Source organism: Xenopus laevis, chromosome 1L, assembly GCF_017654675.1.
Source record: "Xenopus laevis strain J_2021 chromosome 1L, Xenopus_laevis_v10.1, whole genome shotgun sequence".
NCBI classification, from domain to species: Eukaryota; Metazoa; Chordata; class Amphibia; order Anura; family Pipidae; genus Xenopus; species Xenopus laevis.
The window spans coordinates 154670544-154790291 of record NC_054371.1 but is presented as its reverse complement, the minus strand read 5'-3'; the positions used below and the strand labels follow the sequence as shown (position 1 = coordinate 154790291).

General features: G+C 38.4%; 9 protein-coding genes, 1 long non-coding RNA gene and 5 other non-coding genes across 20 annotated transcripts; 3 read left to right on the top strand and 12 right to left on the bottom strand.

Moving 5' to 3' along the window:
• Positions 1-318: 318 nt before the first annotated feature.
• On the top strand, positions 319-6281 carry XB5802829.L (amphinase-4-like L homeolog). Its single transcript, XM_018259962.2, has 2 exons — positions 319-470; positions 5598-6281. The coding sequence occupies exon 2, from the start codon at positions 5610-5612 to the stop codon at positions 6105-6107; it is 498 nt and encodes a 165-aa protein (XP_018115451.1). The 5' UTR covers positions 319-470; positions 5598-5609; the 3' UTR covers positions 6108-6281.
• Positions 6282-15705: 9424 nt separating this feature from the next.
• Positions 15706-25563, bottom strand: ttc5.L (tetratricopeptide repeat domain 5 L homeolog). Its single transcript, XM_018259936.2, has 10 exons — positions 25418-25563; positions 24276-24408; positions 23868-24079; positions 22582-22732; positions 21991-22082; positions 21835-21891; positions 21489-21635; positions 21091-21278; positions 19673-19817; positions 15706-17532 (listed from the first exon to the last, which is right to left on the bottom strand). The coding sequence occupies exons 1-10, from the start codon at positions 25466-25468 to the stop codon at positions 17413-17415; spliced, it is 1296 nt and encodes a 431-aa protein (XP_018115425.1). The 5' UTR covers positions 25469-25563; the 3' UTR covers positions 15706-17412.
• ccnb1ip1.L (cyclin B1 interacting protein 1, E3 ubiquitin protein ligase L homeolog) lies at positions 25546-32852 on the top strand. The gene is made up of 4 exons (XM_018259950.2): positions 25546-25629; positions 28929-29244; positions 29377-29710; positions 31739-32852. The coding sequence occupies exons 2-4, from the start codon at positions 28948-28950 to the stop codon at positions 31921-31923; spliced, it is 816 nt and encodes a 271-aa protein (XP_018115439.1). The 5' UTR covers positions 25546-25629; positions 28929-28947; the 3' UTR covers positions 31924-32852.
• Positions 32853-35633: 2781 nt separating this feature from the next.
• On the bottom strand, positions 35634-41034 carry LOC108715080. 5 transcript variants are annotated; one of them, XR_001935436.1, is made up of 6 exons: positions 40861-41034; positions 39973-40004; positions 39355-39410; positions 38054-38102; positions 36698-36781; positions 35634-36104 (listed from the first exon to the last, which is right to left on the bottom strand). It is a non-coding gene; the product is annotated as an uncharacterized LOC108715080 (long non-coding RNA). The 5 variants fall into 5 exon arrangements; XR_001935440.2 differs by having other exon boundaries at positions 40853-40908; XR_001935447.2 differs by lacking the exon at positions 40861-41034 and adding an exon at positions 40567-40846.
• LOC121396262 lies at positions 36319-36463 on the bottom strand. The gene has a single exon (XR_005962923.1). It is a non-coding gene; the product is annotated as a small nucleolar RNA SNORA79 (small nucleolar RNA).
• Positions 41035-43299: 2265 nt separating the features above from the next.
• Positions 43300-43371, bottom strand: trnap-ugg. The gene has a single exon. It is a non-coding gene; the product is annotated as a tRNA-Pro (tRNA).
• Positions 43372-43775: 404 nt separating this feature from the next.
• Positions 43776-43847, top strand: trnap-ugg. The gene has a single exon. It is a non-coding gene; the product is annotated as a tRNA-Pro (tRNA).
• Positions 43848-43977: 130 nt separating this feature from the next.
• trnap-agg lies at positions 43978-44049 on the bottom strand. The gene has a single exon. It is a non-coding gene; the product is annotated as a tRNA-Pro (tRNA).
• Positions 44050-46019: 1970 nt separating this feature from the next.
• Positions 46020-53887, bottom strand: dnaja4.1.L (DnaJ heat shock protein family (Hsp40) member A4 L homeolog). Of its 2 annotated transcripts, none has more exons than XM_018262007.2 (8): positions 53677-53887; positions 53204-53339; positions 50565-50745; positions 49567-49671; positions 49257-49484; positions 48448-48678; positions 47044-47144; positions 46020-46555 (listed from the first exon to the last, which is right to left on the bottom strand). In XM_018262007.2, the coding sequence occupies exons 2-8, from the start codon at positions 53333-53335 to the stop codon at positions 46340-46342; spliced, it is 1194 nt and encodes a 397-aa protein (XP_018117496.1). In that variant the 5' UTR covers positions 53336-53339; positions 53677-53887; the 3' UTR covers positions 46020-46339.
• An 11053-nt stretch (positions 53888-64940) lies between these two features.
• LOC121400928 (olfactory receptor 5V1-like) lies at positions 64941-65885 on the bottom strand. Its single transcript, XM_041584910.1, has one exon. It carries the CDS (start codon positions 65883-65885, stop codon positions 64941-64943), a length of 945 nt encoding a protein of 314 aa, XP_041440844.1.
• An 8471-nt stretch (positions 65886-74356) lies between these two features.
• On the bottom strand, positions 74357-75433 carry LOC108695637 (taste receptor type 2 member 40). Its single transcript, XM_018224350.2, has one exon. It carries the CDS (start codon positions 75341-75343, stop codon positions 74357-74359), a length of 987 nt encoding a protein of 328 aa, XP_018079839.2. The 5' UTR covers positions 75344-75433.
• Positions 75434-83054: 7621 nt separating this feature from the next.
• LOC108697033 (taste receptor type 2 member 40) lies at positions 83055-84041 on the bottom strand. The gene has a single exon (XM_018226711.2). It carries the CDS (start codon positions 84039-84041, stop codon positions 83055-83057), a length of 987 nt encoding a protein of 328 aa, XP_018082200.1.
• A 9549-nt stretch (positions 84042-93590) lies between these two features.
• LOC108697027 (taste receptor type 2 member 40) lies at positions 93591-95137 on the bottom strand. The gene has a single exon (XM_018226704.2). The coding sequence runs from the start codon at positions 94806-94808 to the stop codon at positions 93864-93866; it is 945 nt and encodes a 314-aa protein (XP_018082193.1). The 5' UTR covers positions 94809-95137; the 3' UTR covers positions 93591-93863.
• Positions 95138-99139: 4002 nt separating this feature from the next.
• LOC108697015 (taste receptor type 2 member 40) lies at positions 99140-100321 on the bottom strand. Its single transcript, XM_018226696.2, has one exon. The coding sequence runs from the start codon at positions 100091-100093 to the stop codon at positions 99140-99142; it is 954 nt and encodes a 317-aa protein (XP_018082185.1). The 5' UTR covers positions 100094-100321.
• Positions 100322-116864: 16543 nt separating this feature from the next.
• Positions 116865-116937, bottom strand: trnat-ugu. The gene has a single exon. It is a non-coding gene; the product is annotated as a tRNA-Thr (tRNA).
• Positions 116938-119748: the final 2811 nt, after the last annotated feature.

The window sequence follows — 119748 nt, the reverse complement described above, 5'->3', positions numbered from 1 at the left end:
CCCTGATATTCCTCCACCAATCGTAACCTCCCCACTACCTGCACAGCATTCTTAAACCTGGATGAGGCTACAGATCAATCCCATACCTATGGGAGTGTAACTGAAAGAGGAACTAACAACCATAGGGAAGGCTAAAATCTTACTTATCTGCATAACTAAAGTCCTTCAGTCTTTTTCATGGAAAGCTGTTTTGTAAATGTATATAGACAGTGTGGCCACAAGATGGAGCTGTAATGGCTTTATAAAGTGAAGGACATTCTGTAAAGTCTAGATTAGGAATTCCTATAAGAACATATGTTACACTGTTATACTGGAGCATGCTCACAGCTGTGTGTTAGGGGCAGTGACTTTACTACGTAACTTCCCAGACAAAAGAGGAAAATAACGACAGAACGGAGGAAAGGCAGAGGCAGCCCTTATTTTAGAACTCCAGGGAAATCTGAATCTTATAAAGAGAAGAGAGGCATTGTGTAAGTTTTCCTATTTAATTAGCATCTATTAATAGCACCAAAAAGAGCATTGTAGTACTCCAAATGATACATTTGTTATTACAGAGTTCTGTACATAGTATTATATGTAAATATATGCCTGTTTGCTATCATGAGATCTTTCATATTTATAATAGTGGGACACATTTCATTTAAAAGATGATTAAAAAAATCAGGAGCAAAAGATAAAAAGCTGTTACCGTAAAGGGCAAATGTTGGTGTGACACAATATGAATTCATTTTGCTGACATTTAGACAGAGGGCTTTGGTGCCCACAGCTAGTAGCTCTAAGCAGTTTATATGTGAGCCTATAATTGCTTAATTTACCTTCCAGAATACAAGGAGGGTAGATACAGTGATGTAAATGCATGGCCCCGGGCAACCTCTCTTCTGCAGTACAGTTTTCACAGCAGTATTTCTCAAACTAAGACTCTAGTGAGACCTTATTTCTTCTTAAACCTCTTTAGGATATCTATAGTAAAAACAATTGTGCCAGGTTTACTTCTTTCTTTGGGATCATTGCTGCTGCCCTGGGCTGGTGTGTATGCGCAATTGTGCAAACCTTCTGCTTTCATTCTACTGCCATATGCACAGTGCAGCACTCACTAGGATAGTACCTAGGGCCAGCAGCACGATTTTCAGTGAAGAGAAGCAACAGCCTGGGGTTTGAGGCTAGAGATTTTAATCTCTGAGTACTAGCACCCCTCTTGCAGTGATTATAACTTTTAATTTTCCATTAGAAATGGTACAGAAAACATAGTGAATATACAAGTATGGGACCTGTTATCCAGAATGCTCAGGACCTGGGTTTTTCCGGATAAGGGTTTTTTCCATTATATGGACCTCAGTATATCACAATCACATCATGCAGGCAGCAGCCCTTTAAAATGGAGTCTATGGGAGATGGCCTTCCCCTGATTTAGAGCTTTCTGGATAATCCAAATGCCGGATACATGATCCCATATTTGTATATTGTATTAAGGCTTGTGTTGCTTTGTAGTAGTAAAACCAGCACACTTTTGTCTTAATATCGATTCCTTTAATATGCCATTATTTGTATGTATATATATATATATATATATATATATATATATATTTATTTATATATATTATTCTATATATATATATTTATTGTTTCTTTGTAAAGACAAAGGGGCAAATTCACTAACGCGCGAAGCGCCGAACGCTAGCGTTAATTCGCTAGCGTTTGGCATTTTCGCTACTGCGCAAATTCACTAACGAACGCTGGCGTAGTTTCGCTAGTGTTACTTCGCAACCTTACGCCAGGCGAATCTTCGCTAGCGACGCAACTACGCAAATTCACTAACTTGCGCAGTGTAGCGAACGCTACCTTTTACGCTAGACTTCCTTCGCCACCTCAGACCTGGCGAAGCGCAATAGAGTAGATAGGGATTGTTTCAAAAAAAGTCAAAATTTTTTCTAAGTCCCAAAAAACGCTGGCGTGTTTTCTACATGATGGCTGATAGGCTGAAAAAGATCGAAAATTTTTTGGGGCTCCCCTTCCTCCCCCCTACATTTCCTGACTCATGGCAACTTACCTAGACAGTGGGCACATGTGTAGGGCAAAATAAAATTTTTATTTGCAGAATTGAAGGTTTTCTAGGCATTTGTAGTGCAGATACGTGTTCCTCCATTGAAATTTGAATTTCGCGCCGTATGCAAATTAGCCTTCGCTAGCGCAACTTCACTTTATATAGCGAAACAACGCTAGCGCAACTCCGCAACCTTACGCTACCCCTGTGCGCAACTTCGGATTTTAGTGAATTTGAGAAGCGCTGGCGAAACTACGCCTGGCAAAGTGCGGCGAAGTTGCGCCTGGCACAACTTCGCATCTTAGTGAATTTGCCCCAAAGTGTCTTCTTTTTTTAAAATGGACACAATCTACACTTATAAAGAGTGGTACACTGACACCTGGTGGTGGTGTGAAGAAATATTACATGGTTATCAAAATGGCAAAGGAAAAAGACTTTTGAACCGATGAACTGTATAAGGACTGGTGACGTCAGTTTGGCGCCAGAATTCACAAGGGGTGGGTATTTAAGTTGTAACACTAACGCTGCACTATATCATTGAAACATCACATAGGATGCTATATAATGTAAAATAAAAGAACATATAATCACTACTAACAGAGTGTGCAGATCCTCCTCCTTTTTTTTTTTTTTTTAATTTGGGTGTTTATATTAATTCTGCTATACTACAAGATGTGAGGTTAAAATTTGTTTTGTCCCTCTCCCACAGCGAAAATTAAATGCATGGGTCTCCTCTCTTCTACCTTCCCGATTTTGCGTGGTACACGCCAGGGTTGTCCCCTCTCCCCATTGATATTTGCTTTGGCTGTAGAACCACTAGCTCAATTGATCAGACGGGATCAGAATATTGGGGGTATTAGAATAAAAACTGTGGACTTTAAAGTTAGCCTCTATGCAGATGATATTTGCCTTACAATTACCAGACCCCAAACTTCCTTACCCAATTTGTTTCTATTATTGGACAAATTTTCTTGCGTATCAGGATTGTCTGTAAACATTTCTAAATCCCAGGCCTTACCTTTAAACACCCCTAAACATATAGTTAAACTATTGGAACTTAATTTCCCATTTATCTGGAGACATTCCTTCATTGAATACTTGGGGGTTAATATCACACCAGTATATACGTCTCTTTACAAATGTAATTACCCCGCCCTAATTAAAAAATTGGCGAAGGACCTTGAAGAGTGGTCTCGGTACGCTATATCGTGGTTTGGGAGGATCCACTCAGTAAAAATGACTTTAGTACCCAGAATTCTGTATCGGTTTCGTACACTACCGGTGACGATTAAGATAAGAGATATTAATTATCTTCAGACTAAAATTAACAAATTCATTTGGGCCCATAAACCACCACGTATCAATAGGAGAACTATGTATAGGCCTCCATTACAAGGTGGTCTAGGTTTACCACATTTATTAATGTATTATAAAGCTGCGAGGATCTCCCAGACCACCCAATGGCATCTACCACCGCACGAGAATAGATGGGTCCAATTAGAGACACTTTTAGCACACCCTACTGACCTGTCTTTTTATTTGTGGGCAGACAGAACACAAGTTAAATCTGTCCCCGTGCTTAACTCTGTGCTGAAACACACCATTTGGTCATGGCACGACAGCCGCGGGAAATTCCAACCGGCTGGATCTCATAGTATTCTCACCCCGCTACACAATAACCCGCTCTTTCTCCCTAGCTATGCTACTTCGGCGTTTCAATGGTGGAAAGTAAATGGTATCAATAGAATACAAGATATGTTACTGACTATGGGTATTAAGTCATTTCAGTACTTACAATTTGTAAAATCTATGCCGGAGAGCGAGACTTATAGATATTCGCAATTATTACACTTCATTAGCTCTGTTGACCCCTCTTTTAAATCTAGACCTCCAACCTTGTTGGAAACCTGCTCTCAACGAGCTGGGAATCTGCGAGGCACCATCTCGTTACTGTATAAATATTTAGTCTCTATGGATGTGGAAAAGCCCCTTAAATACATGCTGGACTGGGAGAAAGACTTAGGGCGTTCTATACCTCAGCAGGAATGGTCACTAATATGGAATACTGTCTCCAGGATATCCCCTAATACTGCCATTAGAGAATCCACATATAAAGTGCTGATGCGTTGGCACCTTACACCGGCAAGGAAACATCGTTTTGATCCTTCCACTCCCGATTCTTGCTTCAGGGGTTGTACAGCAGTTGGGGATTATTTGCATATCTGGTGGACATGTCCTGTAGCACAACAATATTGGGCAGAGATTTATAACTTAATTGACTGAGTATTTCACACACATATAGTCCCCGAAGCTACTACGGCTCTTTTAGCCTGCCCGTCCAAGTCCCTTACGAAACTCCAGAATACTTTGATGAGACAAATCTTAGCTGCTGCACGAACCAATTTAGCGAAACACTGGCTACAATACGCTATTGATACTCATGTTGTCATTGCAAAAATTACTCAAACACAGAATATGTTATATTTAACGGCTTTATTGGAAGACAGGGTAGAGAGACATATGCAAATTTGGGCCCCATGGGATTCGTTTCTGCAACCTTGAGCAAAACAATAAGTTCAATGTATGTTATACTACATGGAATTGTACTGATGTGTTCTACTTTCACTGTTCTATACTGGAAAAGATATTTACGTTATCCTCTGTCAATGTATCTATTTTTGAAAAATAAAAGAGATTATAAAAAAAAAAAAAAAAAAAATTTGTTTTGTCTACAGACTTTTTGGAACCTATTTGTTAAGCATTCACCAAATTCACTATTTTGGATTCGGCCGAACCCCTGAATCCTTTGTATACGGAACTGAATCTGAACCCTAATTTGTATATACAAATCAGGGTGGGGGAGAGAAAAAGAGTAAAACTTTTGTGACACATAGTCACATGATTTTAAGGATTTGGATTTGGTTCGGCCAGGCACAAGGATTCAGCGAACTCCTGGTGAAAAAGGCAGAATTCTGGCTTAATACCTAACTAAATACTGGATTCGATGCATCCCTACTATGTGTCCCTTTTAATTTTAAATTGGTTAAGAGTAACGTAGCTTCTGTATCCCTTTTCTGTTATTTTATTGTATATGCATTCTGCCTGGGATGCTCTCCTGATCTCGATGGTGTTCCAATACCCATGCTTTTTCATTGTTTCATTCCCAAAATGCATTTGGAGCCTGATGTGATTAAGACAAACGTGGACCTGAGTTAAAAAGAGGTGTTGGAAAATACTGTGCTATGTTGAGGCATAGGAAGTCTATTCCTTCCATTTGTCATATTTGTAATATTTAGTAACCAATAATTTATTTCTTCCTATTTTATGTGTAGCTTTTCATATTTGTCATCTGGCAAGTTATAATGGAGTTGCTAGAAATGGATTCATGTGTAAGTGGTTCTTAGTTGATTTTGCAGATTTGCTCTTTGATAAATCTGATACACTTTTCAGAACACATTGTCTGTGAAAGTCTTGGCATAAAATATGTTAGCAATGCCAACTGTCTCATTTCACCAAAACTGCCACTGTCTTAACAGCTCTGTGTCTCTTTTTTCAGATTCCTGACATTATGGTACTAGTTTCACCTTTTCTGTTCACGCTTTGCATTGTCTTCATCTTTTCTCTCCCATCCGATACCCAGAATATCAATGCCTTTATGGAAAAGCACATTGTTAAGGAAGGAGTTGAAACAAACTGTAACCAAACCATCAAAGACAGAAACATCCGGTTTAAAAATAACTGCAAATTCCGCAACACCTTTATTCATGATACCAATGGTAAAAAGGTGAAGGAGATGTGCGCTGGGATTGTTAAATCTACATTTGTAATCAGTAAGGAACCGCTGCCTCTCACCGACTGCTTGTTGATGGGACGCACTGCAAGACTCCCAAATTGTGGTTATAATCAAACAAGAACAACTGGGATCATTAATATCACTTGTGAAAACAATTACCCTGTGCACTTTGCTGGGTACAAATCAGGCTTCTGTGCTTCATATTCTCCATGCGCCTTAATAGTAATTACTGTTTTCCTTCTCAGCCAAATTCTGCTCTCTGCTACGAGATGATACGTAGAAACCAAAGTATCAAGAGCTAAAACTATAGGGACTGATAGTGACAGATGCTTGTACCTTAGTCATTTACAGACCTGTGTTTACATTGAACCAAAGACATAATTATAATTTAATGAACCTTGCCATTGGCTGACTTCTAAATAATAAAAGCAACATTTTCTATTTTAACCAAATCTGGCCTCTCTTTGGTACTTATGGGGCCTATATACCAAATTACTGCTGTGGGGACTCACTGTATGCCTTAAAAGAATTGCTTATATATAGAAGTTAATTTAATTACTCCTGCAAACACTATGGGAGCAAAAAGCCACCCACATGTATTTTTAAGAGATGAACATAACATTTCTTGCAGTAAGTTCAACGCTTTGCACACTGCCATATTTTTTGCCCCTTTACCATCCTGCTAATGTAATGAATTTTGTGACAACAGCACAATCTGCTGGTGAGTTTTCCAACTGTGGACATGGATAGTCAGGAAATTGGAATAGGACTGTCCAGATGCTGCTGCTCCAGATGCTACTGCACATTTCTTTCCTAAACAGAGCAACAATTTCTAATGACTTTACATCAGTTTGTTTTTAAGGTTTACAGTTCATTTAAGGTGTATATTTTATCTCAAGAGAGTAGAGAAAAGGAGAGCTGCTGAATAAAAAGCCAAATAACTCAAAAACCACAAAAATGAAAACCAATTGCAAATTGCCTCAGAATATCACTCTCTCTACATCATACTTACTGTAAAATTAATTTGAATGTGAACAACCCCTTTAAGTTCCAGGTCAGTTCCTGTAACTATACAGTCAACAAGATAAATAGTGAAGTGTTCTGATGTTGCGCTGATCAGGAAAGAGATCAGGAGCCTCCGATGCTTTTTGCCATCTCCTCCCTAAGCAGAGCAACATCAAAACACTTCTGTTTTTCTTCTTAAGGTTTATGTCTTTGACCATACAGTTACAGGAATGAACCAGCAGGCGGCACTGTTGTTACAACATTCATTATATCGGCAGTTAAAAAAAAAATAAATAATTACGGTAAATTGTAATAGTGCTTAGAAGAGCACTCTGGGCAATTCTTTTTTTAAGGTTTACTCATCCTATAAGTGCATAATACAAGCATGGGATCTATTATCTGGAATTCTTCTGACCTGGGGTTTATGCGGATAAGGGACATACCTCCAGCTCCAAACCCAAAACTCTATAATATAGTAAAAAGTATGTTTTTATTCAAAAATCATGTTAAAAAAATAGGCATACAGACCACATCGTATTCTGCCTTACGCGTTTAATACCCTCTGGTACTTAATCTTGGGCTGGAAGTGATGTTACTGCAATGCACACATACCCGTGTAAAGCCGCTGAATGCTCGCTGCCCATATGCACAATGTTCAACAGATGTCCCTGAATGCTTACTGGGCATGTGCACATTGAATTTGCTGGATAACCCAGGGGAATGTAGGTGATAGGAGATCAGGGGGAGGGGGTCTCATTATTTATATTGTTGTATTTTTCTTAGTGCATGCAGTTTAACCTTTTGCAAATAATGGTATCTTTAAACAATAGCAGCATTGGTGTAACTATAGAGAAAGTAGACCCTGCGACCACAGGAGGGAGCCTGGGTTTGCTTCCTCTATACAGTGGCCCTTGGATGGGTACGTAGGTTTGCGATTCATATGTAGTGATGAGCGAATTTATTCGGCAGCCATGGATTTGCTACAAAATTCAGAATTTCAGCATGTGTGATTTTTTTCCCCCCAAAATTGTGGCGAAACTTCGCTGCAGAAAATTTGCCGTGAGAAAACGTCCATAAGAAAAAACGCCCATTGACTTTAATGCATTAGGACAAAAAAAGTTGCAAAAAGAAAAACCTCCCTTTGAAACAAATCGCCATAAGAAAGATTCCCACTGACAATGCATTTTGAGCGAGAAAAACGCCCATTGACTTCAATGCGTTTCACAAAATTTCACCTTTCGAGAATTCTTTCGCAGTTTTGTGAATTTTTCAGCGAATCGAAACTGGACAGATTTGCTCATCACTATTTATGTATGTTGGGGGTGATTAGGGTTGCCACCTTTTCTGGAAAAAAATACTGGCCTATACATTTATCTTTTTCCCTATTAATAACATTGGGGTCAGCCATCATTTTAAGGGTGACCTGTGATTTGCAGGGAGTGCCCAGAATAGTGGTGGTGGTGGTGGTGGGGGGTTGAGGGTGGATGGTCCAGGTCAATATAGTTAAACAACTGAATAGCAAGATCATTCTTGTAACTGTGCTTAGAACAGTATTTTGTTTCAGTGTGTGTGTGACCTGGAAGGGAAAATAACCTATGTCACATTAAAGTGAGTCTATATGAGACTGAGGATATGAGCCTCAGGATAGGCTGTATTAGAAAAACACACTGTTAGCAATCTTCCTAGAAGATTGAGTATACACAAAGGAACATGTACAGGCACAGAGGACCCTAGGGTATATGCTCCAAAGTTTACAAACAGTGATGGGAGATGTCCTTATTCACTGGAGGGAATATTTAGTTAAAAGGCTTACTTAGAGAAGTGAACAAACAGGTGATATACTGATCCCTATAGTTATCTGATTATCCCACAAAATGGAAAACCAAAAATCTAAAAGAGAAGTGAATTGGCAATTTCTGAAAAAAACTGTGTTGAAGAATTACCTTTTACATCATGTTGAGTGACTATTGTCTAGCATGCTATAAATACTTGGGCAAGGGATCTATAATTACTCAAAGAGAGACAATTTTTTACACAAGCAACAATTTTTCTCACTCCAAATTCATTAAAGTCAATTTGAATTTTTTCTTGGGGGTGACTTTTTGTCAAAATTCATTAAAGTCAATTGGTGTCTTGGCAACATTTTTGTCTTGGCGACTTTTTTGTCTAGGCAACATTTTTTGCAGCAGTTTCATGAAAAAAATGATCAGATGGTGAAGTGCAGAATGCCGCAAATCCATGGCTGGCAATAAAATGTGATCATCACTACGGGGCACATTTACCTAGGGTCGAATATTGAGGGTTAATTAACCCTCGATATTCAACCGTCGAAGTAAAATCCTTCAAAGGATTTACCGCTATTCGTACGATCGAAGGAATAATCGTTCGATTTTAATCCATCGATCAAAGGATATTCCTTCGATCAGAAAATTGTTAGGAAGCCTATGGGGACCTTCCCCATAGGCTAACATTGGCCTCGGTAGGTTTTAGGTGGCAAACTAGGGGGTCGAAGAATTTTTTAAAGTGACAGTACTTCGACTATAGAATGGTCGAATAGTGGAACAATTTTTAGTTTGAATCATTCGATTCGAAGGTCGTAGTCGAAGGTCGAAGTAGCCCATTCGATGGTCGAAGTAGCCATATTCGACCATTCGAAATTCGAACTATTTTTCCTCTATTCCTTCACTCGAGCTAAGTAAATGGGCCCCTACAAATGATTTGTTAACAAATCGTTCGATCATATGATTAGCGGTAAATCCTTCGACTTCGATATTCGAAGTATTTTACTTCGACGGTCGAATATCGAAGGTTAATTAACCCTCGATATTTGACCCTAGGTAAATGTGCCCCATGGTGTAAAAAAAAAAGAAAAGTATGTTTCACTATAAATCCTTACCGCTAACACTTTTGCACACTCACATACACATATACATATACAAGTGTACACACATGCATACACAAACACACACACACTTTTTTATCACTATCTCTTCAATTTATCTTTTTAGTCTCTTGTTTTCTCTTTGTATGTAAGAAATGGTGTGAGATAAATGCTACAAAGTGCAATATTTTTATGATGATTTCTAGAAATGTCATATATTTATATATAAATACATTTAGGAAAGTGTTGCAGTTTAGTGGTGTGGAGCAAAAACAATGCCCATTTTGGATTTATCAGAATGTGCACTTTCCAAAAACATATGGTCTTCAGGGGTCTTCAAACTGGTGGTCTTACAACACAAAATATGTAGGCAGTATGGTTTGTTTGCAGAAGCTAAATTGGCAGTCAAGAAAATTTATTTGCACTATTTTGATGTTTGGGTCAATAAAAATTAAAAAATGTCCCCATCCCCTCCACCTGGAAACGTGCTGATTAAATCCAGGGGCCGAGCTGAGGGGGGGAATGGTATAGGGTGCATTGTAGTGAGGTGTAGTTGGAGGTGATGTCACGTGTAGCCATGCAAAGTGGGGGTGCACTCAGACCCAAATACAGCGCTGTACCTATTGATACTGTATGTGGGAGACAAGATGCTAAAAAGTCATTTTCAGAAACTTCACCAAAAGTTTAGTAAAGCTTTGTGGTTTGGATTAGAGTAGAAAGACATATTTACCCATTTTGATACAGAGGAGTTTATACTTTGGAACAATGTATGGCTTTCTCAGGTGAAATTTTTAACAAAAAAAAAGCAGTAAATGTGTTGATTTTGTAGTAGCTGAAATGATCATATGGGCTATTTTCATTTGAGGGCCGCTAAATGCCACATACTTCATTAAACCTTTGCATAATCAGTATCAAACTGTTCAGTGGACACCAGAGGTTCATATGTAGGTTGTTTCATTGGGATTTTGATAAATGATGTATTGAGAAGGGTTCTTTTGAGTGATTGAATGTGACCACACATACATTTAGATAAAACAGGTGATTTATTGATACTTAGTACAAAAGCTGTGACCCAGCAGTGATACCAACATGACCAGGCATTTTCGAGTCCAGGCAAGAAGTCAACCGGCCAACCCCCTGGAAAAGCTTTCTATATGAACTGAAGATTTTCAAAAGAGGATACATAGTCCAGCCTGCCTACTATACAGTAAATGGTAAAATCAAGCATGATCTGGTTTGCTGCACAATGTAATAGCAAGAGCCTTTAGCGCCATCTTTAAGGTATCGTTCTATTCTTAATCAGTGAATCACTCATTTTACCTACACACACCTTTAGAATGTGATCCTGCTTGCTGACCACCGGTAGCTTATACAAAAAACAGATTAGTGACAAAATATAGCAATAAACAACTAGAAGATGTAACATCTTACTTCCCCTTTTTCTGTAACATATAGGGTGAGGCCATGCTTAAGATGTATATATATATATATATATATATAGGGTGGGTTAGAGATTACGCGTGTTGCAGATGACCCGTGATTTTGTGCCAAAAGGAGTGCGGGGGGCCTAGAAAATTTTCTTTGGTGGTGGTGGGGGGCACTCGGGCACATCCTGAACAGCAGGATCATTTTGGCGACTGTGACTAAAACAGTATTTTAAAGTAGTAAAAAGAACAAATGATATGATGTTCTGGTCATTTATTGACAGACAGCAATAATATGGAAGTTATTTCCAACAAATAGTAGTGACAGTCTCCCATTGATATCATCAGATACATGCAATACATGCAGCGGTATTAGTTAGCCGATAACTGCCAGCACATAGCTGCTAAAATATAGCACTAAACAACTGTTATTTCCCATTTTCCAGTAACACAGGGTGAGATGCCTAAGATACTTTCTGTATATAAGGATGCTGTTACAGCCAGAATCTTTGCAAATGACTATGCCCAACCATATCCCTGCCTACAATAAACACGAGAAAGAACTACAGTATCACTGGTTGGTCACTGTCTCAGCAATCACACTGGTTGCCCTGCCACTTCTATTTTGCACACAACACTGGGATATTGGCACCAAGGTGAGATCTTTTTCATTTATTCTGTCTTGTGTGCTTGGGTTGATGGACCATAATACTGGTGTGACTGAAAGGTGAACTCTTTTTTTTATTTATACTTTTGAGTCATCTTTATTGTTTGTTTATTTCTTATAAGTGCATGCAGTTTACCCTTTTGCATATAATGGTAGCTTGAAATAATAGCGTAATTGTAGCACGAAGCAGACCCCTCGGCTGCAGGAAGGGGTCCTGCTCTGCTCTCTCTATACAGGGGCCTGGGAGGGTATGTTTGCAATTCACATGCATTATGGGCAACCCATGATTTTGTACTGAGGGGGGCTGCAATGGGGGCCTAGAAAAAACATTTTTTTCCCCACTATTTAAGTTCTTTGTGGTCTACAATAACCCCTGTCCCTTTTATTATTGTATTGAATTTGTTATAAGAATCCTGCAAATTGTATGGTCTGGTCATGAACTGGTAATGGAGCAGTGAAAACTAAACATTCTGTACTGATATCCAGATAATATAGCATTGCACATTGTATTTGATGACATTTGCTAGCAGTTTGGCATGGAGCTCTACTGTACATACATACTGTATTTTTACATGGATTTTGTACCTGCTGCAAGAATGCATAATACAGCAGTGTCAGTCTTCATTTCCACATAAGACTGTATGATGCTGGCAAGCTTTATAGATTCCGGTTTATTGGTGACCTTACTGTAAAAGTAACTGCTAAGATATTAGGGAGCAGATTTATCAAAAAATGTGAAGTTAGAGCTTAATGGGAAAAAAACTCGCCCACATTCTATTCATTCCTATGGGAGTTTTAGAATTGTATTTATAAGTGGGTGAGTTAGAACTCACAATTTGAAAAATATGGTTTTAAAAACCCCATAGGATGGAGTTTATCATGGGAGCAAAAAGCCACCTGCATGTACCTTTAAAAGGTGAACATAATCATCTTGCGGGAAGATCATCTCTGCACTATACAGACCTCATTTTGGAATGTGGAGCAGGATGCTAAGTGCACAAAAAAAAAAAAAAACCACAGTGCCAAATGTTTTCACTTTGCGCCCTGTCCTGTGGTGTGTGCCTAAAAGCTTCACTCTTTGAGCTCCGAGAATGGGGTTGAGACGCATGTTACATTATAAAGAGATAGGAGCATGCTTATAAGAGCCAAGTCAAGACTTTTAGACCCTCACTCCCTTCAATGAGTAATCACATGTATCTGCATTATAACATTTTCTCTCCATAATCCTGTTTATATAATGAATTTTGTAACACCACCACCATTCTTTTTATTGTGATACAGCCAGGGAATTGAACAAAAATAGGACTGTCCCGAGGTTGCTCTGTTTAGAAAAAGACATGAGAAACCTAAGGCGACTGTCCTCATGTCATGTCTGAACAATTGCTAAGCACACTGAGAGATTTTAAACATTGATTTGTTTTAAAGGTTTACACTTCATTTAAAATTTTTTTTTTTTTGAGAAAACCTATTCTTAGATAAGCACCGCAAACTTATTTATTTGTACATAGTACCCATCCCCCCCCAATACCGTCTATACTCGTGTATAAGCCGACCCGCGTATAAGCCGAGGTACCTAATTTTACCTAGAAAAACTGGGTAAACTTATTGACTCGTGTATAAGCCTAGACACAACTAAGACCTTTTATGCTACAATCACTACAGCGCAAACTAAATCACTGAAAATTTGTCGTCCCCCCCAGTGGATTTATATTACAGATATTTTTCAGCTGAGACAAAATATACTTTCCACTAGGAATTATACACACATAGACACACATATACTTTACACACACACTCTTCCCACAAAATAATCACACACACATACTATACACACAAACTCCCCACACATATACTATATACACACACAAACTCTCTACCCACACCATCATACAAAGACACACACATATACTATTTACACACACTCCCCACACAATAATGACAAGGCTGATAACATATATTAATGCAGAGCCAGGGTGTCCAACCTGTAGATTCCAGCTGCACTATAGGAACTGCACAACATAGGGAAGCAGGTACAAGCGCAACAATAACTGGCACATACACGGGTTGAGTGACAGGGAACACCTGGAGGGTTGCTCAGGCCTGCAAGTGAGGGAGGATCCCTGGCCTGTAGTGGTTGTTGCTACCACCGCACTCTTTTAAGCCGCTCCCTGTACTGTTAGCTTGTTTAGAAAGAAAAGGCCCCAGTCGTAGGACTTTGCTGTGCGCCTGCTCTTACCTGGGTCCCGGCGGCGCTCCGTTCATAGGCCCAGGCTGCGGGGAACGCAGGAACCAGCGGGTCGGTAAAGGTGGCGGGAAGGTAGCTGTCCATATTCCTGGAAACTGGGAGCCTGCAATTTCCTCGCCTCCTGCCAGCCCCTTACCTCATCCCTGGGAGGCGGCAGCGTTGTTGACGCAGGCTGAGGGAGGGATGGACTGCAGGGAGAGGGGTTACCTCAGACTTTCACACTCCGTGGGATCATGGAAGTCAAGCTGCGCCCCCATGTCGCTTTATTTCCCAGCATGCATCGCTCATGGCGGCGCCTCCTCTCCTCTCTCCCCCTTGTGCTGAGAAAGTTTCTAATACCGGTAGTTCTCTGCAAATTTACCGGTGAGGCAGCTGTCTTCTGCCTTCTACCGTATTTCATCTACAATAGGTTTTTCTATCATTGTACCATACTTACCCGAGTATAAGCCGAGGTCAATTTTTTCAGCACATTTTGGGTGCTGAAAAACTCGGCTTATACACGAGTATATACGGTAATTTCTTTTTCAATGTACCAAATACAAACAGGACCAGTATAGCTTAATAATCCTCCAGCTCTCTTTCTGATCCTATTTTTTTTTTGTGTTTGTTGGGGGGGGCGCAAAACTGTTTTGATGGTGCTTTATAAAGGTAGTGCAGCAAGACTGGATAGTCTACCCCGAAGATTTACCACTCATTACATTTTTAACAAAGATTAGCATGTTGAGTTCTGCACACATCTAAGTTCAGCAAGTTCGTATCTCCCATATAGCATTAGGTATCAAGAGAAAACATCCTGAATATGAATACCAGGGGTCCACTGAACAGTTTGATGCTCATTGTGCATAAGATTATCAAAGGATCTGGCGCTTAGAGTGCCCAAAATAAAGTGAGCCCATACAAGTTGTTCCTGGGGTCAGTTGAAAAATCAACACATCTACTGCATTTTTTTGCAGGGTAAAAATCACAAAAAAATACATTGAACACCCCAAAACCATTTATTGTTTGCAAATTACACATTCAACTGAACCCAAAATGGGTAACCACGTCTTTCTACTCCAAACTACTGAGTCGCAATATTTTCCCGAAATTGTCAGTTTTTATGATATAGCAGAAAATTGATTCAGAGCTTCCACTTTCTAGCATCTTATCTCCCACGTAGCATTAGGTACCAAGAAAAAAAACCATCCTAAATATGAATGCCAGGGGTCCACTGAACAGTTTGATGTCCATTGTGCATGGAATTTACCAAAGTTTCTGGCATTTAGAGACCCCAAAATAAAGTTAGCGCATACAAATTGTCCTTAAAGTAATTTCAGCTACTGAATAATCACATTTACTGCATTTTTTGCAAGGTAAAAACACAAAAATATACATTGACCCCCCCAAAACCCATATATTTTTGTAAAGTACACATTCTGCCAAATCTAACATAGGTAACCATGTCTTTCTACGCCAAGCTACTGAGTAGCAATACTTTCCCCAAATTGTCGGTTTTGATGAAATAGATGAAAATTGCCTCAAAGCTTCCACTTTCTAGCATCTTATCTAGGATATATAGCAAAATACAATAAAATCACTTAAATCCAATAAAACCACAAAAGAGAATGTTTTTTTTCCGCCTAGTATAATCAGCAGTCAGAATCACAGTTTGAATATTTTAGCTTGGCCAAATAACTTTTACAGCCAGAAACAAGCAAGCAAAACCTACGCAGAGCTGAAAAAGCAATAAAATGGGTGAAAATGCAATATAATGGCTGAAAATGCACCACAATCACAAAAATTCCAATATAATCACCAAAGTAACATACAAAAGGTATTGTTCAGTGTAACAATAACCTGGGGCAGAGTCTGCAGATCGTTCTGGAAGGGTCCCACGAAGTGAAGATCCGACTTCCATCTTGATCCAACGGGGGGTTGTCGCTGGGTGCTTCAGAAGCACATGCAGCAGCAGGACAATACCTGGCCATTACTTAAATGAAATAAAACCGCAGTAACTTGAGTTCATCCTGTTGAGATGGAATTATCCTGTACGTAAGAAATAAGCATCTTCCTTATCAAGCTTCATCTCTGTACTACTGCTGTGAATTCTTCATCACCAGTAATGATCACTAAAGCTCCATATGTTTTCATATAATATGTTGTATAATAATATTGTAGGCACTATATATAGCACACTGGTTTATAGTGTCAGCTAGAACTCCCAGTAGACTGACCTCTGGTGACAAGACCAATAGCAGGACAAGGTGGTCACTCCGGCATTTAACACTACCTCAATACAAAAGCTTTTATTACAGTACACAAACAGACTAGGATGGAAACTGACAGCAGACTACAGACCTTAATGTATAGTAATAGTGACTGACATAAGCAACTGGCCAATTTACATTCCTTGAATAATTTGCTCTTGTTTGGGGCAAAGTCATCTCCTTCCAGTAAATAAAATGAAGCATATAGCTGGGGGAAATTAGAGTTGCCCCAAAGTTGGGACTGATTTTAAAAAGTCCCACTGCTTCTCGCCAAGTCGCCCTCAGAAAATGAATAGAGGTTTAGGGACATTACCACATTCTGCATCTTGTCTATCATGGCTAATTCGGTTTATTGTTCTTAGGTCGATCTGTGCTGCCATTAATATATAACCTTGCCTTCATTTTATGAAATCATATCTGGGCCAAGTAGTATTGCTGAGCAAGCCAATAACACATGGCCTAGCACCCTTGCCAGCCTAAACCTTGCCCCAATCAATAAAGAAATAGTGAATTCAGTTATTTGCTTAAACTTGACTCTGAATTCTGCACTTTCTGGAAAACAGAATTTGGATTTTGCCTATTCTGTGTTATATCAAACTAAGTGTGAAAAACAAACACCAGCCACACACTGCCAAGTTATGTTTTTGTTTTTTTTTAATTCTTGACTCCAAAATTCCCCCTCAAAGTGAGGGCAACAACAAATATTGGCAAAAATAAATAATCATAATCTTATATCAAATTTATAAATACAAGCACTCAATGGAAAGGTGGTGGGGGGAACAAATATTAAAAAAGGACTGAGACTGGAAAAAAAAAAGACATTAAGACACAAAGCAGCAAATATTCTAGGTGTATGCATGATAAGGGCGCTGCTGGGTCATAAGATCAATTCAACCATTGTAATGCTGGGCATGATTTACTGCCAGAGCAATCTGTAGCACCAACTAAACATAAAGGTAAGTGGGCAAATCAGTTCTTATGAGTGTGATTACAAAAATGCTTAGTTCTCATGCAGCTTCTCATTGTGACTATAAAATGCAGCACAAATGGCATATATCTTTGATGTCCCTGCTCCTCACAGCATTGCAAGAAGATCCTGATGTTCTTTAATCACTCACTCTGAGGCCTGTAAGCCACTATTGCACCTGCCTGTGTGCTAGGTCCCTGTGGCTTGCCATTGACTAGTAACTGGACAGGGGAGTCAACACGTATACTTTGGAATGTAAACATCTGTTAAAAAAATTAAAAAATACACGATAAGCAGAAAGATAAAACATTTACATGACATACAGACAATAAAATGTACTGATCTTTGTGTTATTTCTTATATGGGACCTGTTATCCAGAATGCTCGGGACCTGGGGTTTTCCGGGGCTCTGTTATTTGGATCTTCATACCTTAAGTCTACTAGAAAATCATGTAAACATTAAATAAATCCAACAGGCTGGTTTTGTTTCCAATAAGGATGAATTAGATCTTAGTTTGGATCAAATACAAGCTACTGTTTTATTATTACAGAGAGAAAGGAAATCCTTTTTTTAAAAAAAAAATGGATTTGGATAAAATCGAGTCTATGGAAGATCACCTTTCTGTAATTCGGAGCTTTCTGGATAATAGGTTTTCGGATAAAGGAACCCATACTTGTACTGGTTATTTCTATTTTGATAGTCCTAGTTGCACAGGTTAGAAAACAAGTTACAATTAAAGCTTGGGCACTGTTTTGGTTTGAACTGTTATGAATCACATTACTAATGTACATGTATTTTCATTGCTCGGTCATGCATCAGTTTGTGTTTTTATAGGGGTTGTTCACCTTTGAGTAAACTTTGAACATGTTGTAGAGAGTATTCTCCAATTGCAATTGGTTTTCATGGTTTATTATTTGTGGTTATTTAGCTTTTTATTCAGCAGCTCTCCAGTTTGCAGTTTCAGCAATCTGGTTGCTAAGGTCCAAATTACCCTAGCAAGAAATAGTCAGAAGAAGAAGGCAAAAAATTAAAAAACATAAAATATAAATAATGAAGACCTATTGAAATGTTGCTTAGAATTGGCTATTCTATAACATACTAAATGTTAGCTTAAAGGTGACACATCCCTTTAACTGTGGCTATAGCCCAACTATTTTTTTTAATGAGTTACAGGTAGGGGACCCATAGTAAGAAGCTCATTATCATGCAGGTATGCAAACAAGGTAACTGAGATACAGGTTGGTAAGCTGGTATTGCACTAAAAACTTTTGCACAAGGTACTTTCCAGCTACTGATTTTTACACAAACATATGTCCTTATTTGTGAACAAAAATCCTTAATATGTGTGAAGTCCATGTATTTAAAGGTGAAATACACACCGTGTATTTAACATGAGCCAAAAAACATGGCTTTGTGTTGTAAACGGATTCTAGCTATTCAGTATTTTTAAACTTTTTTTGAATACATATTTTTCATTATATCTTGTTCCAACCAGTACACAAGGCCTATGGAACACAGGGCACTTTGATCATGTATTAGTTATCAAACCTTCCTGTCACTGCTTTCCATAGCAGAGGGTTCCTAGAAGAACTTTCCTAAGGATTGTTTTTCCAGCATAAATTTACAATAAAAAAGAAAAGGAAAAACCACAAAAACATTTGGTTAAGTTGATTAGAATTATGGATCTATCATTTATGGGTTGACAGAAGAAAAGGCTGCCTGGTGGGGAGACGGCAGAGTCTTGGTTGTACATATTTCTGAAAAGGAGACATACCGTAAAAACCTAGAATTTGCCAGTGCATTCAACTATTTTAGATACAGAAGGAATGTGCTTTAAAAGGTTCTGTTTCTCGTTACTTTAATGAAAATTTCTGCAAAAAACCTACTAGTCCCCCCATCTGTTCCACTTCATGCTGCCTCCTTATCCAGGCTGTGCAGGGGAGTCAGCAGCACTCAGCACACTGCACTGTAGGATTGGAACCAATCAGCAGCTAGGCTGACCTCATAGGACTGTCTTTGCTTGTGTGACTGCAGGGCTGTGATTGACTGTCCCCCTCCTACTGTGCTTCTGGCAGGGACTGTTAGGACCCCCCACCCATCATTTGACACAGAAAGGTACAAAAGAACATCTATGGGGAGCTCCAATAAAGGGGCTATTTTAAAAGATAAAAAAAGATCTATTTAAAGATAAACCAGCACCATATAGTATACACAATTGCCTACAAAATGAGGGTTTTTTCATTTATCCTATGTCTCCTTTAGAACACATAGTTGTTGTATGGCAGACATAAAATCATAATCCAATTGTAATATTAGAAAAAAAAAACCCCAAACAATTATGAATTTTAAAGAAAAAAAAAAAAAAAAAAAAAAAAAAAAAGAGAAGATACAGTTAGTCTCACCTGGCCTTTATGCTTTATATTATGCTGCTTCAAGAGAGGATCAGGAATGCTCACAGAATCTGCAATGAGGACACCCCAGCTCTCTACCATGTTATAAACCATTACTGCATAACAGGTGCCCTCTGCATCTACCAGACCGAAAGTGCTGTTAGTAAAAAATGAGAAGAACCATTAAAAAAAAAAAAAAAAAACTCTTTATGAAATATGACAAAATGCTGGCTGCAGTGCTGAGCTCTCCCCTCTGCTTTATTTTATGCCAGCGGACAAAACACCAACCTCTGTTCTGAAAGTAAATGCTCATGGGTGGCAACATAAATTGTAACATTATCTGTGCTTCAGCATTCCCTTTATCGAAATGGCAATGTCGTGTTGCCAAAAAAGGTGCTAGCATGGCAGCCTTATGATCAACGAAAGTGAAAAATCATTCTGTTTGTATCAAAGGATTTGCACAAGCTACACAGAGAAAAATTCAACATCTGTAGTATTGTGACTACTGTAGTATGTTTGTGAACTATTTGATGCTCATTAGAACTTACACAATTAGCTTGTGTTGTACTCTTTGGAAGATGCAAACTGTACTCTGTTGGGTACAAGGTACAGAGCACACTGTTCATAGGCCCAAGGAGCCCTGTACTCAACACCAACTCAATGCTTTTTTTTTGTAAATTATGGCAAATTGCAATAAATAAAGAAGAAATGAGCCTGTTACTCAACACCTGTCCCGAGCAGTCATTAAACACATGGCCCTGGAGCACATTGCATCACCTGGAGTTCCTTCCTTGCACCTCCCTAATGAATGAGAAAGGCCCCCTCAGTCAGGGAACCAATCTGATTGGTTCCCCATTGGATGGCTGTGAAGCTATCAGTATCCACATTTCCAAGCTTTCACTGTGCTGCTGATTTACAATGAATTAGATATTCTTTTTGTAAGAATTTACATTTGTTTATAGGATTGTGTTTGCCAATTTTTACATTTCTGGCTATGTGTTAATTCATCATTACTAATCAACCTTTATACATAGCCATGGCAAGAGTTCCCCCAACCAGAGTTGGGTGCAAGTGCTTGACAACTCATAGCCATATAGTGCAGGGAGTTGTAAAAAGAGCAGGTAAGCTATAATATGGGAGAGCTCAACCTTATTCTTTACATTATCAATCTGCAGAGCCTTTAGTATCTCTAGTTATTGCTGAAGAAAGTCAGTCACTCTATGCTTTCTCCACACACGCCATCTCTGAGGAGCAAAGATCTGCTTTGTGTCTCTGCAACTGGGTAAGAAACGTAGGTGTTGGGCTTTGTTCAATGTAATGACCATACATTTTACACATATTACTCATCAAGTAGTTTTCACATAAAGGGACACTAACCAAACTCTCCATTATAAATTGCATTAATATAATAGAATGTTTACATTACTCACAATGGCACTCGTTCCTCGGTCATAACGCTGAATACAACTTTTCCCAACACTACACAGCCTGGGTTCCTGCCTGGTTGCAAAGAACTCAGTGGTTTAAACTCTAATCCTCCAGAGACACCAAAATGACCAAGAAGAGAAGGACTTAGGCTATTGAGCATATTCTGCAGCCTTTTCCCTCGTATCTTGCCCTGTGCAGCCAAAAAATAAAAAAATGGGTGCAGGGAAGAACAAATAAAGAAAGGGAAGGGGATATAAAAGAGAAAAGGTTAAAGAAATAAAGGCCATTTACTATGAAATCATAAACAAGACTATGTTTTCACTGCAATGTAAAAAAGGGAGGCATAGAGTTTATTCAAAGGAGAATAGAAAATAATGCAAAGTTATAGACGTAAGGGTACCTTGTTGGCTAGAAGGCCACACAGTTTGCCCAGGTAATCAAGCAGTTGCTGTTCTCTCATGACTGGTTCAGTCCATGAAGGTTCTAGAGAAGCAGCTCGTGAAAAGCCTTCTAGTGCACCATCATATCTCTCTTCATACTTACACAACTAGAAAAAAACAATAAGCAGTAATAGCCAGCATCTTTCTTAATAACTGGATACGGCATAGCGAGAGAGGGAGTGTATATATTTCTATGTATAACTTCCCAATATGCATCAACTCCAATTCAAAATGTACATTTTTCTGGCAGCAAAAAAACATTTAAACACCGAAGTAGAAAGCTGTGTAGTTATTACAGTATCTTACTGTTGCTCGGTTGAGATGCAGATCTGGATTGCTGGATGCAGTCTTGTCAACTCTTTCCTATAGTAAATCAATATTGCATTGTGTGAGGGTAAATGAAGAAGATGCAGAAAGTGTGCAATGATATGTTATCCAAAGGCACAAAGCAAAGATACTCACCGCCTGCACATACGCATTCAAAGCCTGCTGAGAGATTTTAGGATTCTGTCCAGTGCAGAAGAACAGTGAGAGGTAAGCATTTCCAAGGATGTCTGCAACAGGCAATAAAAAAGTGGTCAAAAGGGCATCTGTTTCTGTCTAAATCTCAGACTGCCTTATAATGACACAACTAAATTGAGGCAGATGTTCTTATGGAATATAATTGGTATTTCTCAATGAAACCCTAACTTGGAGTTCCCATGTTTATTTTAACAAACAGCATATTATAATGCCATAGTGTGCTACCTACAAACTGTATCTGCTGAAATGCATTACTCCTCTACATAATTCCATCATTTTCTAGTATAAAAAAGGAATAGGAACTGGAGATGAAAACTATAAACCTGACAAGTAGGTCTTCCAAAAAAAAGTATCACTGATGGTTGTGGTGGGAGGAAAGGAAAGAAAAATAAATTAAAAAAAAAAAAAATTTGGAACAAAAAAGTTTGGTAGTATATGCTCCCAAAAAGTATTTTACAGTAAAACATAATTAAGAAGTAGGTCTCTACAGAAAGTTTCATAAGCAGATAAAATGTTCCATTTTCTACTCACACCAGGAAGTCCCATCACATGGGTCCATCTGTACAGCCTCCTTGGCTTCTTTCACACTGTCCATAATGTTTCTACTATTCTCCTCCGCATCCTGTGATCGCTGCTGTCGCATAACCATGGACAAGTTACGAAGAGAGACCTTATTTTTGCACTAAAAAAAACAAACAAAAAGGCCACATTTTCAAAGGGGAGGTTCAGCTTGAAATAGACTTTCAGTAGAATATTGACAGTAGTATTTAAAAAAAAAAAAAAAAAAAAATTATATATCTATCTATCTATCTATTTTTCTGCCAAGGCTATTGTGCGACTTATTTTTGTAGGATTTAAACTCAATGATGACTTTTGTGAAACAATGAAAGACCTATATTTGATAGTAAGATACAGCATTCAGGGGTGCTTCGCGAATGAGGCGAGTTGAGGCTGTCGCCTCAGGCGGCAGCAAAAATGCTGCTCCTGGTACTTTAAGAGCGAATTTCCGGGGGAGTGGGGGCAGCAGCAACTGCTGCTGCCTCAGGCGGCCGAGGGGCCAGGATCACCCCTGACAGCATTCAACGTTGGTTTTATTGCCATCACAGCTATATACAAATACATAGTGAGATGAAATTATGAGTCTTCAAACAAGACTATTGCTCTATGAGGCTGCAATTGTATTGTTATAGTTGCATATAATTACTGATCTCCTCTCATATTCATCTTCCTGTCTCTCATACAAAAAACTGCCAGGTTGCTAGAGTATATTGAACCCTGGCCACCAGATAGCTGTTCAAAGAGATACCTTAATGGTCTCATAACCAAGCAGATTATATAAATCAGCTCTCACTAAGATATGAATGCTAGCAAAAATCTGTCTCTCCAGCAGGAGCCCTTGCTGGCACATGGTTAGCCAATGGCACAGTTTGCCCTTTCTTAGCCTGCATTTGATCTGCTTTTGCCCTCTCAGTCCCCAGTGACAAGCATGGGAACAGCCAGTCAGTTTACTAGTGCAGAATTAGGCACAGAAATGTATACTTTTCTGTTACTGCACTAAAGCAGAGTCTGCCATTGGCATAATTTTTTTTTTTTAACACAAGCTACAATGAAGTAGCACTGCCTAATACATTCTGCCTTGCAGTGACATTGATCAGGCATGGTTATTCCAGTGCAGGAGGCTGCAAATATTTTAAATAAACATTCATACGTTTTTTTAAGATTCAGTTATAGTTCTGTTACCATGGAAAACGGGTCACTTTTTTGCTATAATTTTTTTTTACATAATTTTAATATAATTAACCTTCTCTGGTCCTTACGTGATTCAGTGCTCCCAAGAAACATGTTTTAGCAGCCGCCACATCCATTTTCTTCCAATACACCTCTCCCAGCTGATTCCATCCTTCTACAAGTCCGGGATCCAATTTTACTGCCTTAGAAAGCGCATCCTCTGCCTCTTGGCTATAATTCGGAGTGACATTTAAGGCCTTTCCTCGAAGCATTAAAAAGAAAGCTTTGCTCTTCCAGGTATCTAAAAATATATTTAGAAAAATTAAGACAATGAGGACCCAATAATGTTGCATTACAATTCCCAGCATCCTCCTAAAGCTTTTGGTTGTCAATGGGTTGGCAGAAGTGGGACATAAACAGCATCTAGAATGCCACAGGTTGGTCACTGCTTTAGAACTTATCACAGAACATAAACACACAGTAACAGTCATTCTTACCATCAATCTCGTTCATCTGTGCAATGGTTTTCTCCATTTCCTTTTCAACATCATATTGCTTCCTAGCAGCATCTTCCACACTGTGCGTCTCAAAATAGTGGTCCCGGAATGCATAAAGACTGTCAACAAGCTCCTAAAGGTGTAAAATAACATTTAATTTCTACTCTGTAATAGTCATTTGAGCCCTGTGCAGCCTCCTAATTCAGTAATTCAGTACTGTAGAATTTTGTAATGTGTAAAAAATATTAAAATCAAGAGAAAAAATAATTGGCATTGTGCTGCTGTTAGAGCAGAAGTGTAAAGGACAGCAACACCAAAAAAATGAGAGTGTTTCAAAGGAATGGCAATATAATGTACTGTTGTCCTGTGCTGGTCAAACTGGTGTGTTTGCTTCAGATGCTCTACTATAGTTTATATAAAGAAGCTGCTGTGTAGCCATGGGGGCAGCCATTCAAGCACAGGATTCACAGTAGATAGCAGATAAATTCTGAAGAATGTCACTGTATACTACAGAGCTTATCTGCTGTGTGTCCTGTGCCTTTAATCCTTTTCAGCTTTGAATGGCTGCCCCCATGGCTACATAGCAGCTTCTTTATATAAACTATATATATGTGCACTGGGGTTCATTTGGAGAGGTTGAACTTGATGGAATTGGGTCTTTTTCCAACCCAACTTAACTGTAACTTTTAGCAAATCAATCGCCGAATTTTAATAAACGCATACCCATATGAATTCAGGGATTTTCAACTTGCAGTCCTTACATTGTAGCTGTATTATTATTATTATCTTATTTCTGTGTTATTCTATTACTTAGTAGGAGATATACTTAACAGCATAAATCAGCAGCAGCATACACACAAAAAACAGAAACTTACAATGAGAAATAACTACAGATAAAGGCTTCAGGGAAGCAGGTCTCTGTCAGATGGTGTTTATAGGTGCAGACACTATATAGCTGTACCATACAAGACTACTGACATGAACCCATCAATCACATCCCCACACATTCTCAATACACTTAAAGGCAAAGCTGTCACCAATCCCTGGCAACCAAAAAATCGTATTTCAGAGGAGAACTCCCAGAACATCAGTATGTAATAATGTCGATGACGCACCACTGAGCAATACATACAGGGACATACCTGCAAACTCTTCTGGATTTCTGCTTCTGTGTCCACACCCTCCTCTGCCATAGTTTGTGCCTAGTTACTAGAACGCAGAGGCTTTCAGGAAGTTGTGATGTCACAGCCATGTGACCTAGAGGTAGGCGGGAGAACGTGAAGCCAAACTGAGGCGTGTCTAGTCTCTAGCCGCGTTGGATCGGCACGTCACAAAGCACCACGTGACTGCAGAAGTAAGAAGTGCGTAGCTGGTGCTGTCCATACGAAGACCAGCGCGGTAGATGTGAAATAAAAATTGTCATGGCAGAGAGGGTTAGATATCACTCAGAGGGCAAAATGGAGGTCTAGCATGGCTAATTAAAGCATGCAAAGAGGGAAACAGACAAAGGGTGGAGACCCGTAACTTTAAAGGGGAACTAAAAGTGTATCCAAAATTAAGTATATAAAATAAGTGCTTTTATACCTCCCAACATTTGGAAAATAGAAAGAGGGACACAATTATTTTGGCGCGACTTAAGTTTTTTTACCCTGCCCATTTTATGATCACAAGCTACAAGTTACAGTTTCCCCAAGGAACCTGCTTATCTTAAATAGTTACAATTTTATATTTGTTTATCTCAAATAGTTACAAATGTATCTAAGTGCAGCTGCTACGTATTCTGGGCTCTGTGACAAGCCTCTTATTTTATTAAGCTTTAGAAACTTTGTATATTTTTCTGGCTGTTGAGCGCAGCAGCCAATCAAAGAGAAAGTTAGGACGTTTCTTTACTGCGAGTTAAGCTATCAAAATCGTGACTGTCCCACGAAAAATGGTGGAGTGCCCCACTGACGTTTTGCAATTTAACTTTTTAAAACTAAAACTGTTTGGTACGGTTACCAGATCACTTGAATATTCAAGGACACGTATAGAAAATATACTCCAAAATGGACGTAGTCAGTGTCGCCTCATGAGCTGCTATTCGGAAGGTGAATCGCTTACCTTGAAGCAGTGTGCAAAGCACACACAATTTGCTTTTTACCCACAATGCAGCATTTCCTCAGAATTCTAATGACATTCACTTGGTAAAACGGCGCTGTATCTAACACAACTGAAAATAGCCGCAACTGCTCTAAATCAAATATTTTTCAAGTCTGCCTGGTGTCATTTCAGGTGTTTGCTGTGTGAGTACGTGTGTACAATTCTTTAGGTGCAAGTGTGCTGTGCCTATTTATGCAGGGTGCAAAGGAACCCTAGAACTACTGCCTGGTCTGGAGGTTGCAGTAGCTCCAGGCTTTCTGTGTGTCAATAGGCGCTGGATCAACAGATTCATAACTGAAGGCAGTAAGAACAGGGCAGCTTTGAGCACAACTATATGGATGTGCGAAGGGCAAATTTTGATGCAAGTATCTTTAATGAAAGTGGTTTTTGACTCAACTCACTTCAGGGAAAAAGGGCAAGTTGTGAACAGTGATTGCTAACTAAACCAGTGGAATTAAAACTAATATCTGGAGGTCATTAGCACTCTGGGGGTTGTATTGTGGCTGTGATTTAGTTCCTAGTTTTATTGGCAAATTCAAAATGGCCATTCCCAGCCCACGTATATTTATATCACATGATACATCTCAGCCAATCACTTGTACTTCCTGGTTTTATTTCCTTATAAATGACATCTGAATGGTATTACAGTAAGGGCTGACTGGATATTAGTAACATAGTAACTTAGTAAGTTAGGTTGAAAAAAGACACATGTCCATCAAAGTTCAAATGCTAGTTGATACAGACTCCAGAGGAAGCCAAAAAACCCCACCTGAAGCCTCTCCAATCTGCCTCAGAGGGGGAAAAAATCCTTCCTGACTCCAACATGGCAATCAGACCAGTGCCTGAAATAACTTGTACTATGAGCTAGCTTCCATAACCCTATATTCCCTCTCTTGCTAAAAAGCCATCCAACTCCTAATTTTATTATTTCATGTTGCCATTACTTAGTTTTTAAATGTTGCATTAAACTTCAGTCATTCCTGTTCTTTCATCGCTAGCGCATATCAAAAGTAGGCTTTAGAGAGCAGAGGTTTGTTGTGAACTTTAGCATATCGTAGTTAGCATATTGTCCGACATTCCTCTTGATCAAGGCAGGGTTATAAATGATAAACTCCAAATTATTCACAGGAATGGAGGTTATGTAGTAACTCCTTCAATATGGTATCAAATGATTTTGTATAGACATTTCCTTCCCCCAGCATGCACATGTGTGTGTCCTTAAAGCTGAGGGACACAGTGCTGTACTCAGGTTTTGTAATTCCTGTGTAATTTAGGAATGGGGGGGGTAAGGTGTGTGATAAGGTAGAAAAGGTGAGTAGATTAACATAGCAGTTATTATAGTTGTGCACCACCCACCCTATTTAAACTGAGGTATTTGGTTTGCATTGAAATTGATAAACTGATATTTTTTGTGATAAAAAATAATTTCTTCTGTATATATGATAACACTTACATTATTAGCATGTCCTACATGTGCAATGAAAGGCAGTCTTGGAATCTTTTTGCCTTTGTTAAAAGCTTACAATTCTTTTCTAATAGATGTAGCAAACTTTCTGATAACCTAGGTAAAATTTTAGGTCTTTACAAAAAGTTTTATAAGCAGAAAATTTCCATTTCTTACTTACACCAGGAAGTCCCATCTCGTGGATTCATCTGTACAGGCTGCTTGACTTCTTTTTTTAACACAGTCCTTGATGTTCTCTTCTGAGCACTTTTACAATTTCTATTTATTTGTTTTCTAGTTTTAAAGACATTTCTTTAGTATATTAGATATTCATTTGTAGACTGATAATATAATAAATTTGAAACAACAGCCCCACCTGCTGTTAACTTCAGCTGACTTGACACAGTCAGAGGAAAATTAAGTTATTGAGAAAAGTCTTTTGCCGGAAAAAAAAGTTCTCTCAGAAAGTTTAGATTAATTTGCTCTGAGGGTTTATAGTTCCTTTAATTTAGCCACACTAGAAACATTAAGTCAGTGAGAATATGCCCACTTAAGACTCATCCCACCACGCAATGTTCCACAGACTCCGTGTGCTCAGTCACCAGCATCCCAGCTGTGATATAGATCCAAATGAGCGACACAGACGGCACTCCAGATAAATTAGAAGGAGTTTATTGCAATATTAGGGTAACAAAATCGCTGTATGCGTTTAGGGAAACATTCCCTTAATAATAGGCATACCTAGAAACATTATTCCATATTTAAGAAGAAGGGCCAAGCACCCATGGCATCTGAAGACAGATCACTGGATGTTGGCAATCAGTGGGCATACATGTATCTGAATATAGCTAGTACAGCAGCCATATGCATTAGCTCTAACTCATTAGACAAGGAAGCATACAGAGAATGTGCCACTGAACACACTATCTGCTATACAAATGCTACTCTCTACAAATGTTCGAATAATTTATTGCACAGGTTCTAAATACCCGTTTTACAATAAGAATCTCTATATAAGGAAGTAGAAATACAGCAGCTGAACTAATATTATATTTATCAATCTCTTTCAGATTCTTCTTATTTTGGGAGATGTCAGTGTGCGATGATTTATTGCTGTGTAACTACCGCAAGTGCCGAGTGAAGTTATCAGGTTATGCCTGGGTTACAGCCTGCTCACATATATTCTGTGATCAACATGGTAGTGGGGAGTTTAGTCGGTCACCAGCAGTTTGCCCTGCTTGTAACAGCACCCTTTCTGGTAAGCTCGACATTGTGCGCACTGAGCTAAGCCCTTCAGAAGAATATAAGGCAATGATGCTTGCTGGATTGCGTCCTGAAATTGTTCTGGACATTTGTTCCAGAGCTTTAGCATTCTGGACATACCAGGTGAGAAGACAATTTTACTCACTTTGATTGCTCATTTTAAAATCAGGATTCAGTTGAGAGTTGACCGACTGCTTCTTAAATGTATGTAGCTACTTTTGTGTCTTGCTGTTTTAGTTATGACCATTTTTTCAGGTGTACCAGGAACGCCTGTACCAAGAGTATACTCACAGTAAGGCAGAAGGGCACTTAAAACAGGTGGAGAAACTATACACTCATCAGTTGCAAAGCAAGGATTCAGAACTCACTGCTATGAAAGGAGAGGTGACCTCCCTAAAAAAAATTCTGGAAGAATACAAAAGAAAGTACAGTGACCTTTCGGAAAGACTAATGGAGCGCAATCGGCAGTATCAGAAGTTGCAGGGGATGTATGATTCGATGAGGTTGCGCAACATTGCTGTGATTAACAGGGAGTCCTGTGCAGAGCGATCACAAGAAGACCTCTCTGGAGTATTTGGGTTTCAGCCAGGTAACAACCCTCCAGGGAATAATTTATAAAAATGATAAATGTTCAAATGTTTAGAATAAAAAAGTGTGACAAAATATACAAATATATGTCCATGGGCCCTGGTTACCACTGCTACTCATTGTTATGACCATGGTGCAACAGGCAACGTGACTGCTGCAATGTCTCAGGGGGAACCATACCAGTCAAAATGCCCTTCCCCACCTGTCACTTTTTCTTATTTAAAATAATGTGAAATGCTCTGCTTGTGATATGTGCTGGCATTGAAAAATGGAGCTACTTGAGAATGCTGACTTGCAGTTCTTCTCACTAATAAATATTGCAAAGATTGACATTAAACTTTTTACAAACGCTGCAATTTTGAGCTCCTCTTTTACATATAACAATTGGTATAACTATTCGTACAATATAAACAATAGCATGTACTGTGAAAAGAGGTTTGCTGTAATAGTTTAAAGATATGAATCTAAATATAGAATTTTGCCCAATTTAAGTAAATGTAATTTTAAGCACTGTGCCAATATACATTAAATACATACGTATGTGAAATCCAGAGCACATTGTTCCAGGTATTCATAGTCATATTCCCTGATGGTATTTCTGGACTGTGAAGGTTTCCTCCTGGCACACCTCCCATTTACATCTACCTTGTGCATCCTATCTCCCTTTTTAACAAGTATGTATTTTCATTTATTATTGCTCTCAAAAATAAATAAATAACCAAAATAGTTCAGATGGCAGTTACTAATGACCAAAGTAGATTATAAATTGGCCAAGGTAGTACAATATTCTGTACTGATCACGGTAAGCTTTGATAAACTTTTGTATTCTTTTGTTGTTAGAATCAACTAATCAGCTGGTTACACATCGGGCAACTATTAAAGAGGTTTATTAAGTAAAGTCTAAAGGGGTTCACTGAGTTCTGTGGGGCTATCCCAACTGAATTATTTTATCTTTTGTACTAATTAGTGTAATATATACAGTAATTCCATGATTCTAGTGTGAGGTTGCAAATATCCCTTGACCATCTCTTCTATAGCTTTTCCAACATAGAATCTCCCAGTTTCTTCATTAAAGTATAGAATTGTGAGAAGTGTATAACCAGGTAACATTGACTTATCTACACACCAGGAGGGTTGTATCAACTTACAAATGTCACAACTGAACTTGCAAGGTATGGTAAAGCTGTAGGTATCTGAAAAAGATACACTAAACTTTCGTTTTAATTTGTCAAATGTAATCATTTTCAAGTTATTTAATTTTGTATTTATCCCGTACCCAAGGGTCATTGATCAAGTTGAGGTAGGATAGTTTAGGGTTATGCCACAGAAGAAAGCATTCAGAATAATAAGTATTTCCCAGAGGGAAATGTTAGATAGCAACTCTTCAGGCATGTACAGTAGCTTTCATTTTTGCAGCTGAATATTTTGAGTTCTTGGGGCCCCTATATACCAAGTTTTAAGGGCTTCAAAGCCCAAAGTTGTGGACTACATTGTCTATGGATGAGGAGCCCATCATCATTTTTTCCCACTACATTTGCCACTAGGTAGTAAGAAAATTAATTTACTGCATATGGCTTTACTGCATATTGTGTAGGGAAACTCTTGGTGTGGAGGATCCTTATAAGGTCTGATTTAACCTGAGATTTCAGTTTGTGGAAACACCACCTGGGTTGGGGCTTAATGAAATAGCTAAGAAAATTGGGGAACATGATCTGGAATATAGCCAGTTTGATCCGGAGAGATGCTTTTTTTTTTATAACTGTGCTATGTTCCTGCTAAGTATTATTGCATCAATATTTATTGGTGATAGCCTGTCCATAGACAGAAATTACATACCCATAGTTTACAAAGAAAACTGAAAAGTCCATAAGTCCTTTTTTGTTCAATCACCAATGGCGTTATTTATCAAAGGTCGAATGTTAGAACTTTTTATACCTCAGATGAAGTTGATTTGTGGTTTTAATTAGTTACAAAGTAGGCTGATGTGCAAACACACTGAAAACACTTTATGGGACTTTGTCACCTACAGGCAATTCATTTAGATTTCCAACTGTTAGAACGCCACCTGCAAGATGTTCTGATGGCGACCTGCGCTCAAAGCCATTCTTCTGCACAACACCTTCTGAGGAACCTGGAAACCCCATCTTCTCCTCTCCTGGAAACAATCAGCAAAACTTGGATGCATCCAGAGCATTCAAGATCACAAGGATGTAACACTTGGCACAGGAAATAGTGCAGTCTGAGGGGCTTAATGTTAAAGGGGATAGTCATCCTATTAAGTTCAGGAATTCTGTTGGAATCACTAAACATATGTACGTTTCTAAAATATATGCATTGTTCTTAATGTTGCAAAGATAAGCAATACTTTGCTTCGCTCCAAAGGGCAACCTCAGTCAGCCCCTACTTCAAGTAATCGGATTGGTCTCCTACTACACTGCCCTCTTTGAGCCAATGGGAAGCAAGAATGTTCAACTCTGGTTGTGTATTCCCTATTGTGACAGGGTCTGACTGTGCTGAGACACCAGCATGATCGGCGGCTGCTTAGGGATCTTGACCAGCTTAGGTAGGGCTGGCTGAGGTTGCCTGTTGGAGCGCAGAAAAAAATTGTGTTGTTAGCCTAGTCAAAGTACAATTTTTGGAAATACAGTAAGTAGGATTTAGCTTGTATATGTCAGAACACAAAAACGGTTTTGCCATTATAATGTTTCTATCCTTTTGTATGTATGTATGTATGTATGTATGTATGTATGTATGTATGTATGTATGTATGTATGTATGTATCTATATATATATATATATATATAGTCCACGAGGTAGCCTGCATTCTCGATAAATGGTTTAAGTTGACTGGGTGCAGTATCAAAATTTAAATGTATACCAAGCAAAGAACGGATCCGCACTCTCAGGTGTTAAATAAAAAGTTTAATTGTAAGATGCGAGACTGATGTTTCGGCCTCCTCCAAGGCCTTTCTCAAAGTGTCTGTTTGTTTGTTTGTAAGAATGCCATAAATACAAAAATTTGGCGGGAAGCTAAGCAAATGGGAACTGACGTATTGATAACATCACAAAACAAAACTGCCATTTAAATATCACTAATGACATCTCAAGAAATGTAATAAAAGTGCATAGCACATATATAAATATCATTTTGTTAATAATCTCTATATTTAAACAATATAACACTTCTACTGCTAAAAATCACCATATAATGTAACACTGTTTCAATATACTACTTTTACTGTCACTTTTCACTTCATTTTCAGAGTGTTAAACATTGTTACAAAAAATGAACACAGTTGACAGGCCTGCTCTGAAGCTCTATCCATCCTATATGTTAATTGATATATCAAGTATAAAAACTACCACACATTGTGCCACTTGAATGTTCTGAATCCGGGCCCTGCTAATGTATAGGGAATAACTAATATGGTTATGCCCCACTGCTATGTGTCTTAGGCCTATGACACTCCGGCACAGTGTAGGTTGCCGGCACAGCATGTATACAGGTATAAGGTGCTTGGGTGTGAAGCTGTAAAATGGTATACAAGCGCAATGGAAGCTCACACTCACACAAGTCTTAAGGTAGAAAAGAGTCTTTTATTCAAAAACACGAACTAACGTTTCTCAAAAGTGAGAAACTTTTGAGAAAGGCTAGGGACCTAGCCGAAACGTTAGTTCGTGTTTTTGAATAAAAGACTCTTTTCTACCTTAAGACCTGTGAGTGTGAGCTTCCATTGTGCATATATATATATATATATATATATATATATATATATAAAGATTTGGAGTGATGAAAGTATTTTGTTCACATTTTTTTTTAGTAAATTCAAATTTTAATATGAAAATTACAGTTCACATGTAACCGTTGGTTACTTTAAATACGCAAGACTCTCTAAAGCTTAAAAATTGACATTCTAGGAAAATGTATTTGCTTTACTACACCTACTTTCATTTCACTCCGTTTCAGCCATGGCCACTTCTGTAATTCAAAGGCATTTTTCTAGAATCTGACCATATACCCCAAAAATGAAAAATAGAATGCAGTTCTGAAGAGATAACGGGGGACAAAAAAAAAATAAGAAACCAAAGAGCAGGTATTTAAGAAGAGTATGGATTAAAAGACAGAAAAAAGTGGAAAAATTAGAGAGACAATAAAGAGTGGAACTGCTCTTAAAACAATTTGAAAATGGCTTTTTTCCCCTGTGGTACTGCCACGCTTCACTGTTGGTATACTGCCAAGTATACTTGGCATGATCTCACATAGATAATGAATAACTGCCTTTTGTACCACCCCCACATACAGGCTAGCATAGTTGACCCATGGCTATATAAAAAACCTTAATGGTGGTACCCTGCGACTGGTCATATGTTAAAGGAGAACTAAACCCTAAAAATTAATATGGCTAAAAATGGCATATTTTATATACTGAACTTATTGCAGCAGCCTAAAGTTTCAGCTTGTCAATAGCAGCAATGATCCAGGACTTCAAACTTGTCACAGGGGGGTCACCATTTTGGAAAGTGTCTGCAACACTCACATGCTCAGTGGGCTCTGAGCAGCTGTTGAGAAGCTAATAATCAAGCAGAAAACAAGGTTGGCCTGTAATAGAAGCCGATGCTACAGGGCTGAATTAAATTCTGATGATGGCTGCACTGGTTTCTGTGCTGCCATGTAGTAATTATCTGTAGAATTTACTAATCAGCCTTATATTGTGACATTTCTATTTTATGTGTGCTGTATATTGTGAGTGGGTCCCTAAGTTCAGTAAGTGACAGCAGCACAGAGCATGTGCAGTGAATCAGCAAAATAGAAGATGGGGAGCTACTGGGGCATCTTTGCAGGCACAGATCTTCCCTGCTTAATGGCTGTGGTCGCTTTGGGCAGGTACAAAAGCTCAAAACATAAAACATTTATAGCCTACTTATTCTATTCTGCTTTAAAATAGATGCAGATTGAATGGTGAGCAAGTAATATGCAGATAACCTCAATAACTGCATATCTGCCTTGAGAGTTGAGTTGTCAGCTCTCCAAGGCATGGAAATGTGTGACAAAAAAAAAAAAAAAATAAGTTTTCCCTATAGAGCTGCATACCTGCATTCTGATTGGTTACCATTTCAATTCAAGAAAAGGCATTGCTTCACCCCCGCCAAAAAAAAAAAAAAAAAAGCACAAAGGCAACCACGATAAGGACGAATTTTCAGAGCAGTCCTCATTTTTTGCCAGCGGTCAAAGAGAGTATCATCTTCAGAATCCCATCCACCGCTGTATATACAATATTGTCACAGCTTTAAATGTATAAAAATTTCAGATGAATGGGAGGTATGCCCCTGGCTAGGTGGGGCTTAATGCTTTTTAAACCTTTAAGGCTGCAGAGATCTGATGCAGGGGCTGGCTGGGAAGGTATGTATTGAGCAGTTAAGTTGTTACAGTTCTGATTAATTTGAAAGAATTCATAAAACGGAAGCTGTGGCCATTCTCTACCATGTATGTGTCTGGTTTCTATTTATTATGGTTTGTGTTAAGGTAATTATAAAAATGCTAGCTACAACTCCTATGAGCCAAAGTGTGCAATGCAGAACCTCAATCTTTATTAAGTCTATTTTATGTGACCAAATTATGTATATTTAATTTATACAAAACAAACTTTCTTTAGTGCCATGGGTCTCCATCTTCGGTCTGTCAGAGTGGAAATCAAGACAGATCGAGAAGAGGAAGAGAAAAGAAGAGTACAATCAAGACAAAAAAGAACAATGTTAAATAGTGCAGATACGAACAAGTATGGAAGAGATGCAGAGAGACTAAAGCAAGTATGGAAGAAAGAATTGAGAGATCCTGGCTTTGTAGCAATGGTGCCAAGCTACAGATCCACTAGGGGTCCAAGAGCAGATCAAGTATAGAACTATAAAGACCAAACAAAGGCACATTAACAAGTAAAATAATTTTATTAGAAATATTCCCAATTCTGCGGGGTCACGAACCAGCATGTTCCACCGGGCATAACTGGGACATATTGACAGAAAACACAGACTAACTGTACAGCATGTTCAATCTGCTATATTTTAGGGTGCCTGGCTACCGAGTTGAAATGGCCTGATCAGTCCTAGCATTTCAGGTTGATGTTAGCGGTTTTTGGGGAAATTCATCTCTTATGCAGCCAGGTAAGGGAATTGGCTTGAGATAGGGTGCACTGCAGCTCAATTTAGTAGCTGTGTCAAGAACACAATCGTCTAGACTTACATCTTCACAGTTGCCATGTGATGACAAGGCAAGATATTTGTAACCCATTATATTCATGTAGGCTCATAGTGGAATATCCAGATGCGTTACTAGACAGCTTAATGTTTTAATGGATGATCGCTTTAATTCTTCTACAGAGTGACGACATGATGAACACCTGAGAGAAAATTTTAAGAGGTTATTTTCAATTGGTATCTGTAATGCTTAAAATATGGTTACTCATTTAAATAAGCTTGGGCTATATTAAAAAAAACACTGTTCAAATGACAAATTAATTTTGCAATTGGGTTTGTCACTTCCCCCTGGCTAGATACAGCTATTTTATTTTGCAGGTAAAGCAAGAGATCTAAAGTACTGTAAATAATATATATATTTGTATGACCCCGCAAACTTCAGAAGGCAAGGACAGGCAGCCAGTTTGCCAGAGCATGCCTCTGAGTGAAAAAGGTCAGTTTCTCTTTGACAGCCTAAAATCCCATAGCCCATGTCTTGGGGCAGAGAGAGGAACAGCTGTCAGGAACATAAAAAAGAGCAGTCACATTTGTTGCAGTACCTAGTTATCCTCAAAGAGTAATTTGCCAAGAAAAAAAAAGTTAAGAAAACAAACATTTGTTGCCATGAATCAAGACTGCATCACTGTGCACTATGCCTTGCAGGCTGGTCTACTTTACAAACAAGATTATGCCTTTTTTCAATAAATCATACATGCATCAGCAAGCCATGTTAACTAACAGAAGACTTCCTGGGTACCTGGTATTTGCCTTCATATAATTCTTGCGCTATTTGTCACCAAGCTGCACTCACTTCATTTCTTGCCAAGTTTCATTGTTCAGCCTGGAAAAAAAAAAAAAAAAAAAATTATAGAACAGTGTATGGAACTAAATATTTGATTTATAAATTTACTCACTCAACCACTCATTAGGTTAAAATACACACACACATGTTCTATGTTTTTAAATATAATTGGTAAATATCCTGGATAGTGACCGTCGAATCTAAGGGGCTTTATTATTCATGGCGTGTATTGTGCAGTGGTTGGATGAGGAAAAAAAACAAAAAAGCCCCACTGGTGATGTTCCATAGCAATCAAGCAATTAGATTTCAAGAGTCACCTACAAGTTAGAAAACAAAAGCAAAGATCTGATTGGTGGCTATGGGCAGCATCACTGTGAGGTTTGTCTCCAATGTTTTACACAGTATGTTAAATAGGTCCCCAAGTGTTTCCTTACTATGATGGTCCTAGTATGTGGCAAGCATGGTAACTCTCAGAATTCCCTATATAGCATAGAATGATTCTTTAGAACACACAAACGTTTGTATAGAGAACAATGAGACTGATCAGGGCATGTGCATAATCATAGGATTCTCAGGTGAAACACGGACTATGCAATCTCATCACATCAGGCTCAGTTATAGAAAACTGTACCATACAAAACACCTACTGTCATTTTTCAGTGAGACAACATTACTACATTGAATACAGGGAGCTTCTGGTAAAGGAAATGTCAAGCCAAAAAATGTTTTGCCTAATTAAAGCAAAACAATTCTAAGCAACTTTGCAATATGCATGCATTACAATTTTTCTATGGTTTATAAGTTATTTGTATTTGCATTGCTATTGAAAGCAGTGTTTGTCCCTTTTTATTCTCTGTCCTGATGGCTCAGACTGTTGATACAATGTAAGACAAGGCAGCTGATTAACAGATTGTCTTTGATGGGGAACCAAAACTGTTTAAAAGGTTAACTAGGAGATTGGCAAATGCTTCTTTCAATAGCTACAAAATTTTAAAAGTGTTTCAAATATTGAATGTTTCTTAGAATTGAGTTTCTTACTAGGCCAATTTTTATTTTGGGGTTGACTTGCCCTTTGAAAGGCCAAAAAAAATTAATAAAAAAAAAAAAAACACTTCCATTTATTTGTCAGGCACTATATGCAGATGGGGCATGGTCACCCCAGGAATGAACATTTGCCTAACGTATTGTTTGTTTCAATATGCAAGAGACTTTTTGCACAGAAGAAATTCTTTTATAGCTATAATGGCTCTCCCCCGCCAACATTCCCATTCCTTATGGCCTGTTGGTAATAAGTATCTCCGATTTACATACCTTAGTTTGGTTCGTCTTTCGATCAAACTCAGAATGTGGCCATAGCTTTCTAAAAGATATAAAAAAAAAAAAAAAAAAAAAAAAAAAAAAAAAAAAAAAAGTCGAGGTTATGGATTTTACAAACCCAAGCAAAGATTCCCAGTAACAAAAGAATGCTTGTTCAGTGCATTTACATAATCATTGTATTCTCAGGTGAAACACGGACTATGCAATCTCATCATGCCAAGCTCCACTAGTCACAAACTGCTGTTCCTCTGTTACAGAACTATTAAGGCTTTGTTTCAATGATAAAGACTTAGAAGCTGGAAAATTAGGACCATGCCAAGTGCATCCTAAAAGTTAAATGGTGAACTTGCCCTTTAAATATTTTATAGCAGAAGCCATTAGAGCACTAACCAAGTCCCTAAAGTACTATGGCCATGCTTACTTCACCTTTAAATGTGCTTTTAGTATGTTATAGAATGGCCAATTCTAAACTTTTCAATTGGTCTCAGCTATTTTTTTTTTTAGTTATTTGCCCTTTTTCCAGCTTTCCAATAGGGGTTACTGACACTATCTAATAAACTTGTGCTCTGTAAGGCTGTATATATCTTTTGTTATCGCTACTTTTTCATCTATTCAGGCCCTTTTTTTAATTAAATATTTCCCTATAATAATTAAGCAGTACTTTGTACTTAATCCAAACAAAGATATAATTAACCCTTATTGGAAGCAAAACCAGCCTATTGGGTCCATTTTACATTTCCATGATTTTTTAAGTAGATGTGAGGTATGAAAATCGAAATTAAGCAATGATCCCTTATAAGGAAACCCCTAGTCCTGAGCATTCTGGATAACAAATCCCATATCTGAATATTTGATCATTGCTTAGAATTAGGTTCTTACTAGGCCAATCTTTATTTTGGGGTTGACTTGCCAAAAATAAAAAACCCAAGTATTTTTCAGACACAAAGTGACTTTGGTGTCTATTATAGACAGATTAGTATGCTTACAGTGAAACTTTGGCTACAGCTACGCCATTACCAGGACTAAATATCCTAGGGTGACGCCTGCTTCAAATTACACCATTTTTAAATCTACAACTGATCCACTAAAGAACACTTCTAAACTGAGCTGCTATTCATTCAGAATTAGACAAATGTTCTTGGATTTAAGTTCCTGAATCCTGAGGTGACAAGACCCCAGCTTCAGGTTTATTTCAGTATGCAAGTCAGACAGACTAGTTTTTTGGACATAAGATATTCTCAGTCTTATCTAAGTGGATAATAACTGTTGGTAATAAGTAGCTCAGCTTTTCATACCTTAGTCTAGTTCATCGTTCAATCAAACTCAGAATGTGGCCATAGTTCTGAGACATCTAAAAAGGTAAGAGTCAAAAAGAAGAGGTTAGCGATTTTATAAACTCAAGCAAAGAATCCCAGTAACAAAAGAAGCTTGTTCAGTGCATTTACATAATCATTGTATTCTCAGGTGAAACACGGACTATGCAATCTCATCATGCCAAACTCTGCTAGTCAAAGAAGCTGCTGTTCCTGTCACAGAATTTTTAAGTCTTTTGTTCCCATAAATATGTAGAAGCTGGAAAATTGTGAATATGACAAGTGCATGCTATAAGTTAAAGGTCAAATTGTCCTTTAAATGTTTTTTAGAGGAACCATTATAACACCAAGCCCATGAAAGTAGTACAGTCATGCTTACTTTACAGAAGGGGATTAGCAAAAGGTTGTGTCATCATTCTGAGCAATATCTGCTTACAGCAATAGGAAGATGCTACAGAATGTCTTGAACACAAGATAATGGTTAAACTTTCTATTATACCATAGCCCTGAAGCACCCACAGTTGCATTGTTTAGTCCCAAAAGGGCATTTTTTTTGGATAACACAAGTGAACCCACTTCGTGTATGTGGATGTACCATACCTTTATATATGGCCTCCTGCACAGGCAGATAGCTGCAAAGTAAATACAAAACAGTTAGAACTTACAGCATATAAACTAAAAATGCAATGTAAAAACACAGATTGCGGACAGTTATATTCTAAAACGTTTTACAGTTATATTTAAGATGAAAAATCTACAAAGATTAAAAAAAATTAAAAAAAAGATCCAGAAACAGAGGAAAAGTGGAAGTGAAAAAAGCTCACCTTCCAACTCTTCAGTTCAGTTGGTTTCAGAAAAAAGACCGTTCCAAATTACTTTCTATTCTCTGTGTGACCGTATTTTGAATATTGAAGTGTGAACAGTCTTTTTTTTTTACTTTTGTCTAAAGCAGCTTGTATCTAAATTAATACATTTCTTATCTTTGTCCCTGCTGAGCAGAATGTCTGGGTTTCAATTGATCCAATAGTCGCTAATGCTCCAGAGATGCTGCTGTAAAATGTTGCAAAATTAGAGCCTGCGCCTGAATTACTGAGCTGCCAGACACACAGGAACATTCAACTTTGATTAAAGAAAAAAAAATGGAAAGCAGTTGAAAACAAGTCTTCATTTCTGGAGAAAAACATTAAAACTCACATTTAAAGGCCCAAGTAATCATGATTCAACGATCACAATTCTTTGAAAATGTTAAAAGATTCGTCCATTTTACGCAAGCCCTTACACTTGCCCTATAGTTATGGCCCACGTGTTCCATTGAATGCAAGATGGTCGCCTAACTCTAACTTGAGGAGTTAGAAATGACAAGTAGAGATAGCAGCTACAGTATATAACTAGTCTGCTTATATTACAGCCTACCTCTACCAGCAGCTTCTTTCACAAGATATTACTAGGACAAAAACCACACACGTGCTTAGAAATGTACCTACTGACCTGAAGCCATAGCGACACCGCATGCACAAATACAGCGCTCACACTTTGCCCTTCCTTATATTGCTTGACCCTCCCACATCCGGTTTGTTCTCGAACACACAGCAACGCCCCTCAGTGACCTCACATGGCAGCCCATCTTAGAGGAAGTCCCATTTTAGTGATGTCAGAGCATGTGACCAAGATGGGAATGTGAAGCTAAGCTACGGTGTCCGTTTCAGGACATTCTACCATGGGGTTGCAGCACTGCTTGTAACAGAATTAGATAGAATTGGTGCAGCTTTTCTGGCAGTATTTGCTAGAAATATATTTAGATGTAAATGATGCACTTATTTAATTTGAAACATAACTTTAAAATAATTTGTTTAAAATAATGAATATGAATTACTGAGGTAATCAATGCATTAAACCAATTAATAAGGACTCTTGTCCATACAGAGTACACTGCGCGGGTGATGCTGAGTCGTTTCAGTTTATGCTTTTAATTGCTTTTCAAGCTATACCCACAGACACTGGGACTACACACACTTCAGTGACAGCCATAGAATACAATGGCTTTAAAGGAAACATTTATCATACCTCCCAACATTTTGGAAACAGAAAGAGGGACAAAAAGATTTGCCGCAAAAATGTTTTCACCACACCTAGTTTTGTGGCCACACCCCCTAATTATCATGTCCATTTTACAAAATTTGGTAGGTTATGAAAGTTTGAACACATTTCTATGGTTTTAATATGTTGTTACAGTTTTGCTAATGAAGGTATATTGCCCTTTAAGCCGTGAGTCTTCTTTCTTATCTTATATAAAACTGTTACAAAAGCATCTTAAGTAAGTGTTCTGGGCTCTCTGCCAAGAGCCAATTAAGTTAGAAACTTTTTATCTTTTTCTGGCTGTTCAGTGCAGCAGATCAAAGAGAAACTCAGGAAATATCAGTACTACTCTGGGACTGTTAAAAGCGGGACTGTCCTGTTCAAAACGGGACAGTTGGGTGATATGTCATATTCAAATATAATAATCATCTGTCTTCAGTATATGTAATTATACATAAAAAAAAACCATTTTGAAAGCAATTTACCTCCTAAAACTCAGTGGCGTAACTCCCGGGGGAGCAGGGGGTACAATTGGGCCAGGGCCCACACCTCCGCAGGGCCCCCCGGCAGTCAGGGACAGGCTTATCTATATTAAATTAATTAACCGGGCTTACCTGACACGTCCTCACAGGCTGGCCAAACTGTACCACCAAGTACTAGATACATGCCCTAAATGCAACCTACCGGTGGGCACTTTTTTTCACATCTTTTGGGAATGGCCAGTCATTAAAAATTTTGGTCAGGGGTTTTACTGTACATTAATTAAGATATTGACCCTACCCAACATCCGAAAATATGTCTACTTGGTGTTCTGGAAGACTTGGGTCTCTTACCAGCTATTGTTCTATGTAAAGTAAGCCATACCGTTGACATGGAAATTCACATATGTTCCAGCATTTAACCTCCAGAAAAAAACGAATTAATGACGTGTTACCCAAACAAAAACAAGTCTACTTGTCTAGAGGATGCCCAGTTAAGTTCAATGCAATTTGACTGAATGCTCAGTCTGTATAATTAGATATGACTCACAAAAGTCTACTTAACTCTACTTCTCTCTGTTTTATTCTTCTCTTCTGTCTCATCTAACCTTTTTTGATGTAACAGTTAAAGCATTAAATAAAAACTTGAAAAAAAAGATACACAATATGATTGGATGTGGAGTTGTTACTAAATACTGATGTAAGGACACACTTACTGTGCACGTGCAGCCAGATTTTAAAGAGAACTTGAAGAAAAAATTGGGGAAATGCTTAAAATTTGGAAAAACGTGGTAGGATGATCGGAGACTGGGGGGACAGGGCCAAATTTGGGTAACTCATGAAAAAATAGGGGGGGGGTTAACAACTCTGCAAATGTGGCGGTGGGGTGGTGTTATGAGGTCATGAGGAGATGTGATGGTTTGATGAGTAGCTGGGGGGCTATTGCTTTCAAGCTGGTCAGGCAGAGGAATGGGCACCATTGCCTAGGGCATAAGTACCTCTTGGCCCAGAACTATGTATAGATTTGTACATTACCCCTTAAATATTTCGATTTTTCCTAAGTGAGCCTCTGTGTATTTGATATTTCCATAAAATAAAAGCACTAAAAGCACTGAATATATAGATAAAATAAAAGCACTGAATATACAGATTCTTCACCTTCACGAGGTCTATAAACAAAATTTTAGCTATGTAATCATTGTACATATTTTATTTATTATTAAAATATATACAGATCTAAAACTTGCAGCAGTATAATTGGAGTTTTATAGAGTAGCACAGCTTTTTAAACACCATGTTCAATAGCAGTAAAAATGCACCACGAGGAGGGTGGAACAAAAAACAAAAAAATTAAAAACCACCAAAAAAAGCAGGGCTCGTCCGGGATTTGAACCCGGGACCTCTCGCACCCAAAGCGAGAATCATACCCCTAGACCAACGAGCCATTGGATAAGCAAGCTTGCGATGTTCATATTGAAATATTTTTTCATATTTTGGACTTTTTTTTAAAATATAAGTTGTATTTAGGCGCGTGCTCCAGGACAATGTGTTCTGGAGATATACAAAGAGAGGACGCTGCCTGATGGAAAAAGTGATAAAAGCTGCTCGTCCATAGGCGCAGCGTGACTGATAGCAGCGAAAGGCATGCTGGGTATTCCATTTGTGCCTTCTGCGAGCCCGAGACACGCAAGATGGAGAAAGTATGGCTCAGAACACTGGATAAACTATTCTTATTGCATGATGATACGGAATATAGCAATCGGGATATAGAAGTATATCACTATAATTAGGTAAACAGCACTCGTTTCACCTCTGTTAATTCCACACTGTTTAGCATTACTACACATCGGCTCGTTGGTCTAGGGGTATGATTCTCGCTTTGGGTGCGAGAGGTCCCGGGTTCAAATCCCGGACGAGCCCCATTTTTGTGACTTTTACAGTGTAGCCTGATAAATCAATATACATTGTGCAATGGATTAATGTTTGAGTTGTAGAACGCTAGACGGCATTAGGCTTATGCAAGTAACAATTAGGCTATAGAAAAAAAAATGGGCTCGTCCGGGATTTGAACCCGGGACCTCTCGCACCCTAAGCGAGAATCATACCCCTAGACCAACGAGCCTGACTTACGTTAATGTTCCGAAGTAAAGGCTAAATTGGAGCACTATTGCATAGACTTTGAATAGCAATAGCTGCTTATAGAGCAACCCTCCGCCTACAATTTCTACTAGAATTTCCTGGCGAAATCCCGTTATTTGATTGCCCGAACTAATGTGTATTGCCTGGAGTGACCTCTAGAGGGCCCTCCATCTAAAGCTGAGGAATGGTCTTTACATATTTCCTGAAGAAGAAGCGAAATGCTGGAAACAATGTTCGTCAGCAGAGGACAGGCAGGGAGAGAGCCCCGTGGGAATCAGTGAAATGTCCCAGTGCTGCGCCGCAAATAGTCACGTGCTTGGCTTTCAAAGAAACTTGCTGGGAAACACACCTGCGTTAGTCACCAGAACTCTATTCTATGCCCAGTTCAAGTTCCCGGTTGTGTATAGACAATCCCTCAACACTTTGTAACTACAACTTCCTGCAAAATAATGAGCCCAGCCTGGGAATGACCTGCACAATTCATCAGAACTCTATTGTTTGCTCCCACTCACAGTTCCCTGCTGTGTATAACCCCTCCACTTGTTGTGCCCAACATGGGAGTTGACAACTGTAAAAGTACCACAACACGGTTTAGAAAAGGTGGCAACCCTAATTGGGCCCTATAAGAACTGATGGTGACCCTGATGACAGTGAGGCCAGGGGTTGCCACTTGGCTGGTGTTTTACAGGCCTGGTCTGTAAAAATGATGGTTGATCCCAATGTTAATAGGGGGAAAAAAATATATAGGAAGGCCGGTATTTTTTTCCAGAAAAGGCGGCAACCCTACCAGACAACCTGTATCGGAACCTGATTTTTTGCTCATTTTCCACCCAAAACACTCCACGTTCTTCCCAGACCATGCAACCTTTTCTGTCCCCATCAGGGGTACAAATATAGGTAACCAAGAAAAAATCACAGAGGACTGACGGTCCTAAAGCAAGCCAAGGTCAGTCAACACCTGAACTCTCTTCTATGTCCAGTACAAGTACAGTCCCTCCAGACTTTCGACCTACAGCTTCCTGTAATTTAATGAGAATTATTTTATATGCTCCCAGTAGCACTTTACAGCTGTGCGTATCCAGCCCCTCCACACTTTGTACATACAACCTCCTGCTAAATAAGGAGCCCAGCCAAGTAATGACACCTGTAGAATTAATCAGGAATATATTTTGTTCCCAATAGCAGTTTCCTGCTGTGAATATCCAGCCCCTCCACACTTTGAACCTAGAGCTTCCTGTAATTCTTCAGAACTCTCTTGTATTCTCCAAGTAGCAATTGCCTGCTTTTGACTATTCAGCCCTCACTTTTGTCCCTGCAGCTTCCTGCATCTACTGTAACAGGCTGCCTCTCCAGTATAATTTTACCCCAAGCACTGTGCCACATTTTGTACATGCAACATTTCCTGCAAAATGGGCTCATCCGGGTCATGACTAAGGTTGCCACCTTTAGTGGAAAAAAAAAATACTGGCCTTCCTATACATTTATCTTTTTTTCCCTATTAAAAACATTGGGATCAGCCATCATTTTTACCGGCCAGGCCAGTAAAATACCGACCAGGTGGCAACTCTAGTCATGACACCTGCAGAATTCATCAGAGATATCTGGTATACTCCCAAAAGCAGTTGCCTGCTGTGAATATCCTTCAGCCCCTCTTCACTTCTGTACCTACTGCTTCCTGCATCTAACTGCCTCTCCAGTATAATTTTACCACCAAGCAGTGTGCCGGAGCAGGTCCTTGTGTACAAGCACTCAGAAAGTCTGACGGGCTGCAGTGCTGATGTATGGCTGAAAGCATAAAACCGTTGTTTTTTGGTGTGTGGTTTAAACGGGTGGAATATTTAGATGCTTGAGTTTTGCCCTAGTTGCAGTTGGGTTGGCCTCAATATACCAGAAACAAAAACTGCCTTGTTCTTGGGCCTGGCTCGCATTAAAACATGTATGACCACAAGCATAGAAAGAACATAGAAAATGTTCTCATTTATTAAGAAAACAAAGTGAACATTAAAGGGAATTATGTATAACCATAACAAGTCATATTTCAGGCAATAGTGTCAGATGTAAAGTGAAAAAAAGCAGCATTGAATCATATACCCAGCTATTAACACAAATATCATAAACAGAACTTATAAATAGAATTCAATTTGAGAACGGTAATAATGAGTCTGTATAATAGCTGAGAACTGTGCCACAGGCTCTGCTGGAATGGATACTGCAGAGATCACAAGTCCATGGCTAACACAAACGTTTCTTCAGCAAATTGGATTCCATGAAGCTCAGGAGGTTTGGCATTGAACTCCACTCCTGGGACTCTCGTCTTCTTGATATGCCTCTCCCCTGTACTTCCTGTTCTGCTCCTGCTCATCAAATTCCACAAGCTCCACAACTTCCATATCATCACTGACCATTTCTTCTTCTTCTCTTGGTGGAAGCAAGGCCTCTAGAAGACGGAACTTTTCAACAGCAAGCCACTGATTGTCAGGGAAAGTAACCTGGAAGAGACATACCAGTTAGAGATGACCCAGCTACATCATCTATCTATCTATCTATCTATCTATATCCTAAACACGGCTAGTTGCAGTGGCAACGTAATTATGTCCTGACAGGTGAGGGGAAGTGAGGTCACTGTAGGGGCGTGACACTGTGGATTTAAATTTTGTGTTTGTACAGTAAGTAATTTTTATATGGCAATGCATCTTGAGAAAGGTTCTAGGCCATGAACCAACCGTTAATGCTTTTTTAAAATATGCCATCTTTAATAAATAGACAATGAAAACAGAGTGCGTGCTAATATAACTGCCTGGGTGCATGTCAAAACCTTAATACATAGTGAGCAAAATCCAAGGAGAGTCTCTCTCTCTCTCAGCATATACATTAGTTAAAAAAAGTGACCTAAACTGTGATGTAACCACATATGCGGAGTCCATTAGATATTTGGCTTTCATTTTATGGGGGGGGGGGCAGGTAAAAAGACACTTACTGTAAAGTGAATAATTAAGAGTCCCTTTTCAAATGGGTCCCTCTGCAAGGGCATGCCTTCATTTCGAATGCTCTTTACTTGCCCATGCTTTATCACTTCACCTGCAATGATAAGACACTCATTAAAAACTGCAACGGAATCCTTCCACATTCCCTGTTAATTCTATATAAGAAAGTCTGGTGCAGAAATTGGAATTTCTTTCAAATAGAAGTGAAGAACAAGGAGAAGTTAACACTCATTTACACATGTGAATAGAATTGCCATCAGCAGAAAGTAAATCTTGCCCTTTTACATCTCTTGCCTTGAACCACCATTTTGTAATGGTCTCTGTGCTGCCTCAGAAATCACCTGACCAGAAATAATGCAACTGTAACAGAAAGAAGTGTGAAAGCAAATGACAGAACTCTGTCTTTTAATTGGCTCATGTGACCTTACATGTATGGTTTGTTTGTGTGCACCGTGAATCATACAATCCCAAGGGGCGGCCCTTATTTTTTAAAATGGCAATTTTCTATTTAGGATTACCCAATGACACATACTACTAAAAAAAGTATATTATTAAATGGTTTATTTACACAAAGCAGGGTTTTGCACATGAGCTGTTTTATGCAGTATACTTTTATAGAGATCTACATTGTTCGGGGGGTATAGTTTTCCATAAAAATATGGAGGAATATCGGCCCTTTATATTTTCCCATGTACACTATGAGAAGTCGTAGTTGCCAGTTTTCTGGCTAGATACAACCATCCTTAGCATTTCCTACAGCACTATTAGGGCAATGGAACACTCACTGGGCAATTGCTACTGCTTTGCTGCCAACCAAGCATGAAATCAAGTGGGCAGCAAAATGCTATTAGTTGTACCATGTGCCATTGCCCTTATTGCTATAAATTCCACAGTTTATGATGTTGTAGTAAATGGGCCATCTAGATAAAAAGGGTTGTAATTGGATCGCTCCATACCAGGGACAGGCTCCCTGTGTTTTTTCATATTAGCATTCCATAAACTATGCTATGTCATAAATAAGCTCTGTATCATTTCAATTTGGCTCTCTGTAGCCACCATTACAACACTAATTTGCTCACCAACTTAGTTCTGCTCTCACTGTCTAAGGAGCTGATGTTGGTGTTGAGGCAGGGCCCTAACAGACTGACAGACCAAGTGTCTGAATTTATCTGGATTTAGCCCCATTCCCTGGGGGGGGGGGGGCGGCTGCAACAGTCAGCAATTTACTAATAGGGCATACAGGAGGTACAATCAGTCAGTTTATATATAATTTAAGATACATTTAAAGTTAGCTGTATGAGTAGAGAATTACACAGTCTGTTATTTTGAAATCAACTAGTAATAATATATAAATATACTTTGGGTGCAGATGCTAAAAATATATACTTCTGACTTACCTGGATAAGAGGTGACCAGGAGAACTCTGCCATCCATTGTCTCAATAGGCTTTTTAAAGCCACACAAAGCTTCTACTAATTTAATTTCCATTTTCATAATCAGGTCGTTGTCTTGCCTTTGATAGATATCATGTTCTTTTTGGTCCAAAACTATCACCACATCTCCAGCCTCCAACCCTGGTTCTTGATCACCTTCTCCATTGAACACAATTTTTTGTCCATCTTTCATGCCTAGAGTAAGAAAACGTGGGAAAAGAAACCTACTTAGTGCTGTAATAAACCAGCAAATCCTTCTGAAGGGTGAAAACTAAAGATTCTAGTTACAATTACTGCCTATGCCCTTAGCACATTTATATTGGTACTAGGGATGCACTGAATCCAGGATTCGGCCAGGATTCAGCCTTTTTTAGCAGGATTTGGCCGAATCCTTCTGCCCAGCTGAATCCTTATTTGCATATGTCAGAAAACAAGTCAGTAAAAAATGTTTTCCCCTTCTCATCCCAAATTTGCATATGCAAATTAGGGTTCGGATACGGCCGAATCTTTCACAAAGGTTTCGGGGGTTCGGCCGAATCCAAAATAGTGGATTCGGTGCATCCCTAATTGGTACAAAAGCATGGTGTCAGGAAATCATTAAAAGGGTACTGTTCAATTTGCATACACGTAGATGTTTAAAATGGGTACGAAATGCTGAAATCTGGTGTACTGATAAAATTACATTCACATATAAAGCACATTTTATCCTAGCAACACAATAGAAAAGGATTTGGATTTATTTTTTAGGGTAATCTGTATTTGAAGCTTCTCACCTTTATCAACATGTATCTCCAGAATCTTCTTTTCACGGGTAACCTTGTTTCCAGAGCACTGTTTGCAGCGGTCTTTTGGGTTAATGCGTTCACCCTCTCCACGGCAGTCGGAGCACATGGACTGTATCTGCTGAACCATGCCAGGTCCAATTTGATGTATACGCACTTGAACACCACGGCCCTTACATGTTGTACACTTCTCTACTACTCCTTTCTTACCACCGCGACCTTTAAAGGGAAAAATCATGATTATACTAACAACTGAAATATAGAGAGAAATGAGGTAAACAAACACATGAAGGCTACTTACCTTCACACTTGCCACAGATTACGTTCTTCTGTAGAGCCAGTTTCCTGCTAGTGCCATTGTACAGATCGTTTAAAGATACAGACAACTGATGAACTACATTTTTACCTAAGGAACAAATGGAAATTAAAAGCTTTTTTTAGGGCTCAGTTATATCCTATGTAGTGTTGGCATGCTTAATTATCAACATTCTTTAAACATATTTATCATAAATTCATTGATGGGATTGCACAATCCTTCAGATTCAAGGCGAGACAATGTCATGTTCTTTAAACACCATGAAAATGCTTTGCACTTGCTTGCTGCTTGCTGCTGGATAAGCCATAGGCCACACTGCTTTTAAACAATTACACATTCAATATTTTATTCAATATAGCATTAATGTTACCCAGCAGGCTTGGACTTGGACTTAATCTGTGGATTCTGGCAAATGCCAGAGAGGCTGCTCTAAGGTGCCACAGACATTTACTATAGTGGAGGGCTTTGTGGGCCTCAGTGTACTTGAAATGCCAGGGGCTATTTTGAATCCCAGTCTGGGACTGTTACCCATGGCCTATATAACATATCTGCAAATTAAGCAAATGGGAGGGGCCACATACTTTGAATCAGCCAGCTACATCTGATCCACTGCTGTGAAACCAGGTGTCTAAACGGTCATAAAAAGTTTAGAATCACCTTATTAAATATTTGCATTTGAATTCAGCAACTTTCAGATACTATGTATGTCTGCTAAATGAATATACGGTTTTTAAAATCCAAACCTGATCAATTTTATTTCTTATAGTTTAAATAAATATAAATGACAATGTTCCCTCACAAAGCTGCCTACCGTTATGCCACATTTATTTACAGCAATGTGATTAAAAAATGTCAACTAAGTCGCTATAATGAAACCAGGACCACCCTAAGAAGATATAAAAAGACATATCTTAAATTGAACAGAATGTAATTGATGTTAACATCTACTTTAATGCAGTCAAACATACTGTTAAACAAATTACCTCTCTTCTCTCTGTTCATGCGGCCACCTCCACCAAAAAACATGTCAAAGATGTCCGTAGGGGAAGAAAAGGGTCCTCCTCCCATTCCTCCTTCTTTAATGGCTTGTTCTCCACCCTGATCATAGAGGTCCCTTTTTTTGGAATCCGATAGCACATCATATGCTTGAGAGATTTGCTTAAACTAAAAAATAATAATTGAAATCTTATAAAAAATTTATAAAAGACCAGCCCAATAATATTTATGGCGGACCGAAAGATTTATGATGCTTCCTATAAATCCCATCATTAAAGTGGAGCTCAATAATTACAATTAATTAAGATTCAAGTTTGATAAATAAGTGCATCTTGGAGTTTGTTAAGTGTTCACAAATTCAAATTTTGATAAATATGCCTCCAACTGTTTGACATGTTAATCAAAATCTGAGGCTGACTTCTTCATAAGAGACAGAGGGGGACAGTGAAAAGTAACTTGATTATTTTATAAACAGTACAGAATAATTTGATTGTATTAACAAAGTTCTTTCTTTTCAAGGGAAAAATCTCAAAATGTTCATTTTCACAATAGTTAAATGAATCAATACAATTAATAGCTCTGTAGTCAGTATGACAAGTAAAGGAAGGGCTGCACTATTCTTTTTATAGAATGCCACCTAAGCCACCCCCATGCCAGCTCCAGACACAACCACATGACTGAGGAGGGACATTTTATCAGTCAAGCTGGGATGGGGCAGTGATCCTTATATAGGCTGGAGTACAAATATAAACGCTATCCCAGCCTGAAGAATTATGCTGTCCCAGCGAGTGTGAGAATTGGCTCTCCATGTTATCCATTGTTAATGGGCAGAAAACACCTATATAAACCATCTCCAACTTAAGCACAATAGGACTTTTGTATTCTTTTAATAAAAAAAAAAATTACATTATCCTAATTATTTGCCGTTCGAAAGCATTAAAGGAAATTTGTTTTGTTTTTACCCGAACTTCCCCCTTTCTCCCTCAGCCTGCCTCAGATGCGAGTACTTATCAACTTATCTGTGGACTGTTCAATTGTTTTACTAAATACTCCACCTCAGTGACTCAGCACAACTAGGAAGTATGGGCAGGAAGATAGAAAGTCCAACTGGGTTTAATGTCTTGTGTAGTGCAAGAAATAACAAAAATCCATAGTTTATTTCTAATACCCTTTATTGAAACCTATAAAGCTATTAAAAGTCACCAAGGAGTTCAACAAACATAGGCTAACATAAAGGCTGAGTGCATTTTCATACAGTTCATGGAACCTTTAGTTTACTTCTAATATTCCCATATTTTACAAAAGGGAGGTACTTTATATATTGTAATACACAGGTTCAGGTCCGGACTGGGATTCAAAATAGGCCCTGGCATTCCAAGTACACAGAGGCCCAAGCAGCCCCCCACCAGCCCAATAAATAGTGACTGTTTATGGCATCTTAAAGCAGCCCCTCTGGCATTTGCCAGAACCCACAGTCTGGGCCTGGACAGGTTTCAATGAGTCATGTTACACAAATGACATCACTGAGCATTGAATGTAACTTATGCCATCATTAAGCACCGTTTATAAGAATATATTTTACAAGTTATACACTCAATTCCAGGTGGCTTCCAATACATTTATAAATTACAGTAGGGGGCACATTATTCATTATAATCTACACTCTACAGCCTGTCCATACCCCTCTGCATCATTCTGTAGGTCCCTTTCACCTCCTTTCCCTCATGCCCTTTCATTCCATTCAGGTTCATTCCCATCTGCTCTCTTCTGTCATTCCTTTCACCATAGCTCCCTCCAGTTGGTCTTCCCTCCCCTCTCCTCTGTTGCCCCTTGCTTGTACCTTTCACATCAACTCCCTCTAGCCCCACCACCATTTCATGTCCATTCCTTGACCCTTCAGCTGGTCTCCTCCACTGCTGCCATTTGTCTGTTTAGCTTGTCTTACCCCCACCTGTCTGTTGGTCTTTTGAGGACACCACCTGCCCATTCTGTCTCTCGTATGTCTCACAGCACGTCTGGACTGGGATTCAAAAGAGGCCCTGGCATTTAAGTACACAGAGGCCTAAACAGCCCCCAATAAATAAATAGTAACTGTCTATGGGATCTTACAGCAGCCCCTCTGACATTAGCCAGAACTGTATATATTCTGGCGTAGGAGTGTGTCATTGATATAGTGAATAAAGTACCCCTTATTGTAAAATATAAGGAAATTATAAGTCACCGAGGAGTTCCATGACTATTTAAAAGCACAAGGACGAGTACTTTTATACAGGTCATGGAACTCTGAGGTTACTTCTTATATCCTCATATTTTCCAACAAGGGGTACTTTATTTATCATAATACACAGGTTTTAGTGAGTCATGTGACAAAAATTATATCACTAGTCACCGTTTAAAAGGATATCATTTGCAGGATATTCATGGCTTTTGTGTATTATAAGGAGTCATTTACAGTTTGGTACCATAGGGAAATGACCAAACTGTAGACATATAGAGAATAAAGTATCCCCTGTTGTAAAACAGAAGGCCTAGTGCTTCTATAAAGGTCAGTCACCATTTTATAGATTTAATATTGCCTGGCAACAGAGCCCACCCATCCCATAGTACGTCATGTAGAACACTATACCTTTTCTCCTTCATTGGGGTTCTTATCAGGGTGATATTTCAGTGCAAGCTTCCTGTAAGCCTTCTTAATCTCATCTGGAGTGGCATTGGGCTTCACCCCAAGGGTATCATAGTATGCGGTCTCCTTCACCATTTTACTAGGAAGAGATATAAATAATTAGAACTTACACACACAAATAATATTTATATATAGGTGACATGGCCGAGAATAAAACCAAAGCTCAGAAACAAGTCTGAGGTACCCTGGGAATCCATTGCTATAGCGGCTGCGCCATAATTACAAAGCAATGTACTAATCATGTCGCATAGTGTTCCCCAATCTACGATTGCTCAGCTATTGCTGCACTAACCGTATCAAGTCTCCAAGTAGATTAGACGTTTGACGGAAACCCATAAACTTCACGTGGTCGTTAAAAATGGCACTTTGAAAAGCCCCGATTAAATAGAACGTATTCCATTCTATGTTGTCCTTACCTTCAGCCGCAATAGAGCGGAGCCTGACCCCAGCTACAGAGTAAAAACCGGCAGAATTATAAATAGCGGCGTATTTAAGCAGTAACGAACATACGGAAATTCCAAGCGGTCCCACCACTACATACAACTTCCCTATGAACCAACAACCGGCCAAGGTTTCTGTTAAAATAGATCCCGTCAGCTAGCCCCGCCCCGCCCTGTAAGAACGTTCTGGAGACAGTCTGCAGCTTCGCCGGCATTCTGGAAATCCTAGAAGGGGCGTGTCCGTGGGGAGATTCCTCTCACTGGTATATTTAGTTTATGTAAGGGACAAGAGGGTGGGTGTGGGGAAAGAAAGCCTGTCAGCCCTGTTATGTGAGTCAGCAGCTGTTTTGAACCTCACAATGCTACGCAATAACACGGTTACGCTTATAGCTTGTGATAAAGGCTTGATATAAGGGCAGTGTGTGTTTTAACCTACACGAATAAAGGAACCTGTAATAGGTAATTGAGTGTTTAGTTAACTGCGCAAAATTATCACAAGCAACTTCAGGTGCATACAGGGCCGCCATCAGAAATCACAGGGCCCATACGACAACATTTTCTGGGCCCGCTGGTCCCCGGCCCAAAGCCCCGCCCTAGATCCCGCCCACCTCTCAGTAAAAAGGCAACACATTCATCAGAACTAAAACAGTAAACCCCCTCACAACCTAGGGTTGCCACCTGGCCAGTATTTTACTGGCCTGGCGGGTAAAAATGATAGTTGATCCCAATGTTATTAATAGGGAAAATTGATAAATATATATAGAAAGGCCGGTATTTTATTCCAGAAAAGGTGGCAACCCTCCTCACAAGTTATAAAAAGCAATTAGTGGTCAGTGCCTCCCTACAAGTTCAAAAAATAAATTGGTGGCCAGCCCCCCTACAAATTTAAAAACCATTGGTGGCCAGGCCAGAAAAATTACCGGCCAGTGGTGGGGGTGGGAATTAAGGGGCGGACTGTGATGCAAAAGGGGCAGAGCCACATCCCCCGAAGCCGAAGAAAATGTAAGCAAAAGCAAAGTCTTTTGTAAATGGTATTACAAATTACCGGCAGCTACATTGCTGGTAAATTTGTAATACCGGCCCCGGCGTGTGTTTTACCTACCCCCCACAAGTTAAGTACCATTGGTGGCCAGCCCCCCCAACAAGTTATAAAAAGCCGTTGGTGGCCAGGGCTCCCCCCATAGGTAAAAAAAAAAACATTGGTGGCCAGGCCCCACTATAAGTTAAAAAACAAATATTGGTGGCCAGGGCCCCCCTATAAGTTAAAGAAAAATTGCTGGCCAGGGTCCCCCATAAAAGTTAAATAAAAAAAATTGGTGGTCAGGGGTTTAAAAAAAAATGACCATTAGTATTCAGTGGAAATTACCGTTAAAGGTCCTCTTCATTCTCTTCTTCGGCTCCATTCAGCAGCTTCTGGCTCATTTCAGCAGTTTTGGCTCATTTCAGGGGCTTTCGGATAATTTTGGCGGATTTTGGCGGCTTTCAACTCCTTTGGGCAGCGGCTTTCGGATCCGTTCATCTGATTCCAGCAGCAGCAGCAGGATTTGGCTCACTTTGCGCCGCAAGGGGGGCACGGCGAATCCAGGAAGTGTAGCACGGCCGGGCCCCCCCTTCAAGCTTAAAAACATGCTGGACCCGGTACAGCTGTACCCACTGTGCCCCCCTGATGGTGGCCATGGGTGCAAACAAAGTATTTAGTTGCATATTTGTTAACATTAGAGACAAACATCACTGGTGATGTTGCCCATAGCAACCAATCAGATCTTCACTTTTATTTTCTAGCTTGTTTCCACTGTTTATAAATATGCCCCAAAGTGTACTGTGTTAAAGTATTGTCACAAATAGGTTCATCTAATATTAACATTAGGAGATTATATACTTACATTGAAACGCAGCATGACAATGTGGGTACAAGAACAGTAGCCTCCCTCGACTCAGCAAAGGCCTTTGACTCAATAGAATGGCCCTACCTCTGGGAGACTCTTCGTAGATTTAACCTAGGTGACCAATTCATTAAATGTATACAGATGTTATATCACAGTCCAACTGCACGGGTCAGGGTCAACGGCATAATATCAGATCCATTCCAACTGGGAAGAGGTACGCGACAGGGATGCCCGCTATTCCCATTTTTCTTTGCCCTAGCTATAGAGCCTCTAGCCATAGCCATACGCGAATCTGAACAAATTGTAGGCCTCACAATTGGCCAGCTTACTGAAAAAATCTCCCTTTACGCAGATGATCTTTTGATCTACTTGGCAGACACCCAGAACTCACTAGCAGCACTACTTAGAGTAGTGGAGCAATTCGGAGATTTCTCTGGCCTCAAAATAAACTGGGATAAATCCATCCTTTTCCCCATAGATAAACAGGGCCACCCTAAAGACCTCCCCACCAACGCTCCGCTTAAGTGGGTCTAGAAATTTAAATACCTTGGTCTCCACATACAGGTAAATCTTTCACACTACGTACAAGATAACCTTGATCCCGAAATCTCAAAACTTGAACCTGATCTATTGGTTTGTGCTAATCTCCCCCTGATCAAGATGATCTACTTACCAAAATTCCGATACCACCTCCATAATGCCCACCTTCCAGTTGTACTACGTAGTGTATTACCTGCACTGGTGGTACCATCTGGACCCATATAACCCCAATATGGCGCTACAAGCAAATATAATAGGGTCACTGGAAGGACTAAAAAATCTACCCGATCGAAAAATTTCGGACGCAGGCAGTCTGCCATACACCATCTCCACACCTCATAGAGCCTGGACCAAGTGTTGAAAATATTTAAGAAAGGACCTATTCGTCTCAACCCCCTACTACCACTATGGGGCAACTCCAACCTACCTCACTTCCAAAACCTGGAGGACTTCCTCTATTGGCCAAGGCAGGGCATTAAATACCTGGGCAATCTATTGCAAAACCATACCTTCCCTTCACATACTGAGCTTCAAGCCAAATGTGCCTCTCAGAACCTCCCACTATTTAGATATTTTCAAATTCGGCACACTTTTAAGGCCCAGTTTGGTACACTTTCTCCAGTCCTTGCCACAATGACATTTGAGTAGACCCTCATAGCTGAACAACCGGTAAACTTGGTGTCCAGGCTCTCCAGAAACCTTCTAGCCAGTGTCCCCCCTCCATTCCATACAGCTCAAGCACGATGGAAAATAAACATTCCAGAGCTAACCCAGGATGACTGGGATGAGGCCACAGAAACTATGTATAAAAGTTTAATAGCAATGAGGGATAGACTTATACAATACAAAGTATTCCACCAGCTCTACACCACCCCACTTCAACTAAAGGTAATAGGTAAGAAGGACAATAATATCTGCCCCAGATGTGGGACTCCAGAAGCCAACTTTCTACACATGATCTGGACTTGCCCAGTAATAAACGCCTACTGGTTGCAAGTAATGGCTTTGTTAGCAAACACCCTGGAGTTCCCACATACAGTATACTCTCCCCCACAGTGTGTCTCCTGGGTGTAGTGGAGCACCTTGTATCCACTGTCTGTGCAAGATTAAGGTTTAGAGCATTGTTATTATTATATGCTAAAAAATATGTGATTATGCACGGGATGAGACCCACCCCTCCCAAAAAAGGACTCCTGGATAAACCTAGTTGATTCCACGATACCCAAAAAATAGCTTACCCATGAAGCGAGAGGCACAGCAGATAAATTTCAAAACATATGGAGTCCTTGGTGAGAAATGGGCCCGGGCGTGCAACCAAAAATTTACCATGCAACCAGATAATACATCTTTTTTACATTGTACACGTAATGACTTCCAAAGTTAATTCAACTTCAATATAAGCTGCAACCTTTGAAAGCAAATAATTCAATACCAATGACACATGTTTTAACTGTACACATGTTTATTGATATATCAATATTTTCTTTTTCTTTTTTTGTAATGTTTATTAAAGCAAATAAAACATAACCTTTAAAAAAAAGAAATGTATATTGTGTTATTGGATTCTGTACCAGCCCAAAGGGAACCACAGCCCTTTAGCAGGGAAGATCTGTGCCTCTAAAGATGCCCCAGTAGCTCCTCATCTTCTTTTCTTCTGATTCACTGCACATTCTCTGTGCTGCTGTCACTTACTGAGCTTAGGAACCGACTCAAAATATACAGTACACATAGAATATATATCACAATATAAGTCTGATTAGTAATTAATACATAATTACTACATGTCAGCACAGAAACCAGTGCAACTTACATCAGAATTTAATAATCAGCCCTGTAGCATCAGCTTATATTACAGGCCAAACTTATTTTCTGCTTGATAATTTGCAACAACCTCTAAGCTTAGCTTCTCAACAGCTGCTCAGAGCCCACTGACCATGTGAGGGTTGCAGACACTTTCCAAGGTGGTGACCCCATGTGTCAAGTTGGAAGTCCTGGATCATTGCTGCTATTGACAAGCTGAAACTTTAGGCTGGTGCAATAAGTTCAGGATATAAGTTCAGGCATTTTTAGCCATATTCATTTTTAGGTTTTAGTTCTCCTTCAAGCTGCAAGTTACAGTTCCCCAAGAGACCTGCTTATCTTATATAGTTACAATTGTATATTTGCTTATCTTTAACTACAAATTATATAAGTGCGGCTGCTGTGTATTCTGGGCTCTCTGCCTCTCTAATCCAGTGCAGGAGATCAAAGAGAAAGTTTGGTAATTTCAGTAACAATCCGGGACTGCGGGTTGAACTGTCAAAAAAAAGGGACAGTTGGGAGGTATGCCTTTATATTGAAGATATTTGGACTCACCATATGCTAAGGTCTGGACTGAGATTTAAAATAGACCCTGGCATTTCATGTACACAGAGGCCCAAACAAGTCACACAGCAGCCCAAACAGTAGCCCCACCAGCCCAATAAATAGTGACTGTCTATGGCAAATTACAGCAGCCCCTCTGGCATTTGCCAGAACCCACAGATTGCCAGTCCAGACCTGCATATGCTTGACAGTAATGGACATCCACAGAAGGAGCAAAATCATCAAGCAAACACAAGCTGTTTTGCTAAACTAAGCCTGTATACATTAACTAGGTGACAAGTTTGTAGGAAATCAATTTATTGGCAAAAGCCCCAAAAGTTGCTTACAACCTACATGATAGTGTAACTGTGTGGGTTATATTAGAGAGTATATTTTAGAGAGAATTAGAGAGAATACATTTTTTTAAATATACTTTATAGTTACTAAATTATTTTTATTGACAGACTTCTTGAGATAGTTTAGAAGTAGGATTGGCAAACAGGAACAGAGCTGCCAATCCAAACACACAAAGGGGCTCATTGATATACAGATTACACTACATTGTTTTATTTGTACTTAGGGTTGCCACCTGGCCGGTAAAAATTATGGTTGATCCCAATGTTATGAATAGGGAAAAAAGATAAATATATAGGAAGGCCAGTATATTTTTCCAGAAAAGGTGGCAACATATATGTACTACAATTGCCAAGTAGCTTGAAAAGGCATAATCATTTGAAGTTACAATACTAGTAAATATACCATGAACAGAAAGTTGTAATTCCACCGCACTGAGCAATATAATGTACATATCCTACTAAGTGCAGAATTAAGTTTAGCAGATGGCAGTTACTTGTCTACCTCTACACCATTTAATATAATAGCTCAGAGAGACATTTATTTAGTAGATTACATTGGGGGCAGTGATTTCTTCAGAGACAGCAGTGGCAATGTGACACCCTCTTGGTTGCTTACAGAATTGACCAATTACATATTCTTACCTTATTTATTTGCGAGTTTGGGACCTCTCTCTGTGGGCCGATCTTGAGGCTGTACAGGGAGGTATAGTCATCAGACAGATGCACTTACCACTAGTGAAAAAAGCCAGATACCCAACCATCTGACCTGATGCAGACTGTAGCATTCACAATTAGTCACCTGGACAAAACTTGCTTTCCCTTCAAACACAGCGTGCCTTTTCTAAGCTTTCCTTTAGATCAGAGACAGAGTAAGTTAGTTATATCTGACCTATAGGAAGAGTAGGCTGGGCTGGCTGTAGTGGCTCTGAACTAAAATTTGCATGCACTCCTGCCTTACAAGGCCAAATTTCCTGGGTGGGGAGGTGAATTGCCCTAGCCCCTTGCCCCTATTTGTGAAAGCCTATTCTTCTATTACAGATGGATATTGCTGTGTAAAAATGTCTTCTTCTGAGAATCGAATGGCAAGCATGAGGCAATTAGTTTGCCCATTTGGAAATGGTATTTAGGGGGTATGGGCAGTGTCAAAATTTTTTTGCTGTACTACGTGCAACAGAATTTTTTGTATCTCTTTCCAATTTTTAAATGTTAAGAGGTATGCTTTGAGTGAACAAGCAAAATAGGTATTTTCTGTTAAATTGCTCTGGTTGATTTTCTAAGCACTTTTGTAGTATACATTCATTATTACATTTTTTCCATTTCAGATCTATTTAAAGGAAAAGTAACACCAATATTTCAAAACAAAAATACTAATTTTAAACACTTTCATTAACATATGTATCTTACAGACAATGCAATATTATAAGTGGCTTTTAATATGATAATGATTTTTTATTGCCCATATGAAAAATATTTTCGTTAAGCAAACAAAACGGCCTACGTGCCATTACCCTAAGGTAGCCGACCCCATATTCTAGCCAACCAATTGGCCTGCAGGCCAAATGTAAGTTGCCATTGTACTATTCCTTTAGGCCTAATGGTCATAAAATCAGGTAATAATTATTTCCTCATTTGCCCCAAACACCAACAAATATAGTGCATCAATAGATTGCATTTTTAAACTTGCCTATTATATATCCTGACCAATATCCATAGTACATAGACTTTTTCTAGAAAGAATACAGACCTTTCTATATGTATTTATCATTGTTCCCTACTAAAAATTATTTTGATTTTTACAGGAAAGGTAAAATTCAGTCAGGTGGCAACCCCAATAGTACCTGAATGTCAGTCAGGATCATCAGGCCATCATACACGTAGCTCTGTTATAGGTCCTATCTCCTGGAATGTATACTGGCATGGAAGGAATGCAGAAGAAACATTGTTTCTTACAATTTTATTGGTACAGCCAGCTTTCGAGCAGTGTTTAACCAGCCTGTAGACATAGCCCCCACTTCAGCACTCACTGAGGGGCCCAACATGAAGTCCAGTTAGGGGGAGATTCGGGGAGAACTCTTATTTGCATTTTCTAAGTACTGCTGGAAGGGAACAAGACTTTGGCATGCTTCCCAACTGTGCCGTTTTTAGCAGGATAGTCCTAATTTTGACAGCTCAGTTTTTACTGAAATGTCCCGAGTTTCTCTTTGATCTCTCACACTGACACCAGAAAATTGGCAAAACTGTAATAACACATAAAACATCGCCCTACAACCCTCAGAAATGTGTTCATAACATGAAAAATTTGGTAAAATGGACATGCTATTTAGGGGGTGTGACCACAAAATGGGCATTATCAAAAAAATTCCACAGCACTACATGCAACAGAATTTTTAGTCCCTCTTTCCAATTTTCAAATATTAAGAAGTATGCTTTGGATGAACAAACAAATTAGGTTTTTTTTGTTAAATTGCTCTGGGTGATTTTCTAAGCACTTTTGTTATATATATTTCAATTATTTAATTTTTTTCCATTTCAAAGCTACTTAAAGGAACATTTACACCAATATTTCACAATAAAAATATTCCTTCTAAACACTTTCATTAACATATGTATCTAATATAATAACATTACTAGTTATGTATAAGGCACAGTGAAAAAAGGCAATGTGGATTTCTTATCTCCTGCTCTCTTTGGATTCCTGTGAGTGAAGCACACTGGCAAAACCAGTAATGGGAGAGAGGGAGGGTGGGAGCTAGCTGCCCAGAAGGATGGCACAAGAATTGGGTGAGATCTGCAGACTATAGTAATGATATTTATTTAAAATCCATATATAATTTTTTTATGCTGTGTACACTAATAAAAGTGTTTTTCTGGAATATTTTTAATTTAAAATATCTGTGTTACTTTTCCTTTAGGTTTTATTAACTGCCAATAAAGTGACTTTTATAACCAGTGCTGGAATTTGGAGGGATGCACAGGGATGCCATCCTTTCCCCCCTCAGAGGGGATGCAAGAGTTTGGAATTCCGGAACTGTCTTTTGCTCATCTCCACTTCTGCATGCAAATACAATGCAGTGGTAAAATATGATATAGTTAAATATATAGAAGTTAAAAGGAGAGAAATGACTGCTGGGAGACAAATTTAAAAGAGATAAAAGAAGAGAAGAAGAAAACGGGAAACAAAAAGAGTAAACTAAGGTATTAAACAGCAACAGTTTAAGGAATAGTGAGAGAATGCTATATATTAAATAATCTTGGGTAATATAGAATATGATGGGGTTGATATGACACAATACACAGGCAAAGACATGTGTTTGAAGAAGCTGGATTGACAACCAAGAAAAGTCACATGCACAATTTTCATTTTGGGGTCTCTACAGGTCACTTATGTAAATCTATGCATACTTGGCATTAAACTGTGCTTTAGAAGGGAATATCAAAATGGTTTAGCTTTAAAGTGGGTGAGACCAGAAAGTATTGGTGCGTTAGGCTTATTATAACAATGGGTGTGGCTTATGGTTGTGGGAGGTGCTTGTTTTAGCACTCTCACCACACAGAGCATCCCTCCACTTTTTTCATTTCAATTCAAGCACTGTTTATAACAGTGTTGTTACAACCTGACACAACCATAACCTGTCTTAAAACATACACATTAAACCCTGTGATTCTTGGGTTTGAAGTTTGGGTCATCGGGGAGGTATGTTAATGATTCACGTCCTTCATTGTTGATAACATTTATGACATTTGGAAAGAAAAACTTTCTCAGAGTTCTCTGATGAGCATCTTTGCTGTTTTGCTACTTTTTAAAAAATAGCGTTATGAAGATATTGGTGGATATTAGCGGTTTTCTTTTGACTATTCTCAGTAGCTCTGTCTACAATAATCAAAGCACAGTGTTGTGGCTGTTGGCAGGTGGTTAGTACAGTGCCCTGCTTAGTTTGTATGTCTGATTGATGCCTAAAGCCGGCCATAGACGCAAAGATCTGATTGTATGATACTCCATTTCGTACGATTTTCGGGCCATGTGGAGTGTCCCGACATTTTTTTGAGATGCCGATTGGTCGTTTAGTTGATCGGACAGGTTAGAAAATTTCTGTCGGCTACCGATAATATCTCTGCATGTATTGCTGATCTGACGATATCAGTGGGAGATTGTCACCAGCTTTTTTTGAGATGCCGATCGGTCGTTCAGTTGATCGGACAGGTTAGAAAATTTCTGTCGGCTACCGATAATATCTCTGCATGTATTGCTGATCTGACGATATCAGTGGGAGATTGTCACCAGCTTTTTTTGGACATAACTTTGGTATGATTGCTGTCAGGGGCAGAACATTGTCTGATCTGTTCTTTTACTACTTTATTTAATTTGAATAGTTTGTAGCAGGTCGGCAGATGGCATCGATAGATCGTTTGTCTGATATGAAGATAAATCTACACGTCTATGGCCAGCTTGGGAAGATGTTGACATGCTCTCATCAATACAGTGCTGCGGTGTGCATACAATGCCGTTTTCATGGAGGAAGTGCACAACATTCTGTTCTACTCTGGAACACCGAGACATGGGTGCTGAATGTGGGGTATAGCGCCAAGTGCACTGTACAAAACTTCATAATGAGGCTTTGTATGCTTTACCCATGTGAGTTTGCTGTGGATGCTTTGCTTTTCATACCAATGACTTATGATCATACCAACCTGTATGTGTTTGCATGTCCATGGTTCATAGTTACGTATGTTAGAAATAGTTTTCATAGGAAGTAAGTGCTGAGGAATCAACCTACACTAGATAATCATTGTAGGATAATTATCCTACACTGTCAGGACAATTATATCAATGAAAATAATAGATAATAAAACAATACCACAACTAAATACATACACATTTATTTACACATGTTAAAAATGAGGTTCACCAGCCTACTAACAATTATACTTCTTAATAGATTATTACTTCAGACATATAGGGGCCGATTCACTCAGCTCGAGTGAAGGATTCGAATGAAAAATACTTCGAATTTCGAAGTATTTTTTGGGTACTTCGACCATCGAATGGGCTACTTCGACCTTCGACTACGACCTTCGACTTCGATTCGAACGATTCGAACGAAAAATCGTTCGACTATTCGATCATTCGATAGTCGAAGTACTTTCCCTTTAAAAAAAACTTCGACCCCCTACTTCGGCAGATAAAACCTACCGAAGTCAATGTTAGCCTATGGGGAAGGTCCCCATAGGCTTGCTAACCTTTTTTTGATCGAAGGATTTTCCTTCGATCGTTGGATTAAAATCCTTCGAATCGTTCGATTCGAAGGATTTAATCGTTCGATCGAACGAAAAATCCTTCGATCGATCGATCGCAGGATTAGCTCTAAATCCTTCGACTTCGATATTCGAAGTCGAAGGATTTCAATTCGAGGGTCGAATTTCGAAGTATTTTTAACTTCGAAATTCGACCCTTAGTGAATCGGCCCCATACTGTTTGTATACATAGCTAAAAATAACAAGTCATATAACAATTCAGAGGGTTTTTAAAAAAGACAACCGTTAAAGAATGATTAGGATTAATGGTATGGGTTAAAGGGTTGTTTGTTGTACAATTAACATTTAGTATGATATAGAGATTGATATTCTTAGACAGTTTGCAATTGGTGTTCACTTGGATTATTTAGACTTTTGTTCAGTAGCTCTCCAGTTTGGAATTTGAGCAGATATCTGGTTGCTAGGGTCCAAATTGCCCTAGCAACCAGGCAGGGGGTTGAATGTGAAACTAAAGTATGAATACGAGATGGTTTGATAGAATGATAAGTAAATAAAAGTAACAATAGTGATTGTTGCCTCACAGAGCAATAGTTTTTGGCTGACACAGTATGGGTGGCCTTAGATTGTAAGCTGCATTGGGAAAGGAAAAGATGTGAATGATCTGTATAGCACTGTATGAAATATAATAACTATAACTATATAAAAACTAAAGATACTATAATAATGATAAAAATACCTTGTTATATACACTCCTGCCTCAGATAGCTTGCAACATGTATTTACTTTTTGAAGTACTGAAAGAATGCTGCTAGAAAAAACAGGCATTCCATGTTCTGCAGGGAATATTTTGTATAACCTAGGGCTAACTCTGGCATATCCGTCTTCTAAATAACTTTCTGAGAGCTGTCCGTAATTCAGTATTCCGTAGGCTATACACTATGGGATTTGCCAGAGGCGTGACTATATTATAGAATAATGAGAGCAATTTGTCCCTTTCCAGGGAGTAGCTGGTCTTTGGTCTAATGTAGGTAAAACTTCCAGTTCCATAGAATACAGACACTATGATAAGATGAGACGCACAGGTGGAGAACGTCTTCTTTCTTCCTGATTCAGATGCCATTTTACAAACTGTACAAACAATATAGATATATGAGAGAAAAATAAAGAGAAGTGGACCAAGTCCCACAAATACCCCACTGACTGCAAACAATACCATCTCATTTAGAGAGGTATCAGTACATGAGAGTTTCAGAAGAGGTGGGATATCACAAAACAAATGGTTAATTTCATCATCACAGAATGGTAAACGCACAATGAGTAATGTATGAAGTAGTGAGTGCAGAATACTCGCAATTATTGCCCAGGAAAGTAAACTGTAGCAGAATTCTCTGCTCATGATGAGAATGTAGTGCAAGGGTTTGCAAATAGCTGCATAGCGGTCATATGCCATGATGGCCAGTAAAAAACATTCAACACTCTCCAGGAAAATGACAGAAAAAAGTTGTGCTAAACAGCCATCAAATGAAATTCTGTTTTGCCGTGACGCCAAAATAACCAACATATGTGGTACAGTGGCTGAAATATAACAAATGTCCAGCATTGATAAGTTTCCCAGAAGACAGAACATTGGGTTTTCTAGGATGGTGTCGGACTTGGTTATAATAATTATGAGCATATTGCCAGATAACGTCAGCAAATAAATACTCAGTAGTAGCATAAACAATAAAATTCTCTTTTCTTCCATGTTTTTAAATCCCAAAATGTAGAAACTCCTCAACACAGTCTGGTTTTCATTCGGAAATGGCATTTTGTCCAGTGTTTGTCTGCAAAGCAAAATAGTTGTTAAACAGTTTGATTTAGATTGGTTACTACTGAGCAGTCAATGCTTTATGGCACGTTTTTTTTGTTATACCAGTACTAATTAAAAGAGGGTTGTCATCAGAATGGACGCCTCAGGGCAGCGTGGGAACCAAAATGACCCCTGGATGTATGCTTTCAGAAACTGGCATCAAGAACAAAACTCAGAAAAAAAGATGCTGACAATGCTTAATGATAAGGTGCTGTATAGATCTAAGGGAAAAATAAGAACAGGCTAAGAATAATTATTTTAGACTAAGGCCCATGAGCACTTTTGCACCTGGAAAAGCTTTTTGAAAGCTGAAAAGTACACCATATTTCTCTGAGACAAATCTGGGACAGACGTTGTTATCAGCAAAAGCAGCTTTTTCCAAAAAAATAAGAGACAATTATATAGGAATGTGGGCTGAAGCTGTTTTTCATTCATGCCATTTTGATATTGTGCATATGTTCCAGATATGTGTATAGCCAGGTTTCAGTTATGGATAACCTCTGGGTTTAATGATCAGATAACTGTTGTACTCTGAAGTGCTGTTGAATCCTGTTGAAGGTTAGCCATGCACCCTAAGAAGGGACTCTTTGGTCCACCAAATTTGCTGTTTTTGGCCAATAAATGATGTTGATCGTCAAAATGTTCACAAAGTACCCAACACACTGAAGGACAAGTTGTGTGTCTGTGCAACCAGGTAATACTAGATCTGATATTAAATTACTTTGTCCAAACCCAACTCTGCAACTATTAACTGCTGTCAACCATAGCATGTGGATTTATAACTTGTAAAAACAGGCATTTCTCCACATTACCCATTACTAACCATTAACGTTTTGTGATACAATATGAAGTATTAAATACTAGCAGCTGGTCACAAAATACCTGAACTCATTCCCAGTTTCAAATTCATTAATAAGTTAGGGCCAATAAATATGAACACACAACGTTATCATAGCTACTCTATATACTACTATATAACATATATTTGCCACATGTTTAAAGAGAATTACAATAATTTTCTATTTTAATACTAAAATATTTGCATTATAAAATGTTTCAGCAGCCATTCTGGGTTATAAGTAAATGCAGAAGTCTAAGCTATCTGGAAATGTTATATTGCCCCCATATAAATATTTCTCTTCAATTTTCAGTTCCAGTACAACTAGGAATGTCCATAGCTCAATTGTTTTTCCTTGTTACTCATACTTGGTCTGATGTCAAGTTTGTAAAGATAAACAATAGCTTTGAGGAAATTAATATATTTTGTTAACTTCTATAATTTATGTACAAGGTATATTTTGTTATAGTCAGCAGGCACATACAGCAGTGTTATCAGGGACTGCATACTTTCAATCATTATAATGTTCAAGAACAAGGTCCTGTAACCATTACACAGCACTGGTGTATCTCTTACCTTATATTTATAAGTGCTATACAGTCCATATTTCTGCTTTTATATTACATGGATTTGTCTCACTAGAGCAACACATTTTGCTTCTTCAGTACAAGTAGTAGTTATAATAATCATAGTTACATATATATATATATATATAATTGGGAAATATGTAAATAGATAATTGTCAAAGGTACTATTTAGGTGTGAGAATTTGAGATATTCAATTGGGATTAATTAACCTGTTTGGGTTTGCTCTAATTGAAAACATAATATCATGTGGATACTGGGTGGATTAACCATAAACAGGTGTTTTAGTCACTCAGTCAAAGGACTAATAATAATAAAAAAAAATATGTTTCTTTGAGCTGAGTTGAGTTACATTCATTTCTATCCTGGACATGTACTTGTACAATTTTTTGCTTTGATGTACACAGTACGTTTCTGTTGCAGAGTGTTTTCTGCATTCAGCCATTTTGTATCAGGTCTAATTAAAGCTCCACTGATGTGGAGGCAGAGACCACGTATATTCATAGCCTCCCCCAAAGACCTTGGGCAAAAAAGACAAACATTGGATTTGTCAAATATAAAAAAAAAAGATGGAGTGACACTTGAATTATAATAACAATCCTTTTAATTGCGATCTGTATATAGACAGGTATTATTCACGATCTTCTTTAAGGTGAACAAAATCACATATATATATATATATTCTATATTTTTTTAAATATATACATACAGTATTTACATATATTTTTTTTCTTAACATAAAAACTCCATTGAAGTTTAGGGAAAATCTGGTGGAATAAGTGCTCTCATCAAATTGAATCTGTCCCTGCCTATGGCATCTCCTGTCATTGTCAGTACTGTACTGGGCCTGCAAGCATTTGCAAGCAATGGACACAATGTGGGGGTTGTAGTGCATTTAATGGAGTCTGACGGCCACTGGAAGAGTTCGGGAATGGGGTTGTGGCCCTGAGGTAGCAGCCACGGTGGGCCTCGGACACACCAGTTCGACACTGGTACTGTCCTGGTTATGGTTGTGGTGAATACTCTGTTATTGTACTATTATAATTAGCTGTGATCAGGGCAGCCATCAGGGGGGGACAGGGGGGAGAGTTGTAGGGGGCCCCGAGGGTAAGGGGGGCCCGGCCACGCCACACTTCTGACTGACTTCAGGAATTCATGGACATTTAAGGGGCCCTGGCCACCAATTTTCTCATAATGTGGGGGGGGGGCCTGGCCACTAACTTTGGCCACCAATTTTTTTTTCTCATGTGGGGTCCTAGCCACCAATATTTTTTAATGGGGGGACCCTGGCCACAAATGTTTTTCTATGGGGGGCCCTGACCACCAATATCTTTTTATTTTTTATTAACGTGTGGGAACCCTAGCCACCAATATTTTTTTGTTTTTTTACTGCGTGGTGGGGGGCGGACCTGTAGGTGGGGCTTGCGGTGGGTGCAGCCCAGGGGGCCCAGGAAATTTTGTCGTATGGGGCCCTGCGATTTCTAATGGCAGTCCTGGCTGTGATGCTTTATGAGGTTCTAGCATGTAGGTTACCAACAGTGTATTACATTATTATGTAGCACCCCAAAAAAAATAGGTTTTGAAAAAGGAAATATTGCTAAGTATAAGATATATAAGAAAAGTGTAGGCAGGGGCACAACTAGTAGTGTAGAGGGCTCAGTAAGGCCCTTAATAATGAGCAATTTCAATATATCTTGGTAGAACGGGTCAATTTACCAATGTTTTAGGGGCGCTCAATTAAATTAGCTGTGGGACCCATGATTAAGTAGGATTGTGGGAGTAGGATTAAGAATATTCATTTTAGCATTTATATATTGCATACATTTCTTGCTTGTTTATGCAAGGCATTATGTTTTTAACTCATTAAAGGGGATCCGTCACCCACAAAAATTATTCAAAATCCTATTATATCACACTAGTCAAGCAAAATGAACTTTACTTACACTGTATAAATTATTTGAATCTTGCTTCCTTCAGTCTGGGAATTCATAATTATAGCAAGCAGGCAGGAGCCATTTTGTGGACACTGTTTGTAAAGCAAGCCTTGCATCAGCTCAGAATATTGTTTGTGCACCAGAATGGGGGACCTGATGTCCATCCCCATGCACTGGCTACACAATTAAATGGAGAAGAGAACGGGAGAATGTGGGGAGTGCAGTGACATCTAGGAAGTGCTGAATGGAAAGTGAAAGTAATTGTCTGCCCGCCTCTATGCCTAAGGCATAGAGGCGGGGCAGACAATATTTGATTGACAGCTGAGATGTTTCACTGAGCTTACAACAGCTATAAATGCTTTAATAAAAAATAAAAATTGGATTTCATATTTAATTTGAAAAGGACTTTTATTATACAGGTTTTTGTGTCTGGGTGACAGGTCCACTTTAAAGGGGTTGTTTACCTTTTCATTTACTACTGGTATAATGTAGGGAGTGTTATTCTGAGACAATTAACATTTTTTATTATTCATTTTTTTGTGGCTCTTGGATTTCATCTAGTTGCTTGGGTCCAGGCACTGGATTTAATGAGAAACTGAAAACTAACAGGAGAGTACCTAAATAGAAAGTAATAAAACGGTTGTGTCACAGAGCAATATATTTATGGCTACTGGGGTCAGTGATTCTATAACATAGTAAAGTTAACTTAAAGGTGAACTATTCCTTTAATTCTTATATTTATATATATTTATAGATGCATTACATTTGTAGATGTGCCTTTTTCTTATACCTGGTAGTATCTGTAAATTAAAATTCCAATTCCAATTATGAAGGATGAAGATACTGGAAAATCCCCAACATATATAATCTGGGCAATTTTGCAGTATGGGACGCCGAAGATGAATACATTATGCAGAGCTAAAAATCCAGTTTTCAAATCAGGACATTGTACATTCTCCTGCCTGAAAGAGGGATGAGAACATTGTGAGTCAGAGGTAATTGCTGCCTTATTCGGTTTCAATGTAATATATATGCTTGAGAAATTGTGATCATACAGATAAAAACCAAAAAGTAAACTTAGGGTGTTATTTATCAAAATGTGTGTAGCTTTAGAGGGTTTCTTTCAATCTCAACTATGCTCACATTTATAAAAAGCACAAATGTCTCTTTATTAAAAAATCTATGATCACAATAGGTCACCCAAACAGTGAATGCACTTTAACACCAATTCAGCAAGTGTCTGTAACCCATAATTTATTACTGGATGCTGTGAAAATTATTTGTTTATATGTTATGCACATGTGAGTAGTGAATCCTTACATTGACTACAATGTGAGAGTACTGATCGGATAAGACATTGAGCTGGTACAGCCCTCACACTAAGGGGCCCATTTACTTAGTTCGAGTGAAGGAATAGAGGAAAAAAAGTTCAAATTTCGAATGGCCAATAGTCGAAGTACTGTCTCTTTAAAAAATTCTTCAACACCCTAGTTCCCCACCTAAAACTTACCGAGGCCAATGTTAGCCTATGGGGAAGGTCCCCATAGGCTTCCTAACAATTTCCTGATCGAAGGAATATCCTTCGATCGATGGATTAAAATCCTTCAAATCGTTCGATTCGAAGGATTTAATCGTACGAAAATCCTTCGATCGTAGGAATTAACCCTCGATATTCGACCCTAGGTAAATGTGCCCCTAACAGTTTTACAGAATTCCCTTTAAAAATTAAATAGGCAGTAGGGCAACATATAACTTCAACTTGATTACAGTATTATAGTAGGGCAGAGTATTGGGATCTTTTATTTATTCACTACCCTGGTTATAAATGCAGGCATTTCTTTCTCTGTTATTGTATGTTTCCTGCTGAGTAAATACGCCAGACAATACTTTCTAACTAGGAAGCAAGCACTATGCAGGTTTCTTTTAATCTATATATACACGAATTAGATGAGAATGGCATAAACATTAACTAGTTTTTTTATTTTATTTTGGCATTTACACATAGTTAGTATAATGTCACTATATCTAGCAGCTAAATGCTAAAATTAATACATATTACTATCTAGTCCTTTTTATGCATTTATTCATGTACACAGGTACAAAGTATCTTTTCATAGCAATTTCTGTCATATTAAGAAAAAAACACACAATTCCAACTAAGTTAATTTTTAAGTACACTTATTTAAATTCTAGTCATTAAAGTATTTAACAACATACTAAAGCTGGGGATGCCCTGCATCCAGGATTCTATTTGGGATTCAGCCAAATCCAAGCCTTTTTGAGCAGGATTCAGCTGAATCCAAGAGCGTGGTTGAACTTGTCAGAACCCCACAAAATACAAAAAATGCGCGCACTGGTTTGTGCATGCATCACTACCTAAGTGCTGGCAATTTCTTTCTGCATAATGGTTTGTATTTGGTTTGGTATCGGCTGGATCCGTTGAGGAGGATTTGGCAGAGTTCAGAAGAGCAGGGTTCTCTTATTAAAGCAGACCTTATAAACAAATATTTGTGTTTGCACATTATCCACTTAACAGAGATTTCTTGGCTACAAAATTTTTATGAAAAACAGATTATTTTAGCATTCATCCAATAATTCTTTTTATATGGGAAGACTCACCTTTGGCAGAGAATATGTGATAAAGGAAAATAACTGCATTGATGTTGGCAATAGCATACAGGTATTAACCCATCAAACAGCAGGAGACCTGTGTATGTGTTTCTGTTATCTAGGGTGAGTCCCAATTGTTCCTTTGTCAGGTACACTACAAACATTTGAATAATCAACATGATGACAGACTGTATGCTATGGATGCAGTACATAAACTATCATCATTCTGTCCTGATGGTTTAGCACAGGCAGCTGCAAAATACAAATGAAAATAAAGAGGTGCAAAGTAATTAAAACAGGCACCCCCAAATTGACTTAAATATGCCATCAACATTGATGAGGTATCAAGAAGGTCCCTAAATCTCAATTAAGTAACAAAATAAAGTGCAAAAATGTGTTAAAATAAAAGGCACAGGATTTTCTTAGCTAGATCATAGATATTAAGTGAGAAAATTGCAATGATGTTGGGGCTTTTGTCAAGTGGTTTCCTTAAAAAAAGGCTTTCCCTCTATGTAGTGCACAATTCATTGACAGTGTAGAAAAAACTGTATATTGATTAAAAAGCATAGGGAGTGTCAGTTAGATAATCTCAGAGTGATAATCAGATATAAGTAATCAACCAGATTAGCTTGTTGCACAACATTTTAACATATATGAATACACAGTCAGCTACAGTCTCAGATTATTGACTCCCACTATAAACTGTAGTTTGTGGGTGTGCTTGAACAGCAATATCAATTTGTTATAGGAAATACAAAATGAATATGTACTTGGAAACTGCTTTAGAAAATGCTAAGAAGAAGATATGACCTTTAACAGTTTTTAAGATTAAGATGAATTGAGCATTGTTTTTTATTTTTCTTAACATTTACTAAAGTGTTGGACAATTGCCATAGTGGCCTGATTTATCATTATTATTATTATTAGTAGTAGTAGTAGCATTGTTGTTGTGATTTTAGAATGTTTGACTTATAGGTTTTGATATGTAAAGAGTATCTGTTTACTCAGTACATTGCTAATTGGTACAACCATATATTCAATATATTGGTCAAGGCTGTTGATCGGTTGTATTGTTACTGCTAAGATTGTTGCAGTTTCTTCCTAATGTGCACAATGCACAAAGTTTATGCTGTATTCAGGTGACGTTTATTTAGAAATTTTGCAGGTGGGTCTGTGGGATTCATGTTACTCCATTGCCCCAACTATCTGTTTTATGTCACAGTTTATGGGAACTTCTCCTTCTCAAGAGAAAATGGTTTCACTTCTATTTTACTAAAGTGCTCATGTTGTGTTCAGATATTTTTGTTTTTATTTACAAGGCACCAACAAAGGCATGAAACACAACAAAACAAAGCAAAATAATACCAATAATTATACAAATATTCAGAGATGAGGTCTCTCCCCCAGCAGATTTTTGCCCTTTATGTTACGGCAGAATTTTCCAATGATATTGTGGAGAAAAAACCAAATTTCATTGCATGTTAATAGGGACATTCTGTAATTACAGTAAATAAGCAGAAATGATTATAATTCATATGTAAATCAGTGGGACTGAAAGCTCATAGTTTGACTCCACCCAAGTCCTGGCATCTGCTACACTATGTTTTGCCTGTTTGGCTAAACTACAGATCTGCAGACCCAAAACTTCCTAATTGTGCCCAGGGTCCTTTATAAATCATATTTAAAATAAAGCCAGCAAAATAAAGCAATGCATTTATTTAGCACTTATAATATTAAGAACATGTACTAATATAGAACTTTTTGACACTCACATCAGAACACTAATATCATACACACACACACCTGAGCTAATGGCAAACATAGCAGTGATTGGACAATTTGCCAGCTTTATTTTTTTGTGCTCCTGAAATTGCCTCCCATCACCTCTAGTTGCACATGAAAATGCCACCGTTTGGTGAATTCTTAAGCAACAAAAATGAGGGCAGTGGAAAGGAAAGACAAAAAAAATCGCAAGACAATTTTACAGATCAGTACAGTAGCAGTGGACTGCACCACTACTACACTGAAAATGTAACTGAATATGAAATTGATAGAAATAGTAATGAATCAATACCTCTCATGTATTTTTAGGGTAGAGTTGCTAAGGGTAAGGCTGTTTATTGACTGAAAAGAAAAAAGGCACTGAACATTTAAAACTCACTAAAACATATACTGACTGATACACCATATAACAAAAACTACTTAAAGATCTTATCAAAACATACCCAGAAATGTAGGGTCACATTCCTTTATTCTTTCAGTTATTAATTAAGGTTTTTTAACAATTTAATATTAATTAAATATAAATGTAGCTACTCTTCTAAAACCACTTTGTCCCTCATAACAGATTTTATTGAAAAAACATAATACAAAATGCTGCCTGGACATAGCACACTAAAGCGTTACAGTATTACAGTGTATTTATCAGCCTCTTGCAACTATAGAACAGGAAATATTTGCTATTAGCTGTCCTTGTGGTTTAATGCTCTTTGCAATCTAAGTCTAATAAAAAGAATCTTGGGTGTCTCTTTCTGCTCCCTGCCACATTTCATTGGCAACTTGAGAAGGGTCAGCGATGCTTTCTTCAGTTTGGGGCTTCCAAAAATGAGAATGATTGACTGCGTAGGTGAGTAGACATAAATGACCATTAAGCAGGTACAAAATCCAGGGCTACTAGGTGGGAAAAAATCAATAAACATCAAGATCTCAGAGATATAGAAGGTCATGTATAGTAGTAATAAGCAACCAACGGTTCTTGCTGCTCGCTCTCTGGCATCAGTTCGTGGGCTGCTGACATCACTCTTGTTTTTCTCTAGCATGGTGCTCTTTCTTATGAGTGACTTAATGATCAGACAATTGGAAACCCCAACAAGTACCAGTGGAAGTGAACATCCAATAATGTTACTGGAAAATAAGTAGACAACACTCAGCTTGGGTACTTCAATTTCAAAACTCTGATTGCTTGAAAAATTGGCATTTTGGGGGTCCTTGTAGGTGCTCCATAATGCTGGAATACTGATCACTACAGATGTGAACACCGAAGCTCCCAGGAGAAATGGCACAAGTCGAGAGATTCCAAGTTTGAGACGCACAAGAAAAGGATGGGTGAATATGACAATCTGCAAGCAGTAGTAGACACATAGGCATACAGTAAACCAAAAGCTGGAGAAAATGGGTAAAAACAGCAAAGTATTGAAAGTAACATAAACTGCATCTGAGAAATACAAATCACTCCATAAAATGGTCAAGAAGTCATTTGCAGTCATGGCGATTTGGAAAGTGATGTTCGACATACCAAGTGTGACAAGAATGAGGTCCGAAGAGCTAAAGCTTTTGCCCTTTATCTTGTCTACAACATTCACGACTATGATTATAGAATTTGTGACAATTCCCATCAAGGTGGTAGCCCCCAAGACGGTCATGGAGGCAAGGAGAAACACAGGCAGCATGATCACAAGATGTATGTATGGGTCTGAGGAAGAGCAGCTGTAGAGACTAAGATGTTTAAAAAAATATTGATTTTTGGAAAATATATTGGATATAACTGCCCCAAATAAATTAATAATAACTTATCCAAATGACAATTGCACTTTTCTTACAACTGGCTGTCTAGTCTTTAATGTGTAACCCCATAAAATTGAGAAATTTAGAAAATGATATACTTTATGCCACTGAAAGCACAAAGAATTGTTCTACAAACATCACACTCTCATCAGAGTGGCAACTATGGGATCAGATTATATAATTATGGGACAGGTGTATCCTGATGCACAGTTTGTAGCTGTATTTTATTTAAAGGGGTGATTCACATTTTAGGTAACTTTTGGTATGTAATGGAATGGCCAATTCTAACAGCTTTTCAAGTGGTTTTCATTATTTATTTTTTATAGTTTAATAATTATTTGCCTTTTTCTTCTGACTCTGCAGCTTTCAAATGGGCATCGCTGACCCCTTCTAAAAAGCAAATGCTCTGTAATGCTACAAATGTATTGTTTTTGCTCATTTGTATTACTCAACATTCTATTCAGGCCTCTACTTTTCATATTCCAATCTCTTATTCAAATCAATGCATGGTTGCTACGGTAAGTTGGAGCCTAGCTACCAGAATGCTTAGAATGCAAATTGAAGAGCTGTTTAATAAAAAGAGAAATAACTCAAAAACATTTAAATAATAAAAAATGAAAACCAAATTGCAATTTGTCTTAGAATAACAGTCTCTACATCATACTAAAAGTTAACTCAAAGGTGAACAGCCCCTTTAATTGAGGGTTTAATGTTCAAAAGGTATGATGACAGCAATCCCTGACATAGAGATTCTGAAAATGGTATCATCAATGCCGGATTTCCATGCTTGGCGCCCCTAGGCCGCCAGGTCCTATCGCCTGCTATGTTCCCGCACGCTCCCAGCGTTATCGTGCATGTGCGCATGCGGCTCATAGCTGGGCAGCTGCGGCTCCCCAGTGCTAACAAAAATGGTGCTGGGCAGCATGCCGTCCCTGAAAAATTGCCACCCTAGGCACAGGCCTTTGTGGCCTCGCCACAAATCCGGGCCTGGGTATCATTGGTGTCCCATGAGCTCCAGAGAAGAAGTTTTCGTACAGCACCAATCAATTTAAAATGCCTTTATTGGTACATTTTATGGCAAACAGCCTGGTCTGCAGACCAGGCTGTTTGCCATAAAATGTACCAATAAAGGCATTTTAAATTGGCTGTTTGCCATAAAATGTACCAATAAAGGCATTTTAAATTGATTGGTGCTGTACGAAAACTTCTTCTTTGGATCAATGGTGGAGGATGGACCAATGATGATACGTGCACCTTATATCGCTTTTATATTAAGGAATCCAGCTGACTCAAGCATACAAACCATGAGCTCCAGACCCTACTATTTAAGAGCCACTACTGTAAAAGCACATAGGAAGCACATCATATTATCTGAATTTCACACGTTAATAAGCAGTTCGAGACTCTTTTCTAAATTCCCATCCCACATGTTTTGGATGACTGATTTCAGCCCATATGCCACCCCTCTTGTATACAGAGCACTTATATTCTTCCACAAGTGCATGTACAACTCTTTGAACTCCATTCAGAGAGTGCAAAGAGTTGTACCTGAATGCTACAGGTACAGCTAAGGGGGTGTGAAGGAGAACTGTAGGCAAAAAACAGAGCATTAGCACCTATTTAAGCACTTTTTCCATTACCCCCTGTAAATGCCCTTGTGTGTTTAGAATATGTTTTTCTATACATGAGACAAGTTACTCAAAGATAATTCGTTTAATAGATTACAGAAAGCTTTTTCAACTGTATATGATAATGCTTTCATTTAATAACCTTGGAAAATAATATCAGTTTCTTCTATTTATACAAACATTTCTTGTATATCATTGATTTACTTTATTGTCTTTATATTCTGTTGGCTAGTTCTACTCATATATTGCATCAAACAGGAAACCAAGAACATTCACTTCATCATTATAATATATTATACTTCTATAGTATTATACATACTATCAATCACATTTTATTAAAGCAATCTGAGAAATTGTTTTATAAGGATGTACAAAGTGCAAAGCAAAAGCATTGCTGTTTCCATGGATGTATATGCAGGCAACCTGGTCAGGCCTGGTTTTGTGCTTCCCTTAGCACTAAAAGGAGCCCAGATATAGCAAATCAAATCAATGTAAACTGTTGTCACTGTTATACTGCAATGAACGATTTAATATTTTTGTTTCTGTGCTTTGTATCTAAGTTGTGTAAATATAAACTGTTTTAATGGTGCTTTAAGATTAACATGTGAGTGTGCTCTTTTATACTAATAATAATTATTTTCATAGATGACCACAAAAATATGCAGAGGGCCTATGTAAATAGTCCTTGAAGGACAATATCAGGAAGTTCACCTAACAAAAATATTTAGTTTTACTTTAGACTGGGGCCATAAGAGAGATAAAATAAAGGTTCACAAAGCTAAAATAAAGGTTCCAAAAAGTCTTGTAGGATGTTCTGATCCAATGATTGGCTCTAGGGCCAGTTATCTGATGGGGCCTACCGAGACCTTCTGGACCAGGACTGCATTAACATGCCAATGCACTCCTCAATTGATGGGATTTCTGAACCTGCTTGATTGATATCTGCCTGATTTATAGCCAGAAACCGGTAGGACAAGCCTATCATTGGAACCCTTTCAGGGGCCAATAAGTTGCCACCTTGTTCAACATCTTTTATTGGACCATGTTTCGCCACCATTAGTTAACCAAATTGGCCAGCCAAAAAGTAACATTGCTTTTTGTTTTAATTTAGAGCTATTCATTTCATATTGATGATCATGCAAATTATTTAAGTGCTTACCTTTTTTAATGTGTCATCTTCGTTCCCTCTAATTCTCTTTATTTTCTTGCAGGTTTCTTGATAGGCTTTAGGACTATTTAAATACTTTGCAGTATGAAGGTGTGGTGAAATGTTACCATAATATCTGCAGACTTCATTAGAAAGAACAAACAATTTAGTAGATACTAGAATTGTGTATTAAAATGGCACCTTCCAACTGCTGTTCTGAGGAAAGATAGCTAAGTGGATGGATTCCAGTGATGTTCTGGTCATATTTCCTTTATTATAAAGGGATAGCCTTTTATATGCAGTCTGTTTCCGCTTAATTGTCAGTAGTGTCCCCTGGAGGATCAATTTTATGTATGATTACCTTACCTAGCAACTTTTTACAATTGAAAATCATAGCCTTCTGATCCCTTAAGCAATGACCAATTTACTTATGAAAATGTTTGTAATCTCCCCATGGATTCCCACCCGCTTATAGACATAAACTTCTGGTGGGTTGTACTGTTGAATCTGTTAAAAAAAAAGCAAATTTCATGTATTTTCTAAAAAATGTTTGTATATCTTTGTCTTGGACTGAATTATGGATTTTACCTGGGAAATGACAAAGAAGAATAAATGACATCTGCAATCCCCGCAATATACCTTTCCACTTAAGCTGTGGTGTAATTATCATACAGCAGACCCCACAACCACAGGGGAGGGGTCTGCCTAGATGTTGGGTTGGATGCAAGCCACTCCCATCCCCTCATATTTTGGGGAAAATATTTTTGCTGGGGGGGCCTGGCTTCCTAACGTTACACCACAGTTTTTAAAGGAGAATAAAAGGTCATTTTAATTGGGGGTGCCAAAAGTTAGGCACCCCCAAGTGATCGCATATATACTTACCTGAAACCCTGGGCCAGTGCACCTATTAGGAGAAAACTGCACCGGTCTGGGATTCTTCCAGCGAGCACCACAGAGTGATCATCTTTTCCGGGTTCTTCTTTCTTCAAATTTCCCAGGGCAGCCTCATGCACAGTAGAACAAAATAACCGTCTTTTTTTTGTTAAAGTTCGGCTTTTCTCGCTACTGTGCATACGCAGCCACAAGCAGGGTCGGACTGGGAGGCCCGGGGCCCACCGGGACTGCTGTCCCACCGCCCCCCTACTAAAACCTGTCGGCCCAGCCGTTCGGCGCGAATGCGCAACAACGCCGTTCGGCGCGAATTTAGTGATTTAGTGATTGGAAATATCGGGAGAATGGTTCTGGCCCGGCGGGTCCGACACTGGCCACAAGAAAAAAAAAGTCAGTGGATGATCACTCCATGGTGCTTGCTGGTAGAATCCCAGGCCAGGTGCAGTTTTCTCCTAATAGGTGCACCGCCCGGAGTTTCAGGTAAGAACATGTGAACATGCCTAATGTTTGGCACCCCCAAGTAAAAAGACCTTTCCTTCTCCTTTAAAGATAATGGCACAGCAGTCATTTTGTACCTCAACTAAATTGCTATTTGGGCTGATGACAAAACACCCAAAATTATCTTTGCATTCTGTAATAACAGTAAATATGAAGAAATTATTTCTTGTTATAATTCATATGTAAATCAGTGGGAATGGAAGCACATACTGCAATACAAGGGTGCCCATAGTTTGACTCCACCCAAGTCCTGCCATCTGCTGCACTATGTTTTATAAGTTTGCTTAAACTACAGATCTGCAGTATGATTAGCCTTCCACAATAAGTGCAGCAAACCCACTACCCAAGTGACCCAAAACTTCCTAATAGTGCCCAGGGTCCTTTATAAATCAAATTTAAAAGAAAGCCAGCAAAAAAAGCAATGCATTTAATCATCACTTGTAATATTAAAAACATGTTCTGATATAGAACAGTTTTAGACATTGACTGGGGTAATGGGGTTGCCAAGATAGAAAATGCTAGTAGGTTTGTAATATATTTCCCCTATAAGCAAGGAATGTCGTTGCAAAGAAAAACCTTTTTGGTTTAATAGAAGTGTTGGTGTTGAGGTGGGTAAGAAAATAAGTGCTTTTAAGGCTTTCAAGTTAGCTGGGACAGCCAAATCATTTATAAGGTACATGGAGGCCAATCAACCATGCAAAAAAGCTATCAGGCAAGCTAAAATCAATATGGAAAAGGATATTGCAGCAAGCAGTAAAAATAATCCAAAATATTTTAAATATGTTAATAGTAAAAAAATGAAGCAGGAAGGGGACCCTTAATATCAGAGGGGGTCAGCTGGTTGATGAGAACAAAAAAAAGCTGAGATTCTAAACTCATATTTTTTGTCTGTCTAAACAAATGAGGAACTAGTTAATGAAGGTTTCCTTCTTAATTGTCCCAATTCTAGTAATACAACTAATGATGCATGGTTCACACATGAGGAAATTCAAAAGAGGCTAGAACATGTTAAGATAAACAAAGGTCGGAGGCCAGATAATATTCATCCCAGGGTACTTAGCAAACTTAGCTCTGTGATTGCCAAACCTATTTACTTAATTTTTCAGGATTCATTGAGGTCTGGCGTGGTGCAGAGAGACTGGCGAATTGCTAATGTGGTGCCGCTATTCAAAAAGGGATCCAGTTCTCAGCCTTAAAACTATAGGCGTCAGTGGCAGGAAAGCTTTTTGAAGGGTTAATAAAGGATAAGATACTGGACTTCATAGCAAATCATAATACTGTGAGTTTATGCCATCATGGTTTTATGCGTAATAGATCTTGCCAGACTAACTTAATTGCTTTTTATGAGAAGGTGAGCAGGGACCTCGATTATAGGATGGCAGTTAATGTGATTTACTTAGATTTTGCTAAAGCATTTGACACAGTGCCACACAAAAGGTTACTGGTTAAATTAAAGGGATACTGTCATTGGAAAACATATTTTTTTCAAAACGCATCAGTTAATAGTGCTACTCCAGCAGATTTCTGCACTGAATCCATTTCTCAAAAGAGCAAACAGATTTTCTTATATTCAATTTTGAAATCTGACATGGGGCTAGGCATTTTGACAATTTCCCAGCTGCCTCTGGTCATGTGACTTGTGCCTGCACTTTAGGAGAGAAATGCTTTCTGGCAGGCTTAATGTAACTGAATGTGTCTCAGTGAGACATGGGTTTTTACTATTGAGTGTTGTTCTTAGTTCTACCAGGCAGTTGTTATCTTGTGTTAGGGAGCTGTTATCTGGTTACCTTCCCATTGTTCTTTTGTTTGGCTCCTGGGTGGGAAATGGGAGGGGGTGATATCACTCCAACTTGCAGTACAGCAGTAAAGAGTGATTGAAGTTTATCAGAGCACAAGTCACATGACTTGGGGCAACTGGGAAATTGACAATATGTCTAGCCCCATGTCAGATTTCAAAATTGAATATAAAAAAAATCTGTTTGCTCTTTTGAGAAATTGATTTCAGTGCAGAATTCTGCTGGAGCAGCACTATTTACTGATGCATTTTGGAAAAAAAAAGTTTTTCCATGACAGTATCCCTTTAAGGAATGTTGGCCTGGAACATAGTATTTTTTACCTGGATAGAGAACTGGCTAAAAGATAGATTACAAAGAGTGGTGGCAAATGGAACATTTTCTAATTTGACCAGTGATGTTAGTGGAGTACCGCATGGCTTTGTACTAGGTCCTTTGATTTTCTTTTTTTTTATTTCTTTTTTTTGTTAACATGAATTTTTATTGGTATTTCAAATTACAAACATTCAATGTTAAAAAAACCAACGTTTGGATTTACAACAAAAGAAGAAGAAAGAGAGAGAGAAAAAAAAGAAGAAAAACAAAAAAAAGAAGCTTGTTTATTAATGACCTGGAAGTGGGCATTAAAAGTACTATTTCTATTTTTGCAGATGATACTAAATTGTGCAGAACTATAGGTTCCATGCAGGATGCTGCCACTTTGCAGAGTGATTTGTCTAAGTTGGAAAACTGGGCAGTTAATGCCTTTAAGAGTGGCTTGGATGAATTCTTGGACAGACATAATATCAAAGGCTATTGTGATACTAAACTCTATAGATAGTTTAGATATTGGTATATATAATTTATGTGAGGATATGAATGGTTATGTGTATGGATGCTGGGTTTTTATTTGGAGGAGTTGTACTTGATGTCTTTTTTCAACCCGATTTAACTATGTAACTATATAACACTAATATCAGAACACTATCATACGCACACCTGAGCTAATGGCAAACATAGAAATATTGGACAATTTCCAGCTGCAATTTTTTTGTTCCCTTCAAATTGCCTCCCATCACCCCTAGTTGACATGAAAATGCTGTTCGGTGCATTCTTAAGTGACAAAAAATGAGGGGCAGTAGAAAGGAAAGGCAAGGAAAGTTGCTGAGTGTTTAATATTCTAAGAAAGACAATTTTAAAGATCATACAAAAACTGTGACAGACAACACCATTGCTACACTAAAAATGTAACTGAATATGACATTGTTTGAAATAATAATGCATCACTACCTCTCATGTATTTTTAGGGTAGAGTTGTTCAGGTAAGGATTTCTATAAACTGAAAAGAAAAAGGCACTGACCATTTAAAACTCACTGAAACATATCCTGACTGATACACCATATAACAAAAACTACTCATAGATCCTTTCAAAACATACCCACAAATGTAGGTTCACATTCCTTTATTCTTTCAGTTGTTAATTAGTGTAAAGATGTTTTTACAAGCTACTATCCATTAGTAGCTACTCTTCTAAAAACACTTTGTCCCCCATAACAGATTTAGTTGAAAATGCTGCCTGGACATAGAACACTAAAGATCTACAATATTAAAGTCTTTTGCCTCAGCCTCTTGCAACTATAGAACAGGAAACATTTGCTATTAGCTGTCCTTGTGGTTTAATGCTCTTTGAAATCTAAGTCTAATAAAAAGAATCTTGGGTGTCTCTTTCTGCTCTCTGCCACATTTTCTTGGCAACTTGAGAAGGGTCAGCGATGCTTTCTTCAGTTTGGGGCTTCCAAAAATGAGAATGATCGACTGTGTAGGTGAGTAGACATAAATGACCATCAAGCAGGTACAAAATCCAGGGCTACTAGGTGGGAAAAAATCAATAAACATGAAAATCTCAGAGATATAGAAGGTCATGTATAGTAGTAATAAGCAACCAACGGTTCTTGCTGCTCGCTCCCTGGCATCAGTTCGTGGTCTGCTGACATCACTCTTGTTTTTCTCTAGCATGGTGCTCTTTCTTATGAGTGAATTAATGATCAGACAATTGGAAACCCCAACAAGTACCAGTGGAATTGAACATCCAATAATGTTACTGGAAAACAAGTAGACAACACTCAGCTTGGGTACCTCAGTTTCCAAACTCTGATTGCTTGAAAAATTGGCATTTTGGGGGTCCTTGTAGGTGCTCCATAATGCTGGAATACTGATCACTACAGATGTGAACACCGAAGCTCCCAGGAGAAATGGCACAAGTCGAGAGATTCCAAGTTTGAGACGCACAAGAAAAGGATGGGTGAATATGACAATCTGCAAGCAGTAGTAGACACATAGGCATACAGTAAACCAAAAGCTGGAGAAAATCGGTAAAAGCAGCAATGTATTGAAAATAGCATAAACTGTATCTGAGAAATACAAATCACTCCATAAAATGGTCAAGAAGTCATTTGCAGTCATGGCGATTTGGAAAGTGATGTTCGACATGCCAAGTGTGACAAGAATGAGGTCCGAAGAGCTAAAGCTTTTGCCTTTAATCTTGTCTGCAACATTCACAACTACTATTATAGAATTTGTGACAATTCCCATCAAGGTGGTAGCCCCCAAGATGGCCATGGAGGCAAGGAGAAACACAGGCAGCATGATCACAAGGCATATGTATGGGTCTGAGGAAAAGCAGTTTTTAGAGATGATGTTTAAAACACAAAAATATTGATTTTTGGGAAATATATTAGAATATCTGCCCCAAACAAATTAACAAGAATTTATCAAAATGACAACTGCAATTTTCTTACAACTGTCTATCCAGTATTTAATGTGTAACCCCATAAAATGTAGACTTTTGTAGCTGTTTTTATAGGGTGGTTCACCTTTAAGGTAACTTTTAGTATTTTATAGAATGTCAATTCTAAGCAAGTTTTTTAATTGGTTTTTATTATTTTTTATAGTTTTAAAATTATCAGTCTTTTTCTTCTGACACTTTCCAGCTTTCAAATGGGCAACGCTGACCCTTCTATAAAATACATGCTCTTTAAGGCAACAAATGTATTGTTATTGCTAATTTGTATTACTTATCTTTCTATTCAGGCCTCTACTGTGCATATTTCAGTCCCTTATTCAAATCAATGCATGGTTCCTAGGGTAATTTGGACCCTAGCTACCAGATTGCTTAAATTGCAAATTGAAGAGCTACTGAATAAAAAGCTAAATAACTCAAAAACCTTAAATGGATACTGTAATGGGAAAACATGTTTTTTTCAAAACGCATCAGTTAATAGTGCTGCTCCAGCAGAATCCTGCACTGAAATCCATGTTTCAAAAGAGCAAACAGATTTTGTTATATTCAATTTTCGAAATCTGACTTGGGGCTAGACATATTGTAAATTTCCCAGCTGCCTCCAGTCATGTGACTTGTGCTCTGATAAACTTCAATCACTCTTTACTGCTGTATGGCAAGTTGAAGTGATATCACCCCCTCCCAGCAGCCTAACAACAGAACAATTGGAAGGTAACAGCTCCCTAACACAAGATAACAGCTCCCTGGAAGATCTAAGAACAGCACTCAATAGTAAAAGCCAAGTCCCACTGAGACTGATTCAGTTACATTAAGTAGGAGAAATAACAGCCTGCCAGAAAGTAATTCCATCCTAAAGTGCAGGCACAAGTCACATGACTGGGGCAGCTGGGAAATTGACAATATGTCTAGCCCCATGTCAGATTTCAAAATATGTTTGCTCTTTTGAGAAATGGATTTCAGTGCAGAATTCTGCTGGAGCCGCACTATTAACTGATGTGTTTTGGAAAAAACATGTTTTTCCATGACAGTATCCCTTTAAATAATAAAAAATGAAAATCAACTGCAAATTGTCTCAGAATAACAGTCTCTACATGATAGTAAAAGTTAACTCAAAAGTGAACAGCCCCGTTAATTGAGGGTTTAATGTCTGATGACAGCAATCTCTGACATAGAGATTATGAAAATGGTATCATTGGTGTCCCATGAGCTCCAGACCCCACTATTTAAGAGCAGATAGGAAGTTTATCTGCATTTTAACAAGCACATGATACTATCTGAATTTCACCGTTTGAGACTCTTTTCTAAAATTCCATCCCTTAAATGTTTTGGGTGTCATCCCGCCCTCTTGTATACAGAGCAGCTAGATTCTGCCAGCATTGCATGTACAACTCTTTGTTCAAAGAGTACAAAGAGTTGTACCTGAATGCTCCAGGTACATCTAAGGGGGTGTATATGAGAACTGTAGGCAAAAAACAGAGCAGTATAACCTATTTAAGCACGTTTTCCTTTGCCCCCTGTAAATGCCCTTCTGTGTTGAGAATACGTTTTTCTATACATGAGACAAGTAACTCGAACATAAATCATTTCATAGATAACAGAAAGCTTCCTCAACTGTATATGATAACACTTTCATTTAAAAACCTTGGAAAATAATATCAGTTTCTTCTATTTCATTTAGTTCCAGTTATATATTCCATCATACAGGAAACCAAGAACACTCGTCTCTTTATTATACTATATTATACTACTATTCTGTATGTACTACCAATCACATTTTAGTAAAGAGATCTGAGAAATTATTTTATTAGGATGAACAATGTGCTAAGCAAAAGCATTGCTGTTTCCCATTGATGTATTTGCAGGCAACCTGGTCTGGCCTGGTTTTGTGCTTCCCTTAGCAATACAAAGAGCCCACATATAGCAAATTAGATGAATGCAAATTTTTGTCACTGTAATACTGCAATAAACTATTTAATATTTTTTGTTTCTTTGCTTGGAGCCTAAGGTGTTTAAATATAAGCTGTTTTAATGGTGCTTTATGATTAACATGCGAGTGTACTCTGGTAATAATTACTTTCATAGATGACCACAAAAAATGCAGAGAGCCTATGTAAATAGTCCTTGAAGAACAATATCAGGAAGCTCACCTAGCAAAAATCTTTAGTTTTAGTTTAGACTGGGGCCAAAAAAGAGATATTTTTGTGTAATTTAAAACTAAAATAAAGGTTTCAAAAAGGGTGTTCTGATCCAATCATTGGCCCTAGGGCCAGTTATCTGATGGGGCCTACAGAGACCTTCTGGAGGAGGACTGCATCAACATGCTCTCCTCGTCTGATTTTCAAACCTGCTTGATTGATATCTGCCCGATTTATATCCAGAAACTGGTAGGACAGGCCTATCAGTGGAACCCATTCAGGGGCCAATATGTTGCCATCTTGTTCAACATATTTTATTGGTCCTTGTAGCTACCTTTAGTTAAACAAGTTGCCCAGCCAAAAAGTAACACCTATTTTTGTTTTAATCTAGAGCTATTCATTTCATACTGATGATCATGCAAATTTTTTAAATGCTTACCTTTTTTAATGTGTCATCTTCATTCCCTCTAAGTCTCTTTCTGAAATTTTTATTTTCTTGCAGGTTTCTTGATAGGCTTTAGGGTTATTTAAATACTTTGCGAAGATGTGGTGTAATGTTACTATACTATCTGCTGACAAAATAAAATAATTTAAATTCAGTAGATACTAGAATTGTGTGTTTTGAGGAAAGATAGCTAAGTGGATGGATCCCAGTAATGTTCCTGTCATATTTCCTTTTGTTATAAAGGGATAGCCTTTTATATGCAGTCTGTTTCCCCTTAATTATCAGTAGTGTCCCCTGGAGGACCAATTTAATGTATGATTACCTTACCTAGCGACTTTTTACAATTGAAAATCATAGCCTTCTGATCCCTTAAGCAATGACCAATTTACAAATGTTTGTAATCTCCCCCTGGATTCCCACCCACTTATAGACATACACTTCTGGTGGGTTGTACAGTTGAATCTGTTAAACAAGCAGATTTCATGTATTTTCTAAAAGAGTTTTGTATATATTTGTATATTTTGTATATCTTTGAGAAAGAAAGGTCTTTTTACTTGGGTGTGCCAAAAGTTAGGCACCCCCAGGTGATTGCATGTGCTTACTTGAAACCCCGGGCAAGTACACCTATTAGAGAGAACTGCACAGGCCCTGGATTCTTCCAACGAGCACCACGTCTTCTGGCTTCTTCTTTCTTCAAATTTCCTGGGCAGACTCATGCACAGTAGAACTTTTGGCACCAACAAGTAAAAAGACCTTTCCTTCTCCTATAAAGATAATGGCACAGCAGTCATTTTGTACCTGGACTAAATTGCCATTCGGGCTTATGTCAAAACACCCAAAATTATCTTTGTATTAAAGAGATTTTGGAAGTGCATGCCCTTGCTGATGCATACATTTTTATGCTAGAAAATTCAGCAGTGAGCATTTTTCAAGCAAAACACTGATTGGAGGACTCCAAATGCCTATACCTGGTTAGATGCTGTAGTCTTGCTTGCAACATCAGTGTTGTATTTTTTTTAATAGAATGCTTTTTATTGAATTTTAGCAGTTAAAGAAAGGAAAAGAAAGGGATAAAAAAGGAAGGGGAGGGAAAATTGGCTGGATTTATTGTCCATTAGTTGAAGGAGGTGGCTGGCCATGGAACCATATGTTCTCAAACTTGCTTGGGCAGCCTCTGGCTAGGTATGTAAGCTTATACAGTTTCAATTGTGAGTTGACAAGCTTAATCCACCGATTGAGGGTTGGCAGTGTTGGGCCCATCCAATGCAGGGCGATCGTCTTTTTGTCATAGAATAGCAGCAGTCTCATTAAGCATCTGGTGTATTCTGGCCACCAGGGAGTCAAGGAGGCCTAGCAGGCAGGTAGTTGGGTTGAGCACTTGGGGTAGTGTTAGTTTGTTAGCCATAAAGGCCACAATTTCCCTCCAAAAATTATATATAGCAGGGCAATCCCACATTAAATGCAGGAAACCAGCATTTAGGGCTGTTGGAAGAACTCATCCTACCCATGACATGCAGTTTCCATGGGGTAAGATATGTTTGATGGATAATTTTGTTGCATAAGTTTATCTCTTGTACTCACTAAAGGAAGGTAGAGGGTATCAATGATTTCTTCCCAATCATCGGGATCTACCTGAATTTCACTGGTTTCCCATCTGTATTTAACTCTGGGTCGTGGGTCATGTCTCTTTGAATTCAAATGCCTATTTATGTTAGATAGGAGCTTTGTTCTATAGGGTTGGGCAATCAAGTCCTCAAGTTCTGAGTACTGAAGTTGCGATGGTGCAGTTGAGAATTGAGAGGTGTCTAATTTGTGTGTATCTGAAATCAGGTCAGAGGGAGCAAGAGTTTGGTGGAGAAGAGGTAAGGTATGGAGTGCCCCGTTGGTATAAATGTGTGACAGTCTCTTCACCCCCAACCTGGACCATGTTTCAGCTTCAGGAAAGACTGCAAAGTGTGGAAAATTACTGTTGCCCCACAGTGTGGTGTTTTAGTTAAATGTACCATAGCATCCCAGGCCCTCTTGACAGCATCTATCACAGGTAGTAAAGGGCTAACATCTTTCCTGGTCCTGTACAAAGCATTATGTAGACTTTCAACAGATGCCAGGTTTATTTCCCTTCAACTAGTGGGTGCAGTGGGACAGGTTTATGGAGGTTTAGATTTCAATACAGGTATGGGATCCATTATCTGAAAACCTATTATCCAGAAAGCTCCAAATTAAAGAAAGTCTGTCTCCCATAGACTCTATTATAATCAAACAATCCAAAGTTTTACAAATGATTTCCTTTTTCTCTGTAATAATAAAATGGTACCTTGTACTCAATCCCAACTCAGATATAATTAATCCTTATTGGATGCAAACTCAGCCTATTGGGTGTATTAAAGGACCAGTAACATCAAAAAATTAAATTGTTTTAAAGTAATAAAAATATAATGCAGTGTTGCCCTGCACTAGAAAAACTGCTGTGTTTGCTTCAGAAACACTACTATTGTTTATATAAATAAGCTGCTGTGTAGCCATGGGGGCAGCCATTCAAAGGAGAAAAGGCTCGAGTTACACAGCAGACAGCAGATAAGCTCTGTCTGTCTAATGGTGTTATCTGTTATCCATTATCTATCCTGTGCCATATAGCCGTTTTTCAATTTACGCCATTGCTACACAGCAGCTTGTTTATATGAACTATAGTAGTGTTTCTGAAGCAAACACATCCGTTTTACCAGTGCAGGGCAACAGTACATGATATTTTCATTACTTTAAAACACTTTCAGTTTTTGGTGTTACTGTTCCTTTAAATATTTACATGATTTTCTAGTAGACGTAGATATGAAGAGCCAAATTATGAAAAGATCCATTATCTGGAAAGCCCCTGGTCCAGAGCATTCTGGATAACAGGTTCCATACCTGTGTCTCAATATAAAGTTAACATAGCATCACATACTACACAAACTGTATCTGTCTGTTATTTTATTGATAAAGCATTGTCTAAACAGACTTTTCAGTAAGTGATTGAGAGCGCTATACCACAGAAGGGGCTCTTCATAGTGCAAGTGCAACAACATCCTCTAAGTTTATGATTAGATTTTTTACTGACATTTAGATTATATAGTCTTTATCCAGTAGTGCTTCTGGGTGTGATGATTAAACTGTGACCAGGGTCAGTGACTTTTTAAACGTCATGTTGGAGAGAGGCAGTATTTTTTAATTTTTCTTAGTACGACTGCACTTGCAGCTGCGTTCACAAATGACCCCAATGACTTCTGAATGCACCCAAGTAGGATTTGAACATCTACTAAGTAGTAGTGCTACTTGGAGCTGTTTTTGTAAAATATAATGCACCCTGGATGCCAAACACACAAGTTTTGGAGTGGTAAATGTTTTTCTTTGAAATTACTTCAAAGTTTACAATTGTTTTCTGAATGGGCCATTAGAAAGCTATACATGAATCTTAAACCATCAACATTCAACACTGAAAATGCATTGATGCTTTCTTCTTGTTTGTTTTTTAATAAACCAGGAAGAGAAAATAATTAATCCGCTTTTGGGCACCTCCTCTTATAAAACCACTGTGGGCTGGCTAACCCCATAATAGAAAAAATTTTGGTAGTTTTTTAGTCTTTTGCTTTTCTCTGAATCCACTATTTGGGGATTTGGCTCAAACCCAATCTTTCATGAAATATTTGCCTGAATCCGAACCGAGTCTGAACCGTAATTTGATATTCCAATGTGGTAAGGAAGGTTTAAAAATAACTGCGCACTCATCATTCAAAATTATTGATTTCCTCATATGTATGACGAAAATATCACTTGTTTTTCAAGATTTGGTTTGGCCAGGCACTTGGATTTGCCCAAATCCTGCTGAGAAGGGTTTGAATTTGCCAGAATCCCAAACCGAATCTCTTATTGTGATTAGTAGCTATTCATTGAACCAGAACAAGGTTAGATAAGGGTAATCCTAATGACACATGTTCACACCTATTCACACAGACAATGAGCAAGGTATTGTCTTATTTAAGAGAAAAAGAGAATAATAAAATATATAAAATAGACTTATTTGCTTAAGGGTAAGGGCACAGTTCGGGGAGATAAGTCACCCGGCGACAAATCTCCTCTTCTTCAGGGTGACTAATCTCCCCTCACTGCCTCCCGCCAGCTAGAATGTAAATCGCCAGCAGGATGGCACTCAGAGCACTTAATTTTCTGAAGTCGCACAAAGTTTCCTCGTGAGGCAACTTCGGAAAATGAAGAGCTCAGAGTGCCATCACGCCGGCGATTTACATTCTAACTGGCGAGAGGCAGTTCGGGGAGATTAGTGGCCCTGATGAAAAGGAGATTTGTCGTTTGTCGACTAATCTCCCCGAATCTGAGTGTGTGCCCTGACCCTAAAATGGACTCTGTGGAAGATAACTTACTCTAATCTGGAACTTTCTGGTTAATTCAGAACATTCTAGATAACAGTGCCCATACCTTTATATTGCTTTACCCAGATATACCTGATACCTCACATTGAAAGGAAACCATGATAGCCTATCATGTGATGAATTCTATTGGATCTGCTATGATGCACATATTTTCTGGGAAGCAAAGGGACTTCAAGTCTCAGAATCCAGAATCCATCACTTCACAATGTAAAAAGGTGAGAAATGTATAATTACTCAGCAAGCCTAAGTGGGGTTGGGGAAGGGTTCCTACAAAGCAGAGGCAGACTATTGAGGATTTATCAAGGGGCAGAATACTCGCTAGGGTGCTTTTCTTCTATTTTATTGTTTCCCCAATCTGGAGTGTTCGTAGGGGAAGCAGTTTTTATGTGATCGGTGCCCTAGAAGGCTTGCACTTAGCAGTAATTAAAGCAGACCTGTCACCCAGACATAAAAAGCTGTATAATAAAAGTCCTTTTCAAATTAAACATAAAAACCAAATTCTTTTTTTTTTTATTAAAGCATTCATAGCTGTTGTAAACTCATTTCAAAATCTCAGCTGTGAATCAAATATTCATTAAAGTCCAGATAGGGGAATTGGGTAGAGGCTCTGGCCTAGCCACTCGCCAGTGAAATAGTCAAAAATAAATGGAAAGCCAATACCTTGTCTGCTACAAACGGGTGAATCCCAAACTTTATTCCATGGTGCTCACAACACTTCAATGTTCAAACGTTTCTGGACCGCATGGCCCTTCCTCAGTGACAATTAGCATAAGAGATTGTAAAACTTTTAAAGGCAAAACTAGTGTGACCCCTAGTGGTGGTCATCTCACATGTGTAGGTCAATACGTAACCTGCATAGTAAGGCCACCTCTGTTAGCCAACATTGGGCGGAATGTAAACATAATGTAGCCCAATTAAGATGGCAGGTTTTAGAAGAAATTAAAACGAATTATGCAAATATTGATAAAAAGCTTCTTCAACGAGAGTGCTTCTGGATTTGGAAGCAAGATACCTTATCCCCGAAAGGGTTGAATGAGAATTGGGGTTTGAATTGTTTTTTATAAACAATAAAATGGTGTAAAAAATTATTTTATAAATCGTACTGACCATGAGTTTGGATACAAGTGTAATAACATATTTGTTGTTAATATGTTTTGCAGCATCAAAGTAGAACTTCGCACTTTTCAAATAAGGTAGAAACATCCCTCATACCCTCCTGATTCTTTTTTTCAGTCAGTGAGTAACTATTTTTAAATATTTTGTATTGATTGGATTTTATTGTATTTATTACAGGTGGAATATGAAGCACTTTACAAATATATGAAGCACTTCATATGCATTGTCAGATCAAGATAGTTATTTACATGAATTCTTTATTGGCAAAGATAAAATAATAGCACATATTTTGCATTATATAATATGATGTACACATGTATGTTCTTAACAATATGTTTATTAAATGGTTAAAAATGTTTTTATATTCACATTTGAGATGACCACCACTAGGGGTCACACTAGTTTTGCCTATAAAAGTTGTACAATCTCTTATGCTAATTGTCACTGAGGAAGGGCCATGCGGTCCCGAAACGTTTGAACATTGAAGTGTTGTGAACACCATGGAATAAAGTTTGGGATTCACCCATTTGTAGCAGACAAGGTATTGGCTTTCCATTTATTTGTGAATCAAATATTGCCTGCCCCTCTTCTATGCCTTTAGCTGGCCATAGATGCAAAGATCCGATCGTACGAATCATCATCTCCTGACCTGCCACTAACCATTCTGATCAAATAAAGTACGAAAGAACAGATCAGCCCATGTTCTGCCCCTGACAGCAATCGTACGAAAGTTATGTCCGACCAAAGCTACTGACAGTCTTCCACTGAAGATCGTATGATCAGCAATACATGCAGAGATATTATCGGCAGCCGACAGAAATCTTTTAACCTGTCCGATCGACCAAGCGACCGATCTCCGCCGGACAAAAATTTCGGGACTCTCCCCACACAGTATGAAAATCATACAAATCCTCAATTCGTACGATCAGATCTTTGCGTCTATGGCCAGCTTTAGGCATAGAGGCAGAACAGGCAATTACTTTCACTTTCCATTCAGGCACCCCCAGGTGATCGCATGTACTTACCTGAAACCCCGGGCCAGTGCACCTATTAGGAGAAAACTGCACAGGCCCGGGATTCTTCCAGCGAGCACCACGTCTTCCGGCTTCTTCTTTCTTTTTAGGCCCTTGGTGAAGACAAATGCTATAACCATGCCAAGAAGATGTACAGTATTTGAGAATATATCTACAATCTACATCAATCCAGTAGACAAACATTATAAAGTAATTCTAATTAATAGATGCATAGATTTTGTTTGGTTGATTTGAATATGTTTTATTTTATTTTTATTCTATGGTTTGACTTAACTATCTTTAATCAATAGACCATTTCCAACCATTTTAAAATCTCTATAAGACAGTATATTTTACATAGACAATTTAGACGAAAACAGTTATATAACTGCAAACTACTAGATTATTTTCAGCGTCCTCAGTCTCAGTGAGAAATATAGAGACCTGATGACATTAGGTTTATCTACATCTTGCAAGAGAAGCCACAGCAGGAACTACAGATGCCATTAGCTTCTGTGTTGTTTATAGTTTTATAGAATTAAAAGCTGACTGAGAGATTCTCCATCGGCTCCATGCGGCATCTCTTAGAAATATGGAGAAGGTTAAGCAATGCTTTCTTTAGTTTGGGACTACCAAATATAAGAATCATGGATTGTGCAGGTGAATAGCTATAAATAACCATTAAGCAGGTACAAAATCCAGGGCTACCAGGTGGAAAAAAGTCAACAAACATAAAAATTTCAGAGATATAGAAGGACATGTATAGTAGCAATAGGAAACCAACAGTCCTTGCTGCTCTCTCTCTGGCCACTGTTCGGGGGCTCTGGACATCACCCTTGTTTTTCTCTAGCATGGTTCTCTTACTTATGAGTGATTTAAGGATTAGACAATTGGAAATCCCAACAAGCACCAGGGGAAGTGAACATCCAATAATATTACTGTAAAACAGGTAAGTGAAGCTCAACTTGGGTAGCTCAATTTCCACACTTTGATTCCTTGAAAAATTTGAATTAGGGGGGTCCCTGTAGGTGCTCCATATTCCCGGAATACTGATAACCACAGAAATAAAGACAGAAACCCCAAGAAAATATGGTACAAGTTGAGAGATTGTAAGCTTTAGATGAACAAGAAAGGGATGGGTGAATATGACAATCTGCAAGCAGTAGTAGACACATAGACATACAGTAAACCAAAAGCTGGAGAAGATGGGAAAAAGCAGTAAGGTTATGAAAGCTGTATAAACTGCATCGGAAAAGTAAAGGTCACTCCACAAAATGCTCAAGAAGTCATTTGCTGTCATGCTGAACTGGAAAGTCATGTTTGATAGGCCTAATGTGACAAGGATCAGGTCCGACGGGTTAAGACTTTTCCCCCTTACTTTATCATTAAGATTCACAATTACAATGATAAGGTTTGTGACAATTCCAAAAATAGTGGTAGCCCCCAAAATAGCCATAGAGACAAGCAGAAAAATAGGCAGCATTGGCAGTTGTACTGTGTTTAAAGCATTATTGCATATGCAGTTATGTAGAAGTCTAAGGCAGTGCAACTGGAAAGGCAGAGATGGTGCTATATTACATATATTATTTAACTTTGTTAATCAAATATATTTATAAATACAAAATGTAACGCTGTGCTTCTTTGACAGATCAAACTGTAAAATGTACAGACATAAGCATTAGGTTCCACATGTTGAAAGTCCATGAGATAAGTGATGCTTCATATACAGTTTTCAATGGGCTAGAGTCACAACTCACTTCTTGGGGAGAATGCTGGGATCTTCAGAAGCAAATACCAGATGGGCTGCCCAGTCAGCTGAAAAGAAGAGCAAGTTTGGTACCATGTCTCATAATTCACATACAGTATGGATGTGGCGACAAATATTTATGCTTTATTATTATTTTGCTATTATTTTATTTAATTTTGTTTGTGTGATTATGTTCCTGCATTTAACAAAGCAGATATGTTTTTCCATTGATTCCTTAAAGGAAAACTATACCCCCCAAACAATGTAGGTCTCTATTAAAAGATACTGAGTAAAACAGCTCATGTGTAAAACCCTGCTTCATGTAAATGAACCATTATCATAATAATATACTTTTCTAGTAGTATGTGCCATTGGGTAATCATAAATAGATAATTGCCATTTTAAAAAATAAGGGCCGCCCCCTGAGATCGTAAGATTCACTGTGCACACATACAAACCACATGTAAGGTCACATGAGCCAATTAACAGACAGAGTTCTGCCTTTTGCTTCCTCACTTCTTCCTGTTACAGTTAGTGTTGTAGTATTTCTGGTCAGGTGATCTCTGAGGCTGCACAGATAGAGTCACGAAATGGTGGTTCAAGGCAAGAGATGTAAAAGGGCAATATTTATGTAAATATATATTCCAGTTTGGTAAGATTCTTTAATATGTCATTCAATTTGATATAAACTATCTGTTGCTTAAGTATTCATTTTGGGGGTATAGTTTTCCTTTAATTTGTTTCCAAATAGCACTTATCACAAGAACTCCATTTATAATTCGGTAGGGCAGTCGTTTCTAAAGTTATTGATCAGAGTGAGCAGGCTCAAAATATTAATAACAGCCCAGGTATATTTCAATATTATATACCACACATTATATTAGAGCTTCTAAAACAAATAACATGTGTTTCACCAGTGTAACAGTAAACTGAATATAATAATACTTTCAATTATTGGACCCTGCAACTGCTTCATCTGTAGTTATGTGTCTGAATGGGGCTGAATTTGTCCTGCTATGTGTAAAAAATTAGACAAGTCTGCTTTAATCACACTGTTTGTAATGTTTTCCAATCTACGCTCAACATTATTTATTTTCTCTTGTTACTTACTTGCATTTCTGTATTCAGTATCCCTTGTAAAATGTCCAGGCTTTCATTCTTTCATTGCAGGTTTCTCAAAGGCAGAATTCATATGAGCTTTTGCCGTTTATATTGACGGTGAATTGTGATGCTACAATATTATCTAAAGATTTCTTCAAAGAGGAGAAAATGTCACATAGAGTAATTTAGCAGTATTTGGCCATGCTGTCCTTTTATCCTCTAAAATAGTTTTAAACCGTTTTCTATTATGCACTGTGCAAAAGCAGAGACTTGTACTGGATACTTGCTTAGCATAAGCCGATTTCCTAGTGATGCTGCACCTGTATATTCTCTTATAGGGATCTGTTATTTATAAGCCATCCGGATCACCAGTAATTATGGAGTGATTTTCTCCTGGAGGGCTAGTAATAAGTATAATTGTGCATAAGCATTGACCATTTTCCTATAGGAATTTCTAATGTAAGGTTGCAATCTCCCACCTTGATTCTCTTCTTCTTGAAACTTGCCCAAGTCTCCATGGGCACAGGGTTGTGTTTTAAAAGGTTACTTAGATATTCAGACAGCTTTATTTTTCTATGCATGCTAATATTATGATTTCCTAAATTGGGTAGATAAATGGCACTACATGGACCCCAACTGGAATATCAATTGTGATAACCCAAGTGCTCCTCTATCAACAGAATCTTCAACATATCAAATCACTCATGCTAGCTCTGACAGATAGGGATGCATCAGGGGGGTCTGTCACCCAGCTGGACACAACTATAACTACACACATTTCTACACAAGCACACGTCACCTTTTATGCCACCTATAGTAATATGATGTTCTCTGTGATATTTCCCATTGAAAACAGAATATACTTAGAAGTCAATGACAAGCTTATTATTATTATTATTATTTATACAGCACCGTCATTCCGCACAGAGCTTTACAGAATAAAAGGATACAAGTGCAAGACCAGATTACATATACAGACAAACATTTGACTTGAATTGATTCACAACTACAAATGGATATTGTTAGTAGATTATAGTGGGAAGACAATCTAAGAGGGAAAGGATATGAGAATGTCAAGGGTAACCAGTGTAATTATAAAGTTCCTGTTAGTTAGCATAGAACAGTGCATAGTCACACAAGTAGTATGTGTGTGAGCAAACATTAAAGGACCAGTAATATAAAATGATTTTTTTAAAAAATTTGTTTGTAAATAATGAAAAAAAAAGCCAAGACACATTTAACTTTAAATTCACAAAGTCTTTATTAAGAACTAACTTACTGATACTCCGCTTGCGCTCCTCTTCAGAAATGTGCGCAGCACAATTTCTCCTCCCTGGCTATCTCCTACAGAAGGCAGGGAGGAGAAATGGAGTGCTGCATGATGGATTGTCGCCCTGTTGCCTTTTCTGAAGAGGAGCGCAAGTGGAGTATTGGTAAGTTATTTATTTTTTGTATCACCTCTCCACTACTCCTCTTTCAGCAATCTTTTTCCCTTCCCTAGTAGATGTATTAGAGCTAACTCAAATAACTGACTCCTGCACAAAACTAACAAAGTCTGACTCTGGCTCAAATCTTGTATGTGCTCTTTATAGTTGCAAAAATAGTACAAAATTATTAATTGATCATGTTTATTTTAGTTAAAGCTTATATTACATTTTAATTTTGGTGATAGTTAGTTAAAGCTTATATTGCATTTTAATTTTGGTGATAGTTTCCCTTTAAGTGATCATTTAGTAAGGTCTAATGGGAAGGGTCCTGGATGCAGGAGTGAGAAGAGATTTAGGTTATATGCAGACTGAAGATTACATCTGGGGTTGTACTTGGTAAATAGAAAGGTGATGTATGGAAGAGAGTACCTATATATCAACCTTCAGCCTCAATCCTGTTATTTTCAACATCATTTTGTACATAATACACACACACACACACACACTGCAGCCTTTTTATATGAGCCTAACTGAATGAGCTCATGTAAAAAAGGGAATATTTTTTCTCTTTAAATGCAAATGGAAGTTTGTAAAAAAATGACATTGGCTGTCCAATATGTAATATGTTTCTTTAGCGCAAAAAAGTTCGCAAAGACCGTTACGAATGTTAGCAGCCAAGATTTTAATTATTTGCATCCTTTTTAACGAATTCAAACCTCAATGACTTCCTTCCAAAATTTGTGACCAAATATCTTTTACGAACATGTGCAGTGCATGTAATAAAATGTAGCAATTGCAATACTCTTATTAAATCAAAATATTTAACATGACTCCAGAGCAGGTATTAACGATAAACTTTGCTTAGCGACAATGAGTGATGCAATATTTGCCAGTGAATGATTAATTATTGCGCATAGTAGCACTAAATATTAACATTACATAAATATACTAAAAATTGTGATTTTAAAGATCACTTGTGATTTTAATTACATTCCCCCTCAAATGTTTAAAATCTGAGAATCTACAATATTTGTATAAATCATGTAGATGCCCACCATGACGTAATTAGATTAAAAAAGTGGAATGATTTTATCAATTTCATTTTGTTCATGCTTTATTTAAGTAATTTAAATATCTAGTCTTTTTCTACAGTTTAACCCAGCTACATATAATATGTAGACATTATCTAACCATTACTATGTTCTTTAATAACAACATATTTATAAAGCCCAAACATATTCTGCAGCACTGTACAAGAAATGGGTTTATACATTAAACATATAAATTACATACAAAAACAACTAATAACCAAAAGAAGAGGTAAAGACCAAAACTTTTTTATTTTGATCTATAAAAATCATTCTAGCCACAATAACTGATTAATTTAAAAACTATGACTACAAACGACTGGTTTCTTTTAAGCTACTTCAGTCAGTAAAATACAGAAATGATGACTCCATCTAGATCTCGCAAGAAAAGCTGCAGCTGGAGATGCTGTGAGTTAACTTTGTTGTTAATAGTTTTTACAACATGTTAAAATCAAAAATTAATGAAAACAATCTTGGTTGTCTCCTTCTGCTCTTTGGTACATTTCTTTAAAAGACAGAGAAGGTTCAGCAATGCTTTCTTTAGTTTAGGACTGCCAAAAATTAGAATGACCGACTGAGTAGGTGGGAAGCTATAAATAACAATTAAGCAGGTACAGAATCCAGGGCTATTCGTTGGGAAAACATCAGCAAACATACAGATCTCAGAGATATAGAAGCACATGTAAAGTAATAATAGGGAACCAACAGTCCTTGCTGCTTGTTCTCTGGCCTCAGTTCGTGGGCTATAGACATTACTCTTGTTTTTCTCTAGCATGGTGCTCTTGCTTATGAGTGACTTAAGGAGTACACAATTGGAAATCCCGACAAACACCAATGGAAGTGAACATCCAATAATATTACTGGAAACCACGTATAAAAGGCTCAGCTTGGGCATCTCAATTTCAAAACTCTGATTGCTTGATAAATTTGAAATAGGGGGGTCCCTGTAACTACTCCATATTCTAGGAATACTGATAACCAGAGAAACAAAGACAGAAGCTGCAAGAAGAAATGGTACAAGTTGAGAGATTCCAAGTTTGAGACGCAGAAGAAAGGGATGGGTGAATATGACAATCTGCAAGCAGTAGTAGACACATAGGCATACAGTAAACCAAAAGCTGGAGAAAGTGGGGAAAAACATCATGGTATTGAGAGCTGCGTAAACTGCATCTGAGAAGTATAGGTCACTCCATAAAATGCTCAAGAAGTCATTTGCAGTCATGGTGAACTGGAGAGTTATATTGGATAGACCAAGTGTGACAAGAATGAGGTCTGATGGGTTAAGGCTTTTTCCCTTTACCTTGTCAATGATGTTAGCGACAATAATTACAGAGTTTGTGACAATTCCCATCATAGTGGTTGCTCCCAAGATAGCCATGGAGACTAAAACAAAAACGGGCAGCATTGGCAGCTCTACAAGATTTGAAAGTATTACTGCACATAGAATGACCTACTTAAGTCTACAGTAGTGCAAATAGAAAAACGTACAGACATATGCACAAGGTTCCAGATACTGAAAGTCTATGAAAAAATTAATGCTTGCATATACTGTTTCAGTGGACTAGAGAGACAACTCCTCACTTCATGGGGATGAAGCTGTATTCTTCAAAAACAAGACATACCAAATTGGAGTGGTTACACAGGCAGCTGAAAAAAAGAGTGGATTTTGCATTATGTGTCTTAATACCCATATGGACCTTAAATACTGTGTTTAGGGATATTTTGCCGGCTTCACATGCAATTTAGGAAAGACTGCAGAGCTTAGGGAGCTAAATGCATGGCTAAAGTCTTGGTGTAGGAACGAATGGTTTGGGTTTATAGAGCAAAGAGATGAGTTTTTCTTGATTTTTTATTTTTTTTAAATAGCCTTGGCTCCACTGCACATCAGTGGAAGGGTGTCTGCTGTGCTAGGGGTAGTAATAATAATAAGAGGCTGATGGAATGTCTAAAATAGGCAAGGGGGGTTGTGAGAACATTATGGATAAGCTAGTGTAGATATATCTGTGGGATTAAAATGGGGTCACAGCGGAGAATTAGGGGGCATATAGTATACCTGTTAAAGAGATCCTAACCTTAATATACCATTACAAAGAAACATGTAACAGTGTATAAGGGTTACTCAATAAGTAAAGATCTCCAATGAATAATGTGAATATCAGACCAAAACGAAATAACCTCCACTGTCTGCTTAAAAATGCATGGAGCTTGTCAGACAAAATGGTAATGCTTGGGACTAGGCAGTACATTTAGATGATTAGACTCTTTATGCAAATCCAGAATTACAGCCATAAACATAAGAAATTACCAAGGATAGCAGTATTGTTGGGGCAGCCTTAATGTTACAAGTAACATTAAACTGGCAAACAGGATTCAATGTTGATAAATGCAAAGTTATGTAGTTCAGTAGAAATTACATAAATGCTAGCTATACACTAAATGGTGAAGTGTTGGGAACATCCATAATAGAGAAGGATTTGAGGATTTCTTGAATGAAACACTATATAACTCTAGGCAGTGTCATTCAGAAGCTACTCTTTTGCATTTAAAAGGACCTTAACTCATTGCATGCAAACACGATTTATATAATTTATAGATCCCTGGTAAGACCTAAAAGGTTACAGTGCAGTTTTGGGCTCAAGGATATAAATGTGGGTGTAGTCATAAAATACAGAATAATCTAACAACGATGTCCGCAGTCTCAGGTCTTAGAAAGTAACAAATTATTAATTAAAAAGAACTGATGTTTTAGCTAGCACTCTAGCCTTTATCAGAAGTTATCACTTTGATAAAGGCTAGAGTGCTATCTGAAACATCAGTTTTTAATAAATAAATTTGATTTTATTTATATATATATTTCTCCCACTATGTGGAAAAAGCCAGCGCTGATTGTCTATTTTCCATTATTTCTTACCTGGCTTTCCTTTGTTATTCAGTCAGTATCCGTTGCAAAATTTTCAGGCTCATTGTCATTTATTTGAGGTAACTCGAAGGCCGCGTTCACTGAAGTTTTTGATGACTTTATAGACTCCTCCTTGTGAATTTGCGGTGTGGTATCATCATATTATGTGCAGATTTCTGGAAAGTCTCATAAAAATTATTTAGTACAGTTCACCATGATGTCGCCTATATTTTCTCATTTAATTTTGGACAGTCACACATTATTAGTTCACTGTGCCAAAAGCGAGTAAGAGATTATTCTTGAGTCTAAACTGTTTCCCTAGTCAGGTTTTACTTGTATATTTTTCTATAGGGATCTGTAATTTATAGGCCACCCTCATCATCAGTAATTATGGGGTTATTTTCTCCTGGGGGACTAGTAATAAGTATAATTGCACTTCAGCACTGACCTTTTTCCTATAGGAAATTCTAATGTAAGGTTGTCATCTCCCACCTGGATTCTCTTCTTCTCTCAAAAAAACTCTCAATGGACACAGGATTGTGCTTTGTTAGGCTACACAGATCTCAAGATGTTTTGCCTTTATATTTAGATATTTTGCTTTATTTAACATTTAAACTAGGGTGAATAGAAGGAAAGGAGTATAAAATATGGGAAACATAGAGAAGAAAGGACATTGGAAGAGTAGGTAGAACAGAGAAAGGGTGGGAGAGAAAGGAAACATGAAAAACTAGAAAGGGAAGTTTGAGAGTAAACTTCATTTTAGTTTAAAAAAAAAAAGTGGTCACTGAATGAAATCTCATTGGCTGTTGTTGTCTCCACCCAGTGTTTCTAACCTTGGACCACAGTCATATAGTAAAAAACAATGTACAAATGTTGGGGAACTCATATTTTTCGTCTGTCTACACAAATGAGGAACCAGTTAATGAAGGTTTCTTTCTTAATAGTCCCAATTCTAGTAATACAATTAATGATGCATGGTTCGCACATGAGGAAATTCAAAAGAGACTAGAACATGTTAAGATTAAAGGGCATGTAAAGTCTAAAATAGAATAAGGCTAGAAATGCTGTATTTTGTATACTAAATATAAACATGAACTTACTGCACCACAAGCCTAATCAAACAAATAATTTATGCTTTCAAAGTTGGCTACAAGGGGTAACCATCTTGTAACTTTGTTAAACATCTTTGCAAGACTAAGACTGTGCACATGCTCAGTGTGGTCTGGGCTGCTTAGGGATCATCATAAACAAAGCTGCTTGAGTTCTGCATGGCTGGGAAGTAAGGCGAGGGCTCCCCCTGCTGTTCATAAGTATGATTGTTTCCCTGCTCAGCTGTTAGGGACCATCTGACAATTGCTATCCATAGCAGCAAATGAAGAGAGAATTTCACTGCATACAGTCAGGTTTCTTAAAAAAAACTATGCACATTTTTATATTAAAGTATATTGGAGATAGGTTTCTTTTTCATTAAAGAAAGTAAAAATGGGATTTTATTTTTTTGCCTTTACATGCCCTTTAACAAAGGTCCAGGCCCAGATGGTATTCATCACAGGGTACTTAGCGAGCTTAGCTCTGTGATTGCCAAACCTCTTTACTTAATTTTTCAGGATTCATTGAGGTCTGGCATAGTGCCGAGAGACTGGCGAATTGCTAATATGGTGCCTCTATTCAAAAAAGGATCCTGTTCTCAGCCTCAAAACTATAGGCCAGTTAGTCTGCCGTCATTGGTAGGAAAGCTTTTTGAAGGGTTAATAAAGGATAAGAGAATGGACTTTATAGCAAATCATAATACTATAAGTGTGTGCCAGAATGGTTTTATGGGTAATAGATCTTGCCAGACTAACTTAATTTCTTTTTATAAGAAGGTGAGCAGGGACCTCGATTCTGGGATGGCAGTGGATGTGATTTACCTAGGGGCATATGTACCAAGGGTCGAATTTCGAATTGAAAAAACTTCAAAATTCGAATTCAAAAAGACCAACCGAAATTAAGTCGAAGTTTTTTCTTGGGTCAAATAGGTCCGTTTCGATCAAATAGGTCCGTATTTGGCCGAATTCTAATCATACAAATCGGAATAGCGCATTCGATTCAAAGTTTTTCCCGAAAAACCTTCTTTTTTTTTTCAAAGTCCACCAATTGACTCCAAATGGGTTCTAGGAGGTCCCCATTGGCTAAAACAGCAATTCGGCGAATGGTCGAAGTCAAACTTATAAAGAGACAGTACATGATAAATTTTGATATTCTAATTTTCTAATTTTTTTCAAATTCGAATCGAATATGGACTATTCCCTAGTCGAAGTACACAAAAATCGCTCGAAATTCGAATTTTTTAAATTCGAAAATTCACCTCTACCGTTGATAAATCAGCCCCTTAGACTTTGCTAAAGCATTTGATACAGTGCCACACAAAAGGTTACTGGTTAAATTAAGGAATGTTGGCTTGAAACATAGTATTTGTACCTGGATAGAGAACTGGCTAAAAGATAGACTACAAAGAGTGGTGGTAAATGGAACATTTTCTAATTGGACCAGTGTTGTTAGTGGAGTACCGTACTAGGTCCCTTGCTTTTCAACTTGTTTATTAATGACCTGGAGGTGGGCATTGAAAGTACTGTTTCTATTTTTCTATTTTTGCAGACGATACTAAATTGTGCAGAACTATAGATTCCATGCAGGATGCTGCCACTTTGCAGAGTGATCTGTCTAAGTTGGGAAACTGGGCAGCAAACTGGAAAATCAGGTTCAATGTTGATAAATGCAAGGTTATGCACTTTGGCAAAAATAATATAAATGCAAGTTATACACTAAATGGCAGTGTGTTGGGAGTTTCCTTAAATGAGAAGGATCTAGGGGTCTTTGTAGATAACACGTTGTCTAATTCTGGGCAGTGTCATTCTGTGGCTACTAAAGCAAATAAAGTTCTGTCTTGCATAAAAAAGGGCATTAACTCAAGGGATGAAAACATAATTATGCCTCTTTATAGGTCCCTGGTAAGGCCTCATCTGGAGTATGCAGTTCAGTTTTGGACTCCAGTCCTTAAGAGGGATATAAATGAGCTGGAGAGAGTGCAGAGACGTGCAACTAAACTGGTTAGAGGGATGGAAGACTTAAATTATAGGGGAGACTGTCAAGGTTGGGGTTGTTTTCTCTGGTGAGGGGACATGATTATACTTTACAAGTACATTAGAGGACATTATAGACAAATAGCAGGGGACCCTTTTACCCATAAAGTGAATCGCCACACCAGAGGTCACCCCTTTAGACTAGAAGAAAAGAACTTTCATTTGAAGCAACGTAGGGGGTTCTTCACAGTCAGGACAGTGAGGTTGTGGAATGCACTGCCGGGTGATGTTGTGATAGCTGATTCAGTAAATGCCTTTAAGAATGGCTTGGATGATTTCTTGGACAGACATAATATCAAAGGCTATTGTGATACTAAACTCTATAGTTAGTATAGATATGGGTATATAGAATTTATAAAATATGGAGGGGTGTGTGTATGGATGCTGGGTTTTCATTTGGAGGGGTTGAACTTGATGGTCTTTGTCTTTTTTCAACACAATTTAACTATGTAACTATGTGACCTTGGTTTTAATAATGTCAGAATAATAGCAATTTAAATTTCCCCACTGAAAGTCAATGAGTGACATCTGTCGGCAAAGTTTGGTGGCTATGCCCATTTTTCTAACCTTGATCTGCATTTACCCAATGAATGAAGGTGGCCATAGACATAACAATTATGAACTTTCCTGCGGCAAATAAGATTTTACCATACATTTAGCGATGAATTGTCAGATATACAGGTATAAACAATACAATTGTACCTCTATCTGATGATGACCTAGCCCAGGCTGTCAAACTGGCGGCCCTCGGGCCGCATGACCCCCCCTCATGTGGCCCTCCACATCAAAGTCTGCCTGTGGTGTTAGTTTACCATATGTAATCTTTAAAAGGTATCACTACAGATATTAACTGGCCCCTGCATGGTCTAAACCTCAAATTCAAACTAATCCCCTGCATTGTTCACACATGTGATCCCCCTGCATTGTTCACACTTGTGACACCTCTATTGTTTATATCATAAAGGCCTGTACTGTTCATTTCTGAGACCCAGACTGAAACTGCCCACATTGTTCAACTGTTCACACTTTATACAAAATGCTAATGGGGCACCAGCACTGTGTCACTGTATGTCACTGTATGTAGTACATATTAGACTGGTCCTGATTCATGTCTCCTGCTCTGTTCTGCCCTCCATATGCTTCATGTGTGTTTCATACTTTGGTATTTGTTCTGGGGGTTTGTTAGCATTTGAAAATTATTGTTAGTGCCCCCTAAAGTGTTTAATCATATGCTGGGGTAGGGGAGGGGAGGGGCAGGGAAGGAGGAGGCATATGGATTTATGGGTATGTCTTATATGACTTAGCTTTTTTCACATATGAGTGACATCCTTGCCAGGGCAGGCACAAGGTAGTTTGACACCCAAGGCAAGAGCTTCAATCAGTGTCCCTGTCCTGCATTACCATTTCCCTCCTTACCATGATGGTTTTTAAATAAAGAAAGCAAGAAAATGTACAACACTTTTTCAATTATATTACTGCCCCCTGTACCTGTGCAAGCCCAGCAGCCAACCATCATACAGCCCTCCTGCAGCCATCATATTGCCCCCAATCTTTACCTGTGTCAGCAGCAGCCAAAAATAAATCTGATCACATCATATTGCCCCCAAGTATTTATATACCTGTGCCAGCGCCCAGCCCAGCAGCAACAGCAAACATATGGGCCCCAAATCTGTACCTGGCTGTGCCAGCAGGAAGCTTCACACTTTACAGTAATAGAAAGAATGTCTTCAGTTCAGTGCAACTGTGCCAGGCTGAGAGCAGCGAGAGTCACACCAAGCAGCCCCCCAGCTCTCTGCCTCTCTCTGTCATCCAACACATCAGTGATGTCATTGACCCGTGGATGCACGTCGCAGTGCACCGCACAGAAGGAGCTATTACTTGCCGGCAAGAGGGAGAAGGGGAAGGATTCCACCCAACTGGGTGACCATGATTACTGAAACAAATTATTAAATAAACGCTTGAAAAAAGTGCGCCCCTCAATGATGGCGTCCTAGACAGCTGCCTACTCTGCCTACCCCTAGTTCCAGCCCTGATCCCTGGAGTGAGCACCAACCATTTGGTTTTTTGGTGTGCTATTAATGTGGACATGGTCTTGCGGTAACATGGGTGTGGTGTAAAGTGGGTGTGGTCTAAAAACAGTGAGTGGCTAACACTGGCTTCCATTATCGGCCCTCCACAATGCAGACTGGAAAAATTCCGGCCCTCTGTACCATAGAAGTTGGACAGCACTGACCTAGCCAATCCACAAGCCAACCAATATCCAAGTCTTTTACCGATAACCGTTGGCTTGTCTCCCACCATACACTAACCTTCATTTCATACGATAATATCTGTTTGTCTATGGCCACCTTAACTCTGCAAAGTTAAGGGACCCTGGCATTACCATTTTAACAATGGAGCAGTTTAAATTTAAATCAATAAATGGCTATAGGTAAATTGTGATTGGTGGTTAGTGGGTGTCTCCACTTTTTCTAACTTCAAGTCACCCAGTGACAAACTGCGCAAAGTTTGGGCACCCTGGCATAAAGTGTGTGAGAATTACAGAATTTTACATTTAAAACAATAAAATTCAATTGATGAAATCTGATTGGCTACTGGTGGCTCTGCCCACCTTTTCTATTTTTGATCTGCAGTCCCCCAGTGACTAACTGTGAAAAGTTTGGGGATCTTGACATAAATAGTATGACAATGGCAGCATTTTAAATTTAAACCAATGAAATTCAAGGGGTGAAATCTGATCTTCCCTAGCAAAGTCAACGGAAAAATTGGGGCTGTTTGGAGTGGCGCCACAAAAAGACAGAGGGCGGGATCACTTAGAAAAGCACAATCAACCTGCTCCGCTGTAGGTCGAAGAAGTGTGTAGAATGTGGGTGTTGTAGCCCTATAGGAGGAGAAGTTTTCAGAAAATGGGGGGCGCTAAGAATACCAAGCGGAAGAATAATCTGAAGAGGAAAAACAACTTTAAAGCTGCACTCACCACACTTGAATCACATAATTATGGGATCACCCCGAATGAAACAGCGGCATTAGTTTCATCAATTGACTTTAATTTGGAAATTCAAACTGCTGCCATTGTTGAAGCTGCACTCACCAAACTTAAATCACATAATCATGGGGTCAACCCAAATGAAAAGAAGACATTTGTTGGACAGCCAAAAGTGAGAGGATCCAACAACAGACAATCAATTTTCACCCATTAATTTACAATGGGGAATTTTAAATTGTTGCCATTCTTACAGCTTTGTGGCTACACTCACCAGACTTGAATCACGTAGTCATGTGGTCAACCTGAATAAAAAGATGATATTTGTTGGATGCCCAGAAGTGGGTGGAGCTACAAGTAGACAATCAGATTTCACCCATTAACTGTCAATAGGAGAATCGAACCATTCCCACAGTCCCCAAACTCTTCACAGTTGGCCACTGGATGACTGCAGGTCAAGGTTAGTAAAAGTGGATGGAACCACCAACAGCCAATCAGATTTCATCCATTGAATTTCATTGTTTTACATAAAAAGACTCCTATACTCACACTATTTATGCCAGGGTTCCCAAACTTTGCACAGCCAGTCACTGGGTGACTACGTATTCAAGGTAAGAAAAAGTGAGTGGAGCCACTAACAGCCAATCACATTTATTTTACTGATTTCAATGGGGAAATTGTAACTGCTGCCAGTGGCGTAACTAGATGTTACTGGGCCCCACAGCAAATTCATTTTAGGGCCCCCAACATATACAGAGGTTGTCCTGTTCTACCAATGAATATTGAAGTTGCTCATTATTTGGGCCTCATTAATTCTGAGTAAAGCTTTATGAACCATATCCTAAATTAGCCACTGGCTAGATTAAGCTGAACCAACAGTGCAGCTATCAGGTGGTTCATGGAACTCTGACTCTTCTATTGTATATTGTACTGAAGAAAAGAACTGATTTAGCATATTTCTCTTTTCTGTATCTGTTACAACCATACAGGTACCATTTATGTACTTTTTGTGGTTAGTCATAGCCTCTACCAAAATGTGCTCCTCATTTTATATTTTTGCCTTCTAGTGTTGATATTCATTAAATGCAGCTTCTGTCCCCACAGACTTGTAGTTTTTAAATGCCTTTCTCTTCCTTCCTGTTAACTTATTTGCTTCTGTATTAAGCCACAAAGGGTGGTTCTTAGTTCTTCTACAGTATAACATGATTTCTGGTTGGCTCCTCAACAACCTCTGCCATAAAATTGTCATGCAACAAGTTTATAACATGTTCCCAATAACTGATCTGGCAGTACTGTTGCTCCAGTCAATATCTTGGTAATCAAAATCCCCCATTATCATTACTTTTCCCAAAGTAACAGCCTTTTTTATTTTCTTTACACTACCCCCTTCCTGACTGCCCATCTGTATTTCTAAATAACCCCTTTTCTACCACCCCATTTCATTAATGGACCATAAGAACTGCATAAACCTCAGACATGCCATACTTTAGACCCCATAACTAAGTGAGCACCCTTGAAAACCTCTATGTGTATGGTTTTGCATTTGCCATAGGGTGCTGATGAGTAGTTCTTCAATACAGTTATGGGACCAGTTATCGTGAATGCACGAGAGCTGGGGTTTTCCAGATAAGGGATCTTTCCGTAATTTGGCTCAGCCTACCTTAAATCTACTAAGAAGAACTTTTAAAGCATAACTAAACCCAAAAAATAAATATGCATAAAAATTATCATATTTTATATCCTGAACGTATTGCACCAGCCTAAAGATTCAGCTTGTTAATAGCAGCAATGATCCAGGACTTCAATCTTGTCACAGGGGGTTACCATCTTGTAAAGTGTCTGTGACACTCACATGCTCAGTGGGCTCTGAGCAGCTGTTGAAAAGCTAAGATTAGGGGTTGTCGCAAATTATCAAGCAGAAAATGAGGTTGTCCTGTAATATAAGCAGAAGCTACAAGGCTGATTATTAAATTCTGATACGAATTGCACTGGTTTCTGTGCTGCCATGTATTAATAACTAATCAGCCTTATATTGTGACATTTCTATTGTATTTGTACTGTATATTTTGAGTCGGTACCCAAGCTCAGTAAGTGACAGCAGCACAGAGCATGTGCAGTGAATCTGCAGAAAAGAAGACGGGGAGCTACTGGAGCTTTTTTGGGGCACAAATCTTCCCTGCTTAAGGGCAGGACTACATGGCCAATTCACGTCAGATGGGACAGAAATAAGGTAAGTAATTCAATTGTCGCATCGTGTCGCAGCATTGATGCGACGAGACACGACTGTCGGATGCAAATGCTGCACGCTGCGGCACAATCCGACACTGCCATTACTTACCTTGTTTCCCTCGCATCCGACGTGACGCCTGCCATTATGCGCAGCGTGCCGGATCGTGGCTGAATCGCCCATGTAGTCCTGCCCAAAGGGTTGTGGTTGCCTTGGTTACCCAAAACATTTCTAGCAAAAATATTTCTAGTTACTTCTTTAGTTAAGCTTTAGTTCTCTTTTAAATATTAAATAAACCCAAGAGGATTGTTTTGTCACCAATAAAGATTAACTATGTCTTAGTTAAAAGCAAGTACAAGGTACTGTATTATTAATATAGAAAAAAGGAAATCATTTTTAGAAAGATAATTATTTGGTTAAAATAAATCATGGGGGTATGGGGAAGCTTTCCTGTAATTTGATGATATCTAAATAATGGGTTTCTGGATAATGGGTCCCATACCTGTACCATGGAATTATTATTGGTAAGATGTCTGCATGGATAATTTTTGCTTCAAGGTCTGGTTTACCTTAAGATAACTTTTAGTGTGTTATAGAATGGCTAAATCTAAGTAACTTTTTAATTGGCCTTCATTTTTTCTTGTTTATATTTTTTTAATTATTTGCCTTCTTCTTACTCTTTCCAGCTTTCAAATGGGGGTCACTGACCCCATCTAAAAACACATGCTCTGTATAGCTACACAGTTATTGTTATTGCTACGTTTTATTACGCATCTTTCTATTTAGGCCCTCTTTTATTTATATTGCAGTCTCTTATTCCAATCAATGCATGGTTGCAAGTGTAATTTGAAACCTAGCAACCAGACTGCTGAAATCGCAAATTGGAGAGCTGCTGAATAAAAAGTTACCTGAAAAACCCCAAATAACAAAAAATTAAAACCAACTGCAAATTGTCTTAGAATATCCCTCTCAATCTAGGGATGGGCGAATTTGACCCGTTTCGTTTCGCCAAAAATTCATCGCCGGCGAAATGTCGCCGACGCTCATTAAAGTCTATGGGTGTCAAAAAAATGTTGTCGCGCAACGCCATACAAGTCTATGGGCGTCAATTTTTCAGCGAAACAAGGTGAAAAAATTCGCCCATCCCTACTCTCAACATAATACTAAAAGGTAATTTAAAAGTGAACACCCCCGTTTCATACAGGGGAATATGATCTAATAATTGGTACCTGGACTTAACATTCAGATCAGCACAATTTGGTCACTAAATGGAAGTTGAGTTAGTAATTTTTTGATATTATACCTGCAATGTACCCAGCAATTACTGGTCCCTTCTGATTTGCAGACACTTTTAAATGAACGTCTCTTTCCCTGTAATTAAGGGGCATGAATGTGAGTCAGGACTAATTATGTTTTCATCACCTACGTATTCCCTTGACTTGCTTAAATGAAAGCTTAGCTGTTATTCTAAAGAGAAATGCAATTTAATTCTCCAAGCACCTCTTTATAATTATTGGCAACTCTCTTAAGGGAGAACAGCGTTTCACATGTTTAAAGGGGTAGTTTACCTTTAAATTACCTGTTAGTATGATGTATACAATGATATTTGCAAACGTTGGCAATTAGTTTTAATTTTTTTATTTTTTTTTTTGTGTTTTTTTAATTATTTAAGTTTAGTGGCTCTTTGGTTTGGAATTTCAGCAGCTATCTGGTTTCTAGTAGGGATACACCAAATACACTATTTTGGTATTTCACCATTGAGAAACTTTGGCCGAATACCGAACCAAATCGGAATCTTAATTTGCATATTCAAATTAGGACCAGGAAAGGTCTAAGAGAACCGTGCGTGCAGTGCATTTTAAGATTTATTTTTACTTCCTTGTTTGTGACATGATTTTAAGGATTTGGATTTGGTTTGGCCAGGCACTTGGATATAAAGTGCTGCTCTTCTTGTTTGCTTGAACGATAACCGCATGGAAAAGAACTGCTGAGAGCCATGCACACAAATGGGTTTTGTTATGTGGAAGTAAGGCAGGTGAGTCCTACATTTAAGGCAATGTCACACGTGAGCGTTTTATTGCACATGGAATATCATTCTCCACTTGAGGAAATGTCATTTTAAATGTGTCTGCAATTCTCTACATTTAATTTCAGCTGTGAGGGACTGAGGACTGGTGCAAGGAACAATTTCATTTATGTTGATTTAACTTACTGCTAACATGATGAACCTTTATATAAACAATAACTTGGGGAAATACTGATCTGGAAATAGTAATTTAATTTTGTGGTTCAGGAAATCTCCCAGAAACATGGTCCCAAGGCTGATTAGTAACTATAGAACAGAAAACATCAACTCAAAAACAATAGCCCAGAAGTGCACTACTGTATTTATTACAATCACCTCTATTTATCCAGAGACCCCCAGTATGTTTTGATTAGGCCATTCCCACATTCCCTTCTAGAAAATTGGATAAAATACCAAGCTACCGGATACACTACAGGATACACTATTTTCTCTATAAAGTGTAGGGGCAAATGCAGATGCCATCACTTTTCTCCCCAGGGATGGAATTGGCTCCAAATTAGGAGTATGCTCAGGGGCCGTGCAGCCACAGGGTCTGCTTCCTCTGTAGTTACACCCCTGTTTTCAGTCTATTCACTGATCTTACTGGCATGTGTGGAGTTAATGGAGTGCTTATTGGACATTTGTCTGTGATCTTACTGGCAGTCTGGGATTCATGAATTGTGTAGTTATACTGGGATATTTATTTATACTGTCACACCTGGGGTTAATATACTGATTATTAATTTTCTATAGTATTATACTGGTACATCTAGGGTTAATATGCCCTTTATCCATTTTTATTTAGCGATTGAAATTGGGATGTCTGGGGTTAATATCCTTATTATTCATTTTGTATAGCAATTTGACTGGCTTATCTGGATTGTGTTGTAGTAAAATAGGTGTTTTATTTAGGGGTGTGGCCCAAAAGTGGGCATGGTTTTAAAAAATTTACCGCGTTAAGCGTGGCAGGGTCATCAGGGCCCACCAAGTGCCTTTTTGCCCAGGGCCCAGATTTCAGATAAAGCTGAGTGTATTGCAATAAACAAGGACATTGCTGACAGGCAGCCTGCAACCAAAATTCTTCATTTAAAAGTCTTTATTAAGACAAGGGCTGTGAACCAGGCAGAAGTAGCAACTACTTTCAGAAGCCTTTGGTCTTTTATCAATCAACATAACTAGTTTGTGCACAGTAATTTATAAGGGCCTATTTATTATGCTGTGTAAAACTAAATTCACTGTAAAAAACTGTGTAAAATAAATGGTGAAATTTACAAGCTGTTTGATATTTTACGACATGCGAACGCCAAATTTTCTGCCATTATTTGTGGAGAATTATTCCGCCGTTTTTATGCCACATAATAAATCTCCCCCATAGTGTAACATCATGGTTCCATCTACTAGCAACTCCCATTATCACACAAAACATTGTCCCATTGTTACAAAAGGATGGCGTAAGAAATGTCAATCTTAGTGTTATATCCCCCTTCACCAAATATCACAAGATTTTATAGAAAAAGTCTACAATATTCACATACAATGAAGATCCTGCAAAATAAAAATAATCAAGTAAAAACAATTAAAACCTGACTACAATAAATTACTGTTATATATATAGTGCTTAGGTCATATTTTCTATTTTGGCCATGGGCTACTAACGTTTCCAACTGGCACATCCATCTCACATCTTTCTCCAACAATAACTTAACCTTGTCAGGATCCTGACAACTCACAACAACTACAGAAATAACCTGAAACTTTATTCGCTTTTTTCGAGAAAATGGCCCACAACTGCCTCTGTGGTTTTCTCCTTGACATGTTAGCAACCTCTATCTTAGCTTCTAAATATTATTTTTCCAACAACATACTAGGATTTGCCCTTTCTTCAAAATTTAGTTATATTTAATCCATGTGTTTTTGTAATGCAGTGTCCTTGGATACAATATGACTATGAAGATTTTCATTCATCCAGGTCATGGTATATCTATCCCGGCGGATTCAGAACACTTCACACATCCATTCATGCAACTCTCACAAGTAACACCTGTATCTAGGAGTTGCATGACACATTGGATAATCCTATCACAGTAACTACACAGAATCAACCCCTCTGTGAGTTTCTTCAGATGTCACCTCTTTGAAGAGTTACAATGTGCCATTGTAAATGGATTAGTGGAAGAGTTTATATGCCGAAATCTTCCCACACCAGTCAGTTGAACTGAAGAAGCTGCTCGGATGAGTAGTGAAACGTCTTCATTGATTACTCAGCAAGTGCAGTTGTTTTTACTAGATACTTGGATACAATATGTTTTATTATACTGAACTGCAACTTCGCAAGGATTTTTCAACTTGAATTGAATGGAACAAATCAAAATGTAATATCGTGTTTGTTTCCGTGTTTGAGATCCGAGGACAGTGCACCCTTAGTATTACTAATATTAGTATCCAAATAGGGAATACTTTCTAAATATGCATGCACAGTGAATTTATTGTGTGGTGATACGGAGCTAAACTCCCCATTAAACTGAGATCGAGGTCTGTCCATAACGTGAAAACATCAGCAATGAAGCTGTTCTAACACAAAACACATTTCTACCATGTCCTTTCTATAGGAACCATGTATTGACTGTAATATGAATAGGAGATGGCCTGAATAGAATATAGAGTAGCAATAACAATACATCTGTAGCAAAAGCAGAACCATTTAAGCAGGATGTGTTTTGGTACATGTGGGTAACTGGTGGGCTATATAGGGTTGGAGTGTCCACAACACGTTTATAAATATATATATATACATACACAAAATGGGACTTCTACTCCAAACCAATAGTCAACCAATACGTCAAAACCTCGAGTCACAAATCCACTAGATTGACTAAAGTTAAAAAGCAATATTTACAAGCAGCGCTGCATAAAAGATGAGGGATCCCTCCTAATTAAGTGATGACTCATCCAACTAATTCAGTGGAAAACACGTAAGTTAAGCATGTAGGGAAGTGTTATTGTAAAGAATTAAATAATTAGAGTGGTTAGTATATTGTAATGACCACTGCAGTTGGCCTTAATGTTATGCATCCATGCATGCACCCACGTATCCAAATTTAGGGTTCCGATTGTGGAGAGGGCACTATCCCAAGTAGCACAAAGTAATGGCCGTAGCTTCTGGTCCGCAATGTGGGAGTACTAAGTTCCATGAGGACTGAACTGCTCTTTTCAGATGAAATCACCAAGTCATTATGTGGTTATACAGAATGTTAGCAACAGTCGGTACTATATTGTAAGGGCTTTCGGTCGGATTTGGTTTCCATATTGGTGTTAGTGGGTTAAATTTCCTTAATAGCAACTCAGCAGTCGCACTGTTAGCCTCAGTTCCGGCCAGCCCCAGTGAAATATAGCAAATTAATACAGACCGTGCTGAGAGTTCCTCCTTCATGCTGTATATAGTGGTGCCAAGATGTTGTACATCAGTGTGTCCCAGATCCACCAAGTCGGAAAGGAGTCGGAAACTTTGGATACATGAGTGACATGAAAATAAAATAAGTTTGGACACTTGAAAGTTTGGTATGCTGGTCCATTTCGAAGGCTACATATTTATTTTGACCATAGCACCCTTGATCGAAATTGGAGGAAGAGTGCGGGTACTATCTGGACATTATATATATATATAAATGAAGGCAAGTTGAAAAGTTAACTTGCAGGAGAACTAAACCCCCTGCATCTGGAAAGCCCCTTGTCGCCCCTTTCACTTGCCCCCTCCATGCTTCCTCCCCGCATGGTGTTGTACTGGAATGGGTTCACCCTCTGGCGACACTGATCTGTATATGCAGAAAAGTGCAGCGGAACTCCGCCATGTCCTCTAGCTAATATCTTCCAGATCCTCTTATTTCATTTCGGTAATTTACGGAGCGAAGATGCCTGGCTGGCAAAACATGGCGCCCCTGTGCTCTGCTGCGCTGTTCTGCATGTGTGGGCCAATTGTTACTAAAGGGGACACTTGTTCTGGTGTGGCACTGTGGGGGAGAGGGGTACTGGGCGCTTTTGGCTGTGGGGGGTTTAGTTCTCCTTTAATGGTGAACCACCAGTCAGCCTGTGTCTTAGGGTTGGACCCCAGATGCTAAAACACCTCAGGTCTAGGATGGCGGGCCCACGAAGGCCTGAGGCCCTGGTTTTTTTGGGGGTGTCCCTCTGTCCCAGTCCAACCTTGGAACCACCCCACAAAATACCATGGGCCTCCCTGGGTGGCATTCCAGTCTCTTTTGGATTTTCAGGGTTTAAACTGGTGTGATGGGATTACCAACTCCAGTAATCTAAAGGTCCATGGTTTATTCTAGCGCTCACAAACATCCTTAATAACTTCAATCACAAAAATCTTGTGATATTATTTAGGGAAGGGGGATTTAACATTAGAACTGACAAATACGTGTGACATTTCACATACTGTGTATCTTTAGTAACAACAATGTGACAACATATGACTGGTTTTGTATTGTGTGATACTGTGAGTTACCAGTAGATGGCACAGTGATGTTACATTAGAAATTGCTGTGCAAAAACGGCTCGAGTCTTTTGATAAAAGACCGAAGAGTTCTAGATCGTTGCTGATGCTGCTTGCTGGGGTCACAGCCCTTGTCTAAATAAAGAACAATCTCATTTGCTGGGCTGTCTCTCAGTAATGGCCTTGATTGTACCCGTGGATAGGGTTGCCACCTTTCCTGTAAAAAAACACCGGCTTTAGCCCCGCCCACAGCCCCAATTTGTACAGGTATTGCAGTAAACAGTCTAAATCTAACGAAACCATTTGAAAAATTGAATTTACAAAATTGCTGAATAATACAGACTTTATTTAATTTAGGTAGTAATTAAAAAACGAAAAAGCTTATTGAAGGCCCCAGCGAGATTTGAACTCGCGACCCCTGGTTTACAAGACCAGTGCTCTAACCCCTGAGCTATGGAGCCGTCTGGAAATCTCAATTGCTTATATTTTTTTTCTATTTTACACATAGCTTGACATCCTCAATAGAAATTATAATGCAACGCTATATAAACAGACTACATATTCTAACAACACAAACTGATTATAATATAATTTGTCATGCCGAACAAATACAGAATCGTTTCCTTATACTGAATTATGCTCAATCGGCAGGTACTGCTTTCTTAGCCAGTTCTGGATAGAATAAATATCTGTTTTCAAGGGCAAAGGGACACCTTGTGTGTTAGGCACAGCATACAGTAAGAACATCTGCAAGACTCCTGAGCAGAAGAGGCTTAAATGGGCTGTGCGGGGTCAGAATTAAGCATAGGGAGCATATTCGTTAGCAGCCAAATGGGCACTACAAGAAGGGGTTGTGAGCTTTAGTATGACGTAGATGGCAATTTGCAATTGGTTTTATTTGTAGTTTTATGTTCTTTAGCTTTTTATTCAGCAGCTCTCCAGTTTGCAATTCAAGCAATCTGGATGCTAGGGTCCAAATTACCCTAGCAACCATAAATATGACAAGTAGCAACAATAATACATTTGTACCCTTACAGAGCATTTGTTTTTTGATAGATACTAGTGATGTGTGGGTCAAGTTTTTCCCGACCCACACCCGACCCTAACCTGCCCTCCCTCCACCAGCGCCGGCCCAAGCCCAACTTCTGACTTTCCCTTTATAGGCGCGCAGCTATAAAGGAAGTCAGAAGCTGGCAGTTGAAGGTGGCGGGTGGGGAGAGCAGGAGGAAGAGCTTGACCCACACAGGGGGGTGCGAAGTCAGCCCGAACCTGACCCACGGTTATGGGGCTGGCCCGCACATCACTAATGGATACCCCCCATTTGAAAGTTGGAAAAATCAGAAGAAAAAAGCAAATTAAAAAACTATATAAAAAAAAGAAAAATCAAAGGCCAATTGAAAAGTTACATAGAATTAGCCATGCTATAGCATACTAAAAGTTAAGATAAGAAACAATGCAGGGGTAAAGGCCTATAAAAGTTTCTATACTAACTATAGAGTTTAGTATCACAATAGCCTTTGGTATTATGTCTGTCCAAGAAATCATCCAAGTCATTCTTAAAGTCATTAACTGAATCAGCCATCACAACATCACCCGGCAGTGCATTCCACAACCTCACTGTCCTGACTGTGAAGATCCCCCTACGTTGCTTCAAATGAAAGTTCTTTTCTTCTAGTCTAAAGGGGTGGCCTCTGGTACGGTAAAGTGTAATCATATCCCCCTCGCAAGCGCCTTTTTTCCAGAGAAAACAACCCCAACCATGACAATCTACCCTCATAATTTAAGTCTTCCGTCCCTCTAACCAATTTAGTTGCACGTCTCTGCACTCTCTCCAGCTCATTTATATCCCTCTTAGGACTGGAGTCCAAAACTGCACTGCATACTCCAGGTGAGGCCTTACCAGGGACCTATAAAGAGGCATAATTAGGACAACATTTTGAATGTGATCCCTTAACAAGACTTCAAATAATTTGCCCACCACCAATGTCAAATTTACTGGCCTATAATTTCCAGCCTGAGATCGTAATCCCTTTTATAATACACAAAAGCCATGAATATCCTGTAAATTATATCCTTATAAACGGTGAGTTCTGATGTCATCAGTTATAAACGGTGAGTTCTGATGTCATTTCTGTGACATGACTCATTGAAATTTGTGTGTTATAATAATTAAAGTACCCCCAGTTGTAAAATATGAGGATATTAGAAGTTACCTCGGAGTTCCATGACCTGTATAAAAACACTCGGCTTTCGGCCTCGTGTTTTTATATGGTCATGAAACTCCTCGGTAACTTATAATATCCTTATATTTTACAAGAGGGGGTACTTTATTCCCTATATAATATTAGAATAACATCAGCTTTTCTCCAATCCATAGGCACCATACCAGATGAAAGCGAATCTGAGAAAATCAGAAATAGGGGCTGGTCTAAAACTGAACTAAGCTCTCTTAGAACCCGGGGGTGTATGCCATCAGGCCCTGGAGCCTTGTTTACATTAATTTTTATTAAAGCTTTATGGATCATATCCTGAATCAGCCACTGACTAGATTGAGCTGAACCATTCGTGCAGTTATTAAGTGAGCCTGTGAACTCAGACTCCTCTATTGTATACACTGAAGAAAAGAACTGATTTAACACATTTGCCTTTTCTGTATCTGTTACAACCATACTGGTACCATTATTTAATGGAGCAACACTCTCAACCTGCATCTTTTTACTATTAATATATTTAAAAAACTTTTTGGGGTTAGTCTTAGCCTCCACCTCAATTAACTCTTCATTTCCTTTTTTTAGCCTTCCGGATTGCTAATTTACAACATTTATTATAGTGTTTATATTCATTTTCATTAAATGCAGTTTCTGTCCCAACAGATTTGTCGTTTTTTAATGCCTTTCGCTCTAAAATGTATAGAAAAAAAACTACCTAAAAAAAGCAGGGTTCACACTGGGTACTTTTAAAAATCACAAACTTTTATTTACCACATGTTAAAAAGGTCAATGTTCCTTTCCTAAGAACAACTTGTAAAGATACATTTGTTTCTACATGTACTTTGAGGTCAGAGATATGTTCTCGGATACTTTGTTTTCATTGTGCATTTAAAAAAGACTTATTAGTAACAGATTGACAGTTTGAATTTCAAACAGAGTATCTGAGCTGAAAGCCTGTCAATTAGCAGTAAAAAACTGAGAAATATCACCAAAAAAAACCTAAAAGTAGAAAATGAATGTTAAAACTGAGATGCTCTCCTAGTAAATGTACATCATTGCATA

Excerpts from the sequence above, each read along its gene's own strand:
- LOC108695637 (XM_018224350.2), bottom strand. The coding sequence starts at position 75,343 with ATGCTGCCTGTGTTTCTCCTTGCCTCCATGACCGTCTTGGGGGCTACC.
- dnaja4.1.L (XM_018262007.2), bottom strand. The coding sequence starts at position 53,335 with ATGGTGAAGGAGACCGCATACTATGATACCCTTGGGGTGAAGCCCAAT. Across the intron at positions 49,672-50,564 it reads CATGAACAGAGAGAAGAGAG|GTAAAAATGTAGTTCATCAG; the intron begins GTAATTTGTTTA and ends TTTGTTCCTTAG. Across the intron at positions 49,485-49,566 it reads AATCTGTGGCAAGTGTGAAG|GTCGCGGTGGTAAGAAAGGA; the intron begins GTAAGTAGCCTT and ends TTCCCTTTAAAG.
- XB5802829.L (XM_018259962.2), top strand. The coding sequence starts at position 5,610 with ATGGTACTAGTTTCACCTTTTCTGTTCACGCTTTGCATTGTCTTCATC.
- LOC108697033 (XM_018226711.2), bottom strand. The coding sequence starts at position 84,041 with ATGCTGCCTGTGTTTCTCCTTGCCTCCATGGCCATCTTGGGGGCTACC.
- LOC121400928 (XM_041584910.1), bottom strand. The coding sequence starts at position 65,885 with ATGCCATTTCCGAATGAAAACCAGACTGTGTTGAGGAGTTTCTACATT.
- LOC108697027 (XM_018226704.2), bottom strand. The coding sequence starts at position 94,808 with ATGCTGCCTATTTTTCTGCTTGTCTCTATGGCTATTTTGGGGGCTACC.
- LOC108697015 (XM_018226696.2), bottom strand. The coding sequence starts at position 100,093 with ATGCTGCCCGTTTTTGTTTTAGTCTCCATGGCTATCTTGGGAGCAACC.
- ccnb1ip1.L (XM_018259950.2), top strand. The coding sequence starts at position 28,948 with ATGTCAGTGTGCGATGATTTATTGCTGTGTAACTACCGCAAGTGCCGA. Across the intron at positions 29,245-29,376 it reads TAGCATTCTGGACATACCAG|GTGTACCAGGAACGCCTGTA; the intron begins GTGAGAAGACAA and ends CCATTTTTTCAG. Across the intron at positions 29,711-31,738 it reads AGTATTTGGGTTTCAGCCAG|GCAATTCATTTAGATTTCCA; the intron begins GTAACAACCCTC and ends TGTCACCTACAG.
- ttc5.L (XM_018259936.2), bottom strand. The coding sequence starts at position 25,468 with ATGGCAGAGGAGGGTGTGGACACAGAAGCAGAAATCCAGAAGAGTTTG. Across the intron at positions 24,080-24,275 it reads ACAGATGAACGAGATTGATG|ATACCTGGAAGAGCAAAGCT; the intron begins GTAAGAATGACT and ends ATATATTTTTAG. Across the intron at positions 19,818-21,090 it reads ACCGAGGAACGAGTGCCATT|CACTTTCGGTCTGGTAGATG; the intron begins GTGAGTAATGTA and ends TTTTACTAACAG.